Source organism: Cupressus sempervirens, chromosome 6 (genome assembly GCF_028749045.1).
Source record: "Cupressus sempervirens isolate cs-2001-9-10 chromosome 6, ASM2874904v1, whole genome shotgun sequence".
NCBI classification, from domain to species: domain Eukaryota; kingdom Viridiplantae; phylum Streptophyta; class Pinopsida; order Cupressales; family Cupressaceae; genus Cupressus; species Cupressus sempervirens.
Window position 1 is genome coordinate 163,314,638 of NC_143123.1, and position 144,179 is coordinate 163,458,816.

At 34.2% G+C, this 144,179-nt stretch overlaps 2 protein-coding genes across 3 annotated transcripts; one reads left to right on the forward strand and one right to left on the reverse strand.

The window, feature by feature from the left end:
• Positions 1-35,411: 35,411 nt before the first annotated feature.
• LOC149551758 (hydroxyphenylpyruvate reductase-like) lies at positions 35,412-108,534 on the reverse strand. 2 transcript variants are annotated; one of them, XM_089787258.1, is made up of 2 exons: positions 107,804-108,534; positions 35,412-36,136 (listed from the first exon to the last, which is right to left on the reverse strand). In XM_089787258.1, the coding sequence occupies exons 1-2, from the start codon at positions 108,230-108,232 to the stop codon at positions 35,618-35,620; spliced, it is 948 nt and encodes a 315-aa protein (XP_089643384.1). In that variant the 5' UTR covers positions 108,233-108,534; the 3' UTR covers positions 35,412-35,617. The 2 variants fall into 2 exon arrangements, with proteins under 2 accessions (XP_089643384.1, XP_089643382.1); XM_089787256.1 differs by lacking the exon at positions 107,804-108,534 and adding an exon at positions 78,371-79,256.
• On the forward strand, positions 54,421-59,783 carry LOC149551759 (uncharacterized). The gene is made up of 6 exons (XM_089789523.1): positions 54,421-54,536; positions 54,658-54,793; positions 56,220-56,410; positions 56,556-56,854; positions 57,847-58,014; positions 58,110-59,783. The coding sequence occupies exons 1-6, from the start codon at positions 54,421-54,423 to the stop codon at positions 58,721-58,723; spliced, it is 1,524 nt and encodes a 507-aa protein (XP_089645649.1). The 3' UTR covers positions 58,724-59,783.
• Positions 108,535-144,179: the final 35,645 nt, after the last annotated feature.

A 144,179-nucleotide genomic window follows, 5' to 3' on the forward strand; every position in this document is an offset into this window, starting at 1 on the left:
AAATCTAACTAAATTATATTATTGAAATATAAATATGTAATAATCAAATATTTTAATATTGAAGTTTGGACAGACGTGACCTTTACGCATATATCATATATTAGGAGGAAATAAAATCAGAGAATTAAAGGAGAGTGATTAAGAGGTCAAGCCTCCAGCACACTGATGGGCATAGCAAGAAAGAAACAATTGAAAGACATCTCCAGGAGGAAACACAGACACAGAGTCACCACCAGCAAAGACACAACAGTCATTGAAAGGAGGACGTGAAGGTAGCAGATGCTTGGGGGATGAAAAAAAAAATGGAAGGAGAAAGCCATGGAATGGAGGAAAAAGACAGATCATAGATAACACTTAGCCCCTCGGTTAAGGATTACAATCATTATATTTGGCATTATGATTCGGGAAAGACCAAATCCATCAACTAAAATAGAGGCAGACAGTACAGCATCGAACAGCGCATCCAAGAAGCAAGAGACATATCGGGAGGCATCAGACCAGAGCACATCTAGCAGGGAAGGTATGCCAACCAACATAGGGATGAAGAATGAGTGACTAATCTGGGACTCAAGATGGAAACTATAAATACCAATTCCATCATATTTATGAGTAGAAGGTACAAATTTACAACTTTAAAATTACTCGTTCTCTCTGGTTGATGAACAACGGAATTGAGACAATACATAAGCTGCTTGAATTCATCATACAAAATGCTTGAGCAGTTCATGTAATTGTTGGACACATGTTGAGATTTTAAATATTGTAGCATGGAAGTTGGTTTTCTACCTACGTGTTCTCTATGTGCATGATTATTGTACTACATCTCCCAAACAAAAATGAAAATGCCCCCTTTTATAATGACTACATGCAACTCTACAGTGGGGTAGGTAGGCATGCACGCATAGTGTCAGGTTACTATAGTGAACGTGGTCGACAGCATCATAATGTTGAAGGTGTATAGAATAACTAGATTACAGAATTCAACTTTACACCTGCCAATCGCATTTGCTATTAACGCCAGTTCTGTGCCAAATACAAGGAGAATAGGGTATTGGAGGGGCAGTTCAAATGGCGTGAAGACTGATGTACAACATCAATCTTATCTTTCAACTCCATCACAACACTTTCATGGCATTGATTGTGCTTCAACTGAAAGTAGAACCGATGCCGACGCACACTACTATTAAGGAGTTATTCTAAGAAGAGAAATAGTAATTAGAACCTAGAAATCTCCTTTGTAGTTGATGTAGTGCGATCCAACCCGATCTCCTGGGAGTTTTTTATGTCTTTGTTAATCTTTGGCTTTACACTCCAAATTTCATGAAGCCAAGGGATGAGTTATTCACAATTTCGAGAAGGAGAAAGTGTTAATATGATTCTGGAGTCTGTCATGTTTAATAATATGCATCAAGCTGAACATAGTATTAAATATTTAAGTTTTTTTTGCAGTGTACCATCATTTCATCACTTACCAGAGGAATAAATATAAACTACAGTCTTTGATCATTGGACATTTTGATGACTATACAAGGCAGAACATTATGCAATGTTCGACTCGCCTCAAAGTCGTCATCACATTTAATATAATTTCTTAGTCAGAGACATGGAGCAATAGGTTGATTTGATTAGGCAACATTTTAGGGAGGCTCAAGATAGACAAAAAAAGTATGCTGATCCTAAGAGGGAAGATAGAGAGTACATGGTTGGTGATAGAGTTTTTCTGAGAGTGTTTCCGCACAAGAGTCTGATCCATTTTGGAAAGGATTCTAAGTTGGCACCTCATTTTGTTGGACCATTTGAGATACTAGAGAGGATAGGACCAGTTGCCTACCGTTTAACTTTGTCACCTAGCCTATCATGCATCCACAATGTGTTTCATGTTTCAGTATTAAAGAAGTATTTTTATGATGAGTTTCATATTATAGATTAGGATGCCTTTTAGGTGGAGTCAGACAGACACCTAGCTCTAGAGCCCATTCGTATTTTGGGCCAACGGACCTTAACACTTTGAGTTAGGGAGCTGGACCAGGTTAGAGTCCAATGAGATTGTTATGATGAGGTCACAACTTCATAGGAAGACACAACACAGATGAGAGATCAATACCCATACCTCTTTGATGAGCTCTAGGAGAAGGTTCATGCCTGGGGGGAAGGATGTGAGGCCTCACCCTGGTGAATCGTAGCATATCATAGTAATTTATTTGCATTTTAGATACTTTATATTTTGAATTGCAGATACTTTATATTTTGAGACCTTGTTATATGTTGGACTATTTTGGACTATTACTCAAACTATTTGATACTATGAGACACTTTATTTTATGGTAACCATTTATGATGTTAGAACTTATTTATGATGCTTGATGATTAGTTACATTCATGTACTTGGTTGGTTATTTTATTAATGAGTAGGAAATTATGTTTGAATATAAATGTTAGATGGATTATATAAATATATATATATATGAAAATCATGAAATGTTGCAAAAGAGTCATATCATGTTTAGTTCAATAATGGTAGTATTATATATGCACAATGGTTAGAAATGGAAAAATGTTATTCAATTGAGAAATGCCTTATGTTTTGATTCAGTTATGAATATAGAATTGATTGAGGATTTATATATGCATATGATTTATTTATCTTGGACTACTGATATCTGGTTTGAGTGTGAATGAAATATCCATGGTAAAACAGAGAACCAAGAGTATACCTTTGTATTAATTGAGATTTCCAAGGTTAGATCTAATGAAGAGATCTTAACCTTGTTATTAAGTATTTTACTTTGTGAATGTAATGTGAATGGATGTCTTAGATTAGATTCCTTTTTGTAAAAATTTATTTGCCACTCCTAATGCTAAATATATATTTATAGTGTCACTTGAAACTTGTGTTGTTATGTCTTTAAATGACAAGTCAAGTTGAGTCATTGGCAAAAGACACCCAACTTTATTCCTAACCAATTAGAAATGTTTAAGTTTTCATCCCCTTGCATAAAATATCTTATGAAGGTTTTAATTAAATTAAATTTCGAATTTCAAGTTTAGGATGACTTTAGAGGGCTTTGTTTGAGTCGTAAAGTGTTCTTTTAGTGAAATTAAGTTACCTACATGTTAGTACTATATGTTAGGGCTTTAATTTTGGCTTTACTAGAGTTAAAATCTATTTTCTAACACTTGTAAAATCTCATTTTTTAAGTATTGCGAAAATGGAAGAAGACTTACCCAAAATTCCTACCTTATCTCCAATGAGTTGATAATTCCAACCAAATAGGGAAACTTAAGTGGAGTTGACGTGTTTGTTCTTTTTTATGATGGAGAAAAATTAAGAATGTTTTTCTTTTAGAGGGAAACTAGAAAATAGAGTTGACATTCACCCACTCTCTAGTTTTAGAGAATTTTGGTTTTGGAGATTGGAAGAAGGAAGGAAAGAGGGCTCTTCTCAAATCAGGTCATTTACCATAACTTGGAGAAAGGTTGGAGCTTTTTCCATGTTTTGGAAATTATGTGTTGTATTATTTTTCTGGATATAAGATGTGTAAATTTTTCTAAAGATGCATATGTGTGTTGCTCATTGTCCCTGTTGTATTGTTGGGTGTGGATGAATTTCTATTGCCTTATTTTTATTTGCTTTTTTTTTTAGAGTATGATGTTATGATGTTATGAGAGTATTTTTGTTGAGCGGTAATATAACATAGATGGGATTACCTATGACTTCACAATTTCCAATATTCATAGAAGGCATGTATATATTTGATGTCACATTCTTTGTATCTAGTTATTCCTCCCATGCTTTTCTCTGATACCATGTCAAATATTTTAAAGAAAATACCTTATTTCATTCATTTCACATTTTGTGGAAGATTCATTCTTCCTTAACATGTGAGGGTGGTTCCCAATCATCAAGAGACATGACATTTTGTATATATATTATTTATATAACTATATAATAATTATAATTATATAATAATATAATATTTATATTATTATATTATTATATAATATATTATAATACTATTATTAATATAATATAATAATTATATTTTAATTACAATAATATAATTATTTATAGACATTATAATTATATTATCACAACTTTTAGGATATCCTGACTAAATATGATCATAGTTATAACAATATCAACATCCATCTCTCTCTCTCTCTCTCTCTCTCTCCCTATCTTTCTTCATCCCTCCCTCTCTCTGCCCTCCACCTCTATTTTTTCTACTTCTACATAACTCATGCAAGATATGTAGAAGTAAATCAATAAGTTTTAGTAATTTACAAAACCTATATGTGATATGAAAAACTAAGATTTAGCATAGGTTTTAAAAAAAATCTTCACAGCCTATAGGGGTAATGAAGATACTTTTTATATTTTTTCATTCCTTGTCTGAGGCTCAGTTTTACCAAGCCAAAAATGTTTTCAAATTCAAATAACCTAAATAGGTTATGCAAAAATTTGATTTTTTTTGCATGTGACCACTTAATTGACTAGTAACTTGGTGCACTTATCCACTACCTGATCTTCCTAATAATTATTGGCTAAATAGTCTCATGCTTTATATATTCAAAATTTATCCCCTTTATTTTCTTCTATCTTGTTAATAATATTATCAATTTAGAGAAAAATAATGGAGATTCAATGGACTCAAGCCAACTTCTTTATTATTTAAATATGTCATCCTCTTGTGATATTACTATTAGGATTTAATTGTTTGAATTTGAGTCAAACTCATTGACCCTGCTTCATGAGTAGTGGTTCAACATGAATCTATCTCTCATGAGAATAAATGGAACACTTAGCACTCATTGGATCTAGGTGATGCTCATAGAGGTGAAGCATCGGGACTTTTCAGGAGGTCACCCATCCTAGTACGACTCTAGCTTGAGTGTGCTTAACTATGGAGTTCCCTCCATGGTTAGAACCACTCTTCTTGCAACTTGGAGAGAACTCCATAGTTAAGTGTGCTTAAGCTAGAGGAGTACTAGGATGGGTGACCTCCTAGGAAGCCCCAATGCTTCACCTTTGTGAGCATCACCTAGATCCAATAAGTGCTAAGTGTTCCTTTTATTCTCATAAGATATGGATTCATGTTGAATCACTACTCATGAAGCATGGGTCAATAAGTTTGACTCAAAATCACACAGTTAAATCCTGATAGCAATATCACAATTTGACTTGTTGTGGAAATTATCTCCTACTTATCAATGTCATCCTCTTTTGGATTTTGGTTTGTATAAAACCCAACAAGGGCTTGTATACTTCAAACAACACCAGAAGTGAGAAAAAATTTAATTTAGAGATTGGATACGTCTCTTATTCCTAGCTTCTCTATTGGGAACAGTTGGATTATGAGCTCATAAAAAATTGGAATGGAGAGAATTAGATCATTGATCCATTAAATGTACAATTACACTCTTAAATCTCTTAAATAATTTGTCTCTTAGTTTTTATCTTATTTGGTTAGTGTAATTTTTTACATGACCCTAATATAAATATAAAACAAGCATAGAAATGAAATAAAAATAGGAAAAATAAGAACAAAAAAGAGAGATGCAATACTTTATTAGTTTGGTAATCGCCTATATTACTTTTCAAGAAGGTACTTCTTAGATTAATCTAATCAACAGTAAAGTCATACATAGATTACACACATTCATTTATTTAAAAATGAAGAGATAAGAAATGTGAATGGTCATGTGACTATTAGGCATCACATCCCAATAATCTTCCCCATTAAATCCAATCGACATATATCCATACACTATAGAATCCCCTTCTTCCTATTTTGAAACTCAGAGAATAAGGATTTGAGAGGATCTCGAGATTTTTATTCTTTCTTCCAACACACTTTGAATGAGATTTATCCAAATCAAATTGGAGTCAAGAATATTGTCTCCTACAAAAATAATTAGACACAAATTTTCCCACCAGTCTATAACCAAAAATGTTATTTTTCACATATTCTAGAAAAACTAAACTCTGTCATCAATAAAAGGACCCTTACATAAACTCATCGCAAAGTCACATGCTTCTAACTCCCCTTCTCTACATATCTTAAAAGGGCATCTATAATTTGAGTTCTTTTGATCATTTACAATACAAGTGCAAGGAAGAGTGAAAATAACTAGGGCCAACGGCACACCCAGCTATCCAAACAACATTGTAGAGTAAACACAATAGAAGAAAAAAAATAGAGAACAACACCAAGGGGAGAGAGAGATACTTTATTGATTCCTCAAATAATTAGCATACATGCCCAGCTGTAAGGCCTTCTAGGCTACAGCCAAATACAAAATACTACTTCCAGATCCACGATCTAGCTTCAAACTTGCACTTCCTGACACATATGCATTACACCTTCAAAATCCTCTAAGACCCCCTTCAACCTAAGCCTAAGCACTCTATTATACTTGCCAAAATGGCTTATAGAAGATTCTAGAACATGCATAATAGAAAGGCTAACCCTAAAATGGTCAACTCTCATCCCTAAACAAGATCCTATCATTAAATTCAAAATCAAAATTAAATATGAAAGTCAACTCCAACTAAGAACCAAAAACACAAACAACTCAATCAACTCTGGATAACTCGACAACAACTAAAACTTGGCAGCAACTAGAACTTAGTAACAACTGAAACTTGATAGCAATTGGAACTCGGCACCAACTAGAACTCAATAGCAACTCGAACTTGGAAACAACTACTATAAATCAGCAACAACTAGAACTCAGCAACAAATATTGGAACTCGGAAATAACTAGTGCTCAACAATAACTAGCAGAATGAACAAAAAGTGTAGGATTAAAAGGAAACCCAAGATGCTCCTGCATCAGACAACTAGGGTTGAAAGAAATGATTCTCCTGAATCATGCAAGTGTCACAAACTAAGCTAAATCCAACTCAGATTGAGAAATCCATGTAGCATCTTCAACTAGTCTATTCTTCGACTTCACTAAATACTCATAGTAATCTTTTCCTCTTGTGCTTTTACCACCTCTCTAATCCAATACCTATTCAACCTCTTCAAACTACTTCTTAGGATAATCATCTGATACAACAACTTCATCATCTAACTCATGATCCTTATATAAATCAGCAACATTGAATATAGGGGATATATCCATATCATCAAGTAACTCAACTTCATAAGCATTACAATTGTCAAACTTCCTCAAGATCTTACAAGGTCCAAACTTCTCCATATTCAACTTACTATATGTACCAACAGGAAATCTTCCTTGCTTCAAATGAACCATCACCTCATCACCAACTTCAAAAACATGATGTCTTCTAGACTTATCAGCATTCTCCTTATACAATTTTAGTTTTACTTCCTTATGTAAAGACTCCATAAAGCCAACAAATTCTTCCCCTATAGCATTTCTCTTCTCTTCACCAGAAACATCCCTTAAATCTAATACTCCTCTAGGCTACATTCCTGTAACAATCTAAGGTGTTTTCCCTATACTCCTATTTAGAGAATTACTATATGCAAACTCAACTTGTGCCAATACCAACTCCCAATTATGTGGTTTATCTCCAACTAAAAATCTCAAAAAATTACCCAAGCTTCTATTCACAACCTCTTCCTATCCATATGTTTTTGGATGGAATGTAGAACTAAACTTTAATTTAGTACCCATCTTCTTCCACAAAGTCTTCCAAAAGTAACCAAAAAACTTGCTATCTCTGTCAAAAATAGTACTTCTTTGTAATCCATGCAATCTAACAATCTCTCTGAAGAAAAGTTCAACAACATGCTTAGTATATGATGTCTTCTTACATGGTATGAAATGAGCCATCTTAGAAAATATATCCACAACAACAAATATATAATCATACCCCTTCACTGTCTTAGGCAATCCAAGAACAAAATCCATACTAATGTCACTCCAAGGTTTCTTAGGAATAGAATTAGGTGTATACAATCCAATGTTTTGACTTACTCCTTTTGCAACTTGACAAACTCCACAACTCTTTACAATCTTCTAAACATCCTTATACATTTGTGGCCAATAATACTTTTCTTTCAACAAACTTAATGTCTTATCAATTCCAAAATGTCCAGCCAATCCACCACAATGATTTTTCTTAATCAAATTTAATCTCATAGAACTTCTTGGTAGACACAACTAAATTCCTTTGAATGACATACCTTCTTGAATAAAATACTCATCATAATTACTCATGTGATCTAATAAATTTGGTGCTCTGCACTCTCTCCACACCTTAGAAAAATCAGGGTCAGTATCATACAACTCCTTTATCTCATCAAAACCAAGAACTTCAAGCTTCATCTTGATCAAGAAAGAATTTCTTCTACTCAATGCATCAGCAACTCGGTTAGTGACTCCACTCTTATGCTTGATTACAAATATAAAACTCTGCAAATACTCAACCCACTTAATATGTCTCTGATTCAATTTATGTTGACTTCCCAAGTATTGTAAGGATTTATGATTAGTATACAACACAAACTCCTTAGAAATCAAATAATGTCTCCGCTTCTTCAATTCTTGAACAATAGCATAAAACTCTGGATCATATATAGAATACTTCCTTGTAGCATCATTCAACTTCTCACTAAAGAAAGTAACAAGTTTACCTTCTTGACTCAATACAGATCCTATTGCATTACCACTTGCATCACATTCAACTTTAAATACCTTATTGAAATCAAGAAAATCTAATACATGTAATTCAGCAACCTTTTGTTTCAAATTCTCAAAACTGTTATTAGCTCCAAGTGTCCACTTGAACTCCTTTTCATCTCCTCTCATTGTCTCAGTCATAGCATTACAAACAAAACTGAAATTTCTTATAAACTTCCTATAAAAATTAGCCAAACCATTAAATGATCTTACCTCACCCACATTCTTAGGTATAAGCCACTCCAAAATTGCTTTAACCATCTTAGGATTCATCTTCAAACCATCAACTAAAATCACAAATCCAAAATACACAATCTCTTCTTGTATAAATCAACTTTTCCTCTTTTAATCTCTGTAATACTTGTTTAACATGCTCAACATGTTCTTCCTTAGTCCTACTAAATATTAGAATATCATCCAGGTAAACAATCACAGACTTACCCAAGAACCTCTTCAAAACTTCATTCATCAACCTCATGAAAATACTAGATGCATTAGTCAAACCAAAAGGAATAACCAACCATTCATATAAACTATCTTTTGTCTTGAAATCAATATTCCATTCATCACCTTCTTTGATTTTGATTTGATGATAACCACTCTTCAAATCAATCTTGGTAAAATACTTTGCTTCACTCAAACAATTCATTATGTCATCCATCCTTGGCATAGGAATCTTATATTTCACTATGATCTTGTTAATAGCTTTGGAATCAATACACATTCTCCATTCTTCATTCTTCTTAGGTGCTAATACAATAGGTATAGCACATAGACTCAAATTTTCTCTAATCAAACCTTTCTGCAATAATTCATGCACTTGTCTATTAAGTTCTTCATTCTCTGTAGATGTCAATCTATATCGTGCTCTATTTAGAAAACTAGCTCTAGGAATCAGATCCATGGAATGACTTATACTTCTTACTAGCGGTAAACCATCAGGTATATCCTCTACAACAATCTCTTTATACTCATTCAGCAAGTTTTTAATTTCTACTGGGACTTGGTCTTTACAAATTTCTACTATCACTCGGTCATTACTACCAAAACTCTATCCTCTAGGAAGTATAGTAAAATAAACTTGGTTTCTTTTCATTTCTTTTTCAAATTGTTTCCCATTGACCATGCAAACTTTCATAGTAGTACAATTAACCTCATCTGGATTTTCAATCAAACAAAATGATAATTGTTTTCTCCCATTTACCCAAAGAGTATATTGATTCAATCTTCCATCATGTATAGCATATCTAACATATTGCCAAGGTCTACCCAACAAAATATGACAATAATCCATAGGCATAATAGCACATATAACTTCATCAAAGTAATGTCCAATCTTGAACTTCATAATACATTGCTCACTTACCAATATCTTATGCTCATCCTTGATCCATGAAACATGATAGGGTTTAGGATGCTTCAGCCTCTGCAATTTTAACTTTGTAACCAGATGCCAAATTTGTTGAACTTCCACTATCAATGATCACCTTGCAACATTTTCTAGTCATCTTACATTTGGTCTTAAAAATACTTCTCCTTAACACAGGTTCCTCATCACTTCCCTTATAACATAAGGTTCTTCTCACCATTAGATTTTCTCCAGCCTCAAGTCCACTTGGTGAACCCTCAGTATCTCCTTAAATCATAGCATTTTAGTTACCTCGTCCACTTTTAGAGGATCTACATTCAACGAATCTATGCCCTTCTTCACCACATTTGAAACAATTACCATGAAATTGACCTCTAGAATAAGAATTACCTCTTCGTTAGTAAGAACTAGTGCCTCCTTGGTAAGAACTACCACCTTTCCACTCGGTTTGGACTTTTTCATCACTCTTTCATTCAGATTTTCCCTTATCTTGTACAAAATTATTAGATTTGCCACCTTCTTCATAAGATCTACCTCTGCCTCTCTGGAATCTACCACCTCTACCTCTTTGTCTTTTTTCATGCTTCTTTGTCAAGATCTCCTCAACTTTCAAGGCATATTGGTATGCTTCCTCCACACTTTCCAATTTCACAAAACTTATTTCATCTTGAATCCCAAATCTCAATCCATTTATGTACCTTGCAATTTTCTCAACATCATCATCCACATGTCCAAATATGATGCAAAATCTATAGAATTCCTTAGTATACTCCTTCAAAGTCATGTCTCTTCATCACAAATTTTACATTTTTCTTAACAAGCTAACTTCGTAATCAGCATGAAGAAACTTGTTCTTCACCTTGTTCACCATCTTTAGCCAAGTCTTGATCTTTTCCTTTCCTCTCCTCTGTCTATTAGCTTGCAAATGCTTCCACCATAGTGAGGCATGTCCCTTCAACCTAGTAACTACAATCTTCACCTTCCTATTGTCAAGAGTATTTTCATACTCAAAGAACTTCTCCATTTCAAAGATCCAATCCAACATAGCATTGGTATCCAATTTTCCATCATAGGGAACAACCTCTACAATGGGCTTTGAATTTTCCCTAGACAATACTCTTAACAACCTTGCTTCATCTTGGTCTTCTTTAGGTTTTAGATTAAGGTTTGGTGTTATGGCTTCATCATCACTCACATCATCAAGATGTGCTCCTCTCCTCTGGGTTGTCTTCATAGCATCTAATCTGGCTGCAATATGTCTCAATGTATGTAATATTGCATTGTCAACATTTCCTCTACCTTGAGCCATCTTTAAAAATCAAGTTCCTGCAAGATCATAACCCTCTACAAGTTGTAGGTCAAATCCTCAGATCTGCCACCCCACAACCAAATCAACTTAGGGTTCTACATGATCCAATTTCCACAAGAATGAACCTCAAGCTCTGATACCACCTAGTGCAAGGAAGGGTAAAAAGAACTAGGGCCAAGGGCACACCCAAATATCCAAACCAACTTGTAGAGTAAAAAAAATGGAAGTGAACAACAGAGAACAACATCAAGGAAAGAGAGAACAAGATACTTTATTGATTCCTCAAGTAATCAACATATATGCTCAGTTGTAAGGCCTTTTGGGTTATGACCAGATATAAAATACTACTTCCAGATCCATGATCCAACTTCAAATTTGCACTTCTTGACACATGCATTCCACCATTGGAATCCTCTAAGTGCACCTTTAAGCACTCTATTTATACTTGTCAATACAGCTTATAGAAGATTCTAGAATATTACATAATAGAAACGTCAACCCAAAAATGGTCAACACTCATCCCTAAAAAAGGTCCTATCATTAAATTCACAATCAAAATTAAATATGAAAGTTAGCTCCAACTAAGAACCAAAAACATAGACAATTCAATCAACACTAGACAACTCGGTAGCAACTAGAACTTGACAATAACTAGAATTCGGAAGCAACCAAAACTCAGCAACAACTAGAACTCAGTAATAACTAAAGCTCGGTAGCAACTAGAACTTGGCAACAACTGCTGGAACTCGGCAACAACTAGAACTCGGCAGCAACTACTGGAACTTGGCAATAACTGGCACTTAGCCATAACTAGTAGAATGAACAAAAAGTGTAGGATCACAAGGAAATGTAGGATGTTCCTGCATTAAATGCAACTACATCATCTCATGTGATTATGCTCCTCTTTTGACCAAAGAGAATAGTTTTTTGTGATAGCCAAACATCGCATTGTTTCTTTAAAATTTGTCTCTCTGACTTTTTAGGAATCACTTAAATTAATGACATATATAATCCTACAACTCAGGAGTTGTCCTAGCTACTTTGAATTGTTGAATGGTAGTATCTTAGAACTTATTCCTATGGATATGTTGCATATAAATTTAATGTATGATCCAAATAGAAACAACCTCTAATCTCCATCACAAATTCTATTTCCCCTTGCAAAAATAACTGGAAGTTCTTGATGCATTTCCTCAAATATATTGTCTTTGACCTTCATGTCAGAGCATGAATCCAACTCTTTTATTTTCTCCAAATTCACATAAACATATCTATATTTTTTTGTGTTGTTTCATGTCCACCCACAAAAAGGATAACATTAGAGAAAAAATTTGGAATAACTTAGAGAACATGTCTTTCAAACTCCTCTAGTTGAAAAGCTCCTAGCTAACTCTGTCATCTTTAAATATTCTTTCACCTTTGAGTAATTATCAAACCCTTGTAGCTATCAGCATTCAAGGAGATTTATAAATATACTATTACTCAATCTAGAGTAATCAACATTAGCCATTCATGACCATATTTTAAGTGTGTCTCCAAACTTAGAGGCTTTCATATGAATATCTTCAATTTTTTTCTCAAACTCATCATCCTCCGTAGTTGAAGGTGAATCAAACCTCTCCTTACCAATCACTTGTGAGATCCCCTGCTCTATTCTCTTTTTCTTCTTCTATCTTCAAAAGGAAAAATCAAGTGATTATGTTCCTCCTGACCCTCTTCTTGGTTGATACATGTCTCTCTCCTTTTGACCTCTACAAATACTTTATGCCCAACTTTTTGTTTGCAAATTGTATCCTCCTCAAGTTGGGAGGAAAACTCCACAACAAATCTTCAACTTGGATCTCTAATGACACATTCTCTAAATCTTCTTTAAATTTAGAATTAGAATTCATCATTACCTTCTACATGGGAAAATAATCCTAAAAACCATCTCACAAGGTCATTTCTTCTTGTCAATATGTTCCATAGTTGTATCAATAGTGGGGAAAGAAATAAAACCAGCATCCTCCTCTTCTTCAAGTGAATCCTCTTTTTTCCAATCATCTCACCAATGAACATGACATTTCTTTTCAACTTTCACTTACACAACATCACTTTCTAAATTAGCAAGAAATTTTATGATGACAGGAAAAAAAAAATTGTCTTCTTCCATACCTTCTCAAGCTAACCAAGCTCGGGTATTAATTTCAAATATAAAATAAGAAGAGGGATAAAATAAAAATGGGAAATATAAGAGCAAAACAAGAAATGTGATGTTATAGTGATTTGGAAATTACTTGCATCCATTCACAAGAAAGGAATTGTTATATTAATCCAATCTACAATATCAATCAACATAGACTACATATAGTCATTTATACAAAGTTCTTCAAACGTGAAAATGTGGGAAAATGAACGATTGTGTGATTGTTGGGATTCACATTCCACCACTTATGGTTAATTGGTGGATTAGAGGTATATTTTATTATGAAACAACCAAGTGCTCATTTTTAAAAAGACTTTAGTTTTTGAAGTATCAACAGAATAAGTATAATCAATAGTATTTTGGAAATATCATTTGGCTAAGGTGGCTTCCAAGATCCACCTCAATGATATCGTGTGTCTGAATAAATAATATGGTTTATCAAAAGAGTCTATTAGGGAAGAACTTCAAGCTATGAAAGAGATTACAAAGTAGGAATTTTATGGGGAGATTTAATGGAAACAAAAATCAAGGATTGAATGACTTCTATTGGAAGATAGGAGCATAAATTTCTTTAAACTCCATCAAGACTTGAGAACATGGTAATATGATCTCCTATATAGTTTCTTCTTAAGGATACTAGTTTTTTTTTTTTTGAAATATTCCAATGGCCTCTACTCATTATTATTGAGGCTCTTATTTATTTTTTATGGTTTTACCCCTATAATGAATTAGGGGAACCTCATCTTAGAATACATTTTTGCATTCGTGCATATAGTGAGATTAACAAGATATTAATCAAACCCATCACTATAAGTGACCTAGAGGCGATTATTTTGGCAATAAAAAGAGGTAGAACCCTTGAGCCTGATGGATTTCTTCGATAATTATTTTTTGATATGTGGAATCTTGTCATTTATTAGAATTTATGGAGATTATCCAATAATATTTTGAGAATAGGAAAATGTTGAAATCAATGAGTTCTACTTTATTTTTTAACTATCCCCAGAGAGAGGGAGCTAATTCCTTGGACTTGTTAAAGGCCTATAGCCCTCTATAGTGTGATTTATAACATCAACTCAAAGGTGGAGAAAATAAGATAAACTCATGGTTATGTATAATTTATTATATGAACAAGTTAGATTCATGGTTGAGGCCATCTATTCCATCAAAATTTCTATGAAAGATTTTTTTTTTAATTGAATATGGAAAAATATTCTCACCAAGTTAAATGATCTTTCTCTTAAATGTGTTACATTCTTTTGGACTTTTAGCTAAGTAGATTGCTTGGGTGATGAGTTGTGTCAATTTTACTTCAATTTTTGTAAAAATTTATGGTGAGCATTCTACCTTGATTTCTTCTTTATGAGACCTTCAGCATTCTTACCTTGTGCTTCATTATCTATTCATCTTGGTGGTTGAGGTATTTATAATATTTTTATATTCCAAGTAAACCAAAAATCCATTCGTTGTTGGAGTTGGAATATTCATATACCCCTTCTTATATCATTTATAGTTTGTGGATGCCATTTATATGATAAGTATTTTTCAAATAAGAGAAATGACTAACATCAAAAAAATTGGTTATCTATTTGGTGGGTTTTGGAAAAAATATTAATGAAGGAAAGTCTTATTTTTCTTCAACACACCTCCCTATGTCTAATGGATTGATCATCTCCTCAAGTTTCAAATTAGAGCTCGCTCCTTTTTCTACTTGGATATTCTCCTTTCTGATGGTTCTTTGCCTAAGGACTCTTTGAATAAAGTGTTTGATGAGTTGTATGTGAGGTTCATCTATCAGTACTTCAAATAGATTTCATTCTCAAGGTGAGTCTTATTATTCAAGTCCATGATTCAAGGTTAGCCCATTTACAAGTACTTTGTTCAAGTTTCATTAAGGAGATATATTATATTCCATGATAATTTTTATGCAATAGTAATTGACCTTCATTGAAATGGGTTTTAGTTAATTGAGAGAGTGTACAAAGTGAAGAAGGAAGAAGTCTTGGTATATAAGAAGAAATTATCACTAGTCAAGCCTTGGTTGCTAAGATTTGTACTATAGGTGATGTAAATGTCAGGATCTAGCATGGTGAAAAATTGTCTCATCTAAATAGTTGAGAGGAGTGACAAGATAAGATGTTCTTAGGATCAACAAGATTGTTAAGGGTTTAATTATTCAAGACACTACAAAGAGGAATGCTATCCTAACTAAGAAACATGTGTTTTGGATTCATCATAGGGGCTCTAAGGGTCTATCCTAGTTTGACTTATGGAATGACCTTTTACCTATCATGTCAATGTATTTTCACTTACAAGCCATATATAGATAACCATAATAAGGGTGGTAGAGATTGGACAACCCTTTGTATGGTTTTAAAGAGAAATAAACCATATGTATGGGAGTTAGGGAGTTCAATGGTGAAAGTGAAGAAATAGCTTTAATTTTAGTTGGTAGTGCGTTCAATTCTTAGGTAAAGAAGACCTCTTTCTTTATAGTTTGGAATATGAATTTTGATGGTGTGTGTTCAAGAGAAGGTAATGGTGCATGAATTATAAAGATTGTAGGTTTACATTCAAATTGAACTCTAACTACACTAATAATGTAGAAAATGATAAACCTTTTCTTTTTGGTTTGTACATGGCCTTAATGTATGGGATTAAATGCATTAAGGTGCATGGTGATTCAAATATTGGTGTGCCTTAAGTTGGAAGCACTTATTATGTAAATAAAAAGGTTGGGAATGTATGTGAATGTTGCATAGGATAACATTAATTTTTTCAAAATTTATTTGACATTATTTGGATTCAAATGAAAGATAATGTGGAGGTTAATGTTCTAGTTATATCAACCACAATTTTTTATATTTATTGGGCATCTCCTTACTCCATTATGATGTTGAAGTCCTTACTAGACCTAATATTCTAGATAATATTTATAGTTGGAAGGTCTTCAATGATGATCACCATATATTTTAATTCTTGAATTGTATTCATCATTTACAATTAGTTAATTAATTAAAAGTGGATGGTAAAGAAGGACAAATAAGATAAGTAAACTCTATTTTGGAAATGAAATCATTCAATTCAAAACAAATATCATTCCTAGAATTTTGTTCCTTTGAAAACATATTTGGCAATGCTAATTATTGCCAAGTCCAAAAATGAAGATGCAAAGAGTATAAATTTAAGTGTTGAGTCAACATCTTGAAATATTTATCTTTGTAAGAAGTTAGGACCATAAAACAAAAAATAATTTATAGCATTATAAGGAAATTATAATATAAACAATTCTCTTGGTCTTTTATGAATCAAAATCATATAGATAAGATAAATTTAAACACGTCATTTCAATGCAGTCTAAAAAAAAATTATTTAGACAAAAGAAATGATCTATCAATACAAATATTTCTCTCCAAATGCAAAATAAATAATGAAATTTAAAAGAAGAAGGTATTAGTGAACCAGATAGACATTTAAAATAGGTTTCTAACTTTGTTCTAGTACTAAAAATAATAGGGGCATCAAGTTGTGTAGATTTCAAAATTCTCAATACAAAGTCCCACAAGGAAAACTATCCACTAACTAGTATGGTTAAGTTGTTGTAATGGGTGAATAGGTCATAATTTATATCTACGATGATTTATTAGGTTAAAATTAGGTCATGGTGAAGGATTGAAAGAAATGTAAGGCATCCTTCAAAGCAGCATGAGGAACCTTTGTATATGTTAGAATGGCATTTATATTAAATAAAGTTGGAACCATGTTTCAAAGAGCTATAGACATAGAATTTGTAAGAAGCATACATTGTTGGAAATATAAGAGGAGTAACTAAGAGGGAAGGGTTGAATCAGTTACCACTAAATAAATCCCAGATCCCTTAGATGTCAATACACAATATAAACTTTACTAAAAATGTTGTGGCTTGGTAAACACACAGGTACTCAATTAACACTGATATTATGTTGAAACTTGGTAACCACTGTAATAACAACTATAACTCAAAAAATACTTAACTTGCAAATCTTAAGATATTATCTGTGATTAAACTTAATTAACTTAGTTGCATACACATGAAAGAAATAGCATGAACACAAGTGACACCAAGATTTAATGTGGAAACCCAATTTGGTAAAAATACCAATTGCAACTAGATACTATTTTTCACTCTTCTAAAGTGAGCCCTGTTACGAGCCAACCCTATTAAAGGTTACAAAACACATTGTTAGGTGTCACCCTATTAGAGGATTTAATCACCCTATTAGGAGTGGTCTTGTTAGAGGTCTTTAGACACTTCAATTTAGAAATGTCACCTTGTTAGAGGATTTACAAATAGTTGTTAAGCCAAATCTATTAAGAGATTTAGATCACTACTACAATGGTTAAAGAGTAATAATGAGATGACTTGATTCAGAAAACTTTGTCCTTTTGATCATCAAACCATGTTTATCCTCATTGACATCTCTGATTGAAATATGATTGAACTCTCTCTCTCTTCAACAAAATTTCTCTAATATGATAGTTAACTCTCCCTTATAAAATTTCTCTAATGTTATGACAGAACTCTCTCTCTTTGACATCTCTAAGCAAGAATTTTGTGATGTGACATAACTACAGACTCTCCCTCTTTGTCATCTTATGCCAAAGACAATATATGGTGAATATCAATGTACTGTATGTACTGATTCATATGCAACTTGTCCTTCTAATACTACTTCAACTTGACTAATCTTCAACATGCTCTAGTTGATGCATCACTAAACTTCATTTAGTGAGCTTCTGATAGGGGAATAACCCCTAACTTACCTCTTAGATGCAAAAATGTATCCTTAGGTAATGGCTTAGTGAATATGTCTACAATTTGTTCTTTAGTATTCACATATTCCAATCTTACCTCTTTATCTTGCACAATTCTCTTAGAAGATGATATTTTATTGCAATGTGCTTGGTCTTGGTATGTATCACAAGATTCTTTGATATATTAATTGCACTGGTGTAATCATAGAAGATAACCATTGGATCCTTAATCTCTACCTTCATACCTACTAACAATTTCTTGAACCAAACAACATTGGAGCAATTAATTGCTGCAACAACATATTTTTCCTCTGTTGCAGATTGAGAAATTCAGTTTTATTTCTTACTTGTCCAAGACACTAGTCTCTTACCAAGAAAGAATGCTCCACCACTGGTGCTCTTCCTATCATCAATACTTCATGCCCAATCAGCATCTGTCAAGGCTCTTAAGTCAAAATTGACTCCTTTCTTGTACCATAATCCATAGTCTTTGGTACCCTTCAGATACCTCATGATTCTCTTGATTTTCATCATGTGATTTTCTCTAGGATTAGCTAAGAATCTTGCTACCATACCAACTGGTAATGCAATATTAGGCCTTGTATGCACTACATATTGCATTTTTCTAATCATTGATCTATATGTGGTCTGATCTACCTCCTTAGAATCATCATTTTTGGAAATCTTATGTCCAGTAGACATAGGTGTTCCAACTAGTCTTGAATCCTCCATTCCAAATTTCTTGAGTATCTCCTTGATATACTTAGATTGAGTAATATAGATACCATCTTTCTTCTATTGAATTTGTAAACCAACAAAGCATTTTATCTCTCCAAACATGGACATCTCAAATTCCTTACTCATTTCCTCTCAAAAATCTTTGCATAAATCATCATTTTTAGTAAATAATGTGTTGTCCATAAAGATTTTTGCTAACACAATCCTCTTGTCTAGTCCTTTGATGTATAAGTTGTTGTTATCATTTGTTCTTTGAAAACCAATCTTTATCAAGTAATTATAATGTCTCTCATAACAAGCTCTAGGATCTTTCTTGATACCATTGAATTCTTTGTGCAATTTAAAAACCATGTCCCTTTTTCTAGGATCTACAAAAACTTATGGTTGTTCTATGTAAACTTCATCTTCAAGAATGCAGATTTCACATCCATCTAATAAACTTTAAATCCTTTATGTGCAGCATAAGCAAGTAAAGTCCTAACACCTTCTAATCTTTCAATAGGAGCAAAAGTTTCACCATGATCAATACTTTCTTCTTGAGAATAGCCTTTGCATACTAACCTTGCTTTATTTCTTGAAACTACTCCATCATCATTCAGGTTATTTCTAAAAACCCACTTTGTCCAAGTCTTATTCCTTTCTATTTTGTCTATTTCTTCATTAATTTCTTCAATCCAACTTTCATTATCCAAAGCATCTTTAACTAATCTAGGTTCAAATTTAGTAAGCAAACATGTACCTTTCAATTTTCTCCTTATCATTGTTCCATATAACTTGTCTCCAATGATCTGATCAAGTGCATAGTGCCTTCTGACATATCTTGCTAACATAGGCACTTTGGATTTAGAACTTATTCCACTTGCCTCATTATGATCTTATGTATCATGCTTAGGTCCCACTTCACTCAGGTCCTTCAAACTGTGTTTGCTTTGGTTGTAACTCGGTAGCCTCTGATTGCAACTAGGGTCCTTCAAACTATGACTTAGGTTGCACTGGATGTAACTCGAGTGTTTCTAGAGATTTTGGGGACTCAAAGGTGAAGTCTACTAACTTCCAATTGGATTTGGCAATGTATTAGGTTTAAAGTAGATAAACTTTATGTAGTGTTCAAGTTCCTTGTCACTCTCTTCTTCACTCTTTTTTGCAAACTTGTCAATTCTCACATGTGCACTTTCTATGATCTTATGAGTGGATAAATTAAAATATTTATATGTGAATATGCCTTCATCACCTTTGACGTCATATTTACCTTTCTTAGATTCCTTCAAAATATAACATTTTCTATCAAATACTTTCAAGTAACTTATATTTGGTTTGTAGCCATACCATAGTTCATAAGGAGTTTGATTTGGGTCTATTTTTCAATTGTACTGTGTTCAAGGCATCCACTGCAGTATTGATTTCTTCTTTCCAGTATTTGATTGCAACATTATTTTCTATCATCAAAGTTCTTGCACAATCCTTGATGGATATGTTCCTTCTTTCATCTATAACATTTTGTTATGGTGTACCAGGAGCTGATACTTGTCTTTTGATTCCTCTTTCAGTGCACAATTTATTGAATTCATTGGAAATGAATTCACCACCTCTATCTAATCTCAAACATTTTAGCTTCTTTCCTATTTATTTATCTATTCTTGCTAGATACCACATAAACTTTTGCAGAGCTTCAAACTTTTCTTTTAGATACATTACATTCATCATTCTAGAGTAATCATCAACAAAAAGAATAAAACACTTATCTCCATTGTAGCTCTCAATTCCAATAGGTCCACATAAGTCTATATGAACCAACTCCAAGACTTCTTCAGAATGATAGTTCTTTCTTTTAAAACTTGTCTTGCCCATCTTACCAATTTGACAATTTTTGCATAGGCCCATATCAGGTTTCCTCAAACTAGGAATTACTCTCATTCTTTTGTTTTTTCTTATCTTGATCAAATTATCAAAGTTCACATGACACAACATTTTATGTCATAACCATCTTTCTTTTACTTGAGCAATGAAACATGAAGTTTCACTAAGATTTAGATACAATAAGTTACCTTTTGTTTGGTTACTAGACCCAACTAGATTTCATTTTCCATCTAGCAGCTTGGCCTTTCCATTCATGAGTTCTACCTTTAATGCAATGTTATTCAATTGTGTCACACTCAGTAGATTATACTTTAGTCCTTCAACCCAGTAAGAATTATCATATCTAAGTTCATTGGTTAGTGAGATACAACCTTTTCCCTTTATGCAACATGGTTCATTGTTTCCAAATCTTACACTTCCATCATCGGAGTATTCCATATGTTCAAAATTTGTTTTATCACCAATCATATGATGTGAGCAACCACTATCAATAATCCATGTATCATTTTTTCTAACATGAGAAATAAGTGCTACTTTATTTAATTCATCTTTTACAGCAATATAGACCATTTCATCATCATCACTACTATCTGAATCTTTAGCTATGAAACAAGACTTCTTACCATTTTCTTTGTAGTCTTTGAAGTTCTTGAAATCCTTCTTGCCTTTGTAATTTTTTTTCTTCTTTTTATCTTTATCTTCTCTATTTGGACACCTTGTAGCAACGTGACCAACCTCTTCACAAGAAAAGTAGATTAAAAGAATTTTACCTTTATATTTTCCTTTCTCTTTGAGATACCTTCTTGCAAGTAATGCTTCAATAGTTTCAAGATCACTGTCAAAACTATCTTCTTCTTCACTTTCAAATTGTTTTCCTTTAAATATTTTAGCTTTCTTCTTGAGTGACAACTTGGCTTCAAATGCAGACTCAAGATTGCTAGAACTAGGAACATAATTATCATAGTTATCTAGCTCAAATGTTGTCAATCTTCTAACTACTACATCTAATGATATATCATTCTTTGGATTGCATCTCATCTCTTGAATTGTTGATACTATGATTGAATATATAAGAAGAAGTGTTCTGAGAAACTTACTTACCACTATCTTATCTTCAATCTTTCCTCCTGAGGCTTTGATTGCACAAATACCTGCTTTGATTCTATCATTGTACTTTGCAATGTTCTCATCTTCTCTCATCTTTACTTGATCAAATTATCCTCTAAGACTTTCAGCTTTGGCTCTCCTTACATTATCATCTCCTCCATAGATGGCTTTCAACTTGATCCAAATCTCATAAGTAGTTCTACAGTCTTTGAATTCATCAAATTCAGCATAGTTGAGGGATGAAGCAATATCAATCATCATGATGTTATGACTCTTTTTCTCTGCAATTTCTTCAACGGTCATTGTTCCAATAGGTGCCACATACTTGGCATCTAGGTACTTTAGGCATAAGTCTCCAATGGCTGCTAAATGAAATCTCACAAATTCCTCTCATGCCTTGTAGTTATCTTTGTTTAGCTTGGGAATCTCCCTCCTGTAAGACATCCTAATCTTTAGCTTAGGTCCTTGAAACCTTTTAAGAAAGTACCAAAAGCTCTTATACCAATTGTTGAAAATATAAGAGGAGTGAATTAGTTACCACTAAAATAAATCTCATATCTCTTAGATGTCAGTACACAATATAAACTTCACTGAAAATACTGTGACTCGGTATACACATAAGTACTCGGTTAACACTGATATTATGTTGAAACTCAGTAACCACTGTAATAACAACTATAACTCAAAAAATACTTAACATGTAAATCTTAAGATATTATCTATGATTAATCTTAATTAACTTAGTTACATACACATGAAAGAAATACCATGAAAGCAAGTGACACCAAGATTTAATGTGGAAACCCAATTTGGAGAAAACCACCAATTGCAACTAGTTATTATTTTTCACTCTTTTGAAGTGAGCCATGTTAGGAGCCAACCTTGTTAAAGGTTACAAAACACACTGTTAGGTGTGACTTTGTTAGAGGATTTAATCACCCTATTAGGAGTGGCATTGTTAGAGGTCTTTAGACACTTCAATCTAGAAATGCCACCTTGTTAGAGGATTTACAAATAGTTGTTAAGCCAACTCTATTAAGATATGTAGATCACTACTACAATGGTTAGAGAGTGACAATGAGATGGTCTGATTTCTAATGCAACTATATTGCTGATTTTAGATCTCAATTCTAGCTCGAATACTTGATCCTTTCTGATTGAATGTATCTTTGTAGCTCCACAAGGATATTTTTCTTATCCTTCTAATTTGCTTCCTCTAAGAATCTTCTATTCTTCCAATTACTTGTACAATTTCAATCCTCAACTTGACCTTTTATTTATACCTTAAGCATTATCAAGTCGGCTTGAATACAACTTAGAAAAATAAATATTCATCTCCTTAGTTGACTAGAACCAACAAACAAATCCATTGAACTCAATATGCCAAAATGAGAAAATTCTTCATTACAAACCCTGCTCGCTAGACACTAACTCAGAACTAATTTCCCTATGTTAACCAAGTGAACTTGATTAACAATACATCTTTACAAACTTCTTTTGGTAACTGAGTAAGCTCGGTTAACACTGGCTCCTTCCAATTTTCTTTTGTTTCTCTTCAATGCTCGAGTGAAATCGATAGGTACTATCTTCCGAACTTGGCAAACATTGGAATGCTTGGCATACACTGACTAGTAAAGATATGATATGTTGTGTAATATCAAAGACAATATATAATTAACCAATTGTTTTCAACGTACATAAGAGCATAGTTGTATACCAAGATGATTTGACAACTTACTCCAAAGATTGAAACAATCACAACAAATAATTGGAATTGATCTTCCAAAGGCATTTAAAATGTAGAACATCTTTAATCCCAAGAAATGTGTTTTCGGTGCAAAGAGGATAAGATTATTAGGCATATTGTATCTAAATATGTGGCATGAATTGATCTAGAATATTTCAAGGCCATTGATCTTATCTCTTAGCCCAAGAAAATCAAGGTTATCCAATATTTCTTTGAGAAAATATATTTTGTGTGAAGGTTTATTCCCAAGTATGTTAAGTAGGAAAATATTGATTCTAAGGTGATCAAGAAGGGACAATCTTCAAGTCGGGATAAGGAATTAATGAATTCCTTCATGAAGATTAAGGATGCATTAAAGAAATCCCTAGTGTTGGCAACCCCTAATTGTTCCAAGTATTTCCAACTATTTTCTTTTTTACTTTCTATAATATGGTTTTTGTTTTACCAGAAACAAATCATTAGGTCTTCGTTGGAAGAATAATACACTATCACAAACATTCATATTGGGGGGTTTCAAATGAGAAAAAAGGGGGGTAAAATAATTCCTAAATAGAGGGAAGGGGGGTTTTATGGGGTGGGGTGAGGGTTTATAAAGGAAAATGATGTTGGTGGAATTGGAGGGGGTGACAAAAATGAGTTTAAGGGAATTTTTTTTTAAATAGGGGGATTCTTTAGTATGTAACAAATGCATGTGTTATTATTTAGGTTCACCAAGTGAAGTCCCTATAAAAGAATTATGTGAAGCGATATGAGCACCTAGTGGCTCACATTAGCAAATCCTTGCAAGATGTTCAAATAAATTATTCCTTTATAGAAAAGAATGCCTATGCCCTTTTTGAGGCCATGAAAAAAATCATATCCTACCTTGTTGGGGGAAACATAACATATAATAACTAGGGATATCTTTTTGCAACAAGAGATGTCAGATGAAAGCTTATATGAATCAACAAGATCAAATATTATGACATGTAGGTATCTTGTTACCAACATTATATTTGTAAGAGAGCTAGTTTACTGGAAATTTATTAAAGTGTGAATCCCAGTTAGAAGTAAAGTATTTAGGTGTATTTTAGTGAGGATGGCTTTGCTGATGCCTAAATTTTTTATTGTTTGGTGTTGAGAACCTAAGAATGTTTCAAAGTTTTGTAGTTTTGTAGGATTGGCATGTAATACTATTGATCTATCCTGAACTTTTCTAAAATATAAAATCCAATAATTTATATTTAGAGGAAATAGAAGAAGATTTTTTTCCACATTAGTGTCAAAGATCCTTTTAAGGTTGTCAAGGAGTGGCTAACTATTACAACAATATTTATGGCACCTAATCTTGTACTGGATTTTATGGTTTGCACTAATGCATTTTCAAATGGTGTACTCCTTATGTAAGAGAGTTGAGTGATTTCTAATAGACATGAAAGATAAAGGATTGTATGATAAACCACCCTACTTGTGATCTAGATTTGGGGGGTATTGCACATGCTCTTTTGTGATGGAAGCGCTTTCTTATGGGTCATCAATACATGGTATTTATCTTTGTAGTTTATATGCATATTCTTGTAAGAAAAATTAAATCTACATCAATGTCAGTAGATTGAATTTTTCTATGAGTGTGAATTTAATATTCAATACGGAGAAAGGAAGGGAGCATTATTGTAGATGCCTTAAGGAGGAGGTGACATGAAGTCATAACTATCCCTCAACACAAATTTACAAATTCATATTCTTGAACAACCCCTATATGATCCTTACTATCAAAGTTTCAAGCATTGATTGGATCTTAGAGATCCCTAGCAAGCAAATTTTCAAATTTACATATTAATGTAAATGAGATCATATGGCATCTTGGCCAAATTTACATTTAAATTTTAGATGGTATTCATATTATTGTGTTGTTTATAACTTACTTGTCATCTATATTTGGGATCTATTGCACATGCTCTTTTGTGATTGAGGCACTTTCTTATGGGCCATCAATACATAGTACTTATCATTGTAGTTTATATACATATTCTTGTAAGAAAAGTTAAATCTACATCAATGTCACTGGATCAAATTTTTGTTTGAGCGTGAATTTAATATTCAATACATCGAAGGGGAGGGGGGCATTATTGTAAATTCCTTAAGGAGGAGGTGACATGAAATCATAATTATCCCATAACACAAATATGCAAATTCCTATTCTTGAACAACCCCTAGATGGTCCTTACTATCAAAGTTTCAATCATAGAATGGGTCTTAGAGGTCCCCAGCAAGAAAATTTTTAATTTTATATATTGATGTAAATGAGATCATATGGCATCTTGGCAAAATTTTCATTCAAATTTTATTTGGTATTCATATTATTGTGTTGTTTTAAGTGCCCAAACCATCTTGTGGAACATATCTTGGTATGACTAAGATGCATGAAAACTATCGAGATACATCATTGGTAGTGATGAGATTTGATATTGATTTGTTGCTAGGTATCTAGAGTCTCAAAAAGTGGATGTAGAGCATCAACACCTCGAAGGCCTTTTGTATCTATGTGGCAGTACTAATTAGTGGAGATAAGACATGATTTTTTGTGAATTTTATCATTGGTTAATCTATGAATTCTTGTTGTTAGTGGTGCAACTATTCTAAGTGTAGACAAGCTAATTAAAGTTATTTCTAACCCATGAGGACATATTGTAATTCCAAGTCAATAGAATGTACCTTCACAAAGGATATTTTATGCTTTGAGTGTGGTGCCCCATAGGATCATATTTGATTGTGATCATATTCTCACTTCCTTGTGGAAATTTATGTAGCATGCTTTTCGTGCACAACTCAAATTTAGCGTAATCAATTACCAAAATATAGATGGTTAGACTAAGAAAGTAAAGTCCTAGGGAAAATAATCTTCATAGATGTTATGGACCAACAATCTAAGTTGAAGGATTATTTGTACATTGTTAAGATTGCTTATAATAGGTAGTTCAAATTCGAGAGTGGTTATCAATCTCCTAAAATAGATAGAAAGTGTGTGTTGATGCCAAGAGATTAGATGAACACTCTTGGGTTGGTGATTATATCTTTTAAAGAGTATGGTCATAGAAGAGCCCAATATAGTATAGAAAAGGTTCTAAAATTGTACTATGCTTTGTTTCAAAATTGTTTACTTTATACTTTCTAGATGTGACATTTTCTTGATTGGTGTTCCTTGTAGATTGAGGGTATGTAGTCTTGTTTGGATTCAGTCCACACATTGCACCATCAAAGCTTCAAAATTTATGGTAAGACTTTGATCAAAGGTATAAGGGGGTTCCCTTGATGATACAGAACTATTTAGAAAGGTGGTAATAGATCAAGTGTTATGTATGCTCAACTTCATGAAAGATTATAAGATAGGTCTTACTCTTATGGAGGATATAATAGTCCAATTTTTTGTGTCTTGTGTCCATTGAATTTTCTTTGGTTCCACTAATCTCTAAATAAAGAGTACTTAAAGGGCACCATATATTTTCTAGAAGATGAAGCATCCATATTCTCTAGTCTTATTTTTTCCTCATAAAGGGATAAGAGAATTTATAAAAAGTTTATAAGTTTTCTTTTTCTATTCTGTACAAAACTTTTGTGATAGTTTTGTTTTTATTTTTTTTATAAATTTCTAACATTTATCTTATCTTGTTGGATGGAGTGGTTCTTTACACAATGTCTAAATTTGTTGGATAAATATGCATATAGATTCAATGTTGATGGAAAATAGTACTTCCCCCAACAAAGAATCCTCCCAAAACTCAATTATATAGGTCCTTCCAAGGATCTATTTGGTTTCTAGAATGTTTGTGGATATAGGAAGGGTTTGTTAGGAATATTACTAGTAGTAAACTATAAGAAAAATCTACAGTACAATTATTTGTCCTTTAAGATGTTAAAATCTTCTCTTGTTTAATCATTTCCTAGCCAAGCTCATCCATGAGGGATTTATTAACAATGAAAATCATTTTTAGACCTAATCCAATATCCTTTTCTATTGTAAAACTAAATATCAATTAATTAAGGTCCAAGTTTACACACTAACTAATATTCCTAATAATTCGTGGTTAAATAGTCTCATGGTTTGTATATTTAAAGCTTAGCTCCTTTATTTTCTTGGATCTTGGGTAAATATTGTAATGATATTATCAATTTGGAGGAAAAGAATGAGGATTGGATAGACTAAAGCCAACTTTATTACTTAACGATACAATCCTCTTCTTGATTTTGGTTTATATAAAACTCAACGAGGGCTTGTATACTTCAAGCAACACAAGAAGTGGGAAAGTTTCTAATTTAGAAAGACTGGATAGGTTTCTTATTCCTAGCTTCTCTCTTGGGAACATTTGGATCACGAGCTCATAAAAATTGGATGGGAGGGACTCAGAGCATTGATCTATTGAATCTACGATTATAAATTTGGTCTCTTAAATTTTAAAAATTTGAATTTTCAGCTTATATGGTTAAGTGAGTGTGTGTTGCATGACCCTATTATATACATAAAGCAAGCATAGAAATGAAATAAAAAGCAAAAAAATAACAACAAAACAAGAGACGCAATTTTCTAGTAGTTTGGCAATTGCCTACATACCCTCTTAAGAAGGGATCTTGCAGTAATCCAATCTAAGATACAATCAAACATAGAATGCACATGGTCATTTATACAAATTTATTTGAATATGAAGAGATAGGGAAAATGAACGGCCATGTGACTATTAGGCTTCACATCCCAATAATCTGCCCCATGAAGTCCAACCAGCATAGCCATGCACTATGGAATCTCATGCTTGCTATTTTTAAATCTCGTAGATCAACTAGATTTTGAGTAAAGCTCAACATTGTTATATTGTATTCCAGCACAACACTCCAAATATTTTTTCTCCAAATCAATTAGAATCAAAAATATATGCTCCTACGAAAACAATTAGGCACAAACGTTCCCACCACTCCATTATCAAATATACAACTTTATGTAGATTCAAAACATATTGAACTCCTTCATCCATAAAAGAACACATAAATACACTCACCAGAAAGTTGCATCCTCCTAAGATCCCCTTCTCTACAATTTTTAAAAGAGTGTTTATAAGTCTAATTCTCTCAATCATCTCCAATACAAAAACAACAACATAATGAATTATTTATACATTGTTGAGATTTCTATTAATAGGTAGCTCAACTTAGAGAGTGGTTATCGATTTCCTAATATAGCTAGAAAGTGTGTGTTGATGCCAGTAGATTAGATGAACACCCCTTGGTTGGAGATTATATCAATTAAAGAGTTTGACCATATAAGAGCTCAATATAGTACAATAAAGGTTCTAAAACTACACTATGCTTTGTTTCATATTTGTTTAATTTATACTTTCTAGATGTGATATTTTCTTGATTGGGGTTCCTTGTAGATTGAGGGTAGGTAGCCTTCTTTGGATTTTGTCCACACATTGCATCATCAAAGGTTCACACTTTCTTATTAAGACTTTGTTAAAAGGTATAATGTGGCCCCCCTTGATGATATAGAACTATTTAGGAAGGCAATAGTAGGTTGAGTATTATGTATGCTCAACTTCATGAAGGATTCTAAGATAATTCTTACTCATATGGAGGATATAATAGTTCAAGTGTGTGTGCCTTGTGTCCATTGACTTTTCTTTGGTTCTACTAATCTAAACAATGATTCTTAGTATTACTACTGATGTGGCTTCTTTACTTTATACTTTCTAGATGTGACATTTTCTTGATTGGGGCTCCTTGTAAATTGAGGGTAAGTAGCCTTCTTTAGATTTTGTCCACACATTGCATCATCAAAGGTTCACACTTTTTGATATAGAATTTGATCAAAGATACAATGTGGCCCCATTGATAATGTAGAACTATTTAAGAAGGTTGTAGTAGGTTGAGTATTATGTACATGCTCAACTTCATGAAGGATTCTAAGATAAGTCTTACTCTTATGGAGGATATAATAGTTCAAGTGTTTGTGCCTTATGTCTGTTGACTTTTCTTTGCTTTCACTAATCTACACAATGATGCTTAGTATTACTATTATGTGTCTTCTTTACTTTATGCTTTCTAGATGTGACATTTTCTTGATTGGGGTTCCTTGTAGATTGAGGGTAGGTAGCCTTCTTTTGATTTTGTCCACACATTGCATCATCAAAGGTTCACACTTTTTGATTAATACTTTGATCAAAGGTACAATGTGACCCCCTTGATGATATAGAATTATTTAGGAAGGCAGTAGTAGGTTGGGTATTATGTATACTCAACTTCATGAAGGATTCTAAGATAAGTCATACTCTTATGGAGTATATAATAGTCTAAGTGTTTGTGCTTTGTGTCCGTTGACTTTTCTTTGGTTCCACTAATCTGAACAATGATGCTTAGTATAACTATTGATGTGTATTCTTTATTATTCATTTTTGGATTTGTTTCTATGTATTATGGGATGTATATGTTGTTCATTTGTATGTTTGGATTAGCATATAGTTCAACTTAGCTATTCTTACTATTTATGATATAAGTGGGATTATTATATTTAATTCTTTAACCAAAATATTGTCAAGATGCCAAATCTTTTAGTAATGAAGAGTAATGTAAATATATTAGTTTGGAGATGCATAAACTATGGGATAGTGATGACAATAAAGGAAAAGAGTTTCAAAATGCTCATAAAAGGAATAGGTTGAAAATGAAAATTTGAATGCAAGAATAAGTTATAAAAAATGCTTGGAAACTGTGTAAATGAGGTTTGATATAGCATTTTATGAAACTTGCACTTTTAGCTATTTCAACAATGCAAAAATGCTACCAAATCAGCTTTTGATCATTTTAAACCACATTAGCACATGTAGACGTGGTGCAAGAGCACCATGGCATATACATCAAATAAAGGTCATGTATGGTCATTTATAATGTAATAAGACCAATTTTGGTCATTTAAATAATGTTCGAGTCATTTAATATAAGAGAATATAAAAATTGATGCAAGGTTGTAAATATGGCCTAAATGGCTCATAATAGGAATTTAAGGGTTTGTGGTCTTTGTAAGTTTAAAGGGTAATGATGCCATTAAATGTCATTGAAAATCCATTTTGTTATGTTTTATGAAGTTTAGGGGTCATTTGTGGAAAAATACAAAAGTTTTCAATATGCAATTAAATGTTGATAATATGAAAAAGTTGATGTAAAAGGAAAGGTGAATGGTCATGGGAGGTAGCTAATAGGTTAGAGGATTTGTGAAGACTTAAAAATATGATGTGTTGGTTGTGATTTACAAAGATGAGAAGTTGGAGGGTTTTTTAGATGAATTGAAAAGAAAGAAACTCGATTTTGTAAGTTTTTTCCAAGTTTTATGTGTTACTAGAATCTGTATGTTTGTATTGGTACAAACACATGTAACAATATACAGACCTGCAACTTATATTTTCGAAAAGGTCTTTGAGTTAGCTTTGATCTGATTTTGGTTTGGTTTGATTCCATTGTGATTTTAAAAAAATTATGGTCATTTTAGTGTACAGATTGGTTTGAAACAGGTTTTTTTGTCAACAGTTTTGGGAAAAGTGCAATAACTTTTATTCTACTCATTAAATTGGGTTGTAACTTTGGAAAAATGTGTTTAGCTCATTCATCTTCACTCTAATAAAAGGAATTCATTATATCTATTCATTTCTAAAAGTTGAGTAATTATGTAAAGAATTTTGATTCTATCCTAGATGGTAATTTAGTAAAAAGTTGCCAAAATGTGCAAAATTTCTATTTGATTTTATGAATGCTTATTCCTACTTGCATCATGTTGGTATCTGGGCCAAGAGATCTTGAGTGTGTGGATAGAGTGTCAAAGGAAGCAATCCACGCCAAGAAGTTAATGGTTGTGTAGGTTGAAGAGATGACCAATTGAGTGTATACCAAAAGACTAGGGAGAGAAAAGTGGAGACACCTAGTTGAGACAAAAAGGATGGAGGTGTCTTATGAAGAGGAAGTGTTATGGGATGCATGGATTGCATGGAAGGCTTATAAGGGTTCACAAAAGAAGAAGAAAGAAGAAGAGGAAAGGGAGAGAATTGAAGAACAAAGAAGAAAGAGAAGAGAAGAAATGAAAAAGAAGGAAGAAGAAGAAGAGAAGCAAGAAGCAACATGTAATGGAGTTAGAGAGGATTAAACAAGAGTTGGAAAGAATCATAGATGATTACATAGAATGGGTCAGTCAATCTTGGTATCTAAAAATTAGAACAAAGATTAAATGGCATATAAGGAAGATTATCAAAAGAGGGAAACCACAAGAAAAGGTGAAGCATGAATCTATTCTCCAACTTGAACAAGAAGATGGACGAGATAAATTGTTGATTGATGAACCAATTCAAGAACATGATGTTTAAACTCATAATGAGATTAATGATCAAGAGAGGGATGTGATGGTTGTTGATGAAACCATGAGCAAGGATGAAACTAATAGTGTCATGGAAAGGCAAATTTATGTCCATAATGAGTACACTAATGATGATTGTGTGATTATGATTCCTAACATGTTATATGCAGGTTTGCAAGTACATGAGTATCCCAAAGATGCCTATGAGAAGATGGACATGCATCTTGGAGATTTAAAATTGTGGACCCAAAACATGAAATAACACTTGAACGGTAGAAGGTACAAGGAGGAAAAGGATGATGATACAATTTTGTTTGCAATAATCAAATAGCAAACACCAAAGAATTGGAAGACAAGAAAAAGGAATAACAATCCAAGGGGCTTGGATTATTTTCGTTCCCGAGAGTATGGTGCAAGAACACCACAACATAACGTCAAATAAATGCCATGTATGGTCATTTGCAATGTTAAAAGACCAATTTTGGTCATTTAAATAATGTTTGAGTCATTCAATGTACTAGAATATAAAAAATGATGGAAGGTTGTAAATATGGCCTAAATAGCTCATAATAGGGATTTAACGTTTTGTGGTCTTTATAAGGTTAAAGGGCAATAATGTCATTTAAAGTCCATTTCGATATGTTTTACAAAGTTTAGGGGTCCTTTGCGAAAAAACATAAAAGTTGTTAATATGTAATAAAATATTATCATAAAATGTTAACAACATGAAAAAGTTGATGTCAAAGGGAATCTGAATGGTCGTGGGGGTAGCTAATAGGTTACAAAACTTGTAAAAGCTTCACAATATGATGCATTGGTTAGAGATGAGAAGTTGGATGAGTTTGGAGATGAACTGAATGGAAAGAAACTTGATTTTGTAAGTTTTTTCTATGCTTTCTATGTTATTTTTCTAAAAATATGCATGCTTGTATTGGTACAAACACATGTAACAAGATACAAACCTACAACTTATATTTTTGAAAAGTTCTATGAGTTGACTTTAATTTGGTTTTGGTTTAGTTTAATTCCATCATGATTTCAAGAAGTCGTGGTCATTTTAGTGCAGACTGATCTAAATCTGGTTTTTGTGTTAGCATTTTTGGCAAAGGCAAAATAACTTTTATTCTACTCATTGGATTGGGTTGTAACTTTGGAAAAACTTGTTTAACTCATTGATCTTCGCTCTAAAAAAAGAAATTTATTATATCTATTCATTTGTAAAAGTTATGAGTGATTCCTTAAAGAATGTTGATTATGTCCTAGATGGTAATTTGGTAAGAAATTGTCAATATGTGAAAATTTTCTAATTTGATTTTATGAATCCTTATACCTACTTGTATCAAGACGATACCAATTGCATTGGCATCTAAGTAGACCAAAGAACTACAAAAAGTTTAAGAATTTGTTAAAACCAAACATTAATCAACCTTTATTACATGTGGAATCTTGACAATGAATTTTTTGGCATAGAAATCAGCTAGTGAACCCTAAAACATAAAGAGTGCACAATATAAAGAAGGCAATTTCCAAAGTTCAAATCAACGTTTGATGATTTTAAACCACTTCAACACTTGTCTAATAACACCAATTTCATTAGCATCTAGGTAGTCAATAGAAATCAACTAACGATCCTAAAACATAACGACTGTACAATATAAAGTAGGCACTTTGCAAAGTTTACGATGTATTCGTTGATGATTTTAAACCACTTCAGCACTTGTCGGAAACCAAACACTGATCAACCTCGATTACATGGGGAATCATGATAATGAATTTTTAGACAAAGAAATCATCTAATGAATCCTAAAACATAACAACTGCACAATATAAAGTAGGCAATTTTCAAAGTCCATGATGCTACCAAAACAACTCTTGATCATTTTAAACCACTTCATCACTCGTAGACAATACCAATTGCATTAGCATCTAGAAGACTGAGATATTCAAAAAGTTTAAGAATTGATTGAAAATAAACATTGATCATCTTTGATTACATGTGGAATCTTGACAATGATCTTCTAGGCATATAAATCAGCTAATGAATCTTAAAACATAACGGGTGCACAATATATAGTAAAATCTCCACATTACTGAAGTGGAATAGATGCTAACTCATGAACTCGTGGGCATGCATGCTAAAAACCAATTTCGTGATTGGTAAAGCTTTCAATGAGAATGGTGATTTTTCTTGATTCCGTGCTTATTAGTCTTCAAAATCAAAATGGGTATATGATTTAAGTTAGAGATATCATCATCTAGCACTTCCAAAGTTCCAAGAACAATTGAGTTTTTGGTTATTAAATTATCCCCTTAAAATTAATATTTACAAAATCATGGATAAGAAATTACCAATCAACTAGTTATTTTAGAAATATTTGAATATTCAAGAAATATGATGAATGCATCAATAAGATAAGTTCAGCAAACATTTAGAACACTGATGAATGCTAAATCCCTCTCAAATATAAATACCAGACACTGATAGTAAAACTTTCCAAAATTCTATGGCTTCTTTTCAGATAGCTCTATATTCCTTTAACAATTGTATATACTCCCAATTCATCATTAATATCTTCAAAAGTAGAAGCTCACTTGGAAACCATTTTTTTGTTTCTGGGTAGTGTATGTCATAACTGTCCTTTTACCAAGGATAAGATAATGTTGAAGGTTTAATTTTCATATTTCCTTAGGTGAATTCAATGCTCAAACGTCCTATGCAATTACTATTTGTTTTTGTCTTCACATGGCTGGGAACTTTCTTCCCATACAAAATCATTTAACCTGCCATATATGGTTCTGGTTTTTACAAGTGGAAATGACTAGTCATGGCACAAGAATTCATTAAAATATCACAGGTTCAAAATGTTCAAAGCTCTTTTCATACCAGTAGAGTTTTGAATCATAGATTGGATACACACAGGATTCTGCCCCAATAACCTACTGTAGAAATGATACCAGTAAAGTATCCAGTGTCACCCTTAGGTGGTTGGAGGGATCTTGGCAATGTCAAGCAAACACCCACTGAAACACCAATATGCTGGGTGAGTTTTGAGACAAACAGATGGGGTTTCAGCAGTCTAACATATGATATATTAAAGCTTGCTAATAGCAGTTGTAGAACTAGCAGCACAAAATACATATTTAAGATGGATTACTTTTTAAGTTAACTGCATTGATGTTAATCCAGATTAAAATACAATTGCTTTCTGTCTTTTACATTTTCCTGTTTTGTTTTAGACTCTAGGTTGCATATATATCATTTGAGAGAATTATGTGAACATCTTCAGCTAAAATATGTTCAATATTGAATATATGGAAGGCCAGACATGAAATAAAATGCCAAACAAGAAGTTTCAGATAGAAGACTTGAGGAATTCTCTATTGCATTTGTTTGAGTACACCATTTCTTAAACAACCGCAAGGTTGCATAAGTTTGTGTTTGAATACCATCAGCCATTAACTCAGCAGTCTTTATATTTTCTCACTCTTCATTCTACTGGCGTTAACAATGGCTTCTTCAAAAAGTATGCTTCCAAGTTGCCAATCACGAGGTCTGCCATTTCCTTCCTTGTTTCCCAGGTTGCACTTCCCACATGTGGCAATAATACTACGTTGTCCAGGTCAAATAGCTCCTTCGGCACATGAGGCTCATTTTCATATACATCAAGCCCAGCACCTCCTAAACGACCTTCAACTAGAGCTTTGACCAGCTCTTTCTCATCTATAAGAGGACCACGTCCTATATTCACAAGGATTGCTTTTGGTCCAAGAGCATCAATAACACTCTGATCAATAACATGGTAAGTTTCTTTTGTTAACGGACAGGCTACCACAAGAACATCACTGCTAGATGCAAGGTCCACAATACTAGAAAAATACTTAAAATTGATCCCAGGTTTCTCAGACCTTGAATGATATGATATTTTACACCCAAAAGCTTCTGCCCTCTTGGCAATGGCCAAGCCAATGCGTCCAAGCCCAACAATCCCAACACTCTTTCCACTTAGCTGCAATTATCAATAGTGCAAACACTATTTAATCTATAAGTCAACATCCTTAAACTCAATAATTAAAGAGCTAAAGAGTAAGTTATCATCTGATGCTAGGAAGAATGATCAATCATAATCAACTCAAGCAAAATATCTAGATACCTGTAACGTGCAATGGAAAACTATTTTTTATGCCCATTGTAATAACAGTATGCCTGTGAATTATTTGTCCATAGGAATGCATGTCCCAAAAAACTCCATATCTAATAACATTGGTCTGTAAGATTTATGTAACATTGCAAAATACATCACAAGCTTACTCGGCGTTGTAAAGAATGAACATTGTTATTAAAAATCCTCGACTCTTTCGTAACAATAGCTTGTTCCAAAGTATCATTTCCGTAAATATTGATTCTCTTGTTTAATTATTGAGCTCTGTAGAAATATATTGTTAATGTCTGGAAAATATATTGTTAATGTGTGAAAATTTGTGAATGCCATTATGTGCATGTCTTCTAAATCATGTTGATCATGATTTTATCAAAAATAGAGAAAGATTCAACAAAACTTGTCAAAAGGTGTTAAAATCTTGTTCTAATGATTCTAAATCATTTCTATCTACCTCGGAATAGTGTTAAAATCTTGTTCTAATTATTCTAAATCATTTCTATCTACCTAGGAATGATTTTGGATTCAATCAGATGCAACAAAAAACAAATAGAATGTTTTAAGAAACATAGAAATGAAAGCAGAAAACCTACCTGGGAATGTGATTTTTCTTCAAAAACTGGTTGAAATCAGCTCAAATCCACTTCTAATCGATTGCAATCAGTTACCAAGGGCTTGGAAACTTATTTCCTCTCCTCGCAACCAAATACAAGCAATAAAATTATAAAAATGAACTAAGACTAGTTTTTTGGCCTTATCACTGGAGTTTTAATGTGGTCAAGTACTTGGAATGAACTCAGCGAGTTTAAGTCAGAAAAACTCACTGAATACTCTATGAATCTTCCAACTATGCTTTTAATCACTTGCCCAAAGTTGGGTGCCCATTTCTTGAAGTTGAAGTTGTCCCTCTTTAGGAGACACCAATCAGTTAAATTAAAACTTTAGTTCTTAAAACTCGGCAAGTACTCTGCAAGCCTTCCATTGCCCAAAGTTGAGTGCCCCTTGTTGTCCTTCTTTGGGAGACACCAATCAGTTGAATTAAAACTTGACTTTTTTTGTCCTTAGATAAGGTAAAGGAGGTTGGTCCTCATATTTTCTCTAGCTTATTGCATCTAAAGAAGGTCAGCCATGATGCTACCAATATAATGCTGCATTATTTTTTTATCCTAATTTATATTTGCTCCTCATTCATAACACATCTGCTCCTTAATGCTCTTAAGATTCCACTTCTAATAAACATCTTAATTGCTGTCCTTTGACATCAATGACAATATTCCAAAATCTTTGTCATTAATGGCAACCCTGTAAAAAAACCCTTTCGAAAGAAAATGGCTCATTTAACTCCTCCTGACTCAAATGCTCCCACTTACTCTACTTCTCCTTTGACATCAATGATAAAGGTTATCCAGGGAAAACTAAAAAAGACAATAAATAGCACCCCCTGAGCTCATGTTTCTCTTGAAGAAATAGTGAATGGATGAGAGTGATATCACTTCAATTTCTTCCCCAAGTACTCAAAATATAGCGAGAGCACAGCTACTATTATAATATTATTTTTTGGGTTTAGTTATATCTTATCGCCACATAACTCAATTGGCTGAAGGGAAATGTGAGTACCTAGAGGTAGGTCGAGAGCCAAATTTGTTTGAATCTCTTAAAGATGACATTGAGCAAAAAACACAGGACATAATGTTTTCTCAACATTATTATTGTGTCACTTTTGCTGTTTTGTTTAGAATTGAGTAATAGTTAATGTATTGTGGACATAGGTATCTAATGTAGTTCCATAGAAGTCAACACCTTTGGAAGTGCAGATTGTCGATTCAGGCTCAGCATATGAAGGGACAACCTACATGTGCAACAAATCAATGAAGAGAAACCAATAAGCTCGTTCAGTCACGTTATCCTTCATATTATCACTTTTTTTGCATAGACATGAATTATTTTGGGGTCTGAAATACATGATGTGCAAGGTGCAGCGGCTCCTTTTAAATTTGCATTCTAGAATAAACCAATCAGATAAAAATGCAATATCAATTATGAGCACCTGAATGTTTTCCTAAATTGTGTAGAAAATGTTTGCATGAATCAACTTATTTCAAGCAAAATTGAAGACAGAAAAAAATAATTTTCACAAATGATTGCAATTCTATTGGAGAATGGCAATAGACTAAAGATGACTGAGGAAGGCCAACAATTTTTGCTTTGTTATGCTGACTTGTATTACATTCAAATTCAATTACAAAGTTAGTAATAAAATGCTTCATAAAAAAATTTAAAAAAGGAAATTAGTAGTAGTATCTCATAGATCCTTTAGAACTGTGTATTCCCTATTCTAGGCAAAAATTTGGCTTCCAAAAAGGAAACCTAAAATTTAAATAAAAGAATAACAATTCCAAAAAATTAATTTTATTTTTGTAGAAACAGATAGTTCCTGGCGGATGACAAGTTGCATATTTAGCCTAGAAGACTCAAGATCCAAACCGACTGACTAATAGAAATGGCATGGACCTCAAGAAATTCATCCCCACAACAAAAGGCATTATATTGCTGGCTTGTTCTTAAGTGAATGCAAACACAGATGAGTAAACGAAGGTGGCCTTTGTTACCAGATTCTTCTTTGAATACCCCATGCCAGCTCCAAAAAGGCATGGGCCCAAAAGCGACAACGAGAGCACTCCAAGAGCGCCCCAACCACCCAGGTTTCTTATGGGCATAGTTTGTAAACTCTGCAAGTACTCTTATGAGTTGCTGAGTACTCTAGGTTTTTTGCAGGGCGAGTTTTCACAAATTTAAATCTCATGTTTCTAGGGATGCCAAAAAACATGGGAAAAAATGTCAAACACAAGTAAATGCTGATTAAAAATGCATTTTTCACATGTTTTTGCTATTAAACTTCACATTTTATCTTTCAAGATGTCTTTAATTTAATATATTTTGTAATTAAATTTTACAGAAAAATATATGCTTCTTTACAAGATTTTAATTTTTAGTAAATACGAAGTTTCCAAATTTTTCCTAAGTATTGAGCTTGCTGAGTACTTTATTAGTCCCAAATTCTGAACTATGTATGTGCCATGTGGGTATTTTAGTTGCATACCCACAAGGAACCAAGATAGTTGAGGTGCTCCTTTGGAGCTTCTAAGTGCTCCCAAATGCCCCCACAAGGAACCAAGATAGTCAAGGTGCTCCTTTGGAGCTTCTAAGTGCTCCCAAATACCCCCGCAAAAGCAAACACAGTGTGGGCACATAGAACTAAACAAAAACACTTTCTTAAATTTTTATATTTTGAAAGGAAGTAAAGATAACTTGCAGAAAGGAGATCTAATCATCTAATTTATGAATTTTAACTAATTCTTAGATTTTTTACCAAAAAATTTGCCAAGAAAAACAAGTTTTAATCTTTTGTTCAGTTTGAACTTTCATTAGTTTCTACTTATTGTAGGATTTAGTTTATCTATTTTAAGTTTAATTTAAAATTCTAGAATTTCTTATAACAGCAAAATAAACTTGCAATCTATTTGGAATGACCACCAGTTCAAATTTAGTGGGTATTGATGCAAAGAAGAAAAAATTTAATTACTCAAGCTTCTCCTTCATGGAATAATGTTATGATGCACAGGACCTAGGTATGAAAAGGTGTGCAAAACCTTATTGGCTAGAGGAAAAAAAATGTAGAGATATCAGGGAAAACCAATTATGGATTCTTGGATTGAAACAAGAGTGTCTATTGTTTTTTATTTATGGAAAGTTTGTGAAAACCAACTTTTAACAAATATTATTCTAGTGTCCCCCAAAAAGGCAATTTTTTAAGGCGGGTGATTATGGGGAGCAAATCAAGGATACAGAAGTCATTTATAAAATCCTCATTGAATCCATAGAGATGGTGGGTCTTGAAAATGTTGTCCAAGTCGATATGGAAGGCTGCGGCTTCTTTTGCTAAGGAAAGTTATGAAGAGATTTTATGGATGCATCATATAGTCCCTCAGTGATGCAAGGAATTGGTAGTCGTATAGAGTGGCTAAAAGCTATATACCATTAGGGTGAGGAGATCCAAATGTTCATAACAAACCACCATATGTCAAAAGCCATTTTCAAGACTTTCTCAAATTTGGAGTTGTTGAACGTGAACTTGTCGGTACAAAAGTACCCATATCTGTTCCATTCCCAAGAAAAAAAAAATCGCCATAAATATTACCACCCGATCTCATACCAAAATAATCTAACTTAGAAGATGGCAAGTCTTGGTGAAAATTGGTGCTTATTAAGAATTGATGCAACTTAGTATTGGCATATTGGAATATCTCAATTGTTCAAAAGTAGACAAGCATTAAGGAGGAATATCTCGGAATATCTCATATCGCACAATAAAGATCAAATCAGGAATAAGTGGTCTTTTGCTGCAATTAGTGTTAGTGCATGAGATCACTGCAAATGTAGTAACACTGCTTTTTTCCAGTATGTGTATTCCAAGTGCACATTAATTAGTAGAGAAAGCATGTCTCATGAAGAAACATGTCTCTATGGTAATTTGCAAGTTAATAACTATTAGACAATATTAACAATATATAAACATATCTATATATATATATATATATATATATATATATATATATATATATATATATATATATATATATATATATATATATATATATATATATATATATATATATATATATAAGTAGATATGTGTACAGCCATTCTTGATTGTACAACCTTGATCATCAACCTTTGACATCAATAACAAAATATTCAATTAAGTGTAACGTAGGTTTTTCCATATACTTGAGTTCCCTCTTGCTATTTGTGACTCAAACTCTATTTGATGTAACATTATCTATGTTTATTTCAAAGTGAGGAATTGATACTGAAGTGTCCTCAATCGGTTGATATGGTCATAGATGGGTTATATTCTCTAGATCCTATTAGGATTTTTATTTCAAAATGTAATTTACTCAAGAGGGATGGAACTAACTTGCCAGTATTGGTAAAATAACTAATGTAAATATGGAGTTACTTCCACTATTTCGACCATAGGAAAAGGAGAATATACTTGGGCTTCCCTCTTTGGCATCTTCCATTTTGGGTTGTTTGAACACATGTAAAATATTGTAAGAGCATCTATGATAGTTATGCCAAATGTCACAATATTCTATGACAACATCTATGACTGAATATTTGTTGTATTGGTCCCTAGGTGTCGATGCATGAGAGTTGCCCTATGTCAGCTATATGATCATCTGTAAGTGGTTGTTTTGGGGTGCACAATGATGATTTCTAGGTAGGGCCATTGGTTTATGCATATGAGCCTCATAACACATGGACTTAAATTTGCGTATAATAGGTGGCATGGAAAGGGTCTTCAAGAAGGTTTGGTTAGCTTTTTGAGGTGCACATATATAAATGATGTTGCATTCTACGCAAGCTTGAAGAGCAACATGTTGTTGCATAATCTTCTTGGATAAAATAATATAATTGCCCCTCTTTCTCTAGTGAAGTTTTTTAAGACAAGGGTTTCAACTTTCTCCACATAAATCTTGTGTTATGATATGTTCCTCTTGTACTGTGGAGATGTGCTTTCTTGCTGCTGCTACAATATGATGAAGTAATGTTCATTTCCATGATGTTTCATGTTTATGTAATTTAAGCTTATTGAACATGTTAAAGTGGTTGTATTGGCATCACAAAGAAAACGAACATCTCCTTGGTTTTGCATATAAGGCAACTTATTTTTTAGATATGCATAAAATGAAAGACATTCATAGGTGTAGTCTAAGCTTTGAATCTCATCAATTATTTTACTGGCTTAGAGATTGGATAAATTTCCAGCAATTTCCTCACATTTTGTATCGGCGATTCAAGGATTTTCATGGTTTGCATGTGCATGTATGTGAGTTTTATGTGCATTAACTTGCATGTAGATTGCATGTGCTTTCATATTACTTGCATGTCCTTACATGTGAAAGATTCATGTTTTGCATGTCCTTAAATGTGAAAGATTCTTGTTGATTGATTTTTGAGTATTCCTCCTTTATTTCCTCATTTGGAAAGTTTGAAGGAATCCATTAGAAGGAATCGTAGAATGTTGGTGGCTTGTGGATTGCAGTGGATGTTTTGAGGGTTAAAATTGTTTTGCAAATCTGTAATAATGGAAGTTATGAAATCAAACCTTCCATTGAATATTTCCAAAAAGATCTATGGTGGCCATTTGATGCTCATGGGTGTTCCTGTTGGAATTAGTCATGTGTTTGTTTCTAGCATAGTAGTGATCTAGAGCTCCAATTTGGCCATGTGACACTCTCATCTTGCATGGTGATTATGTGTCTTTTCCATGTGATCATGTGTAGTGAAAGGACGTGCATATTGGTTGTGCACATTTTGGTCCCTAGTTATATATATAAGCACCTACTATTTGGACTAAAATATGGAGTGCTCATTTTGGGTTCCTATTTTTACCCCATGTTACATGAAAACATTGTATGATTAGCCCTTGGTCGCCTATAAATTGGACAATTGGATATTTTGTGACCTAAATGCTCCTAGACAACTAGATAGGATTGTCGGTTTCCTATTTCTAAAAGTTGTGGGTTTTTAGTGTTACCGTTTATTTTCGTGTGTTCCAAATGCAGAATTGAGAGTTATATAAATCTATCAGATTTCCACAATCCATGTAAATTGTTATTAGTTTTCAGGGAATTATTGTGTTAGTTTTTGTGTCATCAACGTTTTGGATCATACTACATGATCCATCATCACTTTTCATTGATGGATCATGTAGTATGATCCGAAACGTTGATGACAAAAAACTTAATAATTCCCTAAAATCTAATAACAGGTTATATAAATATCGATAGAAGAAGCATGTCTCATGAAGAGACATGCCCCTTTGGTAATAAATTAATCAATCATTAATTAGACTATTAATATTAATATATTATATATAATATATATAATAGTATATAATATATAATACATATAATACATATATAAGTACACATAAGAGGGTTTGTCTAATTGATGATTGACCAATAACCATAGAAGAATTTACTCTACATCAATTCAATCCAACTGAAGCTACAACATTAACACTCTCTTAGCTAGGGAGGATTGTTATAGACCACATTATGTTCTGAAGCATATAGAGAGATATCATTTCAATAAGATATTCTTAGAATGACATATTTAACAATATCAACATATATCCATCAACTTGGATGTTATCTTTCAATATCAACTAAAGTATGATTCAACAAGAAATATCAATCATATGATATTCATCATACTTATATTCTTTTGGTATGTGCACTAGCATCAAATCCTTGATGTCTACCAAAAGAATATGTTATATCCTAGTAAGATATGAGTTATCCGATTACCGAGACTCCGAGATAACAACTTAATGAAGTTGATCAGATAATTAGCAATCAACATGTCATGAACTCTATCATGACAAGTATCATGATCTTTGGCACTCCGGGACAACAAGTTAATGCAGTCTAATTATGATACGTTTGTTATCATGACTACCAGTACTTCGGGAAAGCGACTTAATGTAGTTTGTTATGATAACAGGTCAAGCTATTGATAATATTGTCACCTTACAATAGCAACCCTCCAAATATATATATCAATGAAAGATCATCACCTTTCATGACATAATCCACATATGCAAAATAGTAACCACCATGAACCAAGTCAAAGGGTGGAACAAGGGTTTTCACCTAAAACTTCTCTCACAGAGAAGAATGTATTACAAAGAATTTCACCTCGAACTTCTCCCTCTCAATCTGTAGAGTTTTTCAGGTCCAAGGTTGCTTATCACTTGAAACTGATATCAACCTTCTAACCTTCTCGTACAAGGTTATCTCTGATGAAGTGTCTGACTCCCTCTAAATCTGATATCATCCTTCTAATCTCCTAGCAACAAGTCATGGCATGCTTTCCTAGTTCAACAAATATACTAATAGCATAAGGCCTTCCAGCCTACATACATGATCACTGGAGAATCCATGTAATGTCCCCATCTTTTTAGCATATCAGTGGAGTTCTTAGCCTTTACATTCTCCGAAGGCTAAGTGGAGAAATAAGGAGAAATTGATTAAATTAATTTCTTATAAAGTCAGAAGTCGAAAAAAAAAAAAAGAGAGTGACTTTATATTTAATTAATTTAATTGGAGAATGCATTAATTATTGGAAGGGGGAAGCTTCTAGTAATTTAATTTTCTAGAAGCAAAATTAATTATTCTATTGCAAGGGAGAAGCTTCTAGCAAGTGCATTAATTATTGGGAGGGGGAAACTTCTAGAGAATGCAATTATTAAATATTTTATTTAATTATTGTATTGTAAGAGAGAAGCTTCTAACAAGTGCATTAATTATTGGAAGGGGGAAACTTCTAGAGAATGCAATTATTAAATATTTTATTTCCTTCTACGAGGGTCAAGGAAAAGTATAAAAAGGGGTGAGAGCGTCATTGTTTATCATCCAATTTTGTGAATTGCATTTGTTATCAAGTTGGGAGAAGAAACTAAGGTTTCTGATTTCAATCAGCCATTGGAGAACGTCAACTCTTCAGTGTTGCGACCATTTGAGGTGGTGAAATATCCATTGAATTTGGTTTTTAGGAGAGCTTCAATTCAGGAGTTCTATTTTGTGCTTAAATTGGAGAATAAATTTTGATTGCTATAGTACGCATGTAGGATGCCGTGCTACAGTGTCTATACTTGATTCATTTCCATTCTCGAGCATCATTATTATCATTGTACTTCATCGACATATGATTTTGCTGTAATAATTCAAAATCAAAAATTTTGGCATCATTGTTACATCTTGTTTCGATGTATTGCACTAATAATACCAAAAGAATTGCATTTGAATATTAGTTCCTTAAGGGGTTACTACAGTGATATCAGAGCTTGCTTGCAAAGTGTTTGATGAAATGTCAAACAATTAAAGTATAAAGATTTTTGGTGTTTGAAGAAGTTATAACCTATTGGGGTTACTACAATCCATCTTGACATGGTATACTCCATCTGAATCAATACAATCAAATTTACCAAAAGTTTGACTGACACATAACTTCTATCTACTTGGTCTCTTTGTCCAAGGTTGCCTCTAATGAACTGTTAGACTCCCTCTTGGCATAGGAGGATACTTCACAATCTCAATCATCACGGATATTCACCGCAAGAGCCTCACTTTATCTAGCATGATCATCAGGTGACTAATGAATTCTAGATCAAAACTTCTTTACCATAAGATTGAGTTCTTCACAATATTTGGTAGCATGTATAAGGTGCCAACTTTCTTTTCCTGCCATAACATCCCTACACATAAAGGAAAAGATCAAGAAAAATAACTTTTATTGTACGTATATAATTTAGAGAGAGAATACAGTGAGTGGATAAATGTAATACTCAGAGCTAATGAATATTTATCTGCGCATCCTTGATACAAGTTGCTTCAATGAAAGCCCATATGCATCAAAAGGTGATTCGGATTTGAAACTCTGATGATGTCCCTTCCCTTACATCTCCCTTTCAAAGATGCTTCAAGTGGGAATGGAACATTGGTTATTATTTCCCCCCACAATGTAAAATTCTCGCTCTTATATCATTCAACAATTTTGCATCAATTATGGAAAACTTCTTTTTGTTTTAGTAGATCTCAGAACCTTGTACTATGGAAGAACGTTATACAAGTAATTAAGCGGAGCTTTCAGCTAAAGTCTTACAATAAACTCATATCTTTTGGTAATGTTCAATTTCAACATGAAGAAGTCACACTTTATAATGCTTAGAATCTTTAGGATGATCTTGTAGCATCTCTAATGTATGTATACATGCCAGCATATAAGAAATTGTTATGCATTTCTTGACATTTCAATCATTCCAATTCACAGCTTCTACTGCAGATCTTCTTCAAACTCAATCACTTTTTTATAGGTAAGGCCAAACATCCAATTTGTTGAATCTCATGTATTCCAGTATTCTAGCATGATGAGATGAGACTGAAGGAATGAACCGAGTTGTGTCTCCTCTGAAATATGAGTTGAAATGTATTGGAATTTTGTTCGGTTATTTCCCAAACTCCATGCACAGCAAGGAAAGTCTTCACGCAAATTATCTATTCAAGAGCTACCACCAATGAATTTATCATCTTGATCTCAGTTCAATTTACAATTTACCTCATACAACTACGCCAAAAATTGGAATCCTTATCAACATAGAATTCATGCAGCAACAAAAATTTCAAATGTAATTGCTCAATCTCTAGCAATAGAAGCATCAGAAAATCCTTCCTTCAAATCCACGCACCAAGTTTCCATGTCACTGTATCCTTAATAAATTGTCATCGGTGGAAACAATTGCTTTCAAGAAATTGCCAATACCAAGGATGAGTCACCAATATATATTTAGGGGAGGATATTGAATATAAAATCAATATCCAGGAATACGCAATGAACATATGTAATTATTCAGTAATCATGTTATAATCCTCAACGATTATAGAAACCAATGTAATATTTTAATATATCAAATTGTTCAATAGTTCCATATGTCAACAGTTTGATGGGGGCTAGCTTCAACTCTCAATTCATAATGTACAAGTGTTAAAACTCCCTTTTTTTCCTGCAAAAACATTCTCGGAGGAAAAGAGCAAAGCAAATAACTCTTATGGTACATATTGATATATTAAGAGAGACTAATATAATATTCAAGAATAATCAGATATTAATATTAATCATAGAAGTGTGCTATAGTTCCTTGTCTCAAAACAATATGATTATTATATTGTTCAAGTGACATTCTTATTTATGACTAATCATATTCAATATTTATAATTATATTTGAATTTCATTCCAAATACTATTCCTAATATTAATAGATTAATGCTAACAATTTATATTATCATGAATGTTAACATATCTTTATAAACGTATTATTTAAATTAATACTCATTCAATTAAATAAATCATATTTACCTCTAATACCTCATAGGTAGTCGTTATTGGTCCTTACGATACATTGACCTCTTTTAAAGAGTTTGTTCTTTCACCATTTAATACTCGGCACATGTTGGGGTGTGTCCTCTTACTAATGTGGCACATGAGTTGGCTGCGAAGGAAATGTTCATTTCAAACTTTGTTGAGGGTAGGCAAGGAAAACCAGGCTGTCAACCCTTGGGCAACTCAAATTATAGACAAGCTATTCAATCGAATCGGCCAAATTGTCATCACAAGACAAATCTTCTTTGACCCACTCAAGTCGACTACTAGGGAATATCAGATCCAATAGCTTGACAACTCAAGTCATTAAACAGTGAACCGAATCTGACATCACACTACCTCCAAGTTGGCAAGAAATATATAAGATTTGTATTTAGGGTGATCCAAGGGTAACTCTACAATTGGGTTGAAGCTTTTATTCAAAATAATAGCCCATTTTATTTTGCATTGGTCAATAATCACGACAAAAAAAAATCCGTTGTTCTCTATGTCCACTAGCTAAGGTCGTCGTTTTGTTTGACATCATCATTCTTCTTTGTTTCTTCTGTCAGATGATTTCTCTACTTTATTTAAACCCATCTGAGCTTTGTGTATGCATCCATGTTCATCAGCTAAGACATTTGTGACATCTGATAAAAAAAATACTGCATCCTCAAGACATTCCAATTAGGATAAATAGGTAATAAGAAATGATCCATGATTTTATTAGTTCTCGAGATGAATATGGATGGCACATTGGCTCTGCAATGATAACAGTAGAAGACTGTATTTAATATGTTGTCGTCTGCAAATAAGAAAGCATGGAAGACTGTTGTATAAATATGTTTGCTCAATATTGTAGTCTGAATGCAGACTGTACTCATAAATTTGTTCTGTGCAAAAGATTACACATTGAAGACTGGTTTTTGTTATGTGGAAATTCAGATGTTTTCCTTCCATTGGAATTATATTTTTGTTCATAGTGAATCCGTGAGTGATAAAATTTCGTATGCAGAATATGGGAGCACAGAAAGGGTGTGTATTATTAGTGCATCAAACTGTGACATGTATGACAAAATGTCATGTAGATAAAATAACCGAGTGAATGCAATCAGAGATAAAGTCAAAATTTCTGACTGCGCCCAGTATCCTTGTTTGAAACTTGAGTGATGCATTGGTGAATGTTGTTAGAATTGCCTTCTGCAGTGCACTTATCATAACAGACCCATAGGTGTCAAATTAACATCAGATTAGCATAATATATTGTTGCTCTTTCCCATATGTTTTACTGTGGTATATTGTTCACTTTTCTCCATGGTTTAAGATACATTTGCAGCCTACTCTGATACCATGTTAAGTGAAAAGGATCTCTGCAAATGTACTAAGCACTACTGTTTATTTCAGTGTGTTCCAAATGCAGATTTGAAGGTTATATAAATATCCATAGAAGAGGCATGTCTCATGAAGAGACAAGTCTCTTTGGTAATAAATTAATCAATCATTAATTAGACAATATTAATATTAATATATTATATATAATATATATTACACACACACACACATATATATAATAGTATATAATATATATAATAAATATATAAGTACACATAAAAAGGTTTGTCTAATTGATGATTGACCAATAACCATAGAAGAATTTTCTCTACATCAATTCAATCCAACTGAAGCTACAACATTAACATTTAGATCTATGTTTACTCCATTGATCGGACAAAAGACTGCGCATTGGTTACATAAGCTCGAGCTTTGTGGTCAATTAAACAAGAGATATTTGAACCTTCTTACCTCTCTTTTGTTATGGTTTCTAAGTTCTACAAATCATCAATCATTCAACTACTTCTCAAGTATGTACCTCATCATCAGTCATCTCTATTTAAAAGTTCTTTGTGGTTGGTCAGTCAGAGGATTCCCTAACCCTTGTATGCCTTGGTTATCATGGTTCAAAGGTACAAAAAGTTATCGACTGCTTGACTTAATGAGATTGATCATTCCCTAAGGCATGACTATTTTAAGGCACTGGCAAGTACAATTCATTAATGATTGATTAGGTAATGAAGGACATGCAAGTATGTTGGCACAATCTTTGAACAAGAACGAGAGTACTCTCCTTGCTGAAATTAAATGAATTTAATGCATCTTCTTGAAAAGGGTGGTGTTATTTTGAAAAGCTCATGTCATCTTGAGGAGCCACCAGAGAAAATTTTCAAGTTTCAGCTGTAGAGAAGGATTTGCCAACGCACCCAAAAACAAGTTAGACTAGAGATTTCTTTCCTTTTTCTCTCTTCCTTAAATTAAAAGTGATGTTTCTTCAAAGGGCTAGCAAGTGCAATAAGTTTTGAGGTTTCCTCATGAGTGGTGAAATTCCTGTAGGTCTTTTGCAAACTTATTCCTTGCCAACTAGAATCATAGGGACTTTTCTGAGTTGTTTTCCAAGCCATCAAATTCAAAACCTAGCTCTTTCAATGTCACCCACTACAAAAAACAACCTAGAAGATATATCAAACACTAAATTAGGTAATGTAAGCCTCCACAATATTCTCAGAAGGATGAGGGCTAGGGTCTACAAGCCAGCAGTTTCCCATCCCATGTCCTAAATTGGTTGTTTCTTGTGCCAACCACTATCACCCTAAGTCTCATGAGATTCAAGGCTCTAGTGGCTTGGTAACTGCCTGAATTCACCCAGAGGTCGTTTCTCAAGTACTCAAGCTACTAGAACGAGAGTAGTTTGTGAGTATGCCTGTGAGGTCGGGCTAGGATTCATTTTCTAGTAAGAAAGGAAGGTGTCTAAATTGTAGGTTGGAGGCTGGTTGAAAACTAAGAGGGGCAAATCTTGACTCCCTTCACTCCTCCAAAGTGATCATCTTACAAAGAAAATTGTTGACACAATTACTCCACTACACCATGTTATGGCGATTCTGAATTATGAGAATTTCCTTTCTGGATGTGTCAATTCATACTAACCATCTGTTCTGATAATCCATATATTGATTCAGCAAGTTTAATGAACCAACGTTCACATGAACAACTGGCTAATTATAGATGGAAGGAATCTTTCTATATGTGTTATTTGTTGATATACACTCTTGCTATGGAGAAATTGACTAATCCAGCTTGTAAACCCTAGAAACCCCAACTACAAATAGACTTGCATACAAGTACTGTCAACTATTGCAAAAGAGAGCAGGAATACAGAATTACCTTTGCGTCAATGACACCTTCTTGTGGATTGTGAAAAGAAGATTAAAGGGTCAACAGAAAAGATAATTTGTTCAGAAGATGCAGCAATAGTAACTCAATATGGCAGCTACTTCATTCTATTTGACAGATTTTCCTATCTAAGTATTGGGGTTTTGAAAATGCCCTGTTTAAATTGCCAAATTGTGTTTCTGGAAATGTGTTGTCAAATGGCAAGTGTTAAATATGTTGATATGAAAAGGGATATGCATTTCCCATTTCTCTGGCAGATTTCTCTTATAGAAGCAATATAACATTGCTAAGACTACAGAGAAAAGTTTTAAAAAATTAAACTTTCAAATTTCTGTCACCAGGGCCTCATTATGATAGCAAGGGCTTTATCTAGGCTAATTTTCATGGAAGAAAAAATACCTGCACCATCTGCAATTAGAAGTCTGTTTGGAAGATTATTTAGTTGCAAAAAAATTGCAAAAAGAAACTAGATTCGGTTATCCATGAACCAAGTCAGAGCCTTTCAAATACTTCTATCTATTCCTAAAAATTGGGTCAATGACGGTTCAAAGATGACTGATTAAACTTGCCCTCTTCCACAGTTCTCAATGGACATGATGGACAAAACCTCCCATGTGCTACAAAGGACAAGAATATGGATAGAGAAGAAAATTTATGAAAGAATGTGTTGGTTCTTCTACAGCAAAAGGGACACCAAGCCTAGAACAAAGTGCATCCAAGAGACTCAATATTTCAAAAGCTCCAACTAGTTCAACCTCCACTATCAAAAGAACTAATTCTCAACTGGGAGGGGATGGGGAACAACCCAAAAACAGTATGAAGTTGAAATCCATTTGTGAGAGATATATACCAGTGCCCTCTAAGCAAAAAGCACATAAAGGAACCAATATTCCTGTTTCCTCGGTGCTTGACAACTTGTCAACTCTTGCAGGTGCTACCCTAGATAGTGATTCCCTCATCTTTGACCAAATCAATGGAGATAGCATTTCTAATGTATTCTTTGATCATTCAGGTTTTTCTATACTTGAAGATTCTACTTCTAACTCTACCCCTATACCACGTAGTAATGCAATAACTAATATTCCTAGCTCTTTTGTTGTTATCTCTCCCCCTTGGTTGTAGAAAGTTCTTACCCTTGGTTGCAGATTTGTAGAGAAAAAAGAAAAGATACACTTTAATGGTAGATATGGAAGTGGATAGTAAAGCTTAATTGCTTCAAGATAGACCTGAACCTAAGAAAGCCAAGAGAATGTTGAGGATGATCGCTGACCCCAATTCTGCCCATAAATTCCTAGAGATCACAGACCTCATTGGAGACAAAAATGAACAGGAAGTCACAAAACAAGACTTTAGCCTGAGCAGAGTGGATATGGATCCTACTACCAGGGATATTTACCATGCAAAGTTCTTTGTGGGTGCATTCGCAAAAAGAGTCTGAACAGAGGAACAAAAGAATCCACTGCTACAGATGTGGGAAGCACTTTAACTTCCTATACCCAGTCTGTTTTGCAAATGAATGATCAGCCTGTTAACCAAGTTGCAAGTATCCCTATTGATGGGTTGGATACTATAAACTGAAGCAAATTAAAGAAGTTAATCTGTCACTTTGGCAGTTCATAAATGCGCAAGTGAATTTGTGTTTGATAGGATACTATGAATTGAAGAATCTATGAGTGTACATTTAGATATCAGCAAGAATGAAAGTTTGCAATGCTGATATGCAAAATCTAAAGAAAGAAAAGAATAATTTGGCAACAACTTTCATTGAATTGCAAGATGCTTCAAAAATGCACCCAGCTATTTGATTGCTTGGTAGTCTAAAGAAGAACAAATCTGCAGTATAGGTAGACATGTTGGAATGGAAATTCTCCACGCTCAAAGAGTTAGATAGTGAAATAAGTTCAACATTCGTACAGTCCTGCTAAGACCTCAAATATTTGAAGTGACACCTTTCCATTTTTGAAAATAAACATATTTGAAGATGGAGATGAATTCTGCAAAAGCTCTGATGTGGCTCAAAGCTTCAAGATAAGACTGGAAGAGGAGCTATTTGTAGAGAAGGTGAGTGAAAAGGCATTAGAATTTTTAAGAAACATAGCAACCTACCTTCCATCTTTCAAAAATGATGTTGATGACATATGCCGGAGGATCACAAAAGCACATCTGAAGCTCAAAAAAATTAAAATAATCAATATCATAGGCAGCCCTAGTTTTGAGTCACTAGTGCCTATAATCTCCAAATTTAGGGCATACAGAGCAAAAGTACGGGCACATATAGCACAAGGAGGAGGCACCGTGTGGGAGCGCAAGGAGTGGAAGATGAAGGAGATATTATCATTACTTCAATCTTATTTTCTGATGTTTTGATGTTTCTTTCCATGGTTGGAAGCCAAAGCCTATAGGCTTTGGAGGGTTGATATTTTATAAGTTTATGTAGTCACTTTTAAGTTTCCTTTTTTAAAAACAGTCATATCAGTACACCTAACTCAAGTAGTAGTTTCAGTTGTCGCTTGTGTGGGCAAAAGAATATAGAGTTGGGCGAGAAATTTGTTAACTAGCAATTTTAAGTTTTTGACGCTCAGTGTTGTGTGCACAAAACAATCTTGAATCCCACTCTCAGTCTACTCACCAGGTGAATGATTTGAGAGGTATTGCTTATCTGAATATTAAATGCATTGTTATTTTGTATCTTATCTTCTCATATGAGAAAATTCTTGTATATTGAAATTATGATGAGTTGTTAAGAAGAAGATGCATTGTTTTATGGATTTACATTGTACTTTGCATTGTTGGTCTTGAGCTGATCTAGTTACAAAGCCTTAATTGCAGAGGAAAAGGAAATCATTTGTGGCTTTGGGCATATTCCCTATGTGTGAATGATTGATTTGTTTAATCTACCTTTGGTATGAAAGGTTTAAATCTATTGCTACCATTCTTTCATCATATTTTGAATTTTAGATGTTGATGTCCTCTCAGTTTGGGAATAGCTAAGAATACCTTACTTTAAACTATTTGGTACATGTCAGTGTGGAACAAGGATATGATTTGATTTGCAATTTCTCTCTTTAAAATTGTTCTTCTTCCTAATTGTTAAGTGTGAAGAACTTGGAAGAACTATTAAGACTGGTGGTGAGAGATGTATTACAGCATATTTGTTTGCAGGAGTTACATGTCTTTGTATTTCTCTAAAGAACTATGATACAGAAGAGTTAGCTACAACCACGATGTGAATTATTATATGTAGACTTGCCATGTCTTGGTTTATTTTCATATCTGACATTACTCATGAAGTGGTAGTTGCTGGATATATGCCTGGTCATCCTCTTTAATATCTTGATTTACTATTTACTAATGTGATGATGAGTTTACTTTTTTCGTTGGATTTGAATCTATGAGCTAAGAAGTATTCTGGGCTGATCGTCATTAGGTTGCAATGAGATGACTTATATCCGGAGATTCCACTGAGAACGCCCTATTATTCTATGGGGCGAGGATGCTTCCGGTTCAACAGTAACTGCTGATTTTTCTGAAACTTGCTCTGTTGGTGGTTGCGCCCTACAATTATATGGCCTAAAATTCTATGGGGATCCGAATCGAGATATGGATCTTTCTCTACTCATTCTAAGGGCCCCCTACGGGCGATCTTGGATAATAGAAATGTAGAGATCGATTCAACCCTCCCCCTCCCACCCCCCTCCAATAAGTTGTTGTGGGAACTTGGGAGGAACTACTATGGACTGTCTACATCTACGAGATTGTTTCAGTTTATTGCAGATTTTGTAAGTCAGACTTGTCTATGGTCATGAGTGCATTGAGATAGGAAGATAAGATATATAGAAACTTGATTGTGATTTTGCCTTGATATGTTGATGGCACAAAGACTAAAGTTCTACCAATGTTGGTATACCTAGGTTAAAGCTATGATAAGCTTGGATAAGTTGCTATTTGTTGTGGTTGTCATTCTAGTTGATATGAGTAAAGAAGCTACTCAGAGCCTTTGTCATCGTTTGAACTTGATGTTTGTGTTCATGTATAGGTTTGTGGGGATTTAATGACAATAACATTCACCTTGGCATGTTATTTTTCTTCCATTGGTGGCCTGTAGGAGAATATGAGGGGTTCTGGATTGATGGTTGTTACCTTGGTTGCTATTGCAGGTATCGTGTTGGAGCACAAAAGCAGATTGAAGAATTAAGTGGTACATGTGAAGCTAAGGGATGCCTTTACCTTGTTGGTGCAAGAAGACCATGGGTCTTTGTCATTGTGCTTAATTTGTTATTTATATTGCTATGGGTATAATCTACAATATGTGGTGTCAAGTAGCCGAATATAAGGGCTAAGGTTGTTGATGTTATAGCGTTGGGAGCTATCTTTCTTTCCTAAGTTTGAAATAATATAAATAATCTATTTATTATTGAAGACAACGAAGGGTCCTCACTTTGAAGAGTCAAGATGTTGAAGAGTCAAGACAATGAAGGGTCAGGACATTGAAGAGTGAAGATGATGAAGGGTCGAGACAAATTTATAGACTTCAAGAAGGAATTCACATATACAATACAGATTGATATCTTTTGATATCTTTTGATTTCCGAGAGATTGATACCATAGATGGAAGACTCGCCAATTACTCGGCGAGTTTTAAACACTCGCCAAGTATTTTGGGACGGCGAGTAAATCGCCCAAAAACTCACCTGTCAAAAAACTCGGCGTGAGTCCAAAAACTCGTCGAGTAATCGGCGAGTTTTAGTCAAAAACTCGGCGAGTTAATGTAAAAAACTCGCGGTTCAGGAAACCCATGGCCAATGACGCCTAAATAGGTCAAAATGCATTGTTTTTTGCATTGTTTCTTTCATTTGTGTGGAGCAAAGAAGGTTTTAGCTGATTGCAAGTGATTAAAGGCAGAAAGGAGTGGATTTTGGAGGATTCTAACCGAATTTAGAAGAGAAATTTCTTCCCAAGTATGTTCATCTTATCATTGTTTGAAAACTTTTTATAGTTTTAAGCAAAGCTTTTATTGTTTTTGTTGTTGTTTGTAAATGATTTCAAATCATTTGAAAGTTGAAACCCTAGTTGTTCTAAACTTCTAGCTTCTAAGTTCTAACTTTGTTTATTCGTTTTTCTATAAATTTAATTATTTATGTGTAGGGCAGCGGACAAGCATTAAGAAAACATGACAAACCCGCAAGAAGAGTGGCCACAAACACCATGCCCATCTGGATCTATAGCCACTCGGCCTAAAAATGCAAGAGATAAGGCATGGCGGTATGCCTATGAAGCTCCAAGTCCAAATGATATTGGGAAGGTGATATGCATTCCCTGTGAGAGAATTATTTCTGGAGGCATAAACCGCCTCAAATACCACCTTGCAGGCATAAAGAAACATGACTCAAATCCTTGTCTCAAGGTAACTGATGAAGAAAAAAGATTCATCCATGCCCTACTTGCAGCTGCTGAAGAGAAAAAATTGAATAGGGAGAGGACAAAATTAGCTATGAGGGCAGCCATAGCTGAATCTGAAGGAGCTCCTTTTGATATGCAAGAGGAAGAAGAAGCACTTGAGAACATACCAGGATCTCTTCGTGGCCCACGGATCCGCAAACAAAATTTCTCTTTTACCGGTTCCACTTCTTCTACATCTCCTACTTCTTCATCATCACCATCCGGATCCCCATCAGGGATAGGTGGTTATTTTGTGCCAAGGAACACACCTGGAGCACAGCCATCATTAGAGGGCACGGCATGGTTTAAGGAGGTGCATGAGCAAACTGATATTGCAGCAGCTGATTTTTGGTTTTTCAACAATATCTCAATGAATGCCGCTGATAGTCCCTATTGGGTCAATATGGTGAATGCAATGACAATATCAGGCAAAGGGTACAAGCCGCCTAATCGCAAGGATATGAGTGGAAGGTTAGTATTTTACTATTTAGTAATTGTAAATAATTGTGATTCACTTTAGTTCATTGTTATATTTTAAATCTTAATTGTTATAACTTATTAACTAATTTTTTACTAACACTTACACTTTATTTAATATTACACCTAAATTTTGTAGGTTGCTTGACAAAGCGGTTGGTAGGGCAACATTGTTGATAGAAGACCAAAAGAAAGAGTGGAAGAAGTATGGCTGCACCATTTTATCTGATGGGTGGACAAATGGAAGAAGTAGAACCATTATTAACTTTTTGATTGCTTGCAAAGATGATGTGGTGTTTTGGAAATCTGTCGATGCCTCCAACAAAGTGAAAAATGCAGCCACATTGGCTTTAATGTTGGAGAATGTTGTCATGGAGGTGGGAATAGAGAATGTGGTGCAAATTATCATTGATAATGCAGCAGCATATGTGGCAGCAGGTAGATTTAATTTTTTATATTTGAATCAATATGAATCATGAATGTAATGCTATGGTATTATTCAATTTAGATTTGATGTAATTCGTAAATACTAAATATGGAAAGTTTGTTACTGATTATTGATTTTTTGCTAATCTTTTAGGTAGAATCCTCCAAGAGAGGCATCCCACACTTTTTTGGTCACCTTGTGCAGCACATGTCCTTGACCTTCTTTTGGAGGACATAGGAAAACTTGATTGGGTGAGTCCAGTTGTGGAAGATGCTAGGCGAGTCACGAAATATATCTATAATCACCCATGGGTTCTCAGTTTGATGAGAAAAGCCACTAAAGGCAAAGATTTGATGAGACCTGCTATGAAAAGGTTAACAACGGTCTTCTTGACGTTGCAAAGTATTCTTGACCACATATTGGCTTTGAAGCAAATGTTTGTGTGTGCTGATTGAGTTGCTTCACCTTACTCAAAGAAGCCCGAAGGAGAGGCTGTGGCACGAATAGTCTTTGATGATAGCTTTTTTGCAAAGGCTAAGGAGATTGTAGAGGTAACTTACTATGTTGCTATAGTTTATTCAAGTTTCATTATCAATTCATAACTTACTATGTTATTAACTAATTTGTATTTTTCAAATTTCAAATGTAGATGTCTCTGCCCCTGGTTCTAGTCTTGTGCACATGTGATGGGCAGCAATCCCCAATGGGAGGTCTTTATGAGGCCATGGATAGGGCGAAAGAGGCTATTAGAAGTTACTATCATGGGGACAGTCTCAGATTTGACCCCATTTGGGAAATAATTGATAGGAGGTGGAACAATATGGTCCACCAACCTATTCATGCAGCAGGCTACTTCCTCAATCCCAAATTCAGGTACTATGATAATTGATTGTCCTTGAAGTTGGGATTTTAATAAGTCTTTATTTTACTTTACTTTTTAAGGTTGTGTAGTAAGACTTGATATCATTTTCTATTTGTTTTAGGGCTGATGATTCCTACTCAGATCCTAATGGAAAGGTTATGGAAGGTCTCTCTAAATGCATTGAGAGAATGATATCAAGTGAAGAGGAGAGAGACCTTATTGTGACCGAACAACAAATCTATGTGGAATCAAGGGGTCCTTTGTTCTCTTCTATGCTAGCAAAGAGAACAAGATCTACTCAAGCACCAGGTAAAGCATCAAACTTTAAAACTTTTGCTAATTGATAAGTTGTGCTTCTGAATTTTTTTTTATTGCTTTATAACTTTTTTAATTTTGTTTTGCAGATGCTTGGTGGGCAAGTTGGGGTGGCAATACCCCCAATTTAAGGAAATTTGCTCTCAGAGTCCTATCCCAACCTTGTAGCTCATCCCATTGTGAGCGCAATTGGAGCTTATTTGAGTCCATCCATACAAAGAAAAGAAACAAAATGACTCAAAAACGGCTTAATGATCTTGTTTATGTGCACTATAATCTTAAGTTGCGCATAAAAAAGGCACAGCTCTTAGAACTACCCGGTCCGCTTGATCTAGATGAGATAGATCCTTATTCTGATTGGACAACACAAGAGCCAAGTCCATTGTTTACGCCAGATGAGATCGCTGATTTGGAGAGGCAGGCCATGGAGGGGGAGGCTAACACTGATTTTCAGTTCACTATGGACGACATTGAGGATGAGGACGAGGATGATGATGATTCAGGAGAGGATCAGGCATTACCATTAGGAGGAGATGCATCCTCTTCTAGGACACCGAGCCAGTCAGTAGGGACGTCGAGCGAGGGGGCACAGCCACAGAGTTCACAGTCACGTAGCTCACGCCCTATCCTAGTGCGGGGCACTTCTTCTAGGACTAGACCCCCTCGCTTTCCTGCTAGTGCAAGTGGAAAGAGGAAGATATGATTGACATTGTATTGATTTATTTAGACTTTTAGTATTTACTTCTAGTTTGACAGATTGAAACTATTTAGTAATTTACTATTTTGCTTCCTACCCTAAGCATTCTGCATGAGAATGCAATTTTGTACGCATTATGCATTTATATATATCTAAACTTTGTTTCTTTCTTTTGTATTGTCTTTAATTAACTTATTAAATTCATCTTCTCATTAAATTTTGCAAAATAAATGTATTTTTAATTAAATTTCAGCGGTCTTTTAGGTTCCCGAGTTTTTTTTTTTAAATCGCCGAATTTTGCCCAATTAAACTTTTGGGGGGCTTGGCAAGTTTTTGCATTGGGCGAGTTTTCCAACAAGAAATTTATTATTGTTTGTATATTATGTGCTATGATCGTTACTTCAGATTAAGCCTAGTGTTTGGGCAAATAGTAAAGCAATCTTCTACTGTCATTAAAAATATAAGTGATATATCAGTGGCTGGGTTTTTCTCCCTCAAGTTGGAGGGTTTTCCCAGAATAATTTATTGTGTCTTATTGTTCTTTATTCTGTTGATGCTTATCTTCATTTCTGGTCTAAACTTCAGCATGGTATCAGAGCCAAATTTTTTTTTAAAAGTTGGTTAGATTTGAGTAAGAGTTCAAGGCAAGATTACAGATCAGAGTTAAGCCTGTATTCTATGAATCCCATTTTGAGGCTCTCAAAGGCAGCAGATGCTCTTAGCAGTTTGATGTAATTTGAACTCGATTATTTATGCTTGGAAAAGATTGATTGCTAATTTCTTGGACAAGGAGAAGAAGGGGATTTTGACTTTCTAGGCCCCAGAGCACATTCAGTGCCTTCTGCTAGTGCTCCTCGATTTTTCAAGAATATCCTTACTTACTGGATTTGTGCCCTAGAGGCTGGATCCAGATTCGGATCTATGGCTGGATTTGTCCGGATTTGGTTGTATTCTATGAATCCCATTTTGAGGCTCTCAAAGGCAGCAAACGCTCTTAGCAGTTTGATGTAATTTGAACTGGATTATTTATGCTTGGAAAAGATTGATTGCTGATTTCTTGGACAAGGAGAAGAAGGGGATTTTGACTTTCTTGGCCCCAGAGCACATTCAATGCCTTCTGCTAGTGGTGCATATAGGGGAAGGGCTACAGGCTCCTCGATTTTTCAAGAATATCCTTACCGGATTCGTGCCCTAGAGGCTGGATCCGGATTTGAATCCGTGGCTAGATTCGTCCGGATTCGTCTGGATTTTTTTTCTTTTTCTTTTCTAAAAAAATTGAATTTTTTTTGAGTTTTTTTTTTTTATTATTTTCTTATAATCATTATGGATTTGATCCATAGATCCATACTTTGAAATGATTTAGTTTTAGAACTATGTATATTTCTCTCATTTTTTAGTATATATAATGCATATATATATATATATAGACACACACACACACATGTATCCTCCACGAATCACTATTGGGGGAAAAATCATGAATCCACGGATCCGATTCACGTGCCCGAATCGGATTTGTTTCACGAATCGGTAACTAAGAGAATATCAGCTCTACACTATCAGGCTCAAAGACAACGACTAACCGTGCTCCAAGGAACAGCATTTCAATGGGGGAAGGGCACCTACAGGCTTAGAATGCTACACAAACAGTTTCTATGCCTGTCACTCCAGTGGAATCTTACCTGTGTTTGAATATCTGTTAGCCTTCAAGCCATCCAAACTGCCTAGCTTGCTGCTTTTCATTAACTTTTTCAATTCCTCCATTGGAACGTCCACACGCTCAAGGATATCATTCTAGACAAATTTACAGATAAGTCCTATTATCAAATCTCAAATTGTAACTGCTTGTAGAGCTTGTATTTAAAATTGGATACTTTATTTGAGTATTATATGTCCATGGATAGATTTGTGATGAGATTATGTGAGTTTATAATTACCCAAGGAATATTTGAAATTTCAAAGAAGCATAAAAGATTACAGTTGTCAAAGATAGATAATTATCATAGTGAAGTAATGAGATGATCTGCAATTGTTATTATTCATATTATTTGATGTTTTACCCGAATATTCTAATGGAAGCTGCCTTCTATTATTAGGTTTGATGTTTCAATATCTATTGCCCACACTTTCTAATGTTGGAAATTGGAAATTATATGTGTGCAAAGACTCTATAGTGGTATAATTCTAGACTTATTCAGCAGACATTATTACAGAAACCTTGATAGAATCAAGAGGGTCGCCACATTGGGCATTTGAGTTGTGTTTACTACTGTATCAGCTACTAGAGATGGAAGTTGGGTCTCATCAATAGAGACACGGAATATTCATCTTGTGTGAGTTCTAGGCAAGAATTTACAGACGGTGGGCTTGTATCTGGATGTGACACTAATTTGCGAGTTCTTTCTTTGCACTGGGCAAGCATGTTCAATATATTACCTGGTTCTAGAATATAATCTATAGACTATTTATCAATTTTTTGTTGAAGAAGATGAAGGGTCAAGAAACTGAAGAGTCAAGACAAGAAGTAATTCGCATATATAATACAGATTGATATCTTTTGTTTTCTGAGAGATTAATACTAAGAGATTTTATTTTTTTGCTTATAAGTTACACTCATCACTTCAGATTAAACCTAGTGTTTGGGCAAATTGTAACACAGTCTTCATCTCTTTCATTAAATATATAGGTGATGTTACATCCCAAATTTTGCCCTAATTTTAATTTTGATTATGATCGTTGGTTTAACGATTTTTTTCTTTTCTTTTCCTGATCATGTGAAACAAGTTAGTTAATTATATATGTTATATCAATTGATTATTTCTTTCCTGATCATGTGAAACAAGTTAGTTAATTATATACGTTGCATCAATTGATTATTTATTTTCCTAGTCATGTGAAGCAAGTTAGTTAAATTATATACGTTGTACCAATTAATAACGAATTATTCCTTCATGATCATGTGAAATGAATTAGTTAATGTATACATTGAAGAAAATGATTATGCAACTTATATTTGTCATTCAATGATTGAACGACGTTTGATTGGAACTGATGATCAATATGTTTATATTTTTGAATTAATGTATTGACGAGAATGTTTTGCTTGAGTGGTTGCAAGAAGAAGACTGAGGAGAGGGGAAGCATTCCTAAACGAGATCATCAGAAGGGGATGGTCGAAATGGCCCAGTCATCAAGATCGACAGGTATGACCTAAACTATCTTGGAAAGGATACGAAGACTTGACCTCAGGTTTCATTAAAGGACCGCATGAGCTATTAAGAAAACTATATAATAACTTAAAATAATCAAAAACTAAATATAATTCATACCTTTTAAGAATTATTGAATCTCTTTTATTTAATCATTATTATAAATTCGTAAATACAAACTTATATATATAAATGAAGTGGGACCAATAAATTATAAATAAATAATCCAATGATGCCACCTCATCAATATACATACAAGAATGTACATAAGAACTTGTAATAATAATTATAATAAAGATTTAATCTTTTCATTTCTCCTCATTTAACTTCCCGCTTTTATTCTTTTCTTTTCAAAATTGAAATTCTTGAAGCACCCGAACAGACTTATTGGAAACGTATGGAAGCCGAGGAGTCTCGGCTTAACTTTTAAAGGAGTCATGATCGGGATTGAGAATGTCTCTCTCACATTTTCATTTACTCCATGATAAATCATTGCTCTAAACACTCTTTCTTTACCGCCGAACATCAATTTACGCAACCGAATCCTTGCAATTACAATCATAGTCATCTGTTGTGAACCCGATACATCCTCTGCTGCAGAAGTGAAGCCGGAAGCCCAACCTACGATTGCGGGAGAACAGGTTACACCCGAACTCGCAAGTTATACTTTTCTTTGGTAATCCTTGGGAGGAACCAATTGTGTACTATTGCAATGGCAAGTTTATTGTTTAGAAACACTGCTAATATGGAACCAATCTTATCTGAACTTAACTGAATGCAAATATAATGCATGTGTACTTCCATTCTAAATTTTTATTTCTGCTCTTCCATTCTATATCTACATATTCTCCTCAGCCAATTAGGAATGATTTGTGGAGATAATCTTATATGAAATTTGTAAATGTCTGAGGTGTTTATGATACCAATTTCCAAACGGTCTTAAGCTTACATCAATTATGCAGCCTATTGAAGACTGAGATAAATATGAATGTTGAACAAATCCATATGATTGCAATACTCATAACATATATAATACCTCGCTTGAAATCAGAATACTTGACACCAAGGAATTCACCTAGCATTGAAGCCATAGTATGGGTGAAGAGGTGTGAAATCAAGTCGGAATCATTAGGACACCAAGGAATTCACCCGGTAGAGAGGCCAATGAATGGTGAAGAGGTGTAAACTTAACCTGCAAATAAATCAAGAAATCAGATTGGAATAAATAATTAAATAGTTCATGCATGTCCTAATAAAGGAACCTGTTGTCAAGTCAAGTGGTGGAGATCGGGTTTACGAACCCAATTTGAAATCCTTGGCCAAGGTAGATATAGGCAGATGTGCTGATCATGAGATCTTTTTGTTTATCCAGAAGCTTCAGTTATTTACGAATAACTGATGGGACACTCAAACCACTGGGTAGCTCGGATGGTTGGACTTAAGAACATCCCAAGCCCGATCTCAAGGTAGGGAGGGTTGTTCTATTAAGTTAGGATGTGTGGAGATAAGTATGGTCCGCGGTTGGGAGGGTAAGCCTAAGTCAATGCTTCTCCTCTCACCAATGCCAAGGCTTGAACAAAATGGCAAAGGGATTTCTCCATTGTTTCTGTATGTTTTTCTTTTGCACTTCTACCTTTAGATTCATAGCAGAATAAATATATAGTTGTTAATTTACTTTCAGCTAAACATGTTATCAGTTAGAATGAATGTATTAGTTGATAAAGAAGATAGTTGTTACTTTACTTTCAGCTGAACATGTTATCAGTTAGAATGATTAAAATGTTAGCAATGTACTCAATTATTTATTTCATTACAATAGTCGAATATATTATGCAAATAGAATAGGAAGCAGTTATTCTTTCTAGTTATAATTAGTTAATGTAAGTCTTTGTCATGTGAAATAAAATTAGTTATTTGATAATTATGTGTTTTAAACTGGTTAGGAAAATTTGTTTGTTACATATGGTATTAGAGTGTTGGGTTCAACACTGAACCTAGGGCACCCTACCTTCTTGAAACCTGAAAGAATTATGGACTGACTACAGGATGCAAGTACATAAAACACCCCGCAAGAAGACTCGACACCCCATCTTTCCCTATCTCATTAAAAACATGACTAAATACGATTACAACTGTTGTTCTATATCCCGAGATAATGAAACTCTGAATCAGGCAATTTAGCAGATGAAGAAGGAAAGAGTCAAGTGGACTCCTGCTAGCAAAGCAGCATATAGAAACAAGCGGATTCAAAGCTGGAACGCTCGGCAAAGCAATCCTCTCTTACAATTTCATAGATCCCGGATGGTGTGGGAGATGTACTAAATTGAACCAAAATTAAGTGTTGCAAAGCAAGATTAAATGTTATGTTGATGTAAACATCCTCAATAGAGGAAATTCTGTAAATAAGGTTGTTCTAAGTGGAGCAACTAAATAATAAACTAAATTAAGTTATTTGAAAATCATGTGTTTGTAAGACTTTTCTTTTTGTAAAGATCTCTTCTTTTTCCACATAATTGACACAACTGTAAATTAACAGGTGGAAACCATAAACATAAAAATGAACAACAACGAGAACAATGTAAATCAAGATATAATATGTGAGAACCCTCAATCTTCTAATGAATTGCTACTCCAGATCTTGCAAAAAACACAACTAAAGTTAGAAACCATGGAAAGAAAAATGAGTGAAATGGCAACCCAAATAGGGCAGAACCGCAAGGAAATTCAAACCTCACCACCTCCTAAAGCAGAGACAAAAGTCTCCAAGCATAACAAAACTCCCTCTCCCAAGCAATCGGAGAAACAAAAGAAGAAAGAGATAGTGGCTGATTTATCACTAGACATTAAGAAAATAAAACCACCTAAGTTTTCCGATTCTGAGTCCGGGGAGGAAGCAGAAGCATGGTTAACTAAGATGAAACAATATTTTGAGATTAGGAATTTCTTTGAAACCTCAAAAGCAGTTTGGGGAATATATCAGTTTACCGGAGAAGCTGCAACCTAGTGGGGAAACACCAAGATTGAACTGAACATTAGAACCACTGAGATCACTTGGGAAAAATTTGTGAACATATTCCGGAAATGTTGGCTGCCGCAAACCTTTTATGATCATAAGCCTTTAGACTTCCAAAACACATGTTGGTACATAAGTACTGGGAGAAGTTCACTCAATTGCTAAAATACGTGCCACCATATCAGCAGGACACCAATTTGAAGGTGAGGAAATTCATCATGGGTTTGAACAATAGGATAGGAGGAGCTACTGATGTTCTCGCTCCCTGAACCATGGAAGAAGCCCTAGAGAAGGCTATTCAGCAAGAACACAAGATCAGAAAGGATGACTCCATACGAGACAACAAGAGGAAGACAACTTGGAATTCAAATGGTGCTGATTTCGGGCCTCAGAAAAAGCAATATAAGGACTACAAATACAACAAACCAGAGTTAAAGGGCAATGGAGCTAAAGATGCCAAAAGCAATTATAATATGAGTAAAAACAACAAGAATAATGAAGAACCACCAGGAGGATGTTTTAACTGTGCAGGAGATACATTATGTAAACCGGTGCCCCAATAAACCCAACACCAGCCAGCCACAATGACCACCTTTACCGCAACAACGGCAAGTCTTTCAGCGGAGGATTCACGTAGCTCTGGATAATAGACAGGCAAAACAAGAAATAGGCCCCATTGAAACTCCGGGTAAGATCTACGGAAACCCTGTGTCCATTTTAATTGATACTAGAGCCTCTAAATGTTTTATATCACCTAGACTGCTAAGTAGGTTTTCAAAAAGATCTAGTTTTATGGCAAAACCATGGATAGTTGAATATGCGAACCAATCAAGGGCCAAGGTAGAGTAGTGCCTATTTGAAGCTCAAGTTGACTTCCCGAATTTTTCAATGGAACTGAACTTATATGTAGCATCCCTTGGGTCATACGACATTATTATAGGAATTAATTGGCTCAATGAACATAAGGCCAAAGTAAATTGTCTTGCCAAAACTGTAAACTATGTGGATGATCAAGGTAGACCAACAAGCATTTCAGGGATTAAGCATGAAATTAGATCAAAATAGATTTTTGCAATGCAACTTAAAAGATATGGGAGAAAGGGTTGTGAGATTTTTGCAGTTAGGATTGAGGACACAAGGGAACCAAAAACCACCACTTATGGAGATGACTATCGTTATGAAGATGGGGAAATCAAAGAAAAGTTAAAAGAATCCTTCGAGGAAAAATACCCCTATTTAAAGAATTATCAAGACGTATTTCCTAAAGAACTTCCTGGACTACCCCCTTCCTAAGCATTTGACTTCACCACAGACTTGATACCAGGAGCAGAACCCATATCCCGAGCACTATATAGAATGACAACTACAGAATTAATAGAATTACAGATCCAACTCCAAGATATGCTAGATAAGAAGTTGATTTGGCCTAGTGTCTTACCATGGGGAGCCCCAATGCTATTTGTGAGGAAGAAGGATGGACCCATGAGATTATGCATAGATTATAGGATGCTCAATAAAGTCACCATCAAAAACCGGTACCCATTGCCGAGGATAGATGATCTTTTTGATCAAATGAAAGGTGCGACAGTATTTTCAAAAATTGACTTGAGGTCAAGATACCATCAGCTTTGAATAAAGGATGAGGATATACATAAAACAACATTTAGAACCAGGCATGGACATTATGAGTTTACAATGTTGTCTTTCGAGTTAACCAATGCCACAGCAACTTTCATGAATTTAATGAACAACATATTCCAGGATTGTCTGGATAAGTCTGTATCGGTCTTTATAGATGACATCTTAATATATTCTAAGAGCGAGGAAGAACATCAAAGGCATTTAGAAGTAGTTCTGCAAAGATTAAGAGAACACAAACTATATGGGAAATTATCTAAGTGCACTTTCTACCAAAAAGAAATTCAGTATCTAGGGCACATTATATCAGCTCAGGGTATAGTGGTAGCTCCGGCAAAGATAAAAGCAATTAAGGAATGGCCCATACCTAGGAATGTATCCGAAGTTAGCAGCTTTATGGGGTTGGCAAGGTTCTATAGAAAGTTTGTCAGAAATTTCTCAAGGATAGCCTATCCAATCACTTCGCTTCAAAGGAAGGGAAAGAAGTTTCTCTGGACAAAGAAGTGTCAATCAGCCTTTGAGTTTTTCAAAGAAAAATTGAATACAGCACCTATTCTACGAATATCTGATCCTCAAAAGCAATTCGTAGTGTTAACAAATGCATCCGGAGAAGGATTAGGGGTGTGCTAATGCAGGATGAATAGGTTATTACTTATGACTCTAGGAAACTGAAAAACTATGAATAAAATTATGCACCCCATAATCTTGAATTGGCAGCAATTGTGCATGCTTTGCAAATGTGGAAACATTACTTAATCGGAAAACCTTTTGAACTTAGATCCGATCATCATAGTTTGAGGTATATTTTCACCCAACCGAACCTTAATGCTAGATAAAGGAGGTGGCTGGAATTTTCAGCAGATTATGAATTTGACACAAGTTATATTAAAGGTAAAGAAAACAAGGTGGCAAATGCTCTAAGCAAGAGAAGACACATTTCGAAAATAACTACTACAGACTTCAAGTTAAGAGATCAAATTTTACGACACTTACAGCATGGTGAGTTTTATGCAGAAATCAGCCTAGCTCTTATCAGAGACCCACAAGATCCCAAGTATTCAGAGTTTAACTTAGAGGAGGATGGATTATTAAGATATCATCACAGAATCTATGTACCCAACGACCTTGAACTCCGAAGACTAATCTTAGGTGAATTTCATTCAGCCCCATATTCAGGACATCCGAGAGTAACAAAAATGTTATCTAATATAAAACCTCTATATTTCTGGAAAGGGATGAAAAGGGAGATAATCGAGTTTGTCACAGGTTGTTTGGAATGCCAGAGAGTAAAAGCAGCACATCGATACCCAGCAAGTTTGTTACACCCTAATGAGGTACCCGAGTGGAAATGGCAGGTAATATCTATGGATTTCGTACAGGGATTACCTATGACACGAAATCGACACAACACTATCTTGGTCGTGGTTGATAGATTGACAAAGGTTGCTCATTTCATACTAGGAAATTTAACTGATAGAGCACCCGAGATTGCCCATTAGTTCGTGAAAGAGATTTTCAGGTTGCACGGAATTCCGGAGAAAATTATTTCAGATAGGGATGCTAGGATAACTTCCAAGTTTTGGCAAACATTATTTACAGCCTTGGGTACTAAATTAAACATTAGTTCAGCCTATCATCCTAAGACAGATGGTCAAACAGAACAGATAAATCAGGTATTAGAAGATCTTCTAAGAGTATACTATATGGACCAACTGTACCAATGGAAAACATACTTACCCTTGGTAGAATTTGCATATAATAACTCCTATCAGTCCACCATTAGAATGGCTCCCATTGAGGCCTTGTATGGTCGTAAATGCAGAACCCCGGTGAGTTGGAATCGGTTGGAAGATAGAATCATTGTTGGGCCTAAAATGCTTCAAGAGATGGAGGAACAAGAAACCTAGATTCTTCAAAGGTTAAAGGAAGTGAACGACAGACAAAAGAGTTATGTTGATGCCAAAAGAACACCTAGAAAATCCTTTGTAGGGGGCAAGGTATTACTAAGGGTTAAACCTCAGAAAAGTACTATCAAGTTTGGCAAAAACGCTAAGTTAGCCCCGCGATATGTGGGACCCTTTGAAGTTCTGGAAGTTGTGAACACAGTAGCCTATAGGATTGCTTTACTACCAGCCCTTGCTAGGATGCATGACGTCTTCCATGTGTCATATCTTAAAAAGTATATTACCCACCATGAACATATGATTGATTGGAAATTATTGCAGGTGCAAGAACCAGGAGTTTGTAGAGGTAAGACCACTCAGAATACTCGAGGTACGTAAGCTACACTTACGAAATCGAGAAGTGACGCAATGCAAGGTCCAGTGGGACCAATATGCTGAGGATAATGCCACCTGGGAGGATTATCATGACATTTTACAAAGATACCCCCATCTTGTCACTAAAACTGAGAATTGAATATTTCTTTTCTTCCTGTATAAACTATCTAAGTATTGCTTAAATTTTGTTGTTATGTTCATCAAGGACGACAAAAAATCTAAGGGGGTGGGTATGTTACATCCCGAATTTTGCCCTAATTTTAGTTTTGATTATGATCGTTGGTTTAACGAATTTTTTTTTTTTTCTTTGTTATGTTCATCGAGGACGATGAAAAATCTAAGGGGGTGGGTATGTTACATCCCAAATTTTGCCCTAATTTTAGTTTTGATTATGATTGTTGGTTTAATGAATTTTAATTTTCTTTTCTTTTCCTGATCATGTGAAACAAGTTAGTTAATTATATACATTGTATCAATTGATTATTTCTTTCCTGATCATGTGAAACAAGTTAGTTAATTATATACGTTGCATCAATTGATTATTTCTTTTCCTAGTCATGTGAAGCAAGTTAGTTAAATTATATACGTTGTACCAACCGATAACAAATTATTCCTTCATGATCATGTGAAATCAGTTAGTTAATATAGACGTTGAAGAAAATGATTGCGCAACTTATATTTGTCATTCGATGATTGAACAATGTTTGATTGGAACTGACGATCAATATGTTTATATTTTTGAATTAATGCATTGGTGAGAATGTTTTGCTTGAGTGGTTGCAGGAAGAAGACTGAGGAGAGGGAAGCATTGCTAAACGAGATCATCGGAAGGGGATGGTCGAAATGGCCCAATCACCAGGATCGACAGGTATGACCTAAACTGCCTTGGAAAGGATACGAAGACTTGACCTTAGGCTTCATTAAGGGACCGCATGAGCTATTAAGAAAACAATATAATAACAACTTAAAATAATCAAAAACTAAATATAATTCATACCTTTTAAGAATTATTGAATCTCTTTTATTTAATCATTATTATAAACTCATAAATACAAACTTATATATATAAAAATGAAGTGGCACCAATAAATTATAAATAAATAATCCAATGATGCCACCTCATCAATATACGTACAAGAATGTACATAAGAGCTTATAATAATAATAAAAAAGATTTAATCTTTTCATTTTCTCCTTATTTAACTTCCCGCTTTTATTCAATTCTTTTCAAAATTGAAATTCTTGAAGCACCCAAATAGACTTCTTGGAAACATATGGAAGCCGAGGAGTCTCGGCTTAACTTTTAAAGGAGTCATGATTGGGATTGAGAATATGTCTCACATTTTTATTTACTCCATGATAAATCATTGCTCTGAACACTCTTTCTTTCCCGCCGAACGTCGATTTACGCAACTGAATCCTTGCAATCATAATCATAGTCATCTGTTGTGAACCCGATACATCCTTTCAGCCGAAAGCCCAACCTACAATTGCTCTGAACACTCTTTCGTTACCGCCGAACATCAATTTATGCAACCGAATCCTTGCAATTACAATCATAGTCATCTGTTGTGAACCCGATACATCCTTTGCTGTGGAAGTGAAGCTAGAAGCCCAACCTACAATTGCGGGAGAACAGGTTACACGCAAACTCGCAAGTTATACTTTTGTTTGGTAATCCTTGGGAACCGATTGTGTAGTATTGCAATGGCAAGTTTATTGCTTAGAAACAGTGCTAATACGAAACCAATCTTATCTGAACATAGCCGAATGCAAATAAAACGCATGCGTACTTCCATTCTAAATTTTTATTTCTGCTCTTCCATTCTATATCTACATATTCTCCTCAGCTGGTTAGGAATGATTTGTGGAGATAATCTTATATGAAATTTGTAAATGTCTGAGGTGTTTATAATACCAATTTCCAAACGGTCTTGAGCTTAAATCAATTATGCAGCCTATTGAAGACTAAGATAAATATGAATGTTAAACAAATCCATATGATTGCAATACTCATAACATATATAATACCTCGCTTGAAATCAGAATACTTGACACCAAGGAATTCATCTGGCATTGAAGCCATAGTATGGGTGAAGAGGTGTGAAATCAAGTCGAAATCATGAGGACACCAAGGAATTCACCCGGCAGAGAGGCCAATGAATGGTGAAGACGTGTAAACTTAACCTGCAAATAAAATCAAAAAATCAGATTGGAATAAATAATTAAATAGCTCATGCATGTCCTGATAAAGGAACCTGTCGTCAAGTGGTGGAGATCGGGTTTACGAACCCAATTTGAAATCCTTGGCCAAGGTAGATATAGGCAGATGTGCCGATCATGAGATCTTTTTGTTTGTCTAGAAGCTTCAGTTATTTCGAAATAACTGATGGGACACTCAAACAACCGAGTAGCTCAGATGGCTGGACTTAAGAACATCCCAAGCCCAATCTCGAGGTAGGGAGAGTCGTTATATTAAGTTAGGATGTGTGGGGATAAGTATGGTCCACAGTTGGGAGGTTAAGCCTAAGTCAATGCTTCTCCTCTCACCAATGCCGAGGCTTGAACAACATGGCAAAGGGATTTCTCCATTGTTTTTGTATGTCTTTCTTTTGCACTTCTACCTTTAGATTCATAGGAGAATAAATAGATAGTTGTTACATTACTTTCAGCTGAACATGTTATCAGTTAGAATGAATATATTAGTTGATAAAGAAGATAGTTGTCACTTTACTTTCAGCTGAACATGTTATCAGTTAGAATGATTAAAATGTTAGCACGTACTCAATTATTTATTTCATTAGAACAGTCGAATATATTATGCAAATAAAATAGGAAGCAGTTACTTCTTTCTAGTTATAATTAGTCAATGGAAGTCTTTGTCATGTGAAATGGAATCAGTTATTTGATAATTATGTGTTTTAAACTGGTTAGGAAAATTCGTTTGTTACAGGTGATATATTTGTGGCTAGCTTTTTCTCCCTCAAGTTGAACGGTTTTCCCAATATTATTTTGCATCTGCTGCTTATCTCCGTTTCTCGTCTAAACTTCAACAAAGGTGTCATCAACCTTGTAAATCCTTGTATTATTTATTCCTATAATGTTATTTGTCAATTGCCCATTAGGGATGAAATTGATTTACCAATAGTGTTAAAAGCGCTCACATTAATATTGAGTTACTTTCAATGTTTCGACTTTAGGAAGAGGGCAAAATGCTTGGTTGTCCCCTTTACAATCTTCCATTTTGGGTTGTTTGGAGCATAGTTTAAAAAGTCGGCGATATATCGCCGAAATCACGGATTATCGCGGGGCTAAACTCAAGACGAATTAAACGCTGAAAATATCGCGCCCAGATTTTTATAAAACTCGCAGTGATTTCTAGCAAAATATATCGCGAATAAAACAATAAAACGCCAGATTAAATTGTTGACTGCGGTCAACGTCAACGCCAATTAGGTTTTCCATTTTTGCCATGCGAAAATGAACTCGTCTTTTCACCGTCACTGTGAGTCGTGAGAGTGAAACTTGATGCCAAGATTCAGTCGGGATAGCAGTCGGATTGCAATCGAAATAGCAGTCACCGTGATTCGTGATAGGCCTGCAAACTGCCGCGTGAAGTATCTAGCCGCGATTCTACAGTCTGCTATCAGGATTTTCTCTCCAGGTAGGGTTCACTTTTATTTATTTTTGCTCATTTTATATTTGCATTTTTCTATTTTTCATAGTTCTCATTCATCCAACTTCATAGTCATACAATACTCAATATACTATATTAAATTTTAATATATATTATTATATTTAGTTTTATATTCAGATTCCAGAATATGGAGTTTTAGTTTTTTATTTGGACTAAATTTATTACAAACAAATTAGTGATTACAATATAATAAATTAATAATAATATATAATAATAATAAAATTATAAAACAATAACTTATATATAATAATAAAATTAATAAATTATAAAACTTAAACTTATATATAATAATAATATATAATAATAAAATTATAAAACAATAACTTATATATAATAATAAAACAATATTACTATAAATTTAACTTTTATAGTAATATTGTTTTATTATTATATATAAGTATTCGACTTTAGTATTTACCATATATTTTAAGAATTAATAGATTTATAACAGTATTTTACTAAATTTACAAAATATTAAATTTGATTTATTGTAAATTTGGACACTTTCTAATAATAATTCATTGTTTATTTGTTAGGTTCTCATACTCTTACCTATTTTTTCACAAGATGGCTGGTGGTAGAGAGGACTCTTTATGGAAATACGGGATCATAGGAGCAAACAAAGGACAAGTCCAATGTATCTTTTGCCACAAGCATATGACTTCAAGTGTAAGTCGATTGAAATACCATCTTGCGAAAATTGCAAACAAAGATATTTCACCGTGTGATAAATGTCCAAAGGAGGCTTCAAGAGAGGCTTTGATGAGCCTTCAAAAAATTGCACAAAATAAGGAAGCAAAAAAGAGGACATTCGAGGCCATGGCAGCCTCAATGGGAACTTTTAGTTCTACAGGATCACAAACAAGTGGAGAGGCTTCTTCTATTGGGCCTCAGATATGAGGATCCTTTATTGACAAATGAGCAACTAGGTGAGTTTGAGATGGAGGAAGATAACTGGAATGCAAATGTGGCAACATGTGAGGAGGAGCATGATGTTGCCAGGGAAACTACTTCAACACTACCCACTCAACAACAACAATCTCTTTTGATTGCTACTTTTAGTTTTCATTGATATTGAAACTTGAACCTAATGTGAACTCATAAGTTGTAGTTTCATGGAGTTTGACTTCTATATGTATTGAAGTTATTTATATTCAGATGTTGCACTTGTTTTTTGGTATATAATTCTATCACTGTGTTAATCTACTAAGTTTTACTTGCTATGAATTATTGTTTAACTTAAAACTTTGATTAATATATGGTGGATATCTCAAATCATTATATGTTCTACAAATTTGGTGTGTATGTATGAGTTTTTAAGAATATTTTAAGAAATTGTGTATTTTCAAATGTTCGATAAAAGTGCCGATTTATTGCCGAATTTTTCGCCGAGTTTTTGCCGATTCCGATATTTTAAAAAAATTTGGGTCAGATGAGATATTGCCGAAACCGAATTTTTAAACTATGGTTTGGAGCCTCAACACATGTAGGATGTTGTAAGAGCATGCATGACAGTTATGACCCACTTATGACCAACTCATAATATTCTATGACGACAACTATGATAGAATATTGCTATGTTGGTTCCTAAATGCCCATGCATGAGAGATGCCTTGTGACAGTTGTAAGAGCATCTATAAGTGATTATTTTGGACTGCATGATGATGGTTTTCAGGTGGGGGAGTTGGTTTTTCATATGAGTTTCATACAACGTGAAGGACTTATTTTTTTATTTGCATACAATCACATTTTCATTAAGAGTAGTCTTAGCTTTGAATCTCATCAATAATTTTATTGAATTAGAGATTCGAAAAATTTCCAGCAATTCCCAAACATATATAGATATCAATAGGTTACGCAAAGTCAAAAGATGATGTGATCGGTTGGTGTGGACAAAAGCTAATCTATGTGAGGGTCATGGTTTTCACTTTTGCCAAAATGAATGTGCCCTCATCCAAAACCAAATAAGAATGACACTCATTCATGAACTGACTACAATAGACCATAATATTACCAGCGGGAATTCTGAAAAAACATTGTCATGCCTCTTCGAGATATTGGATAAGCCTAAGTCAGCACTTGTCCCCAACCAACTATAAAATGATGCCTGTTAATGCACGTAGTAGGTAATTTTAAGTTTTGAAAAAGGAAAAAACTTTTTCGTATGGATGCGCAATGTTCTAGCATGTGCCCAACTTTAGTGTGTGCATGCTTCTATCTCATCAGAAAACTATGCACTTGGTTATCCCCAATAAGGAACCTTCGAAATGCACAACTTTACCGTAACATTTCAGCCATGCAGACTGAAATCTGAATATATAGTTGATGTCTTATGGCCCACAATGAGCTCGGCAAAGATTATGCAGCAGAAATACAAAGCCATTTACGGACATGCATCTGCCCTACAAGAAAGATCGGTGTTGTCCAGATAATCAAAGTTGTGTGAAGCTCTCTGTCAATCCAGAGTGAGAATGTTGCCCTTGCTAGGAGTGAGTATCAACATCAGTAATCCTTACTATGTGCTAAAATGCAGATTACTCTAAGAGGGATAAATATGATGTGATAACCCTTGAGAGATTTTGCTGTGCTAAAACGTATATTTCTTTGAGAATGAGAAATGTGTGGTGAAAGCCCTTGAGAGATGTTAAGCTAAATGCATATTTCTATGAGATGGAGAATTATGAGGTAAAAGCCCTTAAGTGATGTTGCTCTTTCCACTCATGGGAGTAGCCATAGTGGATGTCCATGACAACACTTTGAGTGATACTGTGATGGGCATTTGCATATATGCTTCTTTCCATACATGGGAGTAGCCATGGTGGCTGCATGTTGAGTGATTCCATGACATTATCACATTGAGAGATTTTGTGATAAAACTCTTTTCCACAAATGGTGTAGCCATTGTGGGTATCAAATTGAGTAACTCCGTCACATTGAGAGTTTCAGTGATAAACTATTTTCCACAAATGGGTGTAGCCATTGTGGGCATCATGTCGACAGACTCCATGACAGGGATATTTGGAAAGATACCTCCCTAGCTAAGAGGGAGTGTTGATGTTATAGCGAAGGGAGCAATCTTTCTTTATATTTGAAATATATAAATAATCTATTTTTTATTTTTTTGTTGAAGAAAATGAAGGGTCAAGATACTGAAGAGTCAAGACAATGAAGGGTCAAGACAAGAAGGAATTCGCATATATAATACAGATTGACATCTTTTGTTTTCTGAGAGATTAATACTAAGAAATTTATTATTTTTTGCACAAGTTATAATCATCACTTCAGATTAAACCTAGTGTTTGGGCAAATTGTAACACAGTCTTCATCCCTTTCATTAAATATACAAGTGATATATTTGTGGCTAGCTTTTTCTCACTCAAGTTGAACGGTTTTCCCAGTATAATTTGTTTGTCTTATTGCTCATTATTTTGTAACTGCTGCTTATCTCCGTTTCTGGTCTAAACTTCAACAAAGGTGTCATCAACCTTGTAAATCCTTGTATTATTTATTCCTGTAATGTTATTTGTCAATTGCCCGTAAGGGATGAAATTGATTTACCTAAAGAGCTCACATTAATATAGAGTTACTTTCAATGTTTCCACTTTAGGAAGAGGGCATAATGCTTGGGTGTCCCCTTTGCAATCTTCCATTTTCAGTTGTTTGGAGTCTGGACACATGTAGGATGTTGTAAGAGTATGCGTGACAGTTATGACCGACTCATAATATTCTATGACAACAACTATGATAGAATATTGCTATGTTGGTTCTGAACGCCCATGCATGAGAGATGCTTTGTGACAGTTGTAAGAGCATCTATAAGTGGCTATTTTGGACTGCATGACAATAGTGCTTAGGTGGGGGAGTTGGTTTTTCATGAGTTTCATACCACGTGAAGGACTTATTTTTTAATTTGCATACAATCACATTTTCATTAAGAGAAGTCTTAGCTTTGAATCTCATCAATAATTTTATTGAATTCGAGATTGGAAAAATTTCCAGCAATTGCCAAACATATATAGATATCAATAGGTTATGCAAAGTCAAAAGATGATGTGATTGGTTGGTGTGGACAAAAGCTAATCTATGTGAGGGTTGCGGTTTTCACTTTTGCCAAAATGATTGTGCCCTCATCCAAAACCAAATAAGAATGACACTCATTCATGAACTGACTACAATAGGCCATAATATTACCAGACGGAATTCTAAAAAAGCATTGTCATGCCTCTTGGAGATATTGGATAAGCTGAAGTCAGCACTTGTCCCCAACCAAACCTGCAGTTGCTATAAAATGATGCCTGTTAATGCACATAATAGGTAATTTTAAGTTTTGAAAAAGGGAAAAACTTTTTCATATGGATGCGCAATGTTCTAGTATGTGCCCAACTTAAGTGTCTGCATGCTTCTATCTCATCAGAAAACTATGCACTTGGTTATCCCCAATAACTAATAAGGAACCTTCGAAATACACAAGTTTACCACTACGGGCTGAATCACGCAACCCTGATGACCTTCTAAGAGACTGGTTCAAACTGGGAAGACAAACCAGAAAGGAACTATGGATGCCATTGACTTTTCAGCCTCCTACCCTTCTTTGGCCTCTTTATGGTAATGATGCTACCAGACCAGATCCATTGGTTGAGGAACACATGGGTGAACATTGGAAGCACACCAGAGGGTTCTTCTACACTTTCAGAAGTGGGAAGATAGGGAAAACTACAGTGGGAGACTTCAAAGCTATGGCAAGGAAGTATAATGCTTGAGGACAAGCATTCGAATAGTGGGGGGCAGAATGATAAGGCATATTAATGTCATAATTTTGATATAAGGTGGGGCCAATGGGCAACACCCTTGTAGGGGTTTTTTTGGGGGTAGCGCCCCCGAAAGCTCAACTAACTTAATTATTGTAAAAGGTGTCAGGAGCTATTTTCTATTGGTCAGAGTATTCTATCCCTAATTTTGTAAGCAACAAAAAGCTTGTATAAAATGAATTAGAGTTAGGGATTTCATAATTTATGATGATTTAGTAGCTTCTTGGAGTGATATCGAGTTGCAATGTTCTAGCATGTGCCCAACTTTAGTGTGGGCATGCTTCTACCTCATCAGAAAACTATGCACTTGGTTATCCCCAATAAGGAACCTTCAAAATACACAAGTTTACCGTAACATTTCAGCCATGCAGACTGAAATCTAAATATATAATTGATGTCTTATGGCCCACAATGAGCTCGGTAAAGATTATGCAGCAGAAATACAAAGCCGTTTACGGAGATGCATCCACCCTACAAGAAAGATCGGTGTTGTCCAGATGGTCATAGGGAATTCCCAACATAGTCTAGGTTGATAAATCCAAAAAGATGACGAAATAAAAATATAAGCCCAGCTAATTCCCAATATTCTACCCGTACTCATTTTTCTATTACGAACCTGGAACGTAAAATCTTACATATTACCAATCCGTGACTTGGAAATCCCCGCACAAAAGATTGTACATGCAGAACATGAAGTTAACCAATGATAATCCATACTATTCCACAAGATGTTATAAAGTGAAACTTGTGATAATTTTCCACAAAGAACTCATGATACTAGTCATTGTCACCCATTGACCTACTGGGTATTCAATTGTCTAACCTATCGACAAATTTACAAATTCTATTGAATCGGCCATTTGACCTGACATTAGCAGAATCCATGGAGAAAACCCAGTTCAATACAACATCTTAAATCTCAGTTTAAACCATTATCTGAACTGCAAACCTGGAATGAAGAAAAAGGGCAAAATTGTCCTTATACTGAAAAATGGCAACAGTAACTCACCTTAGTAGTAAGCTTATACTCTGCTTTAGGCCACAATCCTTGTCTCACATATCGATCCGCTGCACAAACCTGTCGTAGCGTGCAGAGCATCAAACCTATGGACAAATCCGCAACATCGTCCGTTAGGACATCTGGAGTGTTGGTAACCGCTATTTTCTTCTCCTTGCATTTGGCCAAATCCACCTTGTCCAGACCCACACTAAATGTGGAGACAATCTCCAATTTAGGAAGTGAATCAATTAGCTCTGCATTGGCCCCCGCGGCAGTACCGCAGACCACTGCTTGAATTGAATCACTATGCTCGCTCACAAAAGCCTGTTTATCATCAGCTTCCCACGGTTTGTATACCCTAAATCTGCTTTCAATAGCCTCCAGGAGGTATGGCATTATTGGATAGACCATCAACACGCCAATTTTTTTCACATCCATCTCTTGAAGTTCAATATCGCAGAGCCAACCAAATTGAGCGCCCAAAATGAGATGCTCGATTATCCCTTCGTATTCACAATGTGAAATTGAAAGACAATCTTTAGTTCTTTCCTGGATGTAGTACCATTGATAATTACATTACGAATTGGGATTCGGACTCGAAATTAGCGTATATTATGGGAGCGTGAGCTGTAATTGGGGTTTACGCAATCAGTTGAGCTCACTTCCACTACTTTCGTTGATTTTTATGGCGACGTGCCAAACAAAAAAAATGTTGCTTTCAAATTTTAGCTTGTTCTTGGCCAGGAATCGAATACTGAAGTGCTTGAGAAAAGTATAGGCCAGTGCAGAATTTGTTCTCCAGAGATTTATCGTCATTTATGTGGACCATAATCTTCAAATAAATTTGGTGGTGTTCAGGGAATCTTTGCAATGAGGCCACTTTGGAATCATACGTTAGTCGAATAAGTTGAGGATCTAAAGAACCTATAAGGTGTGGACATTACGATAAAATAGAATTAATTGAAATTTTTTAATGCTATAACGTAAAACAGGACAGTTGTCAGCTTGATATGATTTTATGTTTTTTAACTTGTAGTCTTGGTTTAAGATTTCATAAAAAGAAAATAGGTGTTTGTTTTTTATGAAGATTGTAGGGATTGACTTTTTGGAGATGAGCGTGGAGCTCTTTTGAAGATGAAAGGTCATCTACCATTGTTGTTTTTCATAGTTTTGGTCATTGGAATTGAGGTGGAATTGGGATATACAAATATTTGAATTCTCAAATTCACGGTTTTTACAAAATAAAAAATGGAATTGAAATTTTTCAAATTCTACTTTTTGTTCAAATTGAGCATACCAATCTTTCTACCTGAAAATGTGAAATTAGAAAACCAATTCCAATTCCACATTTTTATAAATTGAAATTTTGAAAGATTTTGAGTTTTTTGTCTGCGTTTACCCTAAAGTGGTGTGTAGAGAAGTTATGTTAGTCGTCATAATTTTTCTATTTTGTGCTTGCACAAATCCTATCATTTATAAAAAATGTTGAGACTAAGTGAAAAATCTTTTCTAGGGAGAATGCCAAATTAAAATATCTACACTCTCTTCATCGAATGATTTCAATTATTTTTTCCTCCAATCAACTGTAAGTTGCATTACATTCAGTTTACGTACACAAGGATAATTCGAGACAAGGGGAAAATGATTTCAAAGTATTTCTTGTTTTATTTTGGTTGATTAGCTTTTATTATTTTTGTAATGGTATCATTTTACGATGAATTAAGGAGCCAAAGGATTTCATTCACTACTATATTTGCCATGGTTTTTAAAGGTCATTTGTGGAAATTTTAAAAACATTCTATTTTCAATAAGTTTTGAGACATTTTCCTTTCAACAGAGGGCATACACATAGTTGTTAGGGTGCAATTTCCTTCACCTCACCATCAACCACTAAGGGCTCCTTTAGATTCTCCCAATCTCACAGCCAACTTGGTATCCCTATGTTATCTCTAAAATGTAAGAGTTTTTTTATGCTTTCCCTAAAAAATTTCCCATATTACCATGTATACTCCAGCCTTGAAAAAATTAACAAAAAACTAAAGTTAAAATTTAAAAAGAAAGGCTTATTCCAATTCCAATTCTAGGAACTAAACACAGAAAATGAATCATCTCATTCATCTTCCAGGGGAACCATATGGTTCTAATCATATTCCAAAAACCATTTCCTAGATTTAGGAATTTCAGAATTGGCTAATTCTAATATTGTAGAACTCCAACATTCTACTATTCCAGCAATTGAATGGGCCCTGAAGTGTTTAGATTGGTATTCTTTGTTGTTTGTAGTTGTTTTAGACCCTTTTATTTCCTTTTCTTTATATTAATAGATGTGTTATTTTGGTTAGATTTATTTTTCTCATTTTTATTTTTTGAGTTTGAGAATTGCTTGATTTGTATGTTTAATTTATATTATCAAGGTATTTTGAATATTTCTTATGTGTCGGTTTGTTTCACTAGACTAGTTTACTTCATCTTAGCTTACACCAACCTTTGGCTGTTGAATACACATTGTGTAGTTGTACCCATACAATAATGTACTTCTCTATTAGGATTAACGAGATAGAAATAACAATTACATGTAAATATAACCAATATCATAAAATAATAAAGCGCACAGAAGATAACACAAGACAAAGATTTAACGTGGTTCATCGAATCCCTATGCTATGTCCACCAAATGGCAAGTCCAATATTCTTATTATCAAGTTATTACAATCTAATTACAATTTGTGATCCCTTGCAACTCAATAGTGCTCCAAGAAGCTACTAAATCATCATACATTATGAAATCCATAACCCTAATTCATTTTATACAAGCTTTTTGTTGCTTACAAAATTAGGGATAGAATACTCTAACCAATAGAAAATAGCTCCCAAAACCTTTTACAATAATTAAGTTAGTTGAGCTTTCAAGGACACTACCCCCAAAAAACCCCTGCAAGGGTGTTGCCCATTGGCCCCACCTTATATCGCGATAGGGAGCGCACCTAGGGCTTTGCCCTAGGATCCTATAAGGGACACCACCCTTTGACCCCATCTTGGGGCCATTGTCCCCAAACCTCGTAGAAACATATGAGGGGAAACTACACTGAATGAAGTAGAGAAAGATTAACCTAGGAGTCTCATTAGGCTCCACATAACAACAATCTCCCACTTGGAGACTGATTAGACTCCACAAAAATAACATTCTCATGGGCCAATTGACAAGTAGGAGATGATGGAAAATTGTTAAGGATGAGGGAAGCATTAATGAATCAATTGTAAACTCATAACCAAATATTAATATCAAGATACAAGCTAATGAAGATAAAGAAACCCTCATATGGTTTTGTTAAAAATATTGATATTTTCAAAAGGAGTATCCATCTACTATTTTCTTCTTAGAGATTCATTGAATAGGGGGTTAGGATAGGTAGTGTGGAAGATGGAGGCCTTTTTAGTGGAGGAAATAACCAACCAAGAGAAGTTGGAAGATACCTCCTCAACCTATAATTCTCTTAGTTTCTCATGATTTGGATACAGTAAAAGCTCTAAATTATGAAAAGACATTGTTATGATGTTTGTTTGTTTAAAAATCTAATTTTGTATCATCTCATTAGTTTGTTGATGATTGGATTGCAAGTGTGCAATGCAAGAAAAAGCATACATATATCCTTTTGCAAAATGATTTTTTTTTTTTAAAGGATTTTCCGTAGATTTTTTTCCAAAGCCATGATATGTAAGAGAGAGGTGAAAAAAGAGTGTTGGAACCAATATAGGTTCAAAATACCACTTTCATCTCCTATAGAAATGTTTAAAGAGCTAGTACCTAAGTCTACACCTAGATGATTGGAAATTAAAAAATATTCCTACACTAGTATGGGAATTTAACCTTAGTATATTGAAACATACTAAGAACAATATGTAGAATGAGGAATCAACAATTACTCTTTCTTTCTTAAATGCTAGGGTTTTAATTTTCATTGTTCTAGATCATGTTGAAATCTCCTAATTGATTTCAATTAAATTGGAAAAAAACCTATAAATTTTCATGTTAGATCACTTGGCTCTCTAAATTCTTATTGTTTATGCAAAATGAATTATCATATCAGTAAACACTATCCAAAAACCAAAGTAAAGCCATAAGAGGTTTTTAAACCTGGCACTAGTAAGCTATTGGAAAATTATGCCTTAGATAGGTATGATAATTCAACAAATACTAATGACTTGAATAAGGAAAATAAGTTAGACTTTGATGGTAAAGACAATTCCTCAATAATTTGGACTAGTCAAATATTTCTATGACAATAAAAGATTTCTCTTAAAGATCTATTGTTTGATTGGGTCATCAAGGTTATCAAAGTCAAGGACTCCTCGACTCCCAATCATGTCTTAATGAATATCCCAAGGCAAAGAAAAAACCTTTCTCTAAGTCCTAAAAATATTCAACAAATGACCTTAAAAGCTCTATGGTCTAGAGAAAAAACAAGCAAGGGAAAATAAAAGAATCCTCGAACCAAGCAATACTAAGCCTATCCCTAGTTAGAAACTCTAATCTCAAACTAGATGTTGAATCTTTTGAAAAGGTGATGGTATTGTCTACTTATAATTCATTGTTCATTGGTTTAAATATTAATACCTCACTCCCCCTACATGAATTGATTCCTACAAAAGACAATAATAAAGGGAGGAAGTTGAGTGACAAACCTAGGAATTTGGATTCTAGCAATAAACAATATATCGCAAAAAAGGTAAAGATGAGAATATCCTAAAGCATTTTGATATATTGTACAAAACTAAAACTTTGTCCTCCTCTAATCCTAGATAACTCTAAACATCTAGAACAAGAAGGTGGGGGTCTTTGATCAACATATAGGCAAAATAAGGTAAGGGCATTGAAATGGTGAAGGAAATAGGAGATGTGGACATTCAAAAGCTTATGCATGCAAACTAGGAACTGAATCTATTTTTTTTTCTTCTTGATTACATTAAGGAGAGTAGATCCACAAGGTTCAACCTCAAGTGTAATAAAAAAGGATTAAGGATAAGGTGGATCCATCAATCATTGATTGAGTAAAAAATGAGCTATAGAAACATGTGAATTGAATGTTAGATATAGTCCATAGATGTAAAATTGAGAATATTTCACATATATAGAAAGTATGAGAGAAAATATGTAGGCATAGACTATAGAACTAGAAAGAAGAGGAGATGATGAACATGTTTATGAAATTTATGCTTGAAAGTGGAAATTACTAGCAATCTGTAGTGCCTGCCCCTAGTTTACATTTTTCGAGCTACATTTATGTTATGATTGCCAAACTCTTTTAGGCCAAATTATGTTTGATGAGTAGTATTATTATTTTAGAGATTATCAGATGATGTTTACACTCAGTTTATTATATGATGAGATTACTTGGTACTCTATATTTCATGCATGTATGATGATTAGTCAATGGTTTTGGTTATCGATGATGATTAGTTAGATGGTTCATTATTCCATGTGTTTCTTATGGATACTTACCCCATACTGCATGTGTATGGTGTGCGTGCTATTTTATTTATGTATGGTGTTTCTGATATGGTTAAGGAAGGGAGTCGTAGTCACCTGCTAGTCGGGATCTACACGATGCACCACTTCCTGCCATTGCCTGTTTAGCTTAGAATATTGTGTTTGTACATGTGTGGATTTTATGCAGGTTGCAGGTACCGGGTATCGACTTCCCTGAATTGTCAGGATGAGCGTACCCTATCGCACTGTCTCAATGGTAAGAGAGGGGAGATAAACTCTTAAGTCCAAATCCTAAACCCTTTAGCCAATTGTCCTAATTGATAATTAGGACAAGTATCTGAGTTAAGTACCCTCCGAATGCATCAAATGATGTAATTTGGTGATTATAACCCTTGTGTTTGATTTGGTATGTATTTTTCTATGATGGGTTTTCGTATGTTGCTTTATGAGTCCTTGGTGTATTTTCTATTAATTAAGTCTAATTAAAAAGACTAATTAATGATTTAATTTAATAAGGAATTATTATGATATCTTTATATTTAATTAATTAATTAATTAATTAAATAAAAAAATTAAATTTGGAAATTAAAGTTTAAGATATATTTAGAACAGGATAATATTTATTTAATTTAATAATAATATATTTGGAGTTCATTTTTAAATAAATGCTAAATATTATTGTTATTTAAATTAATTAAAATATGTTATCAATTAAGTTCTAAAATGAATTAAAAGTTGAAAGATATTAATTTATTAAGAATTCTAGATCGCATGATCTAAACATGAGTTAAATATAAGAATTAAATTAAAAGATTAAATTATAAAAATTAATAATGTTATTTTAATTTCTTAAAAGTGCACATAAGATTTAAAGTAATAAATTAATTAAGAATTGAAGTCAAGTGAATTTTTAAATAAAGTTATTTAATAATTCAACTTAATGTGCATGAAAGTTGAATGCAAAAGAATTAGAAAAGATAATAAAAGTTAATTTGAGTTAACTGAGTTGTAAAAAGAGTCTTCTCGGGTAAACGCACAATTAGTGCCCCGAATTGAGGAGAATTTGCTTATCACAACTTTGGGGGTTCATTTTTGGGGGATACGAATTTGGACGAGAACTTTTGGAGGAAGACAATTTTTGGAAGCAAATTTCAGAAGGCTGATACGAAGAAAGTCTTGAAGGGGAAGGTTATTGAGAGGAGCGAATTCGCATACAATTTTCTGGAGGTTGCATAATAGCATCAGGATCAGGTAGGGTCTTGTGTTTTTTATCCATTAAATTTGCAATTATCCCTTCCTGCCTTCTTCGTGTCTGGGGTTTGTAGATCTGAATTCTCTGTGATAAAAGTTTTAAGCTTTCAAATCTTGTGAAGTTATTAATTATTCGTCAATAATTTTTGTATCCATGGAGACTGGATGAATTAATTAGAACCATTGTTTTCTTGATTTAGAAATTAAGATCTAATTTGATAAGGGTTTTGTTTTAATGAAATTGAAAAGTTCTAGATAAATAAATAAAAAAATAAAATAAATATATATATATAAATATATATATATTTATTTTTTACATATTTACCCTTTGGAAGAAATTGTTTTTATTAAAAAAAAAAAAGATTAAACAAAATTTATTTTTTTTAAAATAAAAACTTATTTTATTTGTATTAGAATAAAATAAAATCATATATAAAAATATATATATATATATATAAAAAAAAAAAAAAAGTATTTATATAATAATATAGTGGGGGGGAGGGAATTACCCTGTACCCGCCCCCACTGTCGGTGCAGGCCGACAGTACCTGCGTCGCAGGTACTGCGACGACAGGTACAAAGTACCTGCTGCCGCAGGCCCTGCTACCGCAGGCCTGCGGCCAAAGCCGACGGGCTATAAACGTTTGTGAGATTTCGTTTTTTTTAAAAAAAAAATTTTAAATTTTTTTTAATTATTAAAAAAATGAATTTTATTTAATTAAAAATTTTAAATAATAAAAATTATAATATATTCAATTTTTATAATATATTAAACTTTTTAAATATTTAATAAATAAATATTAATTGTATAGATATAGTTGTAGATTTTAATTTATTAATAGTTTTGCTTAAATATTAATAAATTAACAATTAGTAGTGGGATTAAAATAAGTAATTAGATCTAATAAATATTGATTAATTTAATTAAAATTAGTTTAATTAAGTTAATTATTAATGAATGTTATTTGACTAAATTATAAATTTGGATATTGATTTAATGAAAGTTATTATAGAAATGGGTTATTCGAAAAAGGGTAGTTGTGAAAACTTCGTTACTTGAATTCGACATTAAACTAAATCACAAACCTTACCTTAACTTAAATAATATACTTTCAGATCCAATCTCTGAGACTTTGATGTTGTCTTTGTACTTTGAATGTTTTGGGGTTGGTTTAGCGTTGACCAGTTCAGGTTGTTACCAGAGGCTCGGGGTTTGTGAATGTGATGTCTTGATGATTTGGTCTCGATCTTTCTTAACCTGACCATGGTAATGTGATGAAGTGCTCTATGACATGATTGTGTTTACTGTTTGTGATTGCTTTCCAGTTCCTTGTGTGAAGCTGAGATGTATGTATTTGAGAATACCTAACTTAACCATTTTTGGGTCTCGATCAGTTATATTTGATAACCATTTCTGAGTCTCGATCAGTTACACTTGTATTACTTTCTGGTTGCTCATTAGAGAACCATTGGATTTTGTGACTTATCATTGATGCCTTCAGTTGCTGATAGAGAACTGTCGTGATTACTTGATTACTATTTGATGTTATCTGTTGCTCATGAAGAACTGATATATTTTGTGGATTATCTTTTTATGATATTTTCAGTTGCTCGTATAGGACTGAGATGGTTTTATTATGATTCTTTGATTTATGAGTTCATGAGCTAGGGTAGGTTATCTATGTGTAGAGTCGGGAAGTGGCTTGCAATGGGGGTCGGAGCCCTAAGAGGCTGCCTTGAGAAACCCATTGTAAGTCGTTTTTAATAAGTGAAAACATTTACACTAAATGAGAGAAAATGAACCTAACAAGATAATTGTATGTTCTCTCCCATGCCATGAGTGCTAGTACAGACTAGGATGGGGTAGAGAGGACGCTTGGTTACGACCTTGCATTCCATAGTATGCCTCGTCAGTACGAGAGGATACTAGTGGCCGCAGGATCAGTAGGGACCCGGGATTCCTAAGGGATTGCTCGGGTAACTTCTACATGACTTTTGCGATGACACTTTCTCGCTTGCATATTAGGTTTCCTACGTGTCTTGTGGTACCTCTGGGATTTAGATGTCGATCTTTTTGGGAACCCTTGAGTTAGCATACTTATAGGATTTCCTGGACTTAAAGAGTATTTATGATTATAGGTTTTGTTATCCTATTTTGGGACTTGAGACTATCTCCTCAGCGCGGTGGGAGTGGACCATTTAGGTTCCACGCGGTCGGGTGGTAGTGCTTTTACCCTTACCATTGAGATCCGTTCCGTGGTCACTGTGGCTGGAGATTTCGTGATTGGCATTTACCTTCACTATGTTCTTGGATTATTATGATGGATGGTTAGATTTTATGATAGATGTTTTATCATTATGGATGTATGGATGTATCATGTATGGTGAATAGTTTCATATATTTTTACTGTACTTTGTATCATGGATTTGAGGATGTTGTATCTTGATCTTTACATATATATATATTCTTTTAAGCCTTTCATACCCTGTGACATGTACAGTGGATGAATGAGCATTCCGAATTAATTTGCCAAGGAGCATTCGGAACAAATGTATATTATGGACATTGGAGTTTCTGATTATTCTTTTATATGTATGTGTTAGTTGTTAGACTTAGAATTAATTAAATTTAAACGTGACTCAACGTCTTGGGATCTTTAAGAAATGTAACTTGCAATGTATGTTTGTCGATGATTACATGTTATTGCTTCCGCTACTATTTGTTTGATGTGTATGTCATACTTTCTTACTTTAAAAAAAAAAAAATGTTTAGCAAACTTAGAGAAACTTTAGGTTAATTCTTTTGGATCCCTTGGCGGGGCGTTACATCTAGTATCAGAGCCCAAGTTTCTACATTGGGAGCTCTGGGTATATTGGAACGCCACTAGTGTTAACTAGTTGAATAAAAATGCAAACCTTAAACTAAAACTTGAAGCTAGTTGAACTGAAACTGTATATAAACTATTAGTTACCTATTTTATTCATACTTCAACACTTAAAACTTCAAAACTGAAATCATACTTAAACTGAAATTATAGGTAAACTGAAAATTGAAAATATCTTGTTTGCAAAACATGTGTCTTTTATCTATGCATTTCAGTAGTATGTTTCATGGTTATTTTAGCATCTTGTGTCTTGGATATTATTGCAGGATGGTATCTGGGACGAGATCTTCCGTTAGGGGCCGTAGCCTTGGCCGTGGCAGAGGTCGTGGACAAGGCAGAGATGTTAGTGTTCATGAGTCTATCCATGAGAGCCCCATTCAGGAAGAGAATAGGGAAGAGCATGTCAATGAGCATCAGGAAGAGAACCACGATGAGGGACATGCCGACTCTGAGGAGGTTGATCTGAGGCAAATGATGCGAACCCTTATTGATCGCTTACCCCCTGTTCTTGAGCAGGATAGAGCACACCAGGTTGGACATGAGCATAGACGCAGATCTAGGAGTCCTCAGAGGGATCGACATAGATTCATAGTATCTTCTCAGATGAAGGATCTTCAGAGGTCCAAGATCAAGCCCTTTAATGGGCAAGGTTCTGGGTATGTAGCTGAGCAGTGGCTTATTGCCCTTGACAGGATTTTTGCTATGTAGGACTTTGACAGTAATGTCAAAGCGAGGTTTGCCATTACCAATCTAGAGTTATTTGGAGCCACCTGGTGGACTATTGAGGAGAAGAAGTTGGGCATTGACATGAGTAGTGTCACTTGGGAGATTTTCTTGGAGAGTTTTCATGAGCGATTCTTACCAGAGGAATGGAAGCAGCATAGAGCAGATGAGTTCCATAACTTGAGACAGTTCACTATGACCGTTGTAGAGTATGAGCGCAAGTTCTACGAGCTCATGCCTTTTTCGGGATTTAGTGACAACCCAGCACAGTTGGCACAACATTTCATTCGAGGCTTGAACAACCGTTTTATTGGGGGTGTTAAGGTATTTGAGCCTAAGACCCTCAAGGATGCGGTACATCGAGCTATCCTGGTAGAGCAGAGTGTCAACTTTGGGCAAGGGGGATTTGTGGGAGCGCCTACTATAGCAGGATCTAAGGGCAACCACAATTCCGGTGGAATCAGGAAGCCTCCCTTCCCTAGGAGGAATCAGTATTCTCAGCAACATTCTCAGCAGCATTCTCAGCGGCATTCTCAGCAGCAGCCTCAGCAGCATAAGGGATTTTACCCTCAGGCACAGAGTGGTGGCGATGGATCCAACTCTAGGATCAATCACAATGCTCAACGTAATAGACAGAATCAGCAATCTCGGCCTGCACAGAGCAACCAGTCTTTTGCTAGCAGGGGTAGCCACCAGCGGTCGAATGCACCACCTATAGGGAGAGGATCTGGCAGAGGCACGGGATGTTATTCGTGTGGACAGATTGGTCATATTGCAGCATACTGCCCACAGCGAGCATCTTAGTATTCAGGACCCAGGCCAGCGGCATCTGAGCCTACAGTCGGAAATACAGGTGGATCTCATAGAGTATTTGCAGCGGTGGATCACCGTCAGGCAAACCATCAGGGGACAGTAGTTGAGACTACAGGAGCTATCCGAGGTACACCTCTCTCTATATTATTTGATTCAGGTGCTACAGATTCTTTCATTTCTCCATCTCTAGTTGATAAGTGTAAGCTGGAGCCGGTTAAGCAAGACCATGGTTGGCAAGTGGAACTAGCCTCAGGTGCTAAAGTTTCCACAGATTCGGTGGTTCATAAGTGTGGACTTAGCATAGGAGGGTTTAAGACTTCAGTCAATTTTTGAGTTATTCCTCTTGGCTCCTACGATGTGGTCTTAGGTATGGATTGGCTTAGCTCTCATATGGCTAGTATTGACTGCAGAAAGAAGACCATTATGTGTCAGGATGACCAAGGGAAGGATGTTGAGATTGTGGGGATACCGAGACCTATATCCCTACGGATGATCTCTGCTATGCAACTTAAGCGAAGCTTTCGTAAGGGGTGTCAGGTATTTGCCGTTTCGGTAAATGAGCTTGATGAGGAAGAATCTACGAGGAAGACCCTAGATCACCCTATTTTACAGGAGTATGTTGATGTCTTTCCGAGTGAGATTCCAGGCATGCCTCCGAAGAGAGACATTGATTTTAGCATTGAGCTCACTCCAGGAGCGGAACCTATCTCTAGAGCTCCTTACCGTATGACCACTTAGGAGCTAAGTGAGTTGCGTTTGCAGTTAGAGGAACTTTTGGCCAAGGGTAGTATTCGACCTAGTGTATCACCATGGGGAGCTCCAGTGCTCTTTGTGAAGAAGAAGGATGGTTCTTTGCGCCTTTGCATCGATTACAGACAGCTGAATAAGGTGACAATAAAGAACAGGTATCCTTTACCTAGGATTGATGATTTATTTGATCAGATCAAGGGAGCTACAGTGTTCTCTAAGATTGATCTTAAGTCAGGATACCATCAACTTCGCATCAAGGAGGCTGATATTCATAAGACCGCCTTCCGAACTCACTACGGGCATTATGAGTTCACAGTGGTACCCTTTGGGCTGACGAACGCTCCATTAGTTTTCATGTGCTTAATGAATGGGGTGTTCCGTTCCTATCTTGATAGATTTGTTCTTGTGTTCCTCGATGATATTCTGATATATTCTAAGTCCCAAAAGGAACATGAGGAACATTTGAGTTTAGTTTTGCAGTGCTTGAGAGATAATCAACTTTATGCCAATGCGGCAAAGTGTGATTTCTTTCAATCAGAGATACAGTATTTGGGACACGTTATTTCAGGCGAAGGTATCTCTGTAGACCCTGCGAAGATCCAGGCAATAGTAGATTGGCCTGCACCCACTACTGTGTCAGAGATTCATAGTTTCATGGGTCTAGCTGGGTATTATCGCAGATTTGTTCAAAACTTCTCCAGAATAGCACACCCTATTACCTCCCTTCAGAGGAAAGGAAAGAAGTTTCTTTGGACAGAAAAGTGTGTAGAAGCATTTCAGAAACTCAAAGAGCTTCTGACCAGTGCACCGATCTTAGCAGTACCTGATCCAGAAGGGGAGTTCATGGTGTGTACAGATGCTTCCCTCGAGGGTATTGGAGCAGTTCTAATGCAGAATGGTCGAGTGATTGCATATGAGTCACGCAAACTCAAGGATCATGAGTTGAATTATCCTACACATGACCTTGAGTTAGCAGCAGTAGTTCATGCCTTAGTGAGATGGAGACATTTCTTGTTGGGACACAGATTTGAACTACATAGCGATCATCGTAGTCTTCAGTACATATTCACGCAGCCTAATCTGAATGCTAGGCAAAGGCGTTGGATGGAGTTTTTGTGCGAGTATGACTTTGAGGTGAAGTATATCCAGGGGAAGGAGAATGTTGTAGCTGATGCTTTGAGTCGCAGGAAACATGTGATATCATCTATGACTCTTAGTGTCGATTTGAGATGTCAGATACTTCAGGCACTCCCCACTGATGCATGGTATCTGGAGGTGTGCAGTGAGATCAATTTAGGGAGATCCTTGGAGGGTAAGTTTTCAGGCTATGTCTTAGAATCAGATGGCCTTTTGAGACTTTCAGGAAGGATCTATGTGCCGCTACTGGATGAGCTTCGCATATTGATCCTATCAGAGGCCCATCGTGCACCTTACTCGACACATCCAGGTGTCAAGAAGATGCATGCAGATTTGTGACGTTTATTCTATTGGTCCAGGATGAAGCGTGACATTGCTGATTTTGTGACTAGATGTCTTGAGTGTCAGAGAGTCAAGGCAGAACACCAACATCCGGTAGGACTCTTGCAACCGAATCTCGTTCCTTCATGGAAGTGGGACATCATCTCTATGGATTTCATAGTAGGATTACCTATGACTCTTCGTCGTCATGATGCTATCATGGTCACCGTTGACCGGTTGACCAAGGTGGCACATTTTGCACCAATTAGGTCTTCCTACACTGCAGCTTCAGTAGCTAATGTCTTCATGCGTGATATTGTGAGACTACATGGTATTCCCCGAAAGATCATTTCGGATAGGGATCATGTTTTCACTTCCGCATTTTGGACATCACTACAGCATGATCTTGGAGCGCAGTTGAACTTCAGTTCAGCATATCACCCAGAGACAGATGGACAGACAGAGAGAGTGAATCAAGTTCTCGAAGATATGTTGAGGATGTACGTGATGGATAGGCAGACTCATTGGGAGGACTATCTCTACCTAGTGGAGTTTGCTTACAACAACGGGTATCACAGTTCTATTGGCATGGCACCTTTCCAAGCCTTATATGGTCGCCCTTGTCGTACACCTTTGAGTTGGGATAGCCTTGAGGATCGCATCCTGTTGGGCCCAGAGATGCTTCGTGACATGGAGCAACAGGTGGTGCGTATCCGAGAGCACTTGACAATGGCACAGGATAGGCAGAAGAAGTATGCTGATGCTCATAGGTCAGATAAGCAGTTTGCTGTGGGAGAGAAGGTTTTCTTGAGAGTGCGTCTGCGGAAGAGTCCGATCCGTTATGGAAAGGGCTCGAAGCTAGCACCTTGCTTTGTGGGACCATTCGATATTCTTGAGAGGATTGGTCCAGTTGCCTATCGTCTTGCTTTACCGCCCAGCCTTGCTCACATTCACGATGTTTTCCATGTTTCAGTACTTAGACAGTATATTCCTGATGTTGTACATATTCTTGATTGGAATGCTTTACAGGTAGAGGACGGGCAGCTGGCTTTGGAGCCAATACGTATTCTGGAGCAGCGGGAGTTGACCCTCAGGGGTCGAACCATAGAGCAGGTAAGGGTCCAATGGGACCCTACTGATGACTCTTCAGCGACATGGGAGGATGCATCTAGATTACGGGATTTATATCCCTATTTGTTTATAGGCTTCCAGGAGTAAGCCTAAGTCTAGGGGGGGTGGATGTAGTGCCTGCCCCTAGTTTACATTTTTCGAGCTACATTTATGTTATGATTGCCAAACTCTTTTAGGCCAAATTATGTTTGATGAGTAGTATTATTATTTTAGAGATTATCAAATGATGTTTACACTCAGTTTATTATATGATGAGATTACTTGGTACTCTATATTTCATGCATGTATGATGATTAGTCAATGGTTTTGGTTATCGATGATGATTAGTTAGATGGTTCATTATTCCATGTGTTTCTTATGGATACTTACCCCATACTGCATGTGTATGGTGTGCGTGCTGTTTTATTTATGTATGGTGTTTCTGATATGGTTAAGGAAGGGAGTCGTAGTCACCTGCTAGTCGGGATCTACATGATGCACCACTTCCTGCCATTGCCTGTTTAGCTTAGAATATTGTGTTTGTACATGCGTGGATTTTATGCAGGTTGCAGGTACCGGGTATCGACTTCCCTGAATTGTCAGGATGAGCGTACCCTATCGCACTGTCTCAATGGTAAGAGAGGGGAGATAAACTCTTAAGTCCAAATCCTAAACCCTTTAGCCAATTGTCCTAATTGATAATTAGGACAAGTATCTGAGTTAAGTACCCTCCGAATGCATCAAATGATGTAATTTGGTGATTATAACCCTTGTGTTTGATTTGGTATGTATTTTTCTATGATAGGTTTTCGTATGTTGCTTTATGAGTCCTTGGTGTATTTTCTATTAATTAAGTCTAATTAAAAAGACTAATTAATGATTTAATTTAATAAGGAATTATTATGATATCTTTATATTTAATTAATTAATTAATTAATTAAATAAAAGAATTAAAGTTGGAAATTAAAGTTTAAGATATATTTAGAACAGGATAATATTTATTTAATTTAATAATAATATATTTGGAGTTCATTTTTAAATAAATGCTAAATATTATTGTTATTTAAATTAATTAAAATATGTTATCAATTAAGTTCTAAAATGAATTAAAAGTTGAAAGATATTAATTTATTAAGAATTCTAGATCGCATGATCTAAACATGAGTTAAATATAGAATTAAATTAAAAGATTAAATTATAAAAATTAATAATGTTATTTTAATTTCTTAAAAGTGCACATAAGATTTAAAGTAATAAATTAATTAAGAATTGAAGTCAAATGAATTTTTAAATAAAGTTATTTAATAATTCAACTTAATGTGCATGAAAGTTGAATGCAAAAGAATTAGAAAAGATAATAAAAGTTAATTTGAGTTAACTGAGTTGTAAAAAGAGTCTTCTCGGGTAAACGCACAATTAGTGCCCCGAATTGAGGAGAATTTGCTTATCACAACTTTGGGGGTTCATTTTTGGGGGATACGAATTTGGACGAGAATTTTTGGAGGAAGACAATTTTTGGAAGCAAATTTCAGAAGGCTGATACGAAGAAAGTCTTGAAGGGGAAGGTTATTGAGAGGAGCGAATTCGCATACAGTTTTTTGGAGGTTGCATAATAGCATCAGGATCAGGTAGGGTCTTGTGTTTTTTATCCATTAAATTTGCAATTATCCCTTCCTGCCTTCTTCGTGTCTGGGGTTTGTAGATCTGAATTCTCTGTGATAAAAGTTTTAAGCTTTCAAATCTTGTGAAGTTATTAATTATTCGTCAATAATTTTTGTATCCATGGAGACTGGATGAATTAATTAGAACCATTGTTTTCTTGATTTAGAAATTAAGATCTAATTTGATAAGGGTTTTGTTTTAATGAAATTGAAAAGTTCTAGATAAATAAATTTAAAAAAAAATAAATATATATATATAAATATATATATTTATTTTTTACATATTTACCCTTTGGAAGAAATTGTTTTTATAAAAAAAAAAAAAAGATTAAACAAAATTAATTTTTTTTAAAATAAAAACTTATTTTATTTGTATTAGAATAAAATAAAATCATATATAAAAAAAATATATATATATTAAAAAAAAAAAATAAAAAAAAAGTATTTATATAATAATATAGTGGGGGGGAGGGAATTACCCCGTACTCGCCCCCACTGTCGGCGCAGGCCGACAGTACCTGCATCGCAGGTACTGCGACGGCAGGTACAGAGTACCTGCCGCCGCAGGCCCTGCGACGGCAGGTACAGAGTACCTGCCGCCGCAGGCCCTGCGACCGCAGGCTTGCGGCCAAAGCCGACGGGCTATAAACGTTTGTGAGATTTCGTTTTTTAAAATTTTTTTTTTAAAAATTTTTTTTAATTATTAAAAAAACAAATTTTATTTAATTAAAAATTTTAAATAATAAAAATTATAATATATTCAATTTTTATAATATATTAAACTTTTTAAATATTTAATAAATAAATATTAATTGTATAGATATAGTTGTAGATTTTAATTTATTAATAGTTTTGCTTAAATATTAATAAATTAACAATTAATAGTGGGATTAAAATAAGTAATTAGATCTAATAAATATTGATTAATTTAATTAAAATTAGTTTAATTAAGTTAATTATTAATGAATGTTATTTGACTAAATTATAAATTTGGATATTGATTTAATGAAAGTTATTATAGAAATGGGTTATTCGAAAAAGGGTAGTTGTGAAAACTTCGTTACTTGAATTCGACATTAAACTAAATCACAAACCTTACCTTAAATAATATACTTTCAGATCCAATCTCTGAGACTTTGATGTTGTCTTTGTACTTTGAATGTTTTGGGGTTGGTTTAGCGTTGACCAGTTCAGGTTGTTACCAGAGGCTCGGGGTTTGTGAATGTGATGTCTTGATGATTTGGTCTCGATCTTTCTTAACCTGACCATGGTAATGTGATGAAGTGCTCTATGACATGATTGTGTTTACTGTTTGTGATTGCTTTCCAGTTCCTTGTGTGAAGCTGAGATGTATGTATTTGAGAATACCTAACTTAACCATTTTTGGGTCTCGATCAGTTATATTTGATAACCATTTCTGAGTCTCGATCAGTTACACTTGTATTACTTTCTGGTTGCTCATTAGAGAACCATTGGATTTTGTGACTTATCATTGATGCCTTCAGTTGCTGATAGAGAACTGTCATGATTACTTGATTACTATTTGATGTTATCTGTTGCTCATGAAGAACTGATATATTTTGTGGATTATCTTTTTATGATATTTTCAGTTGCTTGTATAGGACTGAGATGGTTTTATTATGATTCTTTGATTTATGAGTTCATGAGCTAGGGTAGGTTATCTATGTGTAGAGTCGGGAAGTGGCTTGCAATGGGGGTCGGAGCCCTAAGAGGCTGCCTTGAGAAACCCATTGTAAGTCGTTTTTAATAAGTGAAAACATTTACACTAAATGAGAGAAAATGAACCTAACAAGATAATTGTATGTTCTCTCCCATGCCATGAGTGCTAGTACAGACTAGGATGGGGTAGAGAGGACGCTTGGTTACGACCTTGCATTCCATAGTATGCCTCGTCAGTACGAGAGGATACTAGTGGCCGCAGGATCAGTAGGGACCCGGGATTCCTAAGGGATTGCTCGGGTAACTTCTACATGACTTTTGCGATGACACTTTCCCGCTTGCATATTAGGTTTCCTACGTGTCTTGTGGTACCTCTGGGATTTAGATGTCAATCTTTTTGGGAACCCTTGAGTTAGCATACTTATAGGATTTCCTGGACTTAGAGAGTATTTATGATTATAGGTTTTGTTATCCTATTTTGGGACTTGAGACTATCTCCTCAGCGCGGTGGGAGTGGACCATTTAGGTTCCACACGGTCGGGTGGTAGTGCTTTTACTCTTACCATTGAGATCCGTTCCGTGGTCACCGTGGCTGGAGATTTCGTGATTGGCATTTACCTTCACTATGTTCTTGGATTATTATGATGGATGGTTAGATTTTATGATAGATGTTTTATCATTATGGATGTATGGATGTATCATGTATGGTGAATAGTTTCATATATTTTTACTGTACTTTGTATCATGGATTTGAGGATGTTGTATCTTGATCTTTACATATATATATATTCTTTTAAGCCTTTCATACCCTGTGACATGTACAGTGGATGAATGAGCATTCCGAATTAATTTGCCAAGGAGCATTCGGAACAAATGTATATTATGGACATTGGAGTTTCTGATTATTCTTTTATATGTATGTGTTAGTTGTTAGACTTAGAATTAATTAAATTTAAACGTGACTCAACGTCTTGGGATCTTTAAGAAATGTAACTTGCAATGTATGTTTGTCGATGATTACATGTTATTGCTTCCGCTACTATTTGTTTGATGTGTATATCATACTTTCTTACTTTAAAAAAAAAAAAATGTTTAGCAAACTTAGTGAAACTTTAGGTTAATTCTTTTGGATCCCTTGGCGGGGCGTTACACAATCTTGGACACTCTTGACCTAGGAGTGCCAAATATACATAAAAATTATATGTTTCAAATTAGGACACCACTTAGAAACTTTCCTAAAAGTTTTATCATAAAAATATTAAACATTGGTGATGCAGTGCAAGGCAGAAGAATCCGCAAAGGAGATGTCCTAGCCCCCAACAAATAACCACACAACAAAAAATAATACAAGATACAAGATCTGATACCAAACACAACTCTTTATTCATAGAATAACTGATTATATGCAATGTGTTGAGTTGTAAGGCCTTCCTGGTTATGGCCAAATACAATAGCAATTACAATAATAGTTTTGCTAGATCCCTCAAGATCCAACCCAAATGCTAGCTAATCTAGATCCACACTCTAATAGAAACCTCCAAGGAAGATCTAAACTTGTGCTCGCAAGCCACCAAGCAACCTCGTTTCCCAATCCTTAGCCACTATCTCTTCAAAGTTCACTCCTTTTCCACATCCTCTTCTCCAAGCTAGATGATTATGACAAAAGACTCCACAAGACCCCCTACTCATATCCAACTAAGCCATAAGTTGTCATATCCCCATTTTAAGATAGAATTTTAATAATAATTAGATAATACATTGTTATTAAATAAATAATAAAATTACATTAAAACTATTAGTAAACTATAAACTAAGGAAATAATAATTATTTAATCTATATTATTAATAAAATAATATTTAGTATGATATTTTAAATAATTAAAAAATAATAAATTTCAATGAGTAAAGAAAGAAATAAAATTAAATACAAGAAACTCCATCACGTTGAGAGATTCAGTGATAAACTCTTTTCCATAAATGGATGTAGCCATTGTGGGTGCCATGTCGAGAGACTCCATGATAGGGATATTTGGAAAGATACCTCCCTAGTGTAAAGTTTCTGCAAATTCTATAGGTTCAAGCTTGAGATAATACCTTTAGGATTTGTTGTTGTTCTGATCTTATTCTTCTTCTAAATGTAGAAGGTAATTTTCAGAATATTTAATGCTATTTATGAAACTTGTTTGTCTCTACAATAACTCATATAGGGCAGTATTGTTTTAAGGAGAAAACTTCAATGTATTGTGTGTTCTTAAACTACAATAACAACCACCTATTATACCATGACCAAAGGGCATGTCCCTCAAAGGGACATGACCCTCTCTACGTCAGCCCATACTACACTTATAGAAATCAGCGTCCATGAAGGAGATAACACAAATATTAACATAACTATTAGTTATAGTTAGTGCATAACATGTTTATTTCCAAGGATCACCACCCATCCTATTTGAAAAGTGTTAGTTTATAATGCTTTCGAATGGTATGCAAGGAGAGAAGATTAAGGTGCAGTCTGCACTCTCAGACTAGTATGATATCACTATTATAAATCTAACACTCCCTCTTAACTTGATAATCATACTGAGAGATAAGATATCTAGCATCATCAATTACGATGAATAAGCATAGATTGATACTCTATATCTATCTGAATCTTCTAAGCAAATGGTATCATGGAACACATGATACTGAGTCATATAACCATCTTGTGATATGACTTGTCACTTATACTAGTGATATCAGTATTGCATATAATGCAATATACATAGGATAAAATTCAAAGAATGATTAAATTCTTCATTTATCTAGGTTGTGACTCATAGGAACTGGCAATCCTATATCACAACTTGATCTTGAGTTAAGATCTACCAAAACATAGGATAAAGTCTAAGAATAAATTCTTCCTTTATACAAGTTGTGATTCATAGGCATAGAAATGCTTATGTCACAAATGATCTTGAACTCACCTAGATCTAACAATAGTTCTATACTGTTCAACACATTATCTGAGAGATCGTCATCTCTCATAATGTCTTTTATACAAGTATTCATTACCTCAGAGATCATCACCTCTAAAATAATGAATACAAATGGTGGAGCCCATAACACTGAATACCCTGACAATAAAATTATTTTATTAATAATTTAAAGAATACAAATAAATTACAATTCAATCATACCAAATCTTTTCCTGAAGTGATCTATCTTCACTCTAGAGAGAGGTTTGGCGAGAATATTTGTTGTTTGATCTGTAGTGCAAATGTATTCTAATTTTACAGTATTTTTGTCTACCATATCTCTTACATAATGGTAAGGAATTTTGATATGCTTCGACCTGTCATGAAAAACTGGATTCACCGAAAGCTTGATGGAACTTTGATTATCACAATGAATAATCGTAGGATTCATGGCTTGACCAAATAATCTCACAAGTAACTTTCCAAGCCAAACTGCTTCTTGAGAGGCCATCGCTATTGTAATGTATTCAGTTTTTGTGGAACTTTGTGCTGCTGAAGACTGTTTTTCGCATATCCAAGATATCATTGTTGATCTTAAATTGAAACAACATCTTGAAGTACTTTTTGTGTCTTTAACACTTCCACCCCAATCTGAGTTAGTGAATCCATGTAAATCTAAGTCAACTTTCTCATATTTGAGCCCAAGATTAAGAGTGCTTTGTAAGTATCTCATAATGTGTTTGATTGTAACTAGGTGAATCTCCTTTGGCTCACACATAAACTAACTTAATGCATTAATAGCATAGCAAATATTAGGTCTTGTATTTACCAAGTACATAAGGGACCCAATCATCTGTCTGTAGAGAGTAGAATCTATGGAAGGTGATTTTGTTGTTGCTCCTTTAAGTTTATGTAGATTGGTCTCCATTGGAGAAGGCATAGACTTGCAATTCCACATTCCAAATCTCTTCAAAATATCTAATGTATACTTCCCTTGATTAAGTATAATGTTGTCAGAATTCTGCCATACTTCTGGTCCTAGGAAGTAATGAAGGAGTCCCAAGTCTTTCATCTTGAATTCTCTAATTAGATCTTTCTTGCATTGATCTATGAGATGATCATCACCTATTATTAGTAAATCATCAACATATAGTATCAAAATTACCATATCATCTTTATCCTTTTTATAATATAGATTTGGATCTGCTTCATTTTTGAAGAATCATAAGCCGGTGAGATACTTATCAATTCTTTCATACCAAGCCCTTGGCACCTATTTAATCCCATAGAGAGCTTTCTTGAGCCTACAAACAAAAAATGTTAGGATCATGAGTTTCAAATCCTTCAAGTTGCTCCAAATATACCTCTTTTGTAATCTTTCCATTCAAGAATATTGTTTTTACATCCATCTGATGTACATCCCTTTGATGTTGTGGTGGCTAGAACTACTCTTACAGAGGTGTATCTAGCAACAGGAGCAAAAGTTTCTTCATAATCAATCTCTTCTCTCTGAGAGAATCCCCTGGCTATAAATCTGGCTTTATATTTTTCAATGCTGTCGTCAGCAGCATGCTTTGTTTTAAATATCCACTTGGAAGAAATAGATTTTCCTTTAGGTCTTGGAACAATTTCTCAAACATCATTCTTCATTAAAGATTGATATTCTTCTATCATAGCTTCTTTCCAAGCTGTATGTTTAATAGCATCTAAAGTATAGACTTGCAATTCCACATTCGAAATCTCTTCAAAATATCTAATATATACTTCCCTTGATTAAGTATAATATTATCATAATTATGTCGTACTTCCAATCTTAGGAAGTAATGAAGGAGTCCCAAGTCTTTCATCTCGAATTTTCTAATTAGATCTTTCTTGCATTGATCTGTGAGATGATCATCACCTATTATTAGTAAATCATCAACATACAGTATCAAAATTACCATATCATCTTTATCCCTTTTATAATATAGATTTGGATCAGCTTCATTTTTGGAGAATCATAAGCCGGTGAAATACTTATCAATTCTTTCATACCAAGCCCTTGGTGCCTATTTAAGCCCATAGATAACTTTCTTGAGCTTGCAAACAAAAATGTTACGATCGTGAGTTTTAAATCCTTCAGGTTGCTCCAAATATACCTCTTCTATAATCTTTCCATTTAGGAATATTGTTTTTACATCCATCTAATGTACTTTCCATCCCTTTGATGTTGTAGTGGCTAGAACTGCTCTTACAGGGGTGTATCTGGCAATAGAGAAAAAGTTTCTTCATAATCAATCTCTTCTCTCTGAGAGAATCCCCTGGCTACAAATCTAGTTTTATATTTTTCAATGCTACCATTAGCAGCATGCTTAATTTTAAATATCCACTTGGAAGAAACAACAAATTTTCCTTCAGGTCTTGGAACAATTTCCCAAACATCATTCTTCATTAAAGATTGGTATTCTTCCATCATAGCTTCTTTCCAAGCTGTATGTTTAATAGCATCTAAAGTATAGACTTGCAATTCCAAATTTCAAATCTCTTCAAAATATCTAATGTATACTTCCCTTGATTAAGTATAATGTTGTCAAAATTCTATCGTACTTCTAGTCTTAGGAAGTAATGAAGGATTCCCAAGTCTTTCATCTCGAATTCTCTAATTAGATCTTTCTTGCATTGATCTATGAGATGATCATCACCTATTATTAGTAAATCATCAACATACAATATCAAAATTACCATATCATATTTTTTTTTTTTATAATATGGATTTGGATCAGCTTCATTTTTGGAGAATCATAAGCCAGTGAGATACTTATCAATTCTTTCATACCAAGCCCTTGGCGCCTATTTAAGCCCATAGAGAGCTTTCTTGAGCTTGCAAACAAAAACATTAGGATCATGAGTTTCAAATTCTTCAAGTTGCTCCAAATATACCTCTTTTTTAATATTTCCATTTAGGACTATTGTTTTTACATCCATCTGATGTACTTTCCATCCCTTTAATGTTGTGATGGCTAGAATTGCTCTTACAAAGGTGTATCTGGCAACAAGAGCAAAGGTTTCTTCATAATCAATCCCTTCTCTCTAAGAGAATCCCTTGGCTACAAATTTGGCTTTATATTTTTCAATGCTACCATCAACAACATGTAAATATCAACTTGGAAGAAACAACAGATTTTCCTTCAATTCTTGGAATAATTTCCCAAACATCATAATTCTTCATTAAAGATTGGTATTCTTTTGTCATAGCTTCTTTCCAAGTTGTATGTTTAATAGCATCTGAAGTATTGGTTGGTTTTGATTTAGACAAATCATTCATGTTTGTTGTATAACTAGAAAATCTTTTGGATCTTTTGCTTTCTTTCACTGTTCCAGAAGCTACAACAAAGTCTTGTGCTTCTTCTACTGTTTTAATGGCCCAAAGTGGTTTTTTCTTTGAATTTTGAGTTTCTCCAAGATTAAAGTTTTGAATTTCATTTTCAATGTCTTCTATGTTCTCCCTCTGAGAATCAAATTTAGTATTTCTTTTAGAACTAGTTAAAGGAAATTGTTCTTCATAACTTAGGGCTCTTTTGAATTCCAAATCTTCTTCAAAAATACTAAGTTCAATATTTTTTTGGCTAGGTATGAAAATCCTATATGCTTTAGATATTTCACTATACCCTACAAAAATACCTTTCCTCATAGAGCGTTCTAACTTAGTTCTCTTTTCTTTTGGAACATGGATATATACAGGGCACCCAAAAATCCTAAGATGACTTATATTGGGTTTAACCTTTGTAAAGACTTCTTCACAAGTTTTATCTCGAAGGTAGGAGTGAGGGCTTCTATTTTGAATATAGATAGCAATACAAGAGGCTTCTGCCCAAAGACAATATTCTAGATTTTGATCAAATATCATAGCTCTAGTAGCTTCTATAATTGTTCTATTCTTCCTTTCTTCTACCCCATTTTGTTGTGGATTATAAGGAACGGTATACTCCCTCTTAATTCTAATTTCTTTACAAAACTTTTTAAACAAATTTGAGGTGTATTCCCCTTCATTATCAGTTCTAAGAGTTTTAATTTTATGTCCTTATAAGTTTTCAATTAAGGTTTTAAATTCTTTAAATCTCTTTAGGATTTCTTCTGATTCATTGCATTTTAGGATGTAAATCCAAGTTTTCCTAGAGAAGTCATCTATGAATAGAATATAGTACCAGAATCCTCTAAGAGAAGGAACAGACATAGGTCCACATAAATCTGAATGGATTAATTCCAAAACATTGTTAGTTGTTCTAGTGCTATCATGAAATGGATTTTTGGTGTTCTTACCCAGAGCACATCCTTTGCATATGCTTGAGTGATCTTTATTCAATTTAGGTAAACCAATGACCATCTTCTCCATGGTTGATAAAGTTTCAAAATTTAGATGTCCTAATCTTTTGTGCCATATTTCATTTATGTCCTCAGCTTCATGAATTAAGGTTTGAATAGGTTGACTAGGTTCTGAATTTAATTCATACAAATACCCTTTTCTTTGACCAATTAATTTTTCTTTCTTAATTGAGTTCTTAGCCCAAGTTATGACTTTACCGTCCATGAATGCAACATTATGTCCATCATCTTCAAGTGTTGTAACCGAGATTAGATTCCTTTTTATTCTTGGTACATATAGTACTCTTTTGAGAAGTACAAAACTCTGTGACTGTAGTTTCAAGGTGTAATTTCCAATTCCTTTGACGAAATGTGCTGAATTATCACTAATGGTGACTTTGCCATTAACCTTTTCTGACACAGAGGTCTAGTGCTTCTTTGTATCCTATAATATGTTGAGATGATCCACTATCAATTACTCATGCCTTACTTGAGACTTCATTTGATAGTGTTGAATACACTATGTGATTCTCAAGATCATAGTTATCTTCTTCCCTAGTGATGTTTGTATAGTTCACTTGTTGTTTAGAATTCTTAGGGCAATTAGATTTGTAGTGTCCAAACTTTTCATATATGAAACATTTTATTTTTGGATAGATCTTTCTTAGGTTTATCATTCTTTTGATTACCCATTTTCTTCTTGAAATGCTTATTTTTTCCTTGATAGGAATTTGTATTAAGAACATGAAGTTCTTCATCTTCCGTTTTTATTTTCCTCCTTTCTTAAATTTTTTGGATTCTTCCTGAAGAAAGCCTCCCTTATGTCTATTGAAGTCAAGAAGATTATCTCTGGTACTTACTCCTTGTGCGAATGTTTCCCATGAATCTAATAATCTATCTATAGCAATCAATGTTAGTTCTATATCATTAATGATGGTTCCTATACTTGAAAGTTCATCTCTTAGGCTAGCAACCCTTAGGAAGTAAGAATTCATCGATTCTCCCTTCTTTATTTGAATGTGATTTAGTTGCCTTTTTAGTACGAGAAATCTAGTTGAATTGTTAACCTCATATGTATTTAGTAATGCATTCATCATATTAAATGTTGTTTGTGTTTCGTTAGCATGGGTACTATATCATTTTTCACTCCATCTAATATGATCTAAATGGCTTTCCTATTTCCTTTACTCCAGATAGGTTTATGAGGTTCAACAGTAGGTTGTCTTGATTTTGAATCAACAAATTATTTTACATCATTTTCTTCAAGAATCATCATGATTATGAATTTCTAGGCATCAGAGAGTTCTTTCCCATCAAACCTGTCATCGGGTTTGATTGTGTATGCCATTGAAGATAGGAGAATGATGCACTAGATATATATCAAGTTTGGTTATTTAATTTGCAAAGTCTAGGTTCGACTACCAGAGCTTTGATACCATGTAAAGTTTTTGCAAATTCTATAGGTTTAGATCCTAGATAATACCTTTAGGATTTTTTGTTGTTCTAATCTTCTTCTTCTTCTAAATGTAGAAGGTAATTTTCAAAATATTTAATGCTATGTTGAAACTTGTTTGTCTCTACAATAACTCGTATAGGGCAATATTATTTTAAGGAGCAGACTTCAATGTATTGTGTGTTCTTAAACTACAATAACACCCACCTATTATACCATGACCAAGGGGCATATCCCTAAAGGGACATGACCCTCTCTAGGTCGGCCCATACTACACTTATAGAAATCGGCATCCATGAAGGAGATAACACAAATATTAACATAACTATTAGTTATAGTTAGTGCATAACATGTTTATTTGCAAGGATCGCCGCCCATCCTATTTGCAAAGTGTATCGAGTTAATGATTTCAAATGGTATGCAAGGGGAGAAGATTAAGGTGTGGTCTGCACTCTCAGACCAGTATGATATCACTGTTATAAATTTAACACCTAGATAAGAGGGAGTGTTGATGTTAGAGCGTCAGGAGCAATCTTTCTTTATATTTGAAATATATAAATAATCTATTTTTTATTTTATTTTTGAAGAAAATCAAGGGTCAAGATACTAAAGAGTCAAGACAATGAAGGTTCAAGACAAGAAGGAATTAGCATAAATAATACAGATTGATATCTTTTGTTTTCTGAGAGATTAATACTAAGAAATTTATTATTTTTTGCATATAAGTTATAATCATCACTTCAGATTAAACCTAGTGTTTGGGCATAATGTAACACAGTCTTAATCTCTTTCATTAAATATATAGGTGATATAATTGTGGCTAGCTTTTTCTCCCTTTAGTTAAACGAAATTCCCAGTATAATTTTTTTGTCTTATTGCTCATTATTTTGTATATGTTGCTTATCTCTGTTTCTGGTCTAAACTTCAACAAAGGTGTCATCAACCTTGTAAATCCTTGTATTATTTATTCCTGTAATGTTGTTTGTCAATTGCCCATAAGGGATGAAATTGATTTACCAACAGTGGTAAAAGAGCTCACATTAATATAGAGTTACTTTCAATGTTTCGACTTTAGGAAGAGGGCAAAATGCTTGCTTTTCATCTTTGCAATCTTCTATTTTGGGTTGTTTGGAGTCTGGACACATGTAGGATGTTGTAAGAGTATGCATGACAGTTATGACCAACTCATAATATTCTATGATGACAATTATGATAGAATATTGCTATGCTGGTTCCTAAATGCCCATGCATGAGAGATGCCTTGTGATAGTTGTAAGAGCATCTGTAAATGGCTATTTTGGACTGCATGATAATGGTTTTTATGTGGGGGAGTTGTTTTTTCATATAGTTTCATACCACATGAAGGACTTATTCTTTAATTTGCATACAATCACATTTTCATTAAGAGTAGTCTTAGCTTTGAACCTCATCAATAATTTTATTGAATTAGAGAATGGAAAAAGTTCCAACAATTCCCAAACAGATATAGATATCAATAGGTTATGCAAAGTCAAAAGATGATGTGATCGGTTGGTGTGGACAAAAGCTAATCTATGTAAGGGTCCTTGTTTTCACTTTTGCCAAAATGATTGTGCCCTCATCCAAAACCAAATAAGAATGACACTCATTCATGAACTGACTACAATAGGCCATAATATTACCAGAGGGAATTATGAAAAAGCATTGTCATGCCTCTTGGAGATATTGGATAAGCCGAAGTCAGCACTTGTCCCCAACCAAACCTACAGTTGCTATAAAATGATTTCAGTTAATGTACATAGTAGGTAATTTTAAGTTTTGAAAAAGGAAAAAAAAAAATCGTATGGATGCGCAATGTTCTAGCATGTGCCCAACTTTAGTGTGTGCATGCTTCTATCTCATCATAAATCTATGCACTTGGTTATCCCCAATAAGAAACCTTCAAAATACACAAGTTTACTGTAACATCTGAGCCATGCAGACTGAAATCTAAATATATATTTGATGTCTTATGGCCCACAATGTGCTCAGTAAAGATTGTGCAGTAGAAATACAAAGTCGTTTACAGACATGCATCTACCCTACAAGAAAGATCGGTGTTGTCCAGATGGTCATAGGGAGTTCCCAGCATAGACTAAGTTGATAAATCCAAAATGATGATGAAATAAAAATATAAGCCCAGCTAATTCCGAATATTCTACCCGTACTCACTTTTCTATAATTGTTGGTGAATTGAATGGCTCACAAAGAGCCCACCACAGATCAAGTCTTGCTGAGTGCAAGGCTTCAACATCATAAGGGATGAGGCCAGGATCGTGCCCCAAATGATTTTGACGGCATGGATGCCCCTCGGCCCTTGGCTCTAAGCCGAAGAAGTTTTAGGGACGACTGGGCCCATATCAGGTTCCTAAAAAGTCTATATGGTAGCCTTCGCTAATTGATAGCTCATAGTTTTTGTGTCTTGCAGATTTGAACCCTCCATAAAAAATAAAAAATAAAATCTTACATATTACCTATCCATGACTTGGGAATCCCCGCACACAAGAATGTACATGGAGAACATGAAGTTAACCAATGATAATCCACACTATTCCTGAGGACGTTATAAAGTGCAACTTGTGATAATTTTCCACAAATAACTTAACGATACTAGTTATTGTCACCCACTGACCTAGTGGGCATTCAATTGTCTAACCTTCCATTGACAAATTTACAGATTCTATCCAGTGGGCTATTTGACCTGGCATAAGCAGAGAAGCCACGGATAAAACCCAGCTCAATACAACATCTTAAATCTCATATAATTCCAAAACTCTATATCTGAATTGCAAACCTGGAACCCAGAAAAAGGGCAAAATAGTCCTCATACTGAGAAATGGCAACAGCAACTCACCTTAGTAGTAAGCTTATACTCTGCTTTAGGCCACAATCCCTGTCTCACATATCGATCCGCTGCACAAACCTGTCGTAGCGTGCAGAGCATCAAACCTATGGACAAATCCGCAACATCGTCCGTCAGGACATCTGGAGTGTTGGTGACCGCTATTTTCTTCTCCTTGCATTTGGCCAAATCCACCTTGTCCAGACCCGCACTAAATGTGGAGACAATCTCCAACTTAGGAAGTGAATCAACCAGCTCTGCATTGGCCCCCGCGGTTTTACCGCAGACCACTGCTTGAATTGAATCACTATGCTCGCTCACAAAAGCCTGTTTATCATCAGCTTCCCACGGTTTGTATACCCTAAATCTGCTTTCAAGAGCCTCCAGCAGGTATGGCATCATTGGATAGACCATCAACACGCCAATTTTTTTCACATCCATCTCTTGAAGTTCAATGTCGCAGAGCCAACCAAATTGAGCGCCCAAAATGAGATGCCCGATTATCCCTTCGTATTCACAATGTGAAATTGAAAGACAATCTTTAGTTCTTTCCTGGACGTAGTACCATTGATAAGCACATTACGAAATGGGAATCGGGCTCGGAATCAGCGTATATTATGAGAGCGTGATCTGTAATTGGTGGTTATGCCCACTTTCCACTACTTTCGTTGATTTTTATGGCGAGGTGCCAAACAAAAATAAAATGTTGCTTTCAAATTACAGCTTGTTCTTGGCCAGGAATCGAATACTGAAGTGCTTGAGAAAAGTAAAGACCAGTTCTTCAGAGATTTATCGTCAGAATTTGTTCTCCAGAGATTTATCGTCATGAATGGGAACTGTCTTCGAATAAATTTGGTGGCGTTCAGGGAATCGTTGCAATGAGGCCACTTTGAAATCATAGATTAGCCGTATAAGTTAAGATTTAAAGAACCTGTAAAGTTTGGACATTAGAATAGAATAGAATAGAATTTTTTTAAAAAAAATTTACATTGAGTTATAACGTCAAACGGGACAGTTGTCAGGTTTGATATTATATATATATTTTAATTTGTTTAGTTAGTTATTTTTATATATTGAACATTTATTATCAGAAAATTTGTATCGGTGTACAATTTGAGAAGAAAAGAATATATTAGCTTATATATATATATATAGAATAAGCCGAGAGATATCTTTCTCGAGACACCTATTTTCATAATCTCATAATTTTAATCATTGCATATTTATGTGAGTCTAAGAGTGAGAAAATGATTCGAGATTCTTGATCTGCCTCATTTTTACTTCCATTTCCTCTTTGTAATTTTCATGATTTTAATATAATTATATTTAGTCTATCTCTATTTTGTTTTTCTAATATACATGAACGTCAATTTTTTTTCAAAATGAAAAATGTTTACATTGAAGATTGCTGCCACGTAGAAAGCCTCTCAACTTAATAATGAAATTGTTATCTTAATTTTATTACATTTAATAAATTTTAACAATAAAGATTAGATTACCATTAGTAACATATTTCTTCAAAACCTAGATAAAAAGGAGACAGACTAATCTAACTATTACATAAATTTCTATAAATTTTTGTTTTTAAGATAATAGCATATTGAAAATAGGGAATTGTTAAGGTAATAAATTTATGTGGAAAATTTTGAGTTAAAATGTCTTAATGTAATTTTGTAGTCTAAATTTATCTTAATAAGATTATTTGTAATTTTTGATGATGTCAAAAAATCATTTTTAAAAATTCAAATTTTCTTGCACTATCAATGTTGAGGAAAGTTTCTAATTTTTTTAAGTTTTTAGTCTGAATTACTCTTTTTTATTAATAAGATTATTTAGGATTTTCTTATGATAAAAATTTTATTTTTAGAAAATTAAGTTTCTAATTTTCAATCTTATTCTAAATTTTATTTTACATTATCAATCTTATTCTAACTTTTTGTTTTCTTCGTAAGTTTCTAATTTTCCCTTTATTTCTACAAAATGTAAAATGTTTAAGATAGTTTATGTTTAAAGAATAAGCAAACAAAGGAAATGATGACAAAGTTTAAATAATTTTTATGTTTTTATTTCCATTTTTTCAATCTATTAGGTAAATTTTCATTATAAATTTATTTAGTTTCTTTAAAAAAAATTCCTATTGGCTCCTCGTTGCATGCACAAAAGCATGTGATTGCTAGTTTTTATTTTATTTTTCATTGAAACTTTTTAATGTCATAATGTCAAACGAGACAGTTGTCAGGTTGATATGATTTAATATTTTTGAACCTGTAGTCTTGATTTAAGATTTCATAAAAGAAAATAGGTGTATTTGTTTTTTTAAGAAGATTGTAGGGAGTGACTTTATGGAGATGAGTGTGGAGCTCTTTTGAAGATTGTTATCTATAATTTTGGTTGTTGGAATTGAGGTGGAATTGGGATATACAAATATTTGAATTCTCAAATTCACATTTTTTTCAAAAATGAAAATGGAATTGAAAATTTTCCAAATTCTATTTTTTTCCAAATTGAGCATGCCAATCTTTCTACTTGAAAATGTGAAATTAGAAAATCAATTCCAATTCCATGTTTTTAGAAATCAAAATTTTGAAAGATTTTGGGTTTGTTTATTTGTGTCTACCCTAAAGTGGTGTGCAGAGAAGTTGTGTTAGTCGTCATAACTTTTCTATTTTGTGCTCGCACAGATCCCATTGATTATTAAAAATGTTGAGACTAAGTGAAAAATCTTTTCTAGGGAGAATACCAAATTAAAATATCTATGCTCTCTTCATCGAATGATTTCAGTTTTTTTTTTCTCCAATCAACTGTAACTTGCATTACATTCATTTTATGCACATAAGGATAATTTGAGACAAGGGAAGAATGATTTTAGAGTATTTCTTGTTTTATTTTGGTTGATTGGCTTTTTATATTTTTGCAACGGTATCATTTGTGGAAATTTTAAAACATATTATTTTAAAAAAAAAATTGAGACATTTTCTTTTCAATAGAGGACATACACACAGTCATTAGGGTTTAATTTCCTTCACCTCACCATCAAGGACTAAGGGCTCTATTAGATTCTCCCAATCTCACAGCCAACCTGGTATCCCTATGTTATCTCTAAAATGTAGAGTTTTTTATACTTTCCCTGAAAATTCTCCCCATACTACCATGTATACTCTGGCCTTGAAAAAATTAACAAAAAATTAAAGTTAAAATTTAAAAAGAAAGGCATATTCCAATTCCAATTCTAGGAACCAAATACACAAAAAATGAATCTTCTCATTCATCTTCTAGGTGAACCAAATGGTTCTAATCATATTCCAAAAACCATTTCCTAGATTTAGGAATTCCAAAATTAGCTAATTCTGATATTGTAGAATTCCAATATTCTACAATCCCAACAACCAAATGAGCTCTTAAGCATTTAGATTGGTATTCTATGTTGTTTGTAGTTGTTTTAGACCTTTTTATTTCATTTTTTTTATATTAATGGATGTGTTAATTTTGGTTAGAAATTTTTTTCTTATTTTTCTTTTTTGAGTTTGAGAATTGCTTGATTTGTATGTTTAATTTATATTATCAAGGTATTTTGCATATTTCTTATGTGTCAGTTTGTTTCACTAGACTAACTTACTTCATCTTAGCTTACACCAACCTTTGGCTATTGAATACACATTAAGTGTGTAGTGTTGAAGAAGGAGACTGTTGAGAATAGATTGATACAAGTATGATCAATATGTTTCAATCATTGTTTTGTCACTGATGCCAAACTTGCTATTTGCTAGTAGACAACTACTTACAAGATTTAAGTACTATCACTAATTTGATTAATGAAGAGGATTTGATCAAAAGATGTAATAATAGCACCTAGAGGAAAGGTCGAGTTATGTTATGTAAAGGAGTACAAGAATCAACTAAGACAGTGATAACATTATGTATTGATAATCTACTTAAGGTTGCAAATGTTGGTTACACTAAGCAAGTTTAGAAGAACAAGTTAAACAAAGTTTCTCTACCAAGCTTGACCGAGTGGATAGTAGGTGCCGAGCAAACTCAATGCAAGTTAAGTAGAAATTCAATTGGAGCCGAGTAAAAGTCTATTCTAGTGTATGCCAAGAAAAATAGTGGATGTTGAGTAAAGTTTAGTTGATGTCGAGCACCAGTAAACTTTAGTTCATGTCGAGTGATTCTAGAGAGGATGTTGAGCAATGCAGTATGTGTCGAGCATCGGAAGCAAGTTAATGCCAAGTGGTTGCATTATTTGAAAGATCATGAATTCGATGGATTTGAGCCAACAATTTTGTTTTCTTGGATTATGTGAACTAGGTGGAAGATAAAATTGATGAGATGGTGGCACAAAATTCAAGGTAAATTGTTTTAAGGTGAATTCAAAGAGGATTGAAGAAAAAGTTTCTAGAAGAGAGATATAATATGAGGTAGATTCATTGAATCCTATCTAATATATCCTAACCCTAAATTGGATAATGGAGAATGAATGATAAAATATCTTAAATTCCTATTTATATGGATGACTGGTTAGAAGCAAGGGTTGTCATGTGCTAGAACCTAAGGGAGACAAGGTGTCAAGGACATTGCTTCATCAAATGACCTAAGTGAAGAGTTTACATTGGCATGTTAAGCAAGAAGGTTTAACAGTATGAATGCTTGAAGGGTGAACAAGCTATCAGAGCTAAAATGTGTGAAGGTTGAGTAGAAAGGAGGACTAAAATAGAGATCTATAATCTGCAAAAGGAGTTGTAATTTGTTATTAGATCAAGCCCTACTATTACTCTCTAATAATTGCATTAGTCTAAGGTAAATCCTTTGGATGAAGTTTGACCTAACAGTCATTTGCAAATCCTTTAACTAGGTGACATTCCAAGTGAATGGTCTAAAGTCCTCTAAAAAGGCTCACTCCTAATAGGGTGATTAAAATCCTTTAATGGGGTCACATTTAACAGTGTATATTGCAACCTTTAACATGGTTGGCCTTTCACAGGGCATCACTTCAGAAGAGTGAAAAATAGTAGCATGTTATTGGTGGTTTTTCCCAAATTGGGTTTTCACATAAATCATTATAGAAAATGTGTTGTTGAATCTATTTTGTTGTTTTGTTTCATGTTTACATTTTTGAAAATTGATCTGACAATAACCTACAAGTTTTAAGTGATTGCATAATCTTATGGAAAACCCATGATAATAAATGTTTTATGGGTTCACTAAGTTGTGAAAATTTTTATTTATACATCTAGACCTTGGATAAGTAATTCACCCCCACACTCAATTATTCTAAAGTATTCCAACATGTAGTTGTACCCATACAATATCATGTACTTCTCTATTGGGATTAACGAGACAGAAATAACAATTACATGCAAATATAACCAATATCATAAAATAATAAAGCACACAAAAGATAACACAAGACACAAAGATTTAATGTGGTTTGCCCAATCCCTAGGCAATGTCCACCAAATGGCAAGTCCAATATTCTTATTATCTAGTTATTGCAATTTGATTACAAATTGTGATCCCTTGCAACTCAATATTGTTGCAAGAAGCTACTAAATCATCATACATTATGAAATCCCTAACGCTAATTCATTTTATACAAGCTCTTCATTGCTTACAAAATTAGGGATAGAATACTTTGACCAATAGAAAATAGCTCTCGACACCTTTTACAATAATTAAGTTAATTGAGATTTTGGGAAAAACCTTGCAAGGGTGTTACCCATTGACCCCACCCTATATTGCGATAGGGAACCCACTTGGGGCTTTGCCCCAGGACCCTCCATCTTGGGGTTGCTGCCCCCAAACCACATAGAAACATATGGTGGGAAACTGCACAAAATGAAGTAGAGAAATATTAACCTAAGAGTCTCATTAGGCTCAACATAACAACAATCTCCCACTTAAAGACTGGTTAGACTCCACAAAAATAACATTCTCATGGGCTAATTAACAAGTAGGAGATGATGGAAAATTGTTAAGGGTGAGGAAAGCATTAATGAATAAATTGTAAACTCATAATCAAATATTAATATCAAGATAAAGGCTAATGAATACAAAGAAACCCTCATATGGTGTTGTTGAAAATGTTGATATTTTCAAAAGGGGTATCCATCTACTATTGTCTTCTTAGAGATTCATTCAATGGGGGGTTAGGATAGGTAGTGTGGAAGATGGAGGCCATTTTAGTGGAGGAAATAACCAACCAAGAGAAGTTGGAAGATACCTCCTCAACCTAAAATCCTCTTAGTTTCTCATGATTTAGATGTAGTAAAAGTTCTAAATTATGAAGAGACATTGTTATGTTCTTTGTTTGTTTAAAACTCCAATTTTGTGCCATCTCATTAGTTTGTTGATGATTGGATTGCAAGCATGCAATGGAGAAAATGAGCATACATATATCCTTTTGTAAAATGATTAAAAAAGGATTTTTTGTAGCTTTTTTCAAGAGCCATGATATGTAAGAAAGAGGTGAAAAAAGAGTGTTGGAACCAATACAAGTTCAAAATAATAATTTCATCTCCTATGGAAATTCTTAAAGAGCTAGTAGCTAAGTCTACACCTAGATGATTGGAAATTTAAAAATATTCCTACACTATTATGGGAATTTAACCTTAGTATATTGAAACCTACTAAGAATAATATGTAGAACGAGGAATCTATAGTTACTCTTTCTTTCTTAACTGCTAGGGTTTTGATTTTTATTGTTTTAGATCATGTTGAAATCTCCTAATTGATTTCAATTAAATTGGAATTTTTAAAAATAAATTTTCATGTTAGATCACTTAGCTCTCTAAAGTCTTGTTGTTTAAGCAAAATGAATTATCATCTTAGGAAACACTATCCAAAAACCAAAGTAAGGCCATAAAAGGTTTTTAAACCTAGTACTAGTAAGCTATTGGAAAATTGTTCCTTAGATAGGTATGATAATACAACAAATACTAATGACTTAAACAAGGAAAACAAGTCAGACTTTGATGGTGAAGACAATTCCTCAATAATTTGGAATAGCCAAATATTTCTATGAAAATAAAGGATAGTATTTCTCTTGAAGATCTATTGTTTGATTAGGTCATCAAGATTATTAAAGTCAAGGACTCCTCTACTCCCAATAACGTCTTAGTGAATATCCCAAAGCAAAGAGAAAACCTTCCTCTAAGACCTCAAAATATTCATCGAATGACCTTAATAGCTGTATGGTCTAGAGAAAAACAAGCAAGGGAAAATAAAAGAATCCTCGAACCAATCAATAGTATGCCTACCCCTAATAAGAAACTCTAATCTCAAACTAAATGTTGAATCTTTTGAAAAGGTGATGGTATTGTCTACTTTTAATTTGTTGTTCATTGGTTTAAATATTTTAATACCTCACTCCCCCTACATGAACTGATTCCTACAAAAGACAATGATAAAAAGAGGAAGTTGAGTGATAGACCTAGGAATTTAGATTCTAGCAATAAACAAAAAATAGCCAAAAAAAGGTAAATATGAGAATATCCTAAAGAATTTATATATATTGTACACAACTAGAACTTTGTCCTCCTCTAATCCTATATAATTCTAAACATCTGGAGCAAGAAGGTGAGGCTCTTTGATCAACATATAGGCAAAATGAGTTAAGGGCATTGAAATGGTGAAGGAAATAAGAGATGTGGACATTTCCAAGATTATGCATGCAAACATCTTTTTTTCTTCTTCTTGATTATATTAAGGAGTGTAGATCCACATGGTTCAACCTCAAGTGTAATAAAAAGGGATTAAGCATAAGGTGGATCCATTAATCATTGATTGAGTTAAAAATGAGCTATAGAAACATGTGAATTGGATGTTAGATATAGTTGATAGATATAAAATTAAGAATATTTCACATGTATAGAAATTATGAGAGAAAATATGTAGGCATAGACTACGAAACTAGAAAGAAGAGGAAATGATGAACATGTTTCTAAAATTTATTCTTGAAAGTGGAAGTTACTAGCAATCTTGGACACTCTTGACCTAGGAGTGATAGATATAGACAAAAAATATAAGTTTCAAATTAGGATGCCACTTAGAAACTTTCCTAAGAGTTTTACCATAAAAATATTGAACATTGGTGATGCAGTGCAAAGCAAGAGAATCCCCAAAGGAGATGTCCTAGCCCCCAAGAAATAACCACATAGCAAAAAACAATACAAGATACAAGATCTGATACCAAATATAACTCTTTATTCATAAAATAGCTGATTACATGCAATGCATTAGGTTGTAAGGCCTTCTCAGTTATGGCCAAATACAATAGCATTTACAATAATAGTTTTGCAAGACCCCTCAAAATCCAATCCAAACACTAACTAGTCTAGATCCACACTTTGGTAGAAACCTCCAAGGAAGATCTAAACTTGTGCTTGCAAGCCACCAAGCAACCTCCTTGTTTCCCAAGACTGAGCTACTATCTCTTCAAAGTTTTCTCCTTTTCCACATCCTCTTCTCCAAATTGGATGAGTATGACAAAAGATTCCACAAAACCCCGTACTTATACCCAACTAAGCCACAGGTTAGTTTAGTATGTTATAAATTAAATAAACCCTTATACTAAATGTAGTTTTAAGCAACAAGTTGGCTTGCAATAGAAATTAAATATATATAAAAATTAAATGCCAAGGTTGGCTCCCATTAGTTATCGACTCCCAAACAACTTAGGAAACACATAAATTGAGTGTCAGAAACAACCTCCAAGCATCATCAAAACCACAAGCATTGTTGAGCTCCACCAACTATTGAGTAACCAAATCCCTTCATTGACCGAGCTACTCGGTCAACACTACAACAAGCATAACTGAGCCATGCAGTATAAATTGAGCTCCTAGTGTATGTCGAGTTCCTTCAATGACCGAGTGCCTCCAGAAGATAATTGAGTAATGCTACTCTAACTAAGCACCTCAATTAACATTGCCTCCAAACTACTCAACTTAATGACTGAGCCACACATCTTTCTTTAACTGAGTTCCCTACCTCCAAGGTCAAAACACTCCAACACATAGGATTGTCAACTACCCTAGGATGCTCCTCCATCAAACACCCCAGGTGTGACAAGATGTTCTCAGGTAGTTGGAAGAACATCTTCTGGGATTCAACACATAAATACCAAATTGGTTCTTCACATACATGTCCTCCAAGTCCTCAACTTGTATAGTCTTTCTCTTTTTCCACTTCTACTTCTTCATATCCATCCTTGGCATTCCATAAGTCTACTTTCCATGCTAATCTCTAACCCTCTTAGAATCCTTTAGCTCAACTCGACTACCAATACTCAGGTTCCTCCTATCGATTTCTTCAATCTACAAAGGAATCAGGGAATGCTTCCTTCCACCCTTCTCAATAGTAATCACATTCTTGACACAATCATGCACAATCCTACAATCATACTACCAAGGTCTACCAAGTAATATGTGATAACTACTCATGTCCATAATATCACACAACACTTGATCCTTATACTATCCAATCTAAAATTCAACAAGACATTGCCCCCTCACTTCTAAAGCATGTTCCTCTTGCAACCAGCCAATCCTATAAGGACAAGGATGTCTCACTATTCTCAAACCAAGTTTCTATACCATTTCCTTAGCAAAAAGGTTGTCAGTACTACCATTATCCACAATTATATTACAAACTTTACCACCAAACTTACAACGAGTCCTCAGAAAATTACTCCTCTTACAAGATTCCATTGTCCTCTGACCAACTAGTACTTGCCAAGCCAGTAAATTCTCTCCTTTCTTAGGTTCACTGATATGGTTTTCAACCTCCTTCACAATAATATCTCTTTTGTCACTAGCCTTAAGAAATTCATAAGCTCTATGTCCTTCTTCATGACATCTAAAACAAGTACCCTTAAGCTCTACCTATCCTTCTCTTCTGATCAACAGGTTTTGGTTCATCTTCTGCACCTAGTTTAGCCTTTATTGAGTAAGCTTCTCTTTCCCTTAGGAACTACCTTGATTCTTCATCTTCAACTTCTCTTCTTATCTCAAAGAATACTGATAAGCATCCTCAACCAAAGCAATATTTAGCATACCGACTTCATCCTGGATATTGAATCTCAAACCATTAATATATCTAGCCACCTTTTCCTTAGACAACTCTTTATGCCTAGACCAAATAGTCAACTTGTAGAACTCCTCTATATAATCTTTCATAGGCATACTTATTTGCTTCAGATTCTGCAACTTCTTAAATAACTCAATTTTATAATCAACAGGAATGAACTTAGTCTTTAGTTTAGTCACCATCAATCTCCATCTAGTGATCTTCATTTCACCTTCCTCTTCTCTATCTCATTGTAATTCCTTCCACCAAAGAGAAGAATGTCCCTTCAGTTTAGTCTGTGCCAACCTCACTCTAAGCAGATCTCCAATTTCCTCTAACTTAAAATAGTCTTCTGATTCAACAATCTAATCAATTAGGTCTTCAAGATTCTAAGTACCTAAGAAACTAGAAACCTCCATCTTTTACTTCAGCTTTAATTGAAATCCAGACCTAGCAAACTGACCATCCCTATCTCCCACAGGTCTCTCTACAGGATTAGTTCTATCCTCAGCACTTGATCCAGCAACCTCAAAGTCTTCAACAACTTCCTCATAACCATCTTTAGTACCCACATGCCAAGGTGCACCACCTATAGCACTTATGATCTCAGCGATCATATCACTCTTCATTAGTTCCATCTCAGATCTAAATTTTGCTTTAGTCTTCTCTGAGATCCTTTCTTTTATAGCATCACATAGATCTTCAATAACCCTAAGGTCTAATTGTCTCAGAGGCATCTTCTAAGATTTTTGTAAACCCTCCACAATAAATAAAATAGATCAAACCTTTGATCAAATAATCTTTACCTCAGGTCCTGGTGCACACTGCCTCAACTTCAGCGATCTATCTACAAGCTCAGGAAAACCTTCGCTCTGATACCATCTGACATGGTGCAAGGCAGCAGAATCCTCAAAGGATATGTCCTAGCCCTCAACAAATAACCACACAGTAGAAAACAATACAAGTTACAAGATCTAATATCAAACACAACTCTTTATTCATAAAATAACTGATTACATGCAATGTGTTAGGCTGTAAGGCCTTGTCGATTACAACCAAATGCAATAGCTATTACAATAACAATTTTGCAAGATACCTCAAGATCCAACCTAAACATTAGCTAGTCCAGGTCCACACTCTAATAGAAACCTCCATGGAAGATCTAGACTTGTGCTTGCAAGCCACCAAGCAACCTCCTTGTTTCCTAAGCCTTAGCTACTAGCTTTTCAAAGTTCACTCCTCCACCACATCCTCTTCTCCAAGCTGGATGATTATGACAAAAGACTTCATGAGATACCCTAATTATATCCAACTAAGCCACATATCAGCCTAGTATGTTACCCATTAAATAAACCATTGCATTAAATGCACTTTTAAACCACAAGTTAGCTTACAACAAAAATAAAAATAAAAAATATATATATAAAACAAAATTAAATGCCAAGATCAGCTCCCAATAGTAATCGAATCCTAGAAAACTCAGGAAACATAGAAACTAAGTGTCAAAAACAACCTCTAAGCATCAACAAAACCATAAACATTGAGCTCCACCAACTTCTGAGTAACCAAATCCCTTCATTGACCAAGCTACTCAGTCAAAACTACAACCAAGCATAACCAAACCATGTAGTATAAACCGAGCTCCCAGTGTATGTCGAGTTCCTTCAATGACCGAGTGCCACCAAAAGATAATCGAGTAATGCTACTCTAATCGAGCACCTCAGTTAACACTGCCTCCAAACTACTCAATAATGAGAAGACCACACATCTTTCTTTGATCAAGTTCCCTACCTCCAAGGTCAAAACACTCCAACATCCATGATTATCAACTACCCTAGGATGCTCCTACATCAAATAGAAGGGAAAGCACTACTAACCCTTCTTTCTTGACATTGTAAAGGCTTGATATATACATAATTGTTTTCTCTTTGTGATTCTATAATTTTTTCTTCAAATTCTATCACCAACACATATAAAGAAGATAAATTTTTGGGTTGATAGGGGCTTTCCAAGGTCAAACCATAGTTTTTGGAGTTAACCTTGAAATTGAATAAAAAGTATCCCTTGAAAGGGTAGAAGGAACATCTCAACTTTAAATGCTCACATAAAATGTTATACCTTCATGAATCTCCTTTGTAATGAAATATTTAAGAATTTTTTTAGGTTGACTTGCATAATTTACTTTATAATTTTTTGATCATGGATGTCATCTTGAACGGTTGAAATATAAACTTCATTTCTTCTCTAATGACTTCTTAATGCTTAGTTGTTTTCTCAATGATAGGTGGGATGCTTTTATTAAGTGAATTGATAATTATTGATTATGATGTAACAAATGAGGGGGTAAGACCACCTCTTACATCTCTACCCATGATACATATTTGAATTTTTGAAGCAAACCAACTTGAAGGAGAGATCCCAAATTGGGCCCTTTTAGCAAGTTAGTGGTTCCCAAAATGTCATTGACCAACTAAACAAGGTTAAATCAAGGACCAACAACCCAAAGGTAGATAAAGTTGTCAAAATGAAGCTAGTTAAGAAGACATATAAATAGTAAAATAAGAACTAGTTGAGCATGAAATTGAATAGGGATACAATTTATAATGCAACATCTAGTCCTTGCTTTAGTGGGAGTATGAACTAACATTCATACTCTTGTTAATGTAGAAATTAGTATTGGGAATTTTTTGTTAAGATATTATTCAGGCAATAAACACCAAGCTCCCAATGACTTAGAATCTTATCAATCTTATATCAATATAAAAGGACCAACATATGAATAGAAAAGAGAGATAATAACTATACTAGACAAATAAGGTTATGCTTGATAAAAGTCATGTAGAGAATAACTATAAAAAAAGTACAAAAAATTAAAAAGAAAAAGGCACATTTTTTAAAGTAACACAAAAATAATTTGAGTATAAAATGGGTGCTTCAACATACAACAAACATGATTTTCCATGTGCACAAAGTGTAACAAAGAGTATAATGTATGCCCCAATGTTGAAGCAATTACATACACCTTGTCAAGAGAAATTTCTTTGGTAATATACATGCATCATAAAGAGAAGAATATTTCCACAATGATATGCCCTAGAGCAAGGACAAAACTAAGGACAATGAATGGAAGAAAAAAGAGGGAACATAAGTGATCTAATAATTGGGTTCAGTATGTGTGTTTGATAAAGTTGTATAGATAAAGTATAATGAAATAAAATTACCTTATCTACCAAAGCTACTGGAACTACAACCACAATAGAAGAAGATTGGATAAGTTGAGAAACAAATTCTTTTTAGGTCAACAATGCAAAGACCAAAAAGAGAGATCTTATACCTTGTTAATGTAATTCTCTTTGAATCTCATCATAAATGTTGATGTAATACCATAAGACCTACATGCTTTCATGAAGGATGTTGATGCTTGTCAAAATGCTAAATTTGACGAATATGGTGGGATATAATACCTTAAGCGTCCATTTGGTTCTTGGAAGATGACTGGAATTGGCTTTTTCAAAATCCAAATTTGAAATTTTTTGTTTTTTGTGTTTGTTTCAAAATTGGTAAAATGGAATTAGCATACCGAACTTCCAATTTTGTCTCAAAACTAGGTTTTCCAACTTCCTACTAGCAAGTAGGAATTGAAAATCAAAACTTGGTTATGTTTTTTAAGGAGTGTAAAAATAATGATTGGACTAATTTTTGAAATTTGCCTTCAACTTCAAGCTTGCAAATAAAAATGTGTTTTCACATGCATCTTCCGAGTGAAACAAATGGTTCAAGTAAAATCCTAGAAATTGGAATGAAGATTTGCAAAACCTTGATTTGGCTAAAACCATGTTTGTAGAAATCCTAATTTTTTAAATTCCATGAACCAAACGAACCCTAAGAGTGCATTTGGTTTCCAGTATTAGACATGAACTGGCATTTTTTTAACTCTAAATTTTTTCTATTCTAGTGTTTGCATGTGTAAAATAGGAATTAGAATTGGGAAAATTAGAATTTGGTATCCCTATTCACCCCCAAATTGGAATTCCATATTCCATCTAAATAGGTGGAATTGATCAAATTTACATTCTAATTCCAATTTGACAAAAAATAGCATTGGGGAGTTAAATGAAATGAAAGTTTATTCAAGTCTATGTGACCATTTTGGGGCAAAATTAAGATTGTTGCCTTTGTACCATTGAGTCTAAGAGATAAAAATTATAGGTGACCCATAGATTCGACTATTCTAGATCTATATGGTATAGTTCTAAATCATTTTTGGTGTTTGAAAATAGTCAATGGATATTATGGAATGAGGAATTGGGGCTTTTGTGTGTTGTCTATCTTAGGCTGACTTTAGTTTCTAGGGCTATATGATTTTGTTAGATTTGAGGAATACAAATCTTCTCAACCCATGAACACCTACATGCAAAAGCTTGTCACAAGAGAAGAATGGAGGCAAAGAATAATATCTCTCAAGAGAAAAATGAATTAGGGAGAATAAATAGATTTACAATTACAATCCTTATAAAAAGGAGAAATGTGAAACCCAAAAAGTAAAAATCATAAAGGCAAATAACCTAGGTTGCATGCTAATATTTAATAGAAGAATTATTTATTATATGCCCAAAGTTTAGCTTAAGTAAACTAGAGATAATAATAAAATATTTTATTACTCTAACACACCCCCTTAAGATAAACTTGGAGAGTAGCTAAAAACCTAGATAGTACAATGCATAAAGAAAATTTGGATCCCAACAACAAGCCCTGATTAGGTACCCAAGCACAACCAAATATCTATAAAGAGGAGAAATAGATAAAACCACATGGGAAAAAACCTACAAGAATGTCTCAGAAGATAGGAACAAAAGGATGGTCATGAAGAACATCAATGATGCATGAAGTTGCAAACACTATCAAATATTGATCTGAAGAACCTCCACTAAATAGATTATGACCAAGTAGAGAAGACTAAGTCTAAAGAGTTGATCAATCAAAGATGGAAGATATCTTCATGGCTTTATAAAAATAGGAATGAAAGGGTTTCCATATGCTAAATGATCCATCTCACCAAAATGCATAGGTATCCAACCATTGCATCCACCTAATACATAGGAAAAATTACTAAATACAAAGCTCACTCTTTCAAACCAAGAAAACAATATAACCAACAAAATCCCCTATAATGTGGAGAGATAAGATAGGTACATTGAAACTGAATGCATGAACTCTTAGAGAATTGAGAACCAAGAACATCAAGAGTGTTGAAGAAGTATAAACACCTATAAAGGCATATGTCATCAACATATCATGAGGCTAATGCCATCGAATGAAAACTCACTTAACAAAAGAAGATGGAAAAAATGGCCAACATGAAACCCCCCAAGGCACTTTACAATGTAGTGTGAGTACAACAAGACACAAAGATGTGCAAGATTCTAAAATGCAATAGAGTAGCACTTTATCTTAGTGGGTTTGCATAAATATACTATAAAAGATGTCAACAAAGATCATAAGGGACATAATGCTGGTACAACAAAAAGTATAGCCCATGAAGAATCATCTCAAGCAACACAAATGATCCTCAAACCTGAAACAACCAAGATATCCACCAGAATGAAAAAATGCAAAACATTAAATAGGATGTACCTAGAGAAGAATCTAGAAAAACAACCAAAATTGATGGAAAGAGCACAAAACAATAATTCCAAAGATATAAAGCTTTTCCAAAATGAAGATTGGATGCTCAAGATATGTCTCCCAGAGTGCAAAATAGAAGTCTTAACTTTGATAGAAAAAAAAATCATGTTGGTGTTTTAGAACTACAAGGTTGCTCTAAACCCAATACCAAGATGAAAAAGACAAAAGCAAGCCTAAGGACTAGCTAGATCCTATCTTCAGTAGGATTAATCTCAAATCTAGACCAATATTCAACAAAGTATAGAGACTTTCTACACTTTAGGCTTTGTAGGGCCAAGGCAGGTGCACCTTAGGGATGGAAATGTGACTTATTTTATGATTTTCTTCTTCACATATCATTCACTAATCTTTTTCTTTTAGATCTATCCCTTATAGTAGAAAAATATCAATATTCTTCTTGGATTTTCAATTAACTTCTTGATTATAGTAGCTAGCTATAACTTAGAAGGAAAGCTATTACAAATAAGTAATGACCATCAATTTATTTCTTCATTACAGAAATGCAAAATTGTGCGACCACATGATCATATCAATTTGCATCTGAATTAATTGATTAGTTCCTTATCCATTTTCATACATAATCAAACTAGTAACCCTAGACCCATTTAATTGACTTCATGCAATTAAATTATTAGTAGTTAACCCTGAATTTCATTCTTATGATATCCCTCCCATATACCTAGAAACTCTATCAATTCATGAAAGCATTTACTTAACTCTTTGAATTAAAATAAATCAATGAAAAGATATACAAACCATCTAAGCTACATTAAAGTGAAATAACTTTGTTCATTTTCAATGCCAAAATTACATATCTATAAAAATGGAGACAAAACTTAGAGACATAGATATGCAAAACTCTCCTTTGTATTAAACTTCTTTGAAAATAATACAGTACTGGTATGAAGCTCAAAAATAACTCAAGACATGACAAAATTTTCATTTAAGATACATTTGTATTCTTAGATTGTAAATTTGAGACAACATACAATTGACACAAAAAATGGACCAACTGCAAATAGCATAAACACTAAAATTATACAGGCTTCAGAACCTTACTCAACAACCTGGAAATCCTTTTATAGAAAGGATTACAACAAGCTTTAGATGGGAGGAAAGATGTCAAAATTCTATTGGAAAACAAATACAAAGATATTTCTATGTGCTACTTTACAAAACATTCTCTACATTCGAACAAAATTTGGTGAAGTAGTTGCAAAGTTTTGTAGGTGGAACTTATTGCAAGATTCTTCAATTTAATTGTTTTGGTCTTCTACTACCTTTAATTGTTTATATCTTCAACTGCTTCCCCCTGGCAAAGCCTTAACATCTCCAATTACTTCCAAAACATTTACTTCTTTCTCGGTGGTTGTTCAATGAATCTAACTTAATCTAAATCATCTAAATATGATTTTGTTCCACCTAAAAATCATATCCTCATTATTATTGTGTAGATCAAGCATCAATGCTCATCCCTCTTGACCATATTTCCTCTTGCTTGAGATCTAAAATCAGAGCCTTAAGCCCAGTGTTTTCTACAACCTTAAGTTCTATCATCTATACTTTCTTCGCAATTTCATTGGTTGAGACCCATGTCACTTTTCTAGCTCAAAAAAGGGGGAGAATGCTTTCATGTCAAACCTATGGTTTATGATCTTATGACCAACTTTGAAAATTCAAACCCTTTGTATCATCTTAGGTGAGGAACCCTACCTTTTACAATCTTACGATCACTTTCTTGTCACATGATCTATTTCTTTCGAGTCTCTTAGGATCTTACGATTAACACTTTATTGTAAGATCGGGGCATCAGTTGGAACGTCTATTTCACATCTATGATCTTACACTAAGTATTTTACAAACCCTCTCATAGCATCATTCCAATACACATAAACCCTTGTGATCTTACGATCACAACTTTGTGTATCATCAAGCCTTTCCTTTTTTTGGTTTACAATCTCTCAATCATAGTTAACTGGCCTCTTCATAACTTTAGAAGCTACCTCTTAATTTTTGACTCTATCTTTTGATCATACACTAACTATTATCTTTTCTTTATCATAGCTTCATAAATCTTATGATCTACCCTTACGATCTCACAATCACAGTCAACTAGCTTTTGTTGTAACTTCATAACCCTACCTTTAACTATTGCCTTTGACTCCCGACCATACACTGGCTATTTCTTGCCCTTTGTCTTAAACTTCAAAGACTGATGGATTCACTTAATGCTACCCCTTATGATCATATGCTCACCTGTATTTCATGGCTCTAGAAACCTTTACTATTTTCTCCTACAATCTCATGATCTACTACTCTTTGTATCTTTAGAAGATTAAATTTCTACGTGTCTCAAATTATTTATGCTCATACACCTGGCCCCACTCAACTTTAAAATTTCCCTACTTATGATCTTAGGATCATACAAGCTTATGATTAGGCCTAGCATCTTAACTCTACTTTTGAAGATTCATTATCCTAGGAATCATAGCATTGTGACCTACATCTTTCCTCTTAGCCTTCCAATTTTATGACTCCTCAATCTTACAAACTGGGTGTATCTTCTTAAATCTATATTTTGAAGGCCTTTAAACTTACGAACTATCATAACATCACATCTTCATTATCTTCAGACTTTTGTAAGTGTGTAACTCCACATTTCCACCTTCCCTAACATATGCTGAGCATAACATTGTAAGTCTTAAGCTCTCCTCCTCCGACCACATGAACTGGTTCCAAAATTTTCCATGTGTCACTCCTTGATTTGTCTACCTTTATTCTTTCATTGCCACCTCAGCTCACTAAGACACATGTCTAATGCTTGCATTCTCACTTTGGTTATTTTTCATGCAACTTCAAAAATAGAGAATACAACAGACGTTGATCTTCCTTAATCTGATGGTTTCTATAAAACTAAAATTTTGTTGTCATAGTTAGCACCTTCAACCAACCGAAACCTGCCACTCTTTTAACTCATTCTAACATATTTTCTTTTGCATCCCACATATGAGTTAGGTCCCACCATTTTCACATGTTGAGTGCTCATATTCTTGCTTTGGCTATCATTTGTGCAATTCTATAAAGCAAGAATACAACAACCATAGCTCTTCAAGATCTGACGGTTTTGAAAATGCATTGTTTTATACTTCATGAAACCTAAAAAGGGGGCCTACATGAACAAGTGTCAAATGGTCTCTTCCTCACTTTAGTTAATTGTCATGCATCTTTGAAAAGCAAGAAAGCAACAATCATTGATCTACTTAGATCTAACGATCACAAAATGACTCTCTTGAGTTAAGGACTTAACAATAAAACAAAGGATAGACTAACCATAGGCAAAATTAGGTTGAAGAAGAGTTAAGCACTAGGGTAAGGTAGACTTTTGCAAAAATATTCAAAAAGGTTGTGCACAAATTATATAATAAAAGGTTTTCAAAGGTTTACGACTTTATTTTTTCCCATGCACTTTTTTGAAAATGTTGGCCACATTAATAAATAAAATTATGAAGAACCTAGGGCACAAATGACATTAGGGAAATAAAAATTAGGGATTTCTTTAGGGTATAATCAATTAAAATATACATAATCCCTAATTTTAAATAAGTTTTTTACTACAAATTTGTAGAATTTTAGCATGTAAAAACCTAGGCCAATAGTGGCTCTGTCTGGGGATGATGAATATAAAAAATTCATATGAGGGCTTAGAATTTTTTGCAAAAGTAGACCACATACATGACAATAACTTTGACAAATCTAAGAGAGTAATGCACACAGGACAAAAATAACAAATATATACAGAGCAAACATACATATGTAGAAGAATTTACACAATATACAAACCTAACTACTGTTCATGAAATAAAATACCTTCAACAAAAGTATTTCTTCAAGAATTATCCATGAACTAGAAATTCAAGAATGTTTTTTGATAGTTCCTTAATGAAATAAGAATCCTCACCCCAATTCTCATGAATGAGAGATGGGGTCAAATTTACCATGTTTTCCTTTATTGTTTGATTTGGTATTCCATAACAACACCATATCTTCAGGATGGAACTTCCTTGATACTACCCTCTTGTCAAACAGGTGTCTAACTTGTATCTACAACTTTTCATTTCTGGAAAAAGCGTCTCTTATGGTCTCATCTAACTACATAATATCATCCATTCTAGCTTGCATCTCATCAATGAGGTTATTATAATAATGCTGAAAGAAATCGTACACATTCCTCAAGTTGTTTCTAGTGGTAATCTATCTTGTATTTTATAAACCACATCAAATGGTGCACAACCTATGGCTTTCTTCACTATCACTCTATGAGCCCAGAGTGCCAATGGCAATTTAGAATCCCAAGCTCTCTTGTTTTCTCCCAAAATTCTCTTGATGATCTTTAGCAAACTTTTGTTGCTTAATTTAGCCTACCCATTTCCTTGTGGCTGGTATGGGGAAGAAGTCGATCTAGTTACACCATATTTTTCACAAAAAGCCTTGTATTCTTTAGATTTGAAGCACATTGCATTGTCTATAACTATCTTCTCTGGACATCCAAATCTGATAATGACATTATTCAAAATAAAATCCATCACCATATTACTAGTAGATTTTCTAGTGGGGATTGCCTCTACCCACTTTGTAAAATAATCAATAGCTATTGGTATCCAGGCATGTCCTCCGCTTGAATTATTTGCAAGCTCACTTATAAAATCAATTCCCCATTACTGAAAAGGTGCTTGCACCTCTACTATTTTTAGTCGCAAATTCTCAAAGAATTTCAATTTTCCATTAAACCTTTGACATGCATCACACTTCTTCATAAACTTATATGCATCCTTAGAAAGAGTAGGCCACCAAAATCTTGCTCTGATCACCTTAAAGGCTATTGTATTAGCCATATAATGACCTCCACATACTCCATGATACATATCATCAAGAATTGTTGATGCATGTTTCTCATCAACACACCTTTAATACTTCTTCACCATAACTGACCACTCACAATGACATATTTTATAGCATGTAGCTCTAAAGTTATTTTTTGATTATCATTCAAGCCTAGTGGAGCTTTCATGTATTAAAAGTAGAATATAATGTCCTTATACCAATCACAAACATCCATATCACATAGCCTATCCTGAACCATCAACATCGAGTTGATTTATTTGATTTGCTTCAAGGTTGGCTTCTACCATCAGCTTGGCGAGTCCTTGACCTCTCACTAGCTTAGTGATTTGAATATCTATATTAAACCCTTGGATCCTATTGATCCACCTACATCTTCTCCTTGAGACTTCTTGTTGTGAGAAAATGTCTTTTATTGTAGCACTTGGAACAAATGCAATTATAGTAGCTCCCATCAAGTATCACCTAAATTCTTTCACAACATTAACTAATGCATGAGCTTGCTTCTCATTTATATCATATTTTAATACTACAACTTGTAAAGACTTACTGAAAAATGCTATGGGATGCTCATATCCATCCTCATTATTTTGTAATAACACCATCCACAATCATCTTGTAGACTTTGCCACCAAACTTACAACAAGTCTTGAACAAACTAGTCCTCTGACAAGAATCTAGTGTCCTCTAACCAAACAGTATTCGTTGAGACAAAAAACTCTCTCATTGCTTAGTTTGACTATCCTAGATTGCAACCTCATTCACAATAGCAGTTGTCCTACCAATTGGATATTCAAAAGATCTATGCCCTTCTTTACCACATTTGAAACAATTATCTTTAAATCCACCTGCATCTGTTCTTCTTTTTTGATCAATAGGTTTTGGTTTACCTTTAGCCCTCGATTTAGCTTGTGCCAATCTATCCTACTTCTTTTTCCCTCTAGCATTACCTTGACTCTTCCTCTTCAACTTATCTTCTTCCTTCAAGGCCTACTAATAAGCATCCTCAACTAAAGAAATATCCAACATATCAACCTCATCTTGAATATTGAATCTCAAATCATTAATGTACCAATCTATCTTTTCCTTTGATAGTTTTCTATGCCTAGACCAAATAGTCAACTTGTAGAACTCCTCGGTGTAATCCTTCATAGACATATCTTTTTATTTCAGATTTTGCAATCTTTTAAACAACTCAAGTTCATAATCAATAGGAATAAACTTAGCCTTCAAATTAGTCACCATCAATCTCCATCTAGTGATCTTAATTTCACCTTCCTCCTCTCTGTCTCTTTGCAGTTCTTTCCACCAAAGAGTAGCATGTCCTTTCAACTTAGTTTGTGCCAAACTCACTTTGAGTGGATCCTTAATATCCTCAAGCTCAAAGTAGTTTCCAATTCACCAATCTAATCAATCAAGTCTTCAGGAGTCAAAGTACCTAAGAAATTAAAAACCTCCATCGTATGCTTCAGTTTCAACTGAGATCTAGGTCTAGCAAACTAACTAGCCCTAGTTCCAATAGATTGCTCCACATGATCAGTTCTATCCTCACCGCCATATTCAATAACTTCAAAGTCTTCAGCAACTTCCTCATAGTACTTACTCACCTAGATATACCACCTAAAGCACTCATAATTTCAACAATCATGTCACACTTTATCAATGCAATCTTAGATCTGAGTTCTACTCTAATTTTCTCTAAGATCCTTTCTTCCACAACATCACTAAGATCATCAATTGTCCTAGGGTCCAATATTCTTAGAGGTATCTTCCATTTTTTTTGCAAATCCTAAGCAATAGATCCACAACTCTAGATGATCAATCAACTCCACAAGATCAACCTTCTCTATAATCCTGGTGTAAAATTCCTTAGCTTTGGCGATCTATCAACACACATAGGAAAAACCTTCGCTCTATACCACCTGACACAGTGCAAGGCAAGATAATCCCCAAAGGAGATGTACAAACCCTCAATGAATAACCACACAATAAAAGCACAACAATAAGCAACAACAATGTCATACCTAATATCAAATCACAACTCCTTATTCGTAAAATAACTGATCACATGCAATATGCCCAATTGTAAGGTCTTCTAGGTTAGGGCCAATACAAACAACAATTACAATACCAATTCTGCAAGATCTGACAAGATCCAATTACCACACACTTAGCTAGTCTAGATCCACAACTGGATGAGAACACCAGGAGGAATTTCACACTTGTACCCTCAAGTCCACCAAGAAAACCTTTGGTTCCTAAGTCGTAACCCTAACTCTTCAAAATTCACATCTACACTTCATCCCCTTCTTTAAGATGGAATGAATCATTTTTTATTTTTTTATTTTTAGAAGACATTACAAGACCACTTCTTATACCCAACTAAGCCACAAGTTGGCCCAAATCCTTACAAACTAAATTAAATCCCTTACATTAAATATAGGTCAAGCCACAAGTCGGCTACGACACTAAATTAAAAATCCATACATAAATTAAATGGAAAAAGTTGGCTCACAAACAACTCAACACCAACAAAACCCAAGACCAAGCTGAGTATCAACAAAACCAAGCCGGACACCAGTAATTTCCCAAGCATAACTGAGCTCCAGAGACCATACTGAGTTCTAGAGACCATGTCAAGCAACCAAAGACCATGCCGAGTTCCCAGACCATGCCAAGTTCCACAGACCATATTGAGTTCCACAGACCATGCCGAGTTCCCAGACCATGTCTAGCACCAGTATTTGTCGAGCTCCACAACTTTAAGCCAAAATCCCTCCAAACATGTGGGATTGCCAGCAAACCTAGGATGGTCCTATATCAAAACCTTTTGCAATATCCCCTTTCTTGTCTTCCCATTTTCTATTAATATTTTTAACCTTGATATTGCTTTTATCCTTTCATTCACTAATCTCTATCTTCTTTGGTTCAGTCTTCTTGATAAAAACACCAGACACCTTGTTTGCTTCATTGTTTTATAACATACCTCTGGTCTGAACTCGAGCAACCATTTCTATAGTGATCTGATAAATTTCTTCTTTAGTAGGCATTCTCAAGGTTACTTCATTTTTTGATGACACCATATTACAAGTTGTGTCCTCCTCTTCATCTTCATCTGAGAAGATTTGCTAATGTAATGTATTATGAAATTATCTTCTATCATGAACATCACTATCATTATCATTACATTTAGAATCATCATCAAAATATGATTCAACCATATTACATCCAACATCTTCAACACCACCATCATAGCTAGGTTGTTTTTCATTATTTTCTTGATCAACAACAAAGGATAATGCAACAACACAATACTTTGGTGCATGGAGTAGTTGAAAAATCATACACCACTGAGGATCATCAACCATGTTGATAAATATTTTTTGTAAAGGATTAGGTATACTTTTTTCACTAGTATTCTTAGCAAGAGGAACAATAGGCTTTCCATCCTTCAATTGAGTGGTATAGGGAAAGTTTTGCATTCTATTATGCCTATCATAATTATTGTTGAATGGGGTTTTCTCACTAGTATTTGGCTTATTTGCATTGTATGCTAGTGGATTCATATTCTTGGTAAGGTTCAAAGCTTGACCCATTGTATCTTCCTCAGGTTTCTTACCTACAATAGGTTTCTCACCTTCTTTCTTGTTTCCCCTTGGATTAAACAACTTCGGGTCATCCCTTCTTCCCAACTTACTAGAGGGTCTTCTATTATTCTCAATATTCATAGCCATATTATAAGCATCTCTCAATGTCCTAGGATCTTTATCTCTAAGAGTATAAGCCATCTTAATATCAAATGAATTGAAGTAAGTTATGAGACACAAATCTTCACCAAGCTTGATTACTTGGAACAACTTATACATTCCTTTCTGAAATATCACATTAAAGTTAAAGGTGGACTCATTTGGGCTCTTTTTTATATTATTGAAATCATTCAGCATAAAACCGAAATTGGTATTATCATCATATTTCTCTTTGAAGAGCTTTTCCAAATCATTCCATGAGCTAACACTCTCATCAGGTAGCCTCCTAAACCAATCTCTGGCATCCTCTGTCAATGAGTGAACAAATAACTTCATCACTACATCTCCATGTTATACCTCATCATCATTAAGCATGTCAATGAACTTTCTAAGGTGCTCTTCACTAGTTACAACATTATTGCCTAAAATCTTATGACCTTATCTCTCAAATCATCTGAAATAGGATGGGGAAAGCTAGGAATGACTAAAAATGAAATTTTCTTATATTTCTCCATATAAATGGGTCTTATTTGAAATCCTACAATATTTGAAGTACTTGCTCTAGCCACTTGGGTCTGTATTTGGATTTGTATTTGCTGAGCAACAGGTATTTGACTAGTTATTGCAGAGGAAGAAATAGGTACAGACCAAGATGAAACTTGGCTAGTTACAACTGGTCCATAGATAGGAATAGATGGTGTGGCTTTTCAAGATAGGTTTGGCCAAGAAGCTAAGGTAGGATTGGATTTGATAAACTATATTTTCCTTCTAGTGTCAATTGCTTGGGCTTCATTCTCAACCTTTTCAAGCTCTTTGGCTAGATCTTCTCTTTCTTTCTTGACCTTTTCTAATCTAAATCAAGTTTTGACATAACAAAACTTGTGGATTTGTTAGAAGGGATTTAGGGCTCATTTATTTGTATCCCTACAACCTTTTGATTTCCTTTATCAGGGTTCTTTGTAGTAAGATCTATAACATCCTTTTCAACTTTCTTGTGGGATTGGATTTGTGAGATAACAAGTGCCTCCTTCTATTTAAGAAGGTGCTCTTTCTCTTGAATTTTTTTATCTCAACTCATCATAGTCCCCAAAAACATCTGGGTGCAACTTAGAAGATCTCTCTTATTTCCCTTTGTTATGCTCCTGTAGAACATTCATTCTTATGAGTAAGGCTTCCCTTTCTAAAAGAGCATTCATGTTAACAACTTGTTTTTCCTTCTCCAAATGAATACATTTGACCTCTTCTTCTGCAACCTTTCTCCTAAGAACTTCTATTTCTGAAAATAACTCTTATGGGTTTGCAAAAGTGGCTTCTAAATCCACTGGGTCATCCAAATCTATGAGATTTCTTTCAACATATGGAACTTGTTTAGGATTGAATCTAGCATCCAGAGTACCTTTATATCCCCATCTATGGTACATTTCCTTCACCATATCTAGTTTAAAAGGAAAATCCCCTATAGAAGACACATCCTTATCATGATAAATCCTCTCTTCTTATAATGAGGTTGTGAACGTTCCTCCCAACAATGTAGTAGTTTCTAATTCAAAATTTAAGAGGATTCTCTTTCTACCACAAGTTTGTACTATGAATGGGCTAACACTCTTCCTCTAGACTTCCAAGCAGGATTAGAATCTACCTTCTTTTTCTCTTGGTTCTTCTTACCCCCAAGAGGTAATTATGTGTGCAATGACACTTCCGGATTGGCCTTTGTAAAAGCTCATGTAGTTTTCCTCTCATCTACCATTTGTTAGAATTATTTGAAATATATAACACCAGCTACAAAAAAATTGAATAGAGTTTCCACCCTATTAAGGGCAAGTATTTTTAAATGGCTTTAGAGACTATATCATGGGAAAAAAACTTTCAAAAATGGATTTGACACAAAGGGCTGATTAGAAATTTTTTAACACTGTACGCTTTGGGGAATACACCTCTACTTTGTAGACAAGGCACTATTGAAAAACCATATCACGTTCTTCCCATGGTATTGAAAACCTTCTAGATTCTCAAGATTTGTCACTAGAAAAATACCACTACAAGGATAGAAACAATGACTGGTGCTCAAACTGGAAATGTATAAACAACACCAAAGACTATAGTGGCTCGTATGACAACATTCTTTACACAACTCCTAAGTAGATTTTCCATTTTATTGGTGTTTTAAAAGAACCAATTTTCTCTAAACCCAATACTAGGATGCAGAAGACAAAGCAAGCCTAAGGACTAGGTAGATCCCATATTCAATAGGATTAATCTCAGATCTAGATCAACATTCAACAGAGTACATAGACTCTCTACACTTTAGGCTTTATAGGGCCAAGGTAGGTGCACCTTAGGGATGGAAATATGAATTATTTTATAATTTTATTCTTCAAATATCATTCACTAATATTATTCTTTCAGATCTATCCTCTATAGTAGAAAAATGGTCAATATTCTTCTTGGATTTGTAATTAACTCCTTGATTACAGTAACTAGCTATAACTCAGAAGGAAAGCTATTACAAATAAGTAATGACCAGCAATTTAGTTCTTCATTGCATAAATGGAAAATTGATTTTGATTAATATGTGTATTGTGCAATGTCATGCCCAAACTACAAGGGCAAAAATACACAATTTTCTTTTTTTTTAATTATAATTATTAATTTGCTCTAAGTTTTGAAATGATTGTGATTACAATTTAAGTATAGGATCTCTTCGATATGTCTTAATTTTTAAATTTTTCACACATGAATTAATCATTGAGTTATCCTTCATCATTAAATTGGTTAATTATTTTAACAATCAAAATTAAAAAAAGAGTTTTATCACAGTGGAAGTTTTATATACTTGTATAGAATATCTTTAAAATTATTTGAATAACTTTAGCTATTAGGACACTAATTAAACAAATTATCAACGGTACTATTAAATACTAACATTTCTTAAATCTCCAACTTAGCTTAATTCTCAACAAAAATTTAATCGAATTTAAATTAAATCTAAACTAAATTTAATATTAATTTCATGCTAAACTAATTTAACTTAAACTAACTAACTAAATCTAAAATTGATCTAACCATTTATAAAATGACTGTCTAATCTTTAAAAAGAACTTAACTTTACAATTTAAATAAAATTTAAAACTATCAATTAAAACATGAAATTTAAACTAGTAACACTAAAGAAATATATATATAATTTAACCAAATAACTTAACAATTTACAATTTAAACTAAATATAGCTAACTACTAAAACAACTAACTAAATAGAATTATTAAAAAATAAATCTATCAAACAAACTAACTAACATCCTAATCTAATCTAACTATTACTAACCTACACTCTACTCTACCCTAAACCTAACCCAAGCTACCCTACACTACCCCCTCCCTAAGCCCCCACCTATACCCTAGCCCCTGCTCTCGCACTACCCGAGGCCTGCGCATGGCAGGTCGGGCCCCCTGATCCAGCATGGGCGGCAGTACGCAATCCCAAGTGGATGCGTGAGGTGGCGACTAGCGGTAGGGAAGTAAATGGAACCAAAGCAAAAGCAAGTCTTTTGCTATACTGCTTAACCAACTAAAATTAAATGCATCCCCCAAGTTGAGCGCTTAGTATGAAATAAAGGAGATGGGGAGTAAAACATGTAATAACAAAGCCAGTCTCATGATCACTGCAACTTTAAGAGAGGGTACAAGTGACGTCATCTACATGATGACTACTTGACTTTGCAAAATATAAAAACATTTCTAATACCTCCTTTCAAACTAACGTCCACCAAGGTGAGGAATTATATTGATGACAAAAAGTTTTATTGGTAGCCAAAAATAGATATTTAGGGTATTTTATTAAGTTTTATAATCTCTTTCTTAATATGATTTTGTTATTGTGCTACTTTATTCATTTTAAATACAATATACAACAAGGAAGAAAAAGAATAAATTAGAGAATCTTTTTTTTGATTCTCTGTTACTAGAGACATTTAAATGCTACTCTCATACAAAAGGCAGAGAGTTTTTACTCTCTTGGACCACATTTTTTTTGATGAAATTTTTTTCTAAGTATAGAAATTTCAAGGCAAGTATTATTTTTTTTTTTTTTGGAAATTGATTTAAGCCATTTATACCAAAATCATTGATCTCCTATAAAACTTAAATTGGGATAATTCAACCCTTGTCAGTAATTCCTTTTAAATGAAAATCCATAAAGCCTAATTACAACCTTAACATACCAAGAATATGAACTATCCATTTTATTCAATAATGCAATACTTGTTTGATTCAATAATCATGAAAACTAAATCTACATGCATGATCGTAATTTTCATTTTCCACATACAAGAAAACTTGGATTATTTTTTTTTGTCAAATTGAACTTCATCAATTCCATCCTTTATTTTTTGAGATTCATCCATCTAAATTTAAATCACGAATAAATCACATGATAACCAATTATACTCAAAACACCAATTTTATTGGCAAACCTGATTCAAGGCTCAGCCGGAAAAGAATCAGGAAGAAAACCCGGTTTCGTTGCCATATACAATAAGGTTTAAAATACAAATTTACAATAGGATCTCAATCCCAAATTTCAAAAATTTTATCAAATTTTCTTCATGATCAAATCAAGGAGTTTGTAATATTTTCTGAATCTCATTTCAAGAACCATGGAGGAAACCAATATCTGATCGGGTGACAACCAAGCAGAACCAAGAGAACATCAAGCATGCATAATCATACATGGTTTACACAATAGGATTCACAATGAATCAAGACTAGGGAAAGGTGGATTCTTCCAACAGGAGAAGTCAAGCACAACACCCATTCAGATGCCCAATCGGGGCTAATAACCAAGAACTTCCGTTCTTCCATTTAAACTTGCCATACTCATACCAAGTTTGTGCTGACGGGTAGGGGCCCATAACACCCTACCCTTTATCCCTCTTCTCATCCTGAGAAGAGACTCTACACAGGTTGGAGTCCAACTAAATAGACCTTTCCCAAAATTGGTCATTTCTGCCCTCTCCAAGGGTGAGTAATACCAAAACACCCATGTAAGGAAAACTCAAAAATTGCAAACATAAACAAGAAAGGAAAACAACCAAAAATGACATGGTTTTCAAATCTTCCCACATACCCACAACCATATAAACAGTGAAACAACAACAAGGTAACACGAACATGAAACCAAACATAAAAACTGAATAAGGGAGATGAGAATTTCCTACCTTCACAAAGAGGTAATGGCAATGAACAAGTTTGAGTAGAGTATCCCTTTCCTTCCTTCCTTCAAGCTTCAAGAAAACTTCTCTAAATCTAGAGATTGGGTAACAACCAACTAGTCCAAGGAAGGCCTCTAAATAAGCCTCCAACTCAACCACCCAAAAGGAGCAATAACTATTTCCACCTACTAACAAATCTAGAAACTCCTAACTCAACCTATACCATGGTTAAACCCTAAGTGGAGATGAGGTGAGGTAACTCAAGATAACCATGGTCAATTTTCGCACAAAGGCAAAAAGGGACTTTTTGGGTGACCTCAAAAGTCAAAAAAAGGGGCTTAGGGGTTGGAAAAGACCCCTAACCCATACCCATACACTTTGGTTAGAATAATAACATGTTTTAAAGCCTTAGGAAAGAGGTTTAGAGTCAAATAAAATCTAGGAAAAAAATAGGTCCAACTTACTACTCTAACTTGCAAAAAGCACTAATCTAGATTAAGGGATGACTAACCTTGATTAAGAAACTAATTAGGAAAAATGACACTAACTTAAACCAACTTGGTCCAAAGGTTAAACAATTAACCCTAAACAGCCACTGAAGCACATAACCATTTTACGAGTGGCAAGCAACACTGAAAGAACATAATTACGAACATTAACATTCACTGAACAAGGAAGATGCATACATATATCTCACAATACAAATACGTGAATTACGAACAACAAGGTTTTTTTTTAAATTTTTAGCACATGGAGATCAATTATGTTCCTCTGTAGGGTTTCTTGGCTAAATATCTGCACACTCATTGCACACATCAGTAGTCCGTAAAATCATATGTACATAAATGTATACGTATTCAGAAATTCACATAAATTAAAACATACATCAATAAGGGTTTCTTTATCCTACTTAATTCTTAATCATTTAAAATCTCTTAAATCAAAGTCTCGATCCTACCTTTACTGATTTCATCAACATACATATACATGAAACATAAAATGACAATCATCAAATATATCTAAAAATAACATCACACAACATGAAATAATAAAATATGTTCTAAGCATTAGATAATGTCTCAACATCTCGAGTCGTGAATAACAAAATAAGGGTAATGTATCACTATGCTACGATGGGTCGGGGCGAGGCCTCACATGCAACCACATGATCATATCAATTTGCATCTAAATTAATTGATCAATGCCTTATCCATTGTTATACAGAGTCAAGCCAGTAACCCTGGACCTATTTAATTGACTTGCAATTAAATTATTAGTAGTTAACCTTGAATTTCATTCGTATGATATATCCCTCCCATATATCTAGAAACTCTATAAATTCATGAAAGCATTTAATTAACTTTTTGAATTAAAAGCAATCAATGAAAAGATATACAACCCATCCAAGTTGCATTATAGTGAAAGAACTTTGTTCATTTCAATCTCAAAATTACAAATATATGAAAATGGAGACAAAACTTAGAGACATAGATATGCAGAACTCTCCTTTTTATTAATCTTCTTTGAAAAAAAAATAGAACTGGCATGAAGCTCAAAAATAACTCAAGACATGACAAAACTTTCATTCAAGATTCATTTGTATTCTCAAATTGCAAATTTGAGACAAAATACAATTAAATGGACCGACTACAAATAGCATAAACACTAAAATTATATAGACTTTTAATCCTTACTCCACATCCTGGAAATATTTTTATATAAAGGATTGCAACAAGCTTCAGATGGGAGGAAAAATGTCAAAATTCTATTGGAAAACAAATACAAAGATATTTCTATGTGTTACTTTACAAAACATTCTCTGTATTTGAACAAAATTTGGGGAAGTAGTTGCAAAGTTTTGCGAGTGGCACTTACTATAGGATTCTTCAATTTAATTTTGTTTGTCTTCTATTGTCTTTAATCATGTATATCTTTAATTGCTTCCCATTGGTAGAGCCTTAACATCTCCAACTGCTTCCAAAACATTTATTTCTTTCTTGGTGGTCGTTTAGTGAATCTGATTTCATCTAAATTTGATTTTGTTCCACTTGAAAATTAGATCCTCATTATTGCTATGTAGATCGAGCATCAATGCTCATCCCTCTTGGTTGTGTTTCCTCCTACTTGAGCTCTATAGTATGAGCCTTAAATGTAGTATTATTTGCCACCTCAAGTTCTTCTATCCTCTATAATTTATTTGAAATCTCATTGATCAAGACCCATGTTTCTTTTCCATCTCATAAAAAGGGGAACATTGCTTTCATGTCAAACCTAGGGTTTATGGCCTTAAGACCCACTTTGGAAATTCAAACCCTTTGTATCATCTTAGGTGAGGAACCCTAGCTTTTACGATCTTATGATCACTTTTCTTATCACATGATCGAGGGTTTATTTTGGGTCTCTTATAATCTTACAATCACTTTACAGTAAGATCAGGGCATAAGTTGGAATGTCTTTTTTCACATCTATGATCTTACGCTAAGTAGTTTACAAGTCCTCTCATAGCATCATTCCAATATACATAGACCCTTGTGATCTTATGATCACAACTTTGCATAGCATCGAGCCTCTCCTTTTTTTGCCTTACAATCTCTCGCTCATGGTTAACTAGCCTCTTTGTAACTTCAAAAGTTACCTCTTAACCACTGAATTTACTTTTTGATCATATGTTGATTGTTATCTTTTCTTTATTGTAGCTTCAAAAGTCTTATGATCTGCCCTTACAATCTCACAATAATAGTCAAGTAGCTTTTCTTTGTAACTTTATATCCCTACCTTTAACTACTATCTTTGACTGTCGACCATTTTTGGGCTATTTTCTTCCCATTGTCATAACTTTAGAGACTCTTGAATTCACTTTATGTTACCCCTTATGCCCATGTGCTCACCTATATTTCATGGCTTCAAAAACCTTTATTATTTGCTCCTGTGATCTCACAATCTATTGCTCTTTGTATCTACAAAAGATTCAATTTCCACCCATCTCGAATTATTTATGATCATGTGGCCACTTAGCTTTAACATTTCTCTTCTTACAATCTTATGATCATATGGGCTTATGATTAGGCATAGCATATTAACTCTATCTTTGAAGGCTCGTGATCCTATGGATCATAGCATCATAACCTTCATCTTTCCTCTTAGCCTTCTAATCTTATGACTCAATTTTATGAACCAGGTGTCTCTTCTTAAATCCATATTTGAAGGCCTCTAAACTTACAAACTTTTGTAACATTACATCTTCATTATCTTGAGACTTTCATAAGCTCATAACTCCACATTTCTATCTGCCCGAACATATGTTGAGTGTAACATTGTAAGTCTTAAGATCTCCTCCTCTAACCACATGAACTAGTTCCAAAATTTGCCACATATCACTCCCTAATTCATCCACCTCTGCTCTATCATCTCCACTCAAGCCCACTAATACACATGTCCAATGTTCACATTCTCTCTTTGGTTATTTTTCATGCAACTTCAAAAAGAGAGAATATGATAGACATTGATCTCCTTTGATCTGATGATTTCTATAAAGATGAAAATCTGTTGTCCTAGTCAACACCTTCGACCAACCAAAACTTGTCACTCTATCAACTTATTCTAACATATTTTCTTTTGTGGCCCACATATGAGTTAAGTCCCACCATGTCCACATGTTGAGCACTCGTATTATTTCTTTGGCTATCCTTTGTGCATCTCTATAAAGTGAGAATACAACAACAATAGATCTTCAAGCTCTGACAGTTCTGAAGATGCATTGTTTTATACTACTTGAAAACTAAAAAAGGGGGCACACATGGACAGGTGTCAAATGGTCACTTTCTTTCTTTAGTTAATTGTCATGCATCTTTGAAAAGCAAGAAAGCAACAATTGTCAATCTACTTACATCTGATGATCACAAAATGACTCTCTTGAGTTAAGGACTTAACAATAAAATAAAGGGCAGACTAACCACATGCAAACTTAGGTTGAAGAAGAGTCAAGCACTAGGGTAAGTTTGATTTTTATGAAAATTTTCAAAAAGGTTGTGCTAAAATTATATAATAAAAGGTTTTTCAAAGGTTTGGAGCTTTATTTTTTCCCACACACATTTTTTGAAAATGCAGGCTGCATTAATCAAAAAAATTATGAAGAACCTAGGCCACACATAACATTAGGGACATCAAAATTAGGGATTTCTTTAGGGTATATTCAATTAAAAGATACATAATCCCTAATTTCAACTGGGTTTTTAACTACAAATTTGCAGAATTTTAACATGTAAAAAACCAGGTCAACAAAGCCATCAAAACTAAAAAAATACATGTTAGAGTAATTAGATATTTTCTAATTAAGTCTATTTTAATTAAGCTAAACCTTAGGAATATAATAATTAACTATTTTATTAATTATTATACTACAACCTAGGCTAGATTCATGTTAGGGTTTTGATCTCCTTTTATAAGGATTGATCTCTTTGTAGATTCATTTAGATACAATTTTAATATCTTTTTTGCACATCAAGAATGTTTCATCATCTGTGGATTTGTGAATTCCAACCTCCATAACTTTCTCTTTTTTGTGATAGGTGTTTGCATGCAGGTGATTCTAAGTAATTGTGTAATTGTGGGGTTGATCTTTGATCAACTCCAACATGGTATCAGAGCTCCATATCTTCATGCTCCTGTCCTCTTCATAAGAGATGTAGCATTAGTTTTTAGATTTGTGGCTTTTAGAGGATATTGTATTGGATTTGGGGGGACCTATTTGTTAGAGAACTTTGAGCCTAAATGGACATCACTGTTGACCTCAAAGTGCTAAAAAACCCCCATTTCCATATAAAATACATCAAATTTGGATGTTATTGAAATCAGAGGCAAAAAAATATTGTACCCATGTCGTCTTGCCTAGGCACGAATTCTAGGGAGCGACAATTTTTTTCATTTTTTAATCAATTTTTTGGTTAACAAATATGTGCACTTTTGGAAGGAAGCACATGGATTTTTTGAAGGAGGTACATTTTTTTAAAGGGGTGGTGATTTAAAAATTTTAGTGACTTCATATTTTTTTGGGTCCGTGTCAACCCCTCCTTGTGTCTTCTGTTTCCACATGCTACTCTTCAAACAAAGGCACACACTTTGTTTTTTCATTGAGTGTACCTTTCAAGGTATGTAAGAGACCTCAAGCCCCATCCCTCCCCTCGGTGTGCTCTTGATGGCTCTCCTTTGATGCCACTCTCCTCGTGCTCTGTGCCTCTTTCTTGGGAAACCTCGATTATTTCCATGTACTCAAAAGAGCTTTGTATAGCACACTTTTTACATGTGATTTGATAATAATTATTTTTTGGGGATTTTTTTATGTACTTCCTACATGTGATCTCTTTAAAATTTCTCTCAAAAGCTAAATTGTAAGGCAATTATTTTGGAGCATGCAGTGAAGATGTTTTTGGATGTGGCACTTCTCCTTGATCTTCGTGCACCTTTGGTGGAGGTAGATTTTATTTTGAAGAATGCATTCTTTTTTGGTGAAAAGGCATGTCTGTTGGCTCCTCCAGTTTTGGAAGATATGAGTTGTGATTTTTTGGAGGAGCTATTTGTGCATTTTCTCACATGCCAAGTGTAATCACCCAAAAATGGTCATCTAGAATATGAGTCCCTTTGCTAGCATTTTCCACAATTTATCAATCCCTTATTCTTGATCAAATCCTCAAAAATATAATTAATCAACTATAACCTATGGTTTGACCACTTTATCCCAAGCCTTTTATTTACTTAAAAGAACATGCTTCCTTTTAATTAAATAAAATTCCCCACTTCTCACTTATCTTAAGTGTGCACACATTAAGCATTATTCATATTTTAAAAATAAGAGGAAAAGACACTTTTTTTCTACACATGAACGCATAATTTTCTATGTGAGGAATCTTCTATTTTTAAAAATAACTTTAATTCTCCTCCACACATTTCTTTTCTTCTCAAAAGTCAACCATTGTTTCTTATTGGTTGAGATTCTTGTGCACATGGATTAGTCAAGATGCATTATCCTCCCTTGATTGTGCCTATTTTGCCTCTTAATCTCTACCATCCATTTATCTTTAAAAGGAGAGCTTATACAGAGGGAGAAATGTATGGAGGAGAATTAAAGTTATTTAAAAATAGATGATTCCTCTCACACAGAAAGTTGTGCATTCATGTGTAGACAAAAATGTATTTTCCTCTTATTTTTAAAATAAGAATAATATTTTATGTGTGCACACTTAGGATAAGTGAAAAGTGGGGATTTTTATTTAATTAAAAGGGAACATGTTTTTTTAATTAAATAAAATACTTACGATAAGGTGGTCAAACCATAGGTTATAATCAAATAAATAGAATTTTGATGATTTGATCAAAGAAACAATTAATAAATTTTGCAAAATTGCTAGAAAGGGGCTCATAGTTTAGATGACCATTATTGGGTGATTAAATTTTCCCCTCTTTGACTAATGTGTGATGGATTAGGGAAAACATTAAGTCAAAGAATGAAGAAGCCAAGTAAGTGGAGAGAGATCTGACTTTGAAGAATGAAGTGTAGAGAGATAGAAGATCCTAAATGCATAGCTTAGTAGTGAAATTACTAGACATTAGAAGAAAGATAGACAACATCAATACTCAAGATGAGCACTAATATGTCAAACCAAGTAGCCAAAACAAGTAGACAGATCAAGAGAAAATGGGTCAAGCATATGCTCTTGAGAAAAGATACCCATAGAAAAGCAATTTATGTTAATGATATAATATTCTCGCCCCCTCAGGAGAAAAATCAA

What these genes read in the sequence shown, in the direction of transcription:
- LOC149551759 (XM_089789523.1), top strand. Translation starts at nt 54,421, where the DNA reads ATGATAAGCTTGGATAAGTTGCTATTTGTTGTGGTTGTCATTCTAGTT. An exon ending in ATGTTTGTGTTCATGTATAG is followed by an intron (nt 54,537 to 54,657) that starts GTTTGTGGGGAT and finishes TTGCTATTGCAG; the next exon opens with GTATCGTGTTGGAGCACAAA. An exon ending in AGCAGCATATGTGGCAGCAG is followed by an intron (nt 56,855 to 57,846) that starts GTAGATTTAATT and finishes ATTCCTACTCAG; the next exon opens with ATCCTAATGGAAAGGTTATG.
- LOC149551758 (XM_089787258.1), bottom strand. Translation starts at nt 108,232, where the DNA reads ATGGATGTGAAAAAAATTGGCGTGTTGATGGTCTATCCAATGATGCCA. An exon ending in AGTATAAGCTTACTACTAAG is followed by an intron (nt 36,137 to 107,803) that starts GTGAGTTGCTGT and finishes TGATAATTGCAG; the next exon opens with CTAAGTGGAAAGAGTGTTGG.